A 144,179-nucleotide genomic window follows, 5' to 3' on the forward strand; every position below is an offset into this window, starting at 1 on the left:
GAACGCGCGCTGTGTGAACAAAAGCCATAATCAATGCCGTGTCGTAGGCTAATGATGGCGCTAAGCCGGGATCGTTCGCCAGCGTGAAACGGTTACAATGCGCTAGTTTATGATCGAATCAGAGAAAAAAAAATGCACAAGCGTGGTTTTTTGAGAGAAATCGCAGCTCATAAGCAAACTATAGACGCCGCTGGGACATGTCACGTGTCTTTGCGGGTTGTTGTGTGTCTGTGTGAACGCACTCTGTTGATTCCGGAAAATCACTGGCAGTGTGAATGAACCAAAGTCAAACGAACCCGGGTCAAATCCCTGGCCACTTATCCGTGTATTTGCCGGAATCTCTGTGTGAAAGGGAACTCAAACACTGAGTCAACTCAGCAACAGGAGCCGCTTGTACCAAAGAAACACGTGAAAAAAGAGAGAGACTGACAAACGCCCAGCAACAAGTGCCTCCACTCCACAATGCAGGTTTCGATAACACAAGCATTTACAAATGCTAAACAATATGAAAAGGATTAGTTTTTTTTGTTCATTTTAAAAGTTTATTTTATTAGTTTGTTTGTTTATTTAAAATGTTTATTTTAAAAGTTATATTTTACTTTTAAGATGGCAATATTTACAATAATTTAATTTGTTTATAAAAAGAACTATTTTCTACATTTTTAGGAAACTTTCTTTTTGCATTAAAACTTAATCACTTTTTTATAAGACGTTTTTATTTCAAGCATTGTATGCTTTTTTTGATTCAATTGTTTGAAATATTTAACAAGTAAGCATTAAAAGCTATCTGTGTGTTTCCTTATTTTAGAATCACAAAGATAGGGTTATGCATTCTTTCTTTCATTAAAAAAAATAACCGTGAATATATACAGTATAAGCCTTGCCAGTGACACATGAGAAATAATTTATTTTAAATAATCGTTCAATAATCGCAATCGAGGTAACTTGTTCGATTAATCGCGATTATGATTTTAGCCAAAATCGTCCAGCCCTAGCGCTTTTCACAATACATATTGTTTCAAAGCAGCTTTACAGAAGGTGCATTTCAGCAATGTACATAGAAAAAATACAGTTAGTTAATCATGTAGTAATTTAGGGCATAACATATCGCCGGCGTCGAGTCGTCTCTTCACAGGTGTCGAGTCGTCTCTTCACAGGCGTTTAGTCATCTCATCGCAGGTGTTTGGGCATCTGAAGTCTCCGTGAGAGGCTGGATACAAACTGGAGCTGACGAACGCCATTTACCTCGGGACTAGCGTCCTGAGATAACAGCAGAAGAGCAGATGGGAGATAATTAGCATAGCTGCTGTTCATAATATTAATGCATTCGATCTGATTATAAAAGGTTAAAGAGATGCGTCTTTAATCTAGTTTTAAACTGGGACAGCGAGTCTGAGCCTCGAACAATATCAGGAAGGCTATTCCAGAGTTTAGGAGCTAAATGTGCGAATGCCCTCCCTCCTTTAGTGGACTTAGATATCCTAGGAATGACCAGAAGCCTCAAATTTAGTGATCTTAAAGAAGGCAATGGATTGTAGGCCGATAGAAGGTCCATTAAATACACAGGAGCTAGACCGTTTAGGGCTTTATAGGTCAGTAGTAATACTTTGTAATTGATACGGAACTTAATAGGTAACCAGTGTAGAGATGATAAATAGGTCTTATATGATCATATTTTCTTGACCTAGTAAGAACTCTAGCAGCTGCATTTTGCACTAACTGTAGCTTGTTTATTGAGGATGCAGGATAGCCAGCTTTACAGTAATCTTGTCTCGAGGTCATGAATGCATGAACTAACTTTTCTGCATCAGAAACAGATAGCATGTTACGTAGCTTAGCAATGTTTCTAAGGTGGAAAAAGGCTGTTCTTGTAACATATGAAATATGATTTTCGAAAGACAAGTTGCGGTCTAGTATAAAACCCAGGTCTTTTACTGTAGTGGATAAAATAACAGGACATCCTTCTAAATTAAAGTTGTATTGTACAAGGTTTTGTGGGTAGTTTTTTGGACCAATAAGTAATACCTCCGTTTTATCTGAATTCAATAGCAGGAAATTACACGTCATCCAGCATTTTATATCTTTGAGACACTCTGTCAATTTAGATGAGTTAGTGTTTTCATCTGGTCGTGATGAAATATATAATTGAGTGTCATCAGCATAACAGTGGAAATTAATTCTGTGTTTTCTTATAATATTACCAAGTGGCAGCATAAATATTGAGAATAGCAGAGGGCCTAACACCGATCCTTGCGGCACTCCATAGTCTACTGACGCTATCTTTGATTTTTCCCATTTAAACAGACAAAATGATAACGGTCTGATAAGTACGATCTAAACCAGCTTAATGCCTGTCCCTGAACCCCAGTGTAGTTTTGTAGTCGATCCAAGAGTATTTTATGATCTATAGTGTCGAACGCAGCGCTAAGATCGAGTAGAACTAGTATTGGGATACAGCCTTGGTCAGAAGCTAAAAGTAAATCATTTGTAATTTTTACTAATGCAGTTTCTGTGCTATGATGCGGTCTGAATCCTGACTGAAATTTTTCATAGATATCATTTTCTTGCAAGAAAGAGCACAATTGAGCGGACACAACTTTTTCTAGTATTTTAGACATTAATGGAAGATTTGAAATGGGTCTGTAATTTGCTAGGTTATTTGGATCTAATTGCGGTTTCTTAATGAGAGGTTTTATTACTGCCAGTTTGAATATTCTTGGGACATGACCTAAAGATAAAGATAAAGGCTCTTCCACTACAGGTTACACTTCTTTCAGTAGTTTAGTGGGTATTGGATCTAATAAACATGCTGTTGGTTTAGATACAATGATACGTTTATTTAGCTCTTCCTGTCCTATAGTTGTAAAGCGGTGTAGTTGTTCTTGAGGGGCGATAATTGAAGCTGAATCATAAGACACCATAAAAGATTGTACATTTACAATTGTGTTTCTGATGCTTTCTATTTTCTCAGTGAAGAAATTCATAAAATCGTTACTACTATACTGTAACAGAATATTTTGCTCTGGTGATGTCTGTTTATTTGTTAGTCTAGCCACGGTGTTGAATAAAAACCTTGGATTATTTTGGTTATTTTCTATTAGTTTGCGGAGATGCTCAGCCCTGGCTGCTTTTAGAGCCTTTTTATAACGTGACATACTGTCTTTCCACGCGATTCTAAAGACCTCTAAATTAGTTTGTTTCCATTTACGCTCTAAGTTACGAGTTTCTCTCTTGATAACATGCGTAGCACTGTTGTACCATGGTGCTTTAGTTTTCTCTCTAACCTTTTTTAATCTAATTGGTGCAACAATTTCTAGTGTACTAGAGAAACTGGTGCTCAAACTGCTAGTCATTTCCTCCAGTTCATCTGTTTGTTTGGGTTCACTGAGCAGCTGAGATAGATCAGGTAAGCTATTTGAGAATCTATCTATAGTGGTTGGAAGGATTGTTCTGCCTGGTCGATAACGTGGCGCAACATGACAAATTTCAGCAGTACGTATTATACAAGTTACCATGTGATGATCAGTGACATCATCACTTTGCGGTACAATATCTATATCGGTTGGATGGGTTCCATATGATATAATTAAATCTAGTGTATGATTTAGACGATGAGTAGGACCACTGATGTTTTGCTTGACCCCAGGGGAGTTTAATAAATCTGTAAACGCAGCCCCTAACGCATCATTTGTGTTATCTCCGTGTATGTTAAAATCTCCAACAATTATTGCTTTATCGACATTGACCAAGAGATCTGAGAGAAAGTCTGCAAACTCTTTTAGGAAGTCAGCCCTGGGGCATAAAAAAAAAATACGTTTGGTTCCGGTTGGTTGTCAGTTGAGGTCATGGGTCGGTAGGGATTTTTAAAAATTTTTTTTATTTTTTTTGTCCAGTGGCAGCAAGGGATAGGAAGGAAATTATTCATATTATTTTTTTAGTTTTTATTTACAGTAGCGATGGAAAAGCTACTCTATTTTTTCATAACATAGCCTACCTATACATGTACTCTACCACCTTGTGTGTCCCAGCATGTTACACACACACACACTGATTTTAAATGTGTGCGCGGGGGCAAACGGGACGTCAGACGTCTCGTGAGTTCAGTGTTGGAAAGATCAGGGCCCGTATTCATAAAGATTCTAAGAATCCTCTCAGAAAACTCTTAATTTAGCTTAAAAACTTTTACGTAGGAGTCTTAGCTTAAGAGCGTTTCAGGACCAATCTGAGAGTAAGGAAAAGACAAAAACTTTTATCTTAGTGAGGAGGCGGTGTTGACCCCGTTGCTATGTATGACACAATCTTTTGAAGACTGTGATTGGTTGGTTGTCCAAGAAGGGAAAAAAGAGTGATTTTAAGTATAGGGTCTATTCTAAGCCTTCACTTTGAAATTACATGCGTAATTTTTCCTATTTGACCGTTCTCACACACACACACACACACATTATATGTTGTGTATATAAATCCTTTTTTTATTTACCATGCTGTTAATTTCCTATAAGGTATTTGATTGGCTTAGAATGATAAAAATTGTTCCACTCTTTCCAATTACACTTATTGCTGGCATGTATTTTTAAGTGGTGGTTTGAATGTTGGTTTTAATGTAACAAACATGGAATCAAAACCAAGAAGGATGAGAAAGCCCAACTGGACAGAGGAACAGTGTTTACTGTTAGCCCATTTAGTGGATGAACACAAGGCCATCCTTAAAGGAAAATTCGGGCCGGGTGTCAATCTATAGCGTCTTATTAACTCACTGTCATCCATTGTCTGCAACTAATTTCTTCTCCCTATTCATCTTTCTGCCATTTTCTCCTCTGCTAAAGAAACTCTTAAGCCTCTTAAAAGTCCTTGTACGTACTCCTTTACAATTTTGACCGTAAGACCTTTTTTAAGGGTTAAGATGCTTTCTGAATTACTTTTTTCTTTACTAGGATTTTTTCATTAATTTTAAGAGTAAACACCCACATTTCTAAGAATTTTCTTAGAATTTTGTCACTAGGAGCTACTCTTTGCATTAAGATTCTTTATGAATACGGGCCCAGTTGTTTTAACCATTCATTAAAACGAATCTGTTCAAATGAGTCATTAGTTCGCGAATTGGACGTGTCATTATCGGACGTGTGCGCGTTGTGTGATTATCCCGGCGGTTAGGACATCCCACAAGATTTGTGTCATCACAGACAACATTTCATCACTGGATAGTTTTTTCGTTCATTTAAAGTGTGGTTTATATGTCAGCTGAATGTGTGGAACGCTTTGCAGAGAAGATAAGGCAACGTATTTTAGCACAATTCCCACCCAGCGGTAATTCAGGAAAAAAGAAATCTCCGAATGCTCCACATGAAACTTTAGTCTTCCGACCTTGCCATCGTGTCGATTTATTTTGATTAATATGTGCGAGGGAGAGAGAGCAAGACAGTGCTTAGTTTTGAGACGGTGAAGCCTATACTTTCGCCTGGCTCCGCAGAGAGAGTGCGCGCGCGCGACCGGGGCTCTCTCTCTATCTCTATCTCTATCTCTGCTCGTTCAGTTCATGCGCCCTGTCACAAGCGCAGCAGTGCATCTACATGACAACAACGATGTGTGAACGCCCGTGGCTGCCTCGTTTGTTCGCATTGCTGGAGGACAACAGGCTATACAAATACGGTGCTGTACAAAAACATAAATTATAGTTCGCCTCAAAGTTTTTTATTTGTGTATTTATTATTCAATTTGTATTATTTCTTCCCCAAGCTCATAAAATAAATTTGGGTCGCACATAAATTGACGGTCGGTCGGAAACCGGAACCAAACACATTTTTTTTTTATGTCTGGAGGTCTATATATACAGTAGCTAAGGCTAGAGATAATAGGGATTTCTTTCTTACATCTAAGAGCGTAACATTTAGCACAAGTACTTCAAACGAATTAAACCTGTGACCTGAGTTCTGAGTAACATTTAGAATATCTCTATAGATTGTTGCAACACCGCCGCCACGACCGATCAGACTGGGCTCATGCTTATAACAGTATCCTGGTGGAGTAGACTCATTTAGACTGAAATAATCATTTGGTTTAAGCCAGGTTTCAGTAAGGCAAAATACATCGAAACTATTATCTGTGACCATTTCATTTACAATAACCGCCTTAGGTGTGAGTGATCTAATGTTTAGAAGACCTAGCTTTAGAAATGGTTTTTGTTCACTGATATTGAGATTTTCTAATTTAATTACAATAAGATTTTTCCTAGATCCTACAGTAGATTTATTGTTTGGCCTCACTAAACGAGGAATAGACACAGTTTCTATATAATGTTCTACACTACTTATAACAATTAAAGACTGTGATTTGGACTTTGACTTACTAGTAAGATGGTGTGTAACGTCTTGGAGATGTTGTCCGACAGAACAGCCGCTCCGATTCTGCTGGGGTGCAGGCCATCAGCACGGTAGAGCCTAGGTCGCTCCCAGAACAGATTCCAATTATTTACAAAGAGCAGTTTCTGTTCTTTACACAATGACATTTACCATTCATTTAGTGCAAATAATCTACTGAACCTTTCCTGTCCTTGTCGGTACGTGGGAAGCGGTCCAGACATGATGATCGTTGCTTCAGGCGATGTGCTGCGTACCGTCTCGATCAGGCTCCTGTAGTCCTTCTTCAGAACCTCCGTCTGCCGCAGCCTGATGTCGTTCACTCCCGCGTGCAGCACAACAGCTCTGACGCGCTCGTCACGTTCAGGATCTCGGGAACATGTGCAGTGACATCTAGAACACGAGCACCAGGAAAGCAGTGAGTGCGCACCGTACCCTTACCTGAGGTAGCACGGACATGACGGGCGATGGAACTGCCGATGATCACGGCGTCGTTGCGTTCCGACTCGCGAAGAGGGGAGAAGCGGTTCCGGGTGGAGATCTCGAAGACCGGGAGAGGCGGAGAGTTTCTTGGTCTGGTCCTGGCTCGTGTCTTCCGCTGAGGGATCACCCAGGGTCCATGGTGTTGTGTCGGTGCCGGAGTGAATGAAGCCAGGGATGATCGTGTCCTGGGTGCTTGCGTCCTGTGCAGAGAAGCACACGGAGTAGACGAGGTCGGAGTCAAAAAGTTACTAATCACTGACTTGTGAGCATCGGTGCGTGATGTTTCAAGCGCGAATCGCCGATCTCGCAGCTTCGGCTTGCCTCTCTAGCAGACCACGGATCTGCTTCTCCACAGACTCCAGCTCCAACAGCACCGAATGCAGCTCGAATGTGTCCTCACCTGCACTCAGAGGTAACGTTAGACACACATACGATATATTCGCCATTATAACAGATGAACAGTAAATTAGTTGTGATACTACGAATATCACTACTAATTTAGGGCTGAAATCCTGGATATAACCCATATCCTTTCAGTGAAACGGGTGTAAATGGGATACGGAACTTAATAGGTACTATGGTCATTAAAGCGGTAATGTTTGCACTTAGGTTTTATTAGCATTTAAAAGAGAATTGCAAGAAGCTGCTTACATACACCTTAATTTAAAAAAAAAAGTACAATCATGATTTTTCTTGAAAAATCAAGAAAACATCTTGGTATCAGCTTGTTTTCATCAATGGTATAATTAATGCAATTACAATTAATTTGGTTTGTCAGGATCCATTTGTGTTCAGTAAAATAAATAAATAAATGCAAATCTTCGAACAAGAACAAACACATATGAACAATTCAATTATTATTGTATTATTAATTATTTTTAACTATCTTGAAACTATCCAAGAAGCGTTTCACGCTCAGATGTGAAGGTGGAAATAATACATTACCAAAATGTGATTACAGAATATATTTAAATAATCCATCAAATTGTCATTTTCTCCTTACAGTGTTGCGAGTTAACAATAATGCCTGACCAGTAAATTACTTGGTGAACAAAGAAAACATGCCTAAAAATGTAAAAGCTTTACCTTATAAATAGAATTTAGTTTAATTAATTGAAAAATTCGTCGCCAGAAGGGAATGGGTACATGATTTATTGAAAATATTTGAAAATATATAATTGGTTCTTAAGTCAATACTTTTTAATGGCTTGTCAACTTTCCATTCCTCCGCGAAACACATTTTTGAGCACGTGAATGCTGATTCTTGTCAGCGCTGGATTCTAGTCAGTGCTTGAGCGCTGGTCTATGACTGGAAAAATAATACAGTCGTTGCAAAAGAAACAATAGCCTACATGTCGCATTAATCTGGCAGATTTTAGAATGTTGTTGGCAATTTTGCAAGTAATTACGTTTAATCTTGTCTTGCCTGAATTCTTGGCAGGGGCACGTGAAGATGTTTTAGGTTGGGGGTGCTGTTTTTTTTTTCACCACTTTTGAATAAGAAATAATATCAAGTCTGTAAAAATCGTCAAACCTCTGCGAATCACAACAAGCGTATCGATGAGAACACTCATTTAAACAGCATACACACACCCGAACTTGACTGCACATCATATTTTTGAAATTATTGATACTGCTTTTCTGAACGCCCCGTTGAGAACGCTTAGGCTACACTATAACACCGGATCCTAACCAGACGCGATGCGATAAGTTTTCAGCGACAAATAATTTGTCTCTCCACACTACTAGACGCGACGTGACTGCGAGATGCGTCAAAATCAATCAAAACCCACAGCCTATCAGAACAGCGCGTGGGCGTAGTCCTGCAGCAAGTACACAGCACCAGAGAGTAATCTTGACGGTACTTGCAATAAAATGGATGGCAATAAAGTAGGGTACATAATCAAATTCACAAATATTACACAATTTTAGAGCCTGACCGATATATATATATTATCGGCCGATATGCGCTTGTCTCAGATATATCGTTATCAGCGTATATGACGCAGATATGCCGCCAATATGAACTTTTTTTTTACAGAACATATAACGCGGAGAAAATGCTTGTAAATTGTGTAACTACATAGTTTGTCCAACAAAACGTGCTCCATTGTTTGCTACTGGCGACCCAGGTCACTGGTGACACCATCCAACCCTTTCACTTCAGTAATGAGGTCCACACATTAGCTTCCACTCCACTGACAAGGTATGAAACATGGCTAGCTAGCTAATGTAGCAAACGAGTATGATAAGCTCGTTGTGAGAGTAAAAGACAGGGACATTGTTTATTTACTTTATAGTATCTCACCTGGTGACAACGTAGCGTTAAATCACTTTTCAACAGACTCAAGCCACCACAGCTCTCCTGACTAGTTAGCAACTTTGAGACACCGCTTGACTGCTTGTCTGCTGCCGCCTGAACCAGACACCGGACGCGAGCGGCGCGATGCGACAAAGGCCTCGTTTACACTGCAGGTCTTGATGCCCAATTCTGATTTGTTGCCTATATCCGATTTTTTTGACCGTCCGTTTACACGTGCTTTCAATTGTGAACCATATCGGATTCATGTGTTTACACTTGACATAGTATCTGAAACGTTGCGCATGCTTAAAGGTCACGAAAGCGGCGCGCCAAGCAGCTCCCGCCGCCAGCCACAACAACAAGAACGGAGAAATACAAGTGGAGATGGAAGACGAGGTGCAGGAGAAATTGAGGTCGGGAATTAACATAATTAAAAGTAAAAAAAAGGTCAGGCCTTTAAATCTAAGGTTTGGGACCGGTTCTCAGAAATAGTTGCAGCAGGAGACAACAGCAGTATCGGCTACGTGAAGTGCAACTCGTGTGAAAAATATACAAACAGGAGAGCCACAAAACGGGCACTTCCAGCATGTCAAGACATATTTGTGGGGGGTCTAAGAAATAAAAAATGGTTTAGCCTATTAGATGAATACAAACGCTGCTTTTGTAAATGTTGAAAATGTATCTTATTAATATGACCTGATTTATGGTTCATATTCATAATAATTTATGGTTCAATGTTGTTGCCAGTTTACAGGGCGATGTTTTAACGCATTCTCATCCTTTGGCGTCATATGTGACGCCATATGACAAAACGGCGAAATACTACGCACATGGCACCCTTTATCGTCAATATAACACGCACTGTGATGGGTAGGTTTAGGTGTGGGGTAGGGTCTGCGTCTCCTATTCACGCTAAAGGATGCCAGTCAACTTTATGACGCCTTGGGTTCGTGTGTTATATTCACGCTAAAGGGTGCCATGTGCGTAGTATTTCGCCGTTTTGTCAAATGGCGTCACATATGCCGCCAAAGGATGAGAACGGGCTCGATGTTTCCAAGCACTTTCAGGCTGAAATAAAGGCTGTTTTCATTTACATTACAATGCCTATGTCTATTTAACGGTCGCGGGTGCGAGACGGGGCGGGTTGTAAAAATAGATACAGTGGTGCGGGCGGGCTGGGGCGGGCCAAATAATTTCATAAAAGCGGGACCCGCGGTTTGGAAAAAAAGCCGACCCGCGCATCACTAGTGTGGAGTGCGTGTGTATTACATGCCATAAAGTGCATATCATACGCACGCAAAAACTATTTTTGCCGTAAATGGCACGAGAAATAAAATTTGTGCTATAGATGCGCACTTTCTTGAGATCGTGGCAGGCTTTAACGAGGACCAGTGGGTCTATGGCATAATGAGCAGGCCAACCTTTGATATGTTGTGTCAACGTGTGTCCACATTCCTATCCTACGACGACACAACGTTTTGTCGGGCCATTCCGTCACTTTGCAGATGCGCATCGGGGTTTCTCTCATCATTAAACCGCGGATATGTAGCCTAATGTAGCCTAATTTATCAGCAGCCATATCACCCTGTAGCCCAAGACTGGTTGCCCACTGAAGCTAAGCAGGGCTGAGCCTGGTTAGTACCTGGATGGGAGATCTCCTGAGAAAATCAGGTTGCTGCTGGAAGAGGTGTTAGTGAGGCCAGCAGGGGGTGCTCACCCTGTGGTCTGTGTGGGTCCTAACGCCCCAGTATAGTGATGGGGACACTATACTGTCAAAAAGCACCGTCCTTCGGATGAGACGCTAAACCGAGGTCCTGACTATCTGTGGTCATAAAAAATCGCATAAAGAGTAGGGGTGTAACCCCGGCATCCTGGCCAAATTTGCCCCTTGGCCTCTGTCCATCATGGCCTCCTAATCATTCCCATATACTGATTGGCTTCATCACTGTCTCCTCTCCACCAGTTAGCTGGTGTGTGGTGGGCGTTCTGGCGCAATATGGCTGCCGTAGCATCATCCAGGTGGATGCTGCACATTGGTGGCGGTTGAGGAGATTCCCCCTTCTATGTAAAGCGCTTTGAGCTCCCAGAAAAAGCGCTATATAAATGTAACATATTATTATTATTATTAATGCCTCAGAAAATCCGATCTGCCTGTTTACATGACAGTCGCATTGGCACATATCTCATTTATATTTGATTTATTTCCACATGTGAACAAGGCCTGAAACCGATCTCGAAATATCCGAATGCATGCTTTTTTTTCCTGTTTACACTGTCATAGAACACATCCGAACTGTGTCACATATGAGCAAAAAATCGGAATTGGGTCACATTTTACTGACGGTGTTAACAAGGCCTAAATTGACAGCTGAACCCATTAAAATAAGTGATGTTGTTCACACTGGATGCGGCACGACGCCGGCGACAAATCTCCAACAGTAAACTGATGCCTCGTTCTGCTTTGCCGCGTCCAGGGTAAACAGCTGTTGCAACGCGAGCAACAATGCCCATGTCCGGTTTAGACACAGTGTTAAAGGCCATTCTGCCTATAACGCTACATTACAACATCAAGCAATATTCCAATAGTTTATAATTATAACACTTTATATAGGGCCATTTTGCATAATGAGTAGTTTCACGTTTAGTAACATCACGTTATTTAAAATATTATTTAAGTAAAACTACAGTACTTATGTAATTAAACATGTTTTCATTATGGTATTATTACTTCTTACTTTAGTAAAAGATCCGATTACTTCCTTCCTTCACTGGTAATAGAAGATAACAAGGTTTTGCCAGTGACACTTGATATATTTATTGATGCAAGTTATTTTTTATATAACGTGACTAAATAAAAAGACAAAGTCATTAGTGAAGATTATACAACAGTATTTTGAATATAATTTAGAATAGAACATGCAATGCAAACTAGTTTGGTTACAGTTCAAATGTTTCATTTACCCTTCCTCCACTACACATCTGTCACACAAGTGTTTGATCATTTGTGTGATCATTGCAAAAAAATTATTCATATATATATGTAATGGAGTTTAAAATAATGTTTATAAATTCATGCTTTAAATGGGCAAACTTGCAATTGGCTGTTGCGTCACTCGCATTTGTGTGCGTGATATTGCGGGCGGAGTTACGTCACCACCAGCAGAGTTTCACATCTCTCCTGCTCGTAAGTCGCAGTCTGCACACAAGTTTACTTCATGTATCTGTCAGTCCCTAGCTCCGTCAGTCGAGTCAAATGTATTATTTGCGATGGTGAAATGTGATGAGTGTGTATGTTAATCTGCTTGTGAACTCCGATTCTCTGTTGATTCCATTTAAGATCTATGAGCAATATTGATGCGTGAATGCACTGCCCACCAGAGGTGGGCACAAATACATCAAAAACTATTTTGTTACAAAATACAAATACTGGCTCATAAAATGTAACAAAATAAAATACAAAATACTGATGTGAAAAATGTATTTAAATAAAATACAAGTAATTAGTATTTTGAAAATACAAAAATACTCCCACAATAATCTTAAGTCTTTTTTTTTATTACTGAAAGGTCAATAACACAAATAGTAGCAATAACACAAATATGAGAAATGTGTAAATTCAAAATGACGAAGAAGCAAAATAAAAAAGTATGGGCATTTCACTAAACCTCTACAGGGCCTGAAATAGCTCCCTCTGACGTAAATGGCATGTATAGCTAAGTTCACATCAATGGTGTGGTAGGCTGCCCTTAATAGCAAAACGTGTTTGATGTAGGCTACGTAGCCATATTATCACCGTTACTCTACTCGTGCCTTAAAGGACAAGTTCGGTATTTTACACTTAATGCCCTGTTTTAAGATCGTTTCTGATGAAATAGAACGGTTAAGATTGAAATTTGGAAAAATGCTGCTGAATGAAATGCTGAATTTTCGATTTCTGTGTTAGCACCCCTGTGTTAGAGTTGGACAAAAACTATGATAAAACCTGTTGGAAAGCATCTTTTGCAGCGATTTTTGTGTAAAAATAACATGCCGAGAATTTTCGTCACAAAATCAAAATTCTATTTTAATCATAATATATATGATTTATGTGTGGGTTTGTTTTACACACGAGACTCTAACTGCCCTGACCCCGTGTGCCTGTTCCATAGTAGAATCGCGCTGCGTGCACAATTACTGAAAAACAATAGGATTGATGATTATTTTATACAAAATCAATATCAATATTTCACATGTAATACGTTTAAAAACGTGTAAAAACTGCAGATGGTGAACGTTATATTGTGAACGCTTTACTTGCTTAGCATGGAGATTTCATTGGAGTTACAACAGACGCGCTGTTTCATGGAAATGGAAATGGACTGCATTTATATAGCGCTTTCACAGACCCAATGGCCACCAAAGCGCTTTACATATTGCCTCACATTCACCCATTCACACACTCATTCATACACCGACGGCGGTGTCAGCCATGCAAGGCGCCTGACTGGTTCGAGTCGGCACTCAGCACGCTGCGGAGTAGCACAGAACCTCCACGGTAGGATAGTAGGACATTTGCAATTTTGTTATTTTACCGCTAGAGTACCGAAGTTACAGACTGCAGCTTTCATATATAATTAATACTGCACACAAGTTTACTTCATGTATCTGTCAGTCCCTAGCTCTGTCAGTCGAGTCAAATGTGTTATTTGCGATGGTGAAATGTGATGACTGTGTATGTTAATCTGCCTGTGAACTCCGATTCTCTGTTGATTCCATTTAAGATCTATGAGCAACATTGATGCGTGAATGCACTGCCCACTAACCAGCTTTTGGTCGTGTTTGTCCCAGGTATGTTTTGTTCAGATTTGTCATGTTCTGTGTAAAAATATGTTAGCTAAATTGAGTGTTAGCATTAACACACGTGCTATGTGCACACACGTGCTATGTGCTCGCACGTGCTGAACTGTGTAACTGCGCCATTTTAGCTCTGCGTTCTTCACTTTCAGTATTTCATTTATACAAAAATATGTAAAATGATGGTTACTTAAGTTTATAGTTTCTCTGTATTTATGTGAAGTGATAAGAGAAATGAGAACAGAGACAGTGATTTATATTTTCTTTAAGGTATGTTTTATTTTGAGTTTTATTCCACTATATGTTCACGATCACTTTGTAAAAATGTATATCGAGCAGAGTTTCACATCTCTCCTGCTGATCTATGAGCAACATTGATGCGTGAATGCACTGCCCACTAACCAGCTTTTGGTCGTGTTTGTCCCAGTTCTGTCTATCCCAGGCTCAGTAAAGAATATTCTTGAGTGACCATCCACCTGCTCTCAGTGTGATTCCATCCACACAAACACACACAGTCACATATATATATATATATATATATATATATATTCTGTTTATGTATACTGTATTCTATATACAGTGCCAGCCAAAAGTTTGTACACACGAATGGGAAAGTGTGTCCAAACTTTTGACTGGTTCTGGACTATAATATACAGCAAACATCTCCTCACTATCCGATAGCTGCCTGTCCCCTGAACACACTGTAAAAAAAAAAACGCGGTCTCTGCAGACACCCCAGGCTCCACAAACGGCAACAAAAACAAACTGGGCTAACCCGCACCACGAAACATAACAAACTGTTCCAGCCAATAACCGACAAGAAGGATTTGTGGGGTTTGGGGGGTTAGTGCGCGGATGAGGAGGTGGGAGGGTCTAGCTAGCCTCCGTTTTGCTTGACAATACTTTAAACGTCAACAAGAAGTGACGTCACCCGACATCGCTTAGAGCACCTTTAATTACAATATTTGTTGGCCTGTTTTGATACTTTTCAATGTTACATTTCACATTTTTGTGGTTTCATTAATAAATTTTTTGACAATTGCTACACATTATGCGGAAAAGCTTATGTTGGGTGACAACTTACCCATGAGCTGTGACATCATGCCCTGTAATTATTGTCCTGGGCAATAATTGTTTAAACGTTCTTCAATAACATTTTGTATCTTAGAGAATAAAATGTGTATGACTATACAGCGATGTAAAACTTATACCTAACCTGACAACTAGCCCTAGATTTACTTTTCACAGTTTAAAACAACATGATTAAATTAATGTTTCTCATTAGTCAGAACCTTAAAAACCTTTTGATCTACAGGTTTAAGATGGAATGCTTTGTAGATAAGTATATATTGTACCTAAATATGAATTTCTTTACAAAACATTTTTATTAAATTTTTATGGATGTTTTGGACTGTATAGTGAAAGAAGAGCTGCACCTCATGAAGTTTGTTCACTACCTAATTCTTATACATCCATGAGTGTCCTTTAATACTTTTGCTTGGACTTTTATTTTAAAATAATGTATTCATTTTAGACCATTATTCTAAAATCCGGTAAATTGCTATTATATGTATGTGTATATATGTATATATATATATATATGTATATGTACTCATGCATTTACTTTTATTATAAGCTTACCTGTTAATACAGCACTAGAATATTTAAATATAAACCTTGACATTCTTGTCATTATAATCAGCCATACAAAAGAGCTTGTTGAACCCCTATCCACGTTAGTCTTTGTGACTGCAAACACGAAGAACAATCTGCAGCTGACTGCAATCTCTAGCGCTGGCACAGGAAATCTATATTTAGCAGCAAGTAAGTAATAACAAAGCTCATCCAAATGGTCTACAGACGGTAATGATACAAGAGCGGGACAAGATGTTGGCTTTAATTACATTGGTAGCGGAGGCAAAGCCATGTCTGTTAGACGTGCTGTGTTTATGCTGTCTTAGTGAGTCACTGAAATGAAGATGTTCTGCCGATGAACGCTGTTAGTTTTATGGAGGTGGTTTATGCTGCTGCTTCATTTACTATCTTGCTCTCTCGTCTCTGCATATGAAGCTGCCAAAACTGTCAATAAGATGCAGCTCATATGAGACGTCGGACGCATGACTATGGAAATATGATAGCCCCTATTACTTATAATGATGTCAAGCAAAATATTGGCTTATTTGTTGAACTAGCAATGATATCGTAGTCAATGCAATCTGAAGTTTACTAAACCATATGAGCAGTGTCCAAAATTAACTGAGACGATTTACAATACATTAATATTTTTACCGACCATGAAAATTTATTTGAAATATATCATTAAAGCAGTCATGTCATTAGGAATCAAATTGCCCTTCATGTTTTGAGATGATTTGAGTTAATTGTACTATTCATGATTTGTATTTATAAATGTAATGTTTTTTTAAATACGAATAACATAAACTGAAATGGTCCATTCCCTTGTTCCATTAAGATTTATACAAAATGTTCTATTAATCTCTAGTTTCTTTTAATCATTGAAAACTCCTAATTCATAATTTGAATAATATATAAGGATGATTTAATTCAATTTGATGAAATTGTACTATACAATGGAAATGAGCAAATCCTAAAAACAGGCTTTTCTTTTTGAGTGTACCTACATATTTGTAAAAACGTACCTATACAATTGCGGTTTCCAGCTGAAATGAACACTTGTAGCAGTAAAACACCACAACATTTATGTGTGTTCACAAAAATTATGATTACAGGCCAGATAATCAGTCAATAAAGACTGATTTTTGATTATTTTCAAAATACTATGTTATGACCTTAAAACACTTTTGCATGGTAATTTTGTTAACAAATACATTTTAAAGTGTGCATCACTTAATCAGCTATATCTTTACTATGTTTTTTCTGATATACAGTAGTGAACTTGCTTGGTAGCTCACCTGGTACATCATTGCACTTACTCAAAATACGAGTCGAGCTAAAACAGATTAAAAACTTTTAGAAGCAAGCTAAACTGGCATGGTTGGTTGAGCAAGTGCGTTTTTAGCTCACATTTGCATTTGTTGGCACTATTGTTTAGGTTTAGTGTAGGGTTTATTGTAGGTGATAAGTTATTTCAAACACATGAACCCTTTTAGTGCCGTGCACTCCCTGGAGATTTAATTTAAGAACTACAGCGACAGAAACCGCTGTTCATCTGTTTGACGTGTTTTTAGCACAACTCACTGTACATTTCTCTTTGAAATGTTAAATGTACAGTAACACTTTGGATATCCAAACTTTGGATAAAAGCCCCTACTAAATGCATAAATGTAAATGTATAAATGTCTCCACAGGCAAGTTTTTCCAATGAGCCTGAGTTGGATTTAAACCATATATATGGTGGGCGCAGTGGATAAGACACAGGCCTTTGGTGTGAGAGACCCGGGTTCGAATCCACTGTGAGACACCAATGTGTCCCTGAGCAAGACACTTAACCCCTAGTTGCTCCAGAGGCGTGCGACCTCTGACATATATAGCAATTGTAAGTCGCTTTGGATAAAAGCGTCAGCTAAATGTAAATGTATATATATATATATATATATCACAGGCCAATAACTAATTGTTTGCTCTTTTTTAAACAACAAAAACTCAATTTATTTGTGCTTGATGAATAAATTTGTTTGTTTTTATTGTCAGTCACCGTCTAAAGACCTCAAACCCCAGTATAATGACATCCACTTATAAGTGCCACATGTTATAAATCCTCTTGCCTAAGCGGAACCCATCTCCCCTGCTAAGCATGACATTTAGAGCATGATTGTACCCCAGAATTAATGAATATTTGATGAGATATCTTTTCTGAAATTGTAGACTAAGGCAGTGGTATGCCATGCTCTCAAGACCCCATTGTTGTAAATGCGTTTATAATAAAACAGATCTGTGTCTCAGACTAAGTGATGACAGCCATACAGGCTGAATAAATGCTATAGTTTTTTTAGCGATTGTGGATATTTACACATCAAGCCATACATAAACCATTAAATCTCTTGTGCATCAAAGGATTTATGTCTAAATCTCTGTTATTGCTGGCACATCGCAGCAATGGTTTTGGCAGGTTTAGCGGTGGAAGTTAAGTGCTTTTTCCCCTTCTCTCTTAGACCTGAGTTCACTTGTACCTTTCACTCTTAAGGGTCTCCACACACTGGCATCTCTGCAGCTGGAAACATATCTGATGTGACATCTCCTCCTGTTGCTCATGCATTTTTTATGGGCCCTCCTCTCCCACCCAGTCCTCTTGGAGGAAACCCTACGCTCTGTAGCCTGCCAGAGTCTATAGCACATTTCACCGTCGCTGTCAGCTTCATGCTTTAGCTGCTTTACTCGTAAATACTGACACGCTGATATCTGGGAGGGCTGTGTTTGGAACCCCTGCTGAATCATCATAGGTTTGTCATTGCTCATGCTTTGCATATCGGCTCATGTTATGATGCACGGTATCGATAGGTGCATCGATTTCACCGCTGCATAAGATTCAATGAGCAGAAGTACATATTCTTCTGAGAAAGTGAGGATGGCTAGGGAACCCTGACCCTGAAATAATGCCTCGTCGCTTGGATGTCAGTAGAATTGGGTGCTAAGAAAAGTTTCGCCACTTTGAGTGCCGTCCTGTCATCCTGAAAGCATGTAGTGGTCCCTTTTTTGCAGTTGTTAATAGGACATTATTAAGTCTCTTGTCCCCACATTGGTCCTTCCTGATGTGAAGGGGATAGTGCTGGCCGATGTGCTTTTTACTCTAACAGTTCGCCATTGATCATTTCTCAAGCCTAGACCTGAGCCAGAGTATCGATCTAGAAACAGAAAAAGGTCTTTATGAAATGAGTAGCATTCCGACTCTTTGATTTTGATTATATTCAGAGAAAGTGTAAAGTCAGAAATTATATTTTCAATTAACAGGCTATATTTGCCACCACAGGATGGCTTTAAGATGGCGTATTGTTTTTATAGCCAATTAAAAAATTACTGTCATCTTTATTCATTACATATATTACCTTATTTTATAGATTTTTAGGGTCTGTAAGATCTGTAAGTCTCTTACGCTCACCAAGACTGCATTTATTTGATAAAAAATACAGTAAATATATAATGATATTTAAAAAAATTTAAATCAGTTTTTAAAATTAAATCAACAAGTTTACAGTATGTGACAATATGCATAACAAGAACTAAAACTTTTTTTAATTATTAATTAAAAACACAGGAATTCATTTCATGTGTATTACATATTTTGGTACATCTGAAAGCCTGGAAGTGTCACAGTGTGATAATAATACACTTTGATCACAGTAGTAAGGGTTTCTAATCCTTCTCCTATATATAAGCATTATTTCTGCCTACTTAACATCATTGCACCTTTCCAAAGCCCTTCCCATGTCGTGTAGCCTGCGCCTCTGCCAGTTCTGCAGTGGAGCATGCAACGTTATTCTGCTAGGTTAAGTGCGGCACAATCTAATTACTCTAATGTCGGATGCGGTCTTAAATCACACTTATTGGGTAAGTGCGCCCGTTTGTCTGTCCTTCAGAAGGGAAGCTGCTCTCTGACTAATTATTCCAACTGGATATGAGCAATTGCACTTATTGGCTAGGCCATGGCACCGGCTGCCTGCGCTCCTATTCGTTGCCGGTGAAGTCTGTGTGCGATTGGGTCCTGGAAGGGAGTGGGAGGGGCGTTCTCTCTTTCCTCTCTGTGCTGGAGCGTATGTGGATGTGAGCACTCTTTTCTCTCCTATTATTTGAGTGGCTGCAGGTACTGGTGTCTGCCTCTATGCCTCTGTGCCAGAGGGATAAAGAAAGAAAGACAGAGGACTAGTGCTTCATATCCCCCCTCTGGCCTCCCCGTCTCCCTGCTCCCTGTCACTCCATCCTTCCTTCCTCCCTCCCGGACCACCCGTCAGCGGCTGGATCAACCCGCCCGGACCCTCCTCCCACAACCCCTTTGACTATCCTCACTTCACCGTCCCATCTTGTGAACTGTGTGCAGGTAAGCCAGTACCTAAATATGACTTTGTTGTGCTTTTTTTTTCTGCTTCTGTACACTCTTTCCTCTTCGCATGTCATTTGGTCTCTGTTTCTCACACACGCTCTTTCTCACGCACCCTCCCTCACTCTCTTTAGCTTTCAAGTTTTCCCCTCTGGCAGTTCCTCTCAGAGGGAAGCGTGCAAAGAGAGATGAGGGATTAGAATCTGTGAGGTCACTGCTTTCGAGCCCAAACTCAGTTCACATAGAGTGCTTACCACTTCTTCTATCTAAGACTTTATCCGAAGCGATGTAATGCCCACCGGCTATGCTGGAAAACCGATGCTCCGTGCCACAAACCCAGTGTGTACTTTAGCTTCACACGTTTCCTCTGTGTTGTCCTTGACCCCTGCAGCAGTTTATTTTCTGTGTGTCAGAATCCAGAATCCTGAAGTGTTTCAAGCAAACTTACAGATGGTTTTGCAGCTCTAGGATTACCAATGTCATGATGTTACTACTGGACTGACTGATTCAAACAAGGTATTCAAACATCCGATATGGTCAGTAAGGCCAGAAACATACTCTATGCATTACACTTAATGCTTGGTCGACATGTTTTAATTTTTGTACTCTGCTGTAGATAGTTTATACATTTTTGAAAATACAAAACAAAATGTGTATGCTAAAATACCTATGGTAAGCTTTTTGTAGTTTGATTTCTCTGAAAAAGTGTAAACGTCAAACTTTTAACATTTCTCAGATCAAACTTTTTTCAACCAATGACATTAGTTTGAGGCGGGATGATCTGTTTAATAGGAGGGTTTTCAGAAGCTTTCAAAACAAAATGTATGTTGACATTAGTGTCGTGGAAATTACACATTCCACCTTTAACGTCTATAATTGAGCAAATTTGGCAGAAATAAATTTCAGTACCCAAAAGAGTAGAGGTGGTGTTACCTTCAAATAAAATTAATATTCTGTCGTCATTTACTCACCCTCATGTTGTTCCAAACTTGTATGCCTGTCTTTCCTCTGTGGAGCACAAAATATATTTTGTGAATTAACTTGTGTTTTTACAATAGAAAGACAGTGGGAATGAAAACTTTGGTGACCACCATTCTTCATATCTTCTTTTGTGCTCCAAATAAGAAAGTCATACAGGTTTAAGAAAACATAAGGGTAAGTAAATAATGACAGCATTTTAAACTGTATTTTTAATCGTCTTACTATCAGAATAGAGAGAAGACAAAGTTTTTTGTTAACACAATTCTATAAGAAACTATTGCTCTGTCATGACAGTGGTTGACCTGAACGAGAAAACTGACCATAGAAGTTTGGACTTGCAATCCAGGATGCACTCATGTGTGAAATCAAGTTGCTAGAAGTATTAGCGTTAATATACTTGCTTAGAGTATGAGTCAGGTCTAATTCTACAGAGCAAAGCAGACAAAAACTGCTTAGGTCTTCATCCAGTTCAGTGCTTCGATGTGAATGGGTGCTGTGTTAGATTGAAGTGGTGCAAACATCAATACCTGCCCATGGTTTGACAGATCTTGAACTTGTCTCCAGCACTTTAACAGTTGGCCAATAGTAAAGAGATTTCCAATCAATTTGATTAACAGCACTACCAGCTGTTTTCAAGCACATCATACCTTTATATATTCTGTTTATTAAGCAATCTTGAAATGTAGAGCATTTATTATTATCTGGGGTTATTGGAAGCAACGAGTAAATTCACAGAAGAACAGGTGTCTTAATTAACACCATTATTCCTTTGCCGCCTTGTTGGCCTGTTTCCAAATGAGGAATAAAGAAGGAATGATTGTCCAAACAAAAATGGATCTTCAATTAACACAGACGTGTTATAGGAACATAGAAGGTCTGAAAGATTTTGCCTTTATTTAACTGAGCATTGATATGGGAAGTTACATAACATCTCGTGTCCTGCAGTCCTTGTAAAGTGGATCACATCACAATCCTAAAATGCAAATAGCAGATCTTATGCTAATCGAGAAATTCATTGAACCTATTGCAACCTTTTGCATTTTAGAAAGGAAATTTCAATGACATTACCATTGACTTTTAGCTGCCTGTCATGTTTACTCTTAAACAACTCAGCGGTTTCATATTGCTGATTTTATATTGTTTCTAAATCATTGCACAAATAGCGGTACCTCCTGAGAAGTGAGACGTGCCTTAATGCTTGACTTATAAAGAACTGTGACTTTTAGATCTAGTATTTTCTTAGATTTGGAAGTTGTTTTACTGACAGTTTGAGTGTTTTGAAATGTTCCTGTCAGGCAATCCGGATTTACATTTTAGCATGGTGCCTTTTTTAGCTGTTGGCTTGGAAAGCTTATCACATATAGTATGATTATAAATATGGGCAGATTCTTAAGCTAGAGTAAATTGCAAATGTCATCGATGAGGACTTATATCTCTTAAACCACTTTAGATTAGTTTCAGTTGCATATTTACCTCACTGTATATTTTCATCAAAATGAAACGGATGCATGAAGTTTTAGGAAAAGCTATTACTTGCCAGACAAGTTCAATTATATAGAGTATATTCTCTCTAACAAGACTTTTTTTTTTTTTTTTCGCTGACGCCCATGATCTCGAAGCAGCTGGTCTTTTTGTGCTTTGGCTGTTTGTTTTTTTTTTTCTCCGGATCTCATGCTGTCCTGGCTTCCGAGTTGCTGGTTCGGCAGAGTTGCAGTATCAAAAGGCCTTTGCCATTCCCTGGGCTTCCTCTCCATTCCCTATGTGCCAGGAAACTATGGGAGCCTGGATGTCATTTTGGACTGAGATCCAAACATGAATGTACATGTAAATCATTTCAATTCCGACTTTACTTCAATGCTTTCGGCAAGTAGGATGTGGAAAGAAGCCAACTCGTCTTTAGCTTCAGCCAGAAGATGGGCCACTTTTATTTACTGTATTACATGTCGCTATTACTGATACTCGGTGCTGACACAGAATGTTTTTTCCCCCCATCCTCCCTTCGGCCTGATTGGAACGCAGGTCTCCCCAGCATGGCTGTATAGTAAGTTTAAAACGTCATGGCTGTGTCATAATTCATAAGCGAATGCAAAGTGTTGCCGTGGGCCGACATTGAATGCTGCACCTTTTCAAAGTTAAGGCCCGGAAAGAATTATGGCCTGTGAAATCCTGGGCCCTTTGTCTCTCCGCAAAGCCACTCTGCAGTGTAATTTAACCCGCCGATGGGCCGTGAGATCAATCAGGACCCAGGAAGCTGGAGGTGGGGGTGGGAGTGAGTCGAACCGGCCCTGGACCACCCGCTGCCATCGTTCTTAATGCTTGGCTGGATGGCGCAGCTATTTTTATTGTTTCCTGTGATGTAGTGGAGAAGATGTTCAAGAAAAGGTTAGAGCAACATTGCAGGCTTGTCTGAATTTGCAGATCCGTAGGTCATGTACGCTACTGATTCGACTGGCTGTTTGATTAAGTCAGGTCATCCTGTTGTTAATCTGTCAGTGAACCAATTTAATCAGTCATGGACTCCAAGCTATACACCGAATTCACATGGTTACCTTGTGCTGTTCTCTGTGTTTCTAGATGGCAGAGGAAGGAACTCTGCTCTGAGACTTGGACTTGGAGTTGTGAATGTTGCAAATTAATTATGAGACTCAACTTAGATTCAGACCCTTGACTTGAGACATAAATTGGAATCCCAATATAAAATCCAGGGTTTAACAATATGGATTTTCTTACTGATCCACCACAGAGGAATGATCCTTTTCCCCCCTTTTTTTAGCAATATATCTTAATTTCCTAGAATTTATATATATATATATTATTATTTATTTTTTTGATTGATTGACTGTTTCCAGCGATGTAGCGGAGATGTTCTTGAAAAGGTTAGGGAAATTTTTTTTTCCCTGTATTTGATAGATGTTGATAGGAGATGTTCTGGAAAAGGTTAATGAATAAGCATTGCTTTTTTCCCTTATTTGATAACATTTAAGTAAAATTTTGTAAAAAATCAAAGTATATTTTTATTATTATTATTATTAATACTGTTACTAGTACTAATATATTATTAATATTATTATTATTATTTGTATTAAAGGATTAGTTCACTTTTTAAAAAACTTTTGCTGAGAATTTACTCACCCCCATGTCATCTAAGATGTCCATGTCTTTCTTTCTTCAATCGAAAAGAAATTAAGGTTTTTGATGAAAACATTCTAGGATTTTTCATTCAACGAACGAAATGACTCGAAAAAAGATTTGTTCATTTTGATGAACGAGTTCGAGCAGGAGAGTCACAAACGTGAATCACAGAACAGAGCAAGGCGAGCATTTGTGCTTATAAAACTTAAACTTTTTTATTTATTTTTGAAATGACTGATCGTTTCGCAAGATAAGACCCTTATGCATCGTCTGGTGTCGTTTAAAGCCATTTGAAGCTGCACTGAAACTGTCTTTTGGACCTTGGACCGTTTGGTACCCATTGAAGTCCATTATATGGAGAAAAATCCTAGAATGTTTTCATCAAAAACCTTACTTTCTTTTCGACTGAAGAAAGAAAGACATGGACATCTTGGATGACATGGGGGTGAGTAAATTATCAGCAAAAGTTTTTTAGGATGCTTTCACACTTGGTTCGATTGCCTGTTCCGAACCAGAGTTCGATTGCTCCCCCCTGCCCCCGATGGACTGTGTTCACATTATATTATTTGTATCCGAACCGTGGTACGCTTGCGTCATCAAGCTGCAGCTGGTGCGTAATCGTGTTGCTTGGTAACCGGCCCCGCTATGAATGAAAAGACGTCAAAATGGATAGAATTGCTCGCTTCGCATTTGTTCTTCTTTTTTTTAACCTTTGGTTCTGTTTTCAAAGAAAACATACAGAAACACACTTGTGTCTGTCTGCCGCAAAAGTACTAAAATCGTTCCAAAGACAGCGGGCTGTCACACACACACACACTGACGACTGATATACGTCATCAATAGTGGTTCACTTCCGCGGTTCGATCGCGTTCATATCAGCAGCGAACCATACTGGAGTTCACATGAACCGTACCCCAGACCACCTTTTTAAGCGGACCCGAGTACGGTTCGCGGGTGCGCATCCGAGTTCGGAAGACAGCGTTCACATCATCCAAACTAACCGAACTCTGACGTCATTCGAACCCGGGTGCGCACCAAAAGTGCTGGTGTGAAAGCCCCCTTAAAAAGTGAACTACTCCTTTAATACATTTAATAATAAGATTTTTAATTTTTTGTGGTGTTGTTGTTGTTATTAAGATAATTTAATGAACAAATGAAAAAAAAATGTCTATGTGGTGGATTTCATGGACAAACCATGTGAAAAATCATAAGTCAACACCATTATTGAGTATTTTCTCCTTAAAACTGCAGTGAACCAAAGACAGTCTCAAAAACGCGGTTTGAAATCACTGGTGTTTCTTACATCTCAAACTACTTTGTAGCCAATCACTTCAACGTGCCGGCGGGCTTTAGCATATCATTATCTGCAAAGCAGTGGAGTCTCAAGAATAGCCAGGTTATCCCGCTATATTTTTCTTTTGATAGGAATAATTGTGAACATTTAGCAATATAGCGGGTGAATTATGTATAAGAGGTATTAATATTACGATGTTATGCTGAACTATATGCCTTTCTCCACTTACATTCTAAGTAGCGCTGTACGATTATGGCCAAAATGATAATCACGTTTATTTTTGTCAATATTGAGATCACGATTAACTATCACGATTATTTGTTGATTTTACCCAAAACAAATTTTATTGTCACATAGGCTAATTATAACTGCTTTCACATCCATATTGTGCTACACTCCTGCTAATGTACACATATGTGCATCAAAATAAAAATTCAGTGCATCTCCTTAAAGAATAAATACAAATAAAGAAAACAATAAAGAAAATATAGCAAAACTTCAACAGGGAACTATTTTACATTGTGTAAATATATTTTAGGAAGCAAAATGTAAACTTGCATTGTACCTGCATAATGGATGTGAATAAAACTCAAAATATACAATCAATAAAAAACAAATATTCCATAACAGAATGTAACCAATGAGAACATGAGAACATTTCAAGGCAGAACTAAGGAAGTTCAATTAATGGATAAAATTTAGAGTCATTGTTATTTGACATTTAGGAAACTTAAAACCTGGTTGTGGTACAGTTTCAGTGATTAGTTGTGAAATCTTACTGCATAAATTGAATCTTATTTAATCCTCCATATGAAAGTTTATGTGCTCGAATTATTTCTATTTATTAAACAATAGTTCAAAACAAGACGTTTGTCGTAGGCTACTGATTATTGGAGTCCATTAATCGAACTTCCATGCCTCTTATATAGTAATTATATATTACTATGTAGTATGTACCAATTTACTAATGCTCACACTCACTCTTGCGCGTAGACACACTCGCGCACTTGGACACGTCTCTCTCGTGCTCTGTCGCTTGCACGCAGACACACTCTCTCGCACACTGTGGCTCATGGAGGCACGTGATCACACAGTTTAGGAAGTGCTAAATTGACTTTGCAAAAAAAATAGAAACCTTAGATACGGAGAGTTCTGTGAAAGGAATGCCGCATTTTAAATATCGCTTGATCACGCGGATTTGATCGTGGGAAGCTAAAATCGTGATTAAAATTCGATTAATCGTGCAGCCCTAATTCTAAGTTGTTCAAAGCGTTTCTAAGGATGCTGATTTCTAGAAGGCAGACTGAAATGGCGAACGGGAAGATGGTTTGTCTAACATTAGCAACACTATTAGCTGTTTGATAATATAGTCAAGCAAAAAGCTAATCATATTCATTATCGTTATGTGTCCAACGTTGTAAAGAGCAAAACCATTGTGCAGCATTTGTGAGTCAGTGGAGACGGGGCTAATTTGCATATTCATGGCTCAGCGTATAATGAATCATGGTTGTAGTGTTCAGTCTATTTTAGAACATAAAGAATGTTTTTGTTTTTTTACAGGAAAACACTTAAATATGCCATTTTGGTGTTCAAGGATGATTTTTAAGGGATAAAATTATTGACTACAGGGGTACTTTAATATTAATGATGTTATAGTGGGCCATCCTTGCTGTTGTAAAAACTTCATAGAACACTCCGTAAGGGACTCTTATTCAAAGACTTAACACTCAAACTTGTACTTGACACTGTACTTGAAAACTTTGGACTTAAGGCCTAGACTCAACTGAACGACATATTGAATTAATTAAAGTTTAAATAAAGTTTATTAAACTAACCTGTATTGTATAGAAAACGTTTACCAAATGGATTTGAGACTTGGCTTGAACTCCCAATTAGAGATGAGCAAAATATGCTAAATTGCTTGCCCTTCAAAAAGGTTTATACAACTAACCTGTAATGGAAAAGTGTTTGCCTCACCTCAAAGACTTGAGGCTGGGTGTAGTCTTTACGTCAGAGACTTGAGAAAATATCTGCCATATGGTGCCTGTTCATTGCAGCGAATATAATATGTCAGGATAAGTCTTAAAGAGACTTTGAGGCCTGTCTTATAGCGCTGTCTTGGCAGCATGGCTGGATCTCATCGTTTTTGTTTGATTAAAAGCGCACAGGAGTTTGTAGCACACGGTAGGTGCAAGAGAAGGGCTGACAGCTTAACCACTGATTATTCAAGCCTCTTAGGCTAAGCCATGGCACTCCAGTGATGAACGCCTTCTCCACTTCACATTCCTGCTCCCTCGACTTTTTTTTTTTTTTTACATTGCTTTCTTACTCTCTCTCTCTCACTCCCTTTCTCATTGAGCAGTGGGATCAGTAGCAGAGTGATTCATGCAGTGCTGAGGCTTTATTTAGACATAATCCGCTGAGTGTCACAATGGCACGAGGCTTTGGTCAGGTTCTCCTACCATGCTCCTGCCTGCCTTTGCACCCAACCCCCAACAATATGGGAGTGTGTCAGCGGGTCACATGGCGTGACGCGAGGAGACACCCAACCATGAATGATGCAGCATTTTCCCAGTGGCCTCGCCCCTCTTATCGGATGCAGAGTGATCGGCAGCGTTGTGAGGAGGGAGAGAGAGGATGTCCGCTTCCTTGCAAATGCGTTCTAATAAAATCTAGAGCCTCTTGAGCTTTTAGTAAAAGCTCTGTCTCATGTTCGGTGTCTGTTGATGCCCTCCAACCTGCTCTCTGGCAAGGCCTCGGATCCAGAGTGTTGTGACCGCGGCGATGGCCAGATTGAACCCAGCGGGGCGGGGTGTGAGGGGAAAGGTGTGACCTGCCGCTTGAAAAGTCTTTTTTAGCCTCTGAAATGGACTCCCGAGTCACAGTTATCGTCTTAAACCTGTAAACATCGGCTGTGTTTTGACTGGGTTCACCTACGGTCTTTTTTTTGTTGTCGTTTGTTCAGGATAGCTCTTGGCTTGCCCTCTCTATAACAAATATGCTTGCCTGACACACTTTCCTGAGCCGATGCCGTTGGCTCTTCCAAAGCATCTGCGCAGCTAAGTCAGCAGTAACGGTTCTGTGTTCTGGGGATGCACAGATTAAGGAAAGAGGCATGAGTTTCCTCTTAGCTCTGTGCAGTGTACTGTATGTAAATCTGAAAATCTAAATTCTGTGTCCTTCTATTTGCCCTCAGGAGGATTTGGCTGATATATAAAATATTCACCATATATTCAAGATGATTTTGCTGGCAATATTGTGTGTACAATACATTTTTGTCCATCAAGTTTCCTCAAGACTGTTGTTAGACTTGCGTGATTTACAAGTATTTGGAGTCTTTAATTTGGACATCAGCATGAAGAACAAATATTAATATTGTGAACTTTTATTGCAATTTATAATAACTGTTTTCTATGTTAATATATTTTAAAATGTAATTTATTCCTGTGAATGCAAAGCTACATTTTTTGCAGGCTTCAGTGTCCTTCAGAAATCATTTTAATACGGCGATTTAATGCTCAGGAAACAATTCTTATTATTATCAATGTTCTGAACAGTTGGTCTGCTTGATATTTTGGTGAAAATAGTGATATATTTGTTCAGGATTCTTTGATTATTAGAAAGATCAAAAGAAACGCATTTACTTGAAATGGACATTATTGTAACATGTCTTTACCGTCATTTTTTTATCAGATTTATCTTTTTTACATTATTTTTTAATAGAACACTTAAAATGTATTAACACTTTATAATATTATACTTTTAATTGGCCATTGTTGACTATAAGTATAGAGAAATGATTTGTGTTTGTCCAAATATTGAGCTTATAGTTTCTCTGAACTGCCTGAAACCGTTAAACAATGTACCGTGGGCTAGCAAGTATTAACAGGATACTTATTAGGTAGGTTTTTCTCTGACTAGGCCTTTTCTTGTGAATAAAGACTTCTTGTGCAATGTACCCTTAAATACTGCTTCGTCATTGTTAATATCAGTGTAGAGATAATATTGATTCTTTATGCTATGCTCCACAGAACTATAGAATACAATGGTGATCTGAAATATTACAGCAAGAGGAAGACATACTCAACAAATAGAGTACTTGGAATGGGGCCAATTGACACATTAAACCCATGTATTATCTGCAATGCATGCATACATACAATCTGATAATAAATGGGTTTAATGTGCTAACTTTATGACTGCTGGAAACATTTACCCAAACCAGATGAGCTGGATTTCATCCATGGTTGAAGATATTAACTCAGTGTGGCCCTGCATAAGTAATTTAAGTGTAGTGTAATTAACGGGATCTATTTGATTTCTGACATTTTTTTTAACAGCACATCACAAGTTGAGACTCAATCTCCGTCTTGCAGGAAAATCTCAACTGCAGATTAGTTAGTGCGCTGTTATTTCTCCCACGAGGTTGAGGGATTTGATCTATCGGCTAATTCCACTCGATGAGAACTGTCTGTGACATCACAACACTATCCCTCACTTCAATAAAAGCCCAGCAGCGAAGGTAAAGCACATGATATCACTATCTGCTCTTCTCTCAAGGGGGGAGGGACAGAGCTGTGGAGATATTCAAATTTGCGACGTGCCTTTGAATTTCTGCAGGAGCCTTTTTGCAGGATTAAGACTTAAAAGCCTTTAAAGGAGAACCCCTCCAATCATAAATGTGTGAAGGTGTAAAGCGTTTTGCCAAACATATCTGCAATTCTTGGTTCCTGTCTATTTTAAAAGGCTAATTTGCAGTCTTTCACATTGCTCAGTGTTAACCAAACACATGTGAATAGTTATAAGAAGCTCATACAGGATGTGCATATTTCACAAATCTCAAAAGTTTGGGGTTGTGAGATTTTAAAAAATATTTTTGAAAGTGATAGTTCACCTAAAAATGAGTAAATGATCTGCAATCATTTATCCTCATGCCATTCCAAGTGTGTATGTATGCTTGTATGCATGTATGTATATATATACATTTACATTTATTCATTTAGCTGACGCTTTTATCCAAAGTGACTTACAATTGCTATATATGTCAAAGGTCGCACGCCTCTGGAGCAACTAGGGGTTAAAGCCCCGTTCACACCGCCAGCGACACGCAGCGACAAAGCGACATTATCCCATTAATTTCAATGGAGCACTGGCGACATCCGGCGAAACGACCGACATTGACCGTTGGCGACAGAATGTGGGCGTGTCAAGCGACAAGAGACAAGCGACAAAAGTTGAGAAATTTCAACTTTATGCAAATGAGAAGCGATTTTCTCGAGCGACAACCAATAGGAAAGAAGCCTTTTCAGTGGAGCTCACGTCACCGTCTCGAGTGCAGGCAAGACAGAAGAGTTCAAGGATGATTACACTGTTTAATATGATTTAACTGTAACCACATATATGTATATAATAAAATGATGCATGGAAAAGAAACTGTCGACATCTCAGTGAGTTTAATTCATACATTTATAGTTCGAGTTGTCTAATTTTATGATGCAAGTTTAGTACTGCTGCAGTTCATTTTACAGTTTCCCCTGCATTGTTTTGACTATTAGGGACAAGAAAATTTAAATTTGTCAAATTCGAATGATGTTTTAGTAATTTATGACAGTATGAGTGAGTTTAATTTGTTGATTGATCGATTGTTAATGTAGTAAATTATTTAATCCACTGAACATTGCTATGGTAATATAAAAACACTCTCCCAACAGCACATACTGTTTCTTTTTAGCCTAATTCCTAGTCAAATTAAAATTGTATAGTTGTATATATCACTTGTGATGGTATTTTGTATAGATATGGCCAGACGTGCAGTCTACCAATAACATTAGAGCGACAGCACTACGAACGCCCACAAGCGACATCACAGTACAGAGCCTAGCGACATACAGCGACAAAGTCGCTCGGGGTTTGAACGGGGCTTAAGTGTCTTGCTCAGGGACACATTGGTGTCTCAGTGGATTCGAACCCGGGTCTCTCACACCAAAGGCATGTGTTTGTGTAATTTGCCCAATCAAACAAGCATGTCCCATATACATACATATTTAAATCATACAAATAAGATTTAAGAGTTACATATGTGAATAGCGACTTCAACTTTGGTCTCTTCCACACATAAACTTATCATATGGCTTCAGGAGGCTTGCAATATTGCATGTGATTCATACAATAAAGAATTTTATTGTTCTTACATGGTGCTTTTTTGTATAATTTTTAAAGCTTGACAACACCCCATTCACTTTCATTGTATGGAAAACCACAGTGTGTAAACAACATCCCGCCTAACATCTGCTTTTATCTTTGAAAGAATAAAGAAAATATGTTTGAATGGCATGAGGTTGAGTAAATTAATTTAAAGTTTTGGAACGATTTGTTTAAGAATTGAAGGACTGAGTAATTGAAGTGTTTATAAAATCATGCCATATGGAGTTCAAGAAAACAAGCATGTCAGTTTGTGTTGCTGCAAAGTAGAGCTGCACGATTCTGGATTAATTGAGAATCACAATTTTTTTTTTTGTTTAAAATAGAGATCATGATTCTCACACTATTCTGAATAGACAACTAAACAAACTAACGTCATTTAATAGAGGTTCTGTCAGGTTGAGTGAAGGGAGCGAGGACTCAATTGCAGGAGAAATAATGGGCTTTATTAATCAAATAAAAACATGAAAATAAAACTACCCTGTGGGGGAAAACAAGACAGCAAGACTTAACTCAACATGACTTGACTAGAGCAAGGAAACACTCAAGGTAACATTTAACGATCAACCAGCACAGAACTGCAAACACAAGGAGAATAGTAGTAAACAAGAGAGGGTAACGAGGGGGGACGGTTGGAGCAAATGAATCAATAATCAGGTAACAAGATGGGCGGGGTTAAACAACCGACAGGAGAGCACATTGCACAAGGAAACATACATGACAAGCCATGTACTCACCAAACATGACTAGAACCCAAGCACATGGCCAGTAAAACAAATTACAAGCCACGTGCTCACACAAAACGAGACATGAACACGCAGCTAATGAGAACACTCACGTTTTCACAGAACATGACAACATGAAAGCACACAGCTAGTGTAAAACACAAGCTGTGTGCTACACAGCACAAGACAAAACATGACATGAAGGCACGCGGCCGATGTAAACACGAACTGCGCGCTTCACAAAAAACAACACACGTGGACAGAAGAGCGTACGGCCGGAGCAAACTCCAAACCGCACGCTCACACGACAAGAGTGTAAGCTCATCCTGTGTGCTCTCAACAGAGGACAAACAAGCGGAGCATCAATGTCCGAATCCCGACACAGAACCGAAACCAAACTAGACAGAGGTGCCGGGATCCAAACACCACGTTCCGCACATCTAACAAGGCATACAGACAAGAGAGCGCACGGCTCGAGAACGCTCAAAGCCGCGCGCCCACACAAAGACATGACAATGATTAAATGACTCGCTCAAAAAGACATCCCTTGTTTCGTAACTGGATCTGGATGAATCAGTTTTTATGAACAAATCTTTTGAATGAATGATTCAATGACAAATAAAAATGTTAACGCTCACTGGTGTAACGATGTCATTGATAGTGTTTATTTGAAGGGTCAAGTTACTTTAAAAAGGTGATTTGCTCTATTTTGATCGCTACTGTAGACATCAGTGTTTATATTCAAACGATAAACTTTTATCCCAGTACTTCTGTGATCATTTGAATTATTGGAATACAGAAATAATGATAATGTGGTTGAAAAGACTGTGAAGCTGTTTCGTATCTTCTTTACATGACAAAGTGCTCTCTCTGGGTCAGCGGCAGCATCAATGCATATCTGAATGTTCGCTGTTCGTACTTGTCAAAGGTTTAATAGACATAGCTGAATCATAGTCCTTTAGGAATAAGATCCCGTGGGTGTTTGAAATGAGATTGCGACCTTTAAACGATTAATCGTGCAGCTGTAGTCGAATGCAGTTAGATCGATTGAGATGCACATTTAAGTATTTGAATTTTTCAATTTAGCTGTCGATGATCAATAACTAATTATGACCACTTCAGTAAGTAATTTTTGTGGTGTGGGCGGCCACTTGCTTCATCCTCTATGTTTTACAGCACTATATTATAGTGTTCTTCTGCATGGCTCTGGGCCTGAGTACTTCGCTCTGCCCTTTCACAGATTGTGGGAGCGTCTTCAGAAGAATCCCACCCGTATGTTAAGAACACACACACTGTGAAGGGTATTATGGGACAACTGTCTCCCTCAGGCATAGATACCCAGGTGGAATAGGGGCTTCTGGGAGACTGGCTCCCGCTATATACAAAAGCCGCTCAGCACAAAAGGGGTCAAATAAAGGATATCTATGAAATGCCATTAGCTCTCAATTAATGCCAAGGGTATATAAAGTATAATGACTCGTCTGGGTAATACGCGAGTGTCCGGATAGGCTGATACAGCTATTGAAATTTGGCATACAAGCCTTTTATCTTACTTGCATGTAGAGCAGAGCACATTGACAGGGGCGAGGAAAGGCGCCGTTGTGTGGCAGTGAGGATGGTTTTGGCCATTTTTATATTAAAATAATCATTTTAACTGTAGCATTACATATATATTTTTTGTTTGACTTTGCACAGTGAAATGTCCATTGATTTATGTATTTTAGTAATTACACTACTGTTTAAAAGTTTGGATATTTTTTTATTAAGTTTCTTCTCACCAAGGTTATTTGTGTGATCAAAAATGCAGTAAAAACTGTAATATTGTAAAGGATTATTAAAATGATTTGAATATATTTAAAAATGTAATTTATTCCTGTGATGGTAAAACTGAATACTTCAGCAGCCATTACTTCCACCTTCAGTATCAGAAATCATTCTAATATGCTGATTTGTTGCTCAATTTTTTTTTCTTATTATCAATGTTGAAAATGGTTTTCTTTTTGTGTGTGTGTGGAAACTGTGATGCGTTTAATTCAGGATTCTATGAATAGAAAGTTCAAAAGAACAGATTTTATATGAAAAAGATTTAATTTGTAACGATGTAAATGTCACTTTTTCATTGATTTATTCCATCCTTTCTGAATCAAAGTATTAATTTCTTACAAAAAGTAAAACTGACCCCAAATTATATTAGCAATGAAATATCATTCAGTATAGTTTGATTTTAGAGTTAATGAAGCTTCTGCACTGTATTATTTGCTGAAGAGTTTCTTAGGTGCTCTTGAAGTATTTAAATCATTTCATTTTTCACAGACTTTGCTAAATTCTAGTTTAAGCTGTCACACTTATGTTTATTCGAGGCAGTCTCAAATACATTGACACCTTAGTTTTGATTCATGTAGCGATTTGGAAATTTGAGACAATTTCATAATGAATTTAATATTTCTACTTGCTGTGCTGGACAAACTGATGGCTAAATGATTAATATACTGTCATGTGCCACCATGTTTGTCAAATATTTCATAATTTATATTATCTATATTTTCTAACCCTAAGTAGTGAGGTTTCTCTATATTCCTGACATAGCCTACATGATATCATAAAACTCAGAATATTGCTTGTAATTCAGTAGCAAATGTCTGTTTAAGAGATTTTAAAGATATGTTGCTGACATGTACATTGATTTAAATGTGTCAAGTCTCAAAATGTAAATAATTATTGCCCCGCTTTAATCTACTAAAAGTGATTATAAGGCATAAAGATATTAATATATTGTCAACATTAACATCATGATTTTCTGTAAAGCTGCTTTGAAACCAAGTGTATTATGAAAAGCGCTATACAAATAAATTTGACTGGACTTGATATTGATATCAAAATAATTGTTTTGAGGCTTAAAGTAAAAATGTATGCATACTATAACCACAGTTTTTAATGTAAATATATATTGTAATAAAAATATAAAATATTATTATCATTAATTAAATCAACCATTATTGAAAATATTATCAGTTTCAGAAATGAATCCTGCATGAATACATTTCTGGCATCTTTATTTGTCATTTACCCATATAAGAGTCTCTTGTTTCCTAAATCGTACAGTTCTAATACCTAGAAAGACACTCGTGTTAACAGTAACGATATTGTATTCTAGATTTGTGAATCAAGGTATGATTATGCAATAATGTCTGCATTTTCAACAGGTTTTTATTGCAGAGAATGAAAAGAGGTGGGAAAGTCAAACAAGCTGGTGTAGATGAAATGCTTTTAAAGGTTCCTCTAAGCTCCTTTGCTGGGTGTTTGTGTGTAAGTGACAGCCTCTCACAGCCCTGTCAGACTGTTTCTGCACATAAGCAGTTCTCCTAACATTATGCTTACTGCTTCTTGACTTGTTTTGTTCCTGTGTAATCCCTCCGCACTTGGTCGGCTCCATTCGCTTTGCTCGGGCTGCTGAAACTGCAGCTCGCTTTTAAACCTTGCTCAACTTTTCAAACTGACTTTCAAAGCATCTTGTCATGAGAAAACCACCAAACTCTCTCACACAGTCACGGCTGCATTATTTTCATTGTCGGGCAAAAAAGCGCTTTCATCAGTTTTTTATTTATTGCAATGTGGCATACATTTAGCAACAATTTGAATATTTACACAATGTATAGTCCTGGTATCACAGAAATGTAATTGTTCAACTCGAAAGTTGCTTTGTGTTCACCAAATACTGTGATTGAAACTTAAAACAACATATTATTTACTGTTCATTATTCTTATTTTACAAGGTATTGTCCCAGACCCTGATGAGAGGGTTCCACTAAGGTCCCACTCTAAAAAATGCTGGGTTGTTTCTACCCATGTTTGGGCCAAATATGGACAAACCCAACCATTGGTTTAAATGTTTAAATTACACTTTTAAACCCAATGGTTGAGTTTGTCCAGATTTGACCAAATATTTTTTTTTTTTAGCAGTTCTCCGCTGATGGGTCGAGATCCAAAATGGGTTACTGATCTTTTTTGATTGGGTAGAAGGGAAATATGACTAATATACATTTAATAATCTTTTTTTTTTAATTACAATATTATAAATTATATGTATGTATGAGAATTACAGTTTGTGTGTGTGTGAATATATATATATATATATATGGGTCATTCCTTGTATTTTTTGGGCTTTTGGACATAACATTTTGAAAATCAAAGTCAAAAGAAATTTAAAAGAAACCAACTTAAAAGTAAATTTGTGTGTTATCATGATAGGTCGATGTTAAACATTTGAAAAATGCTATTGGTCAAGCTCAGGTAAATGTATTTAAGCATTTATTAAACAAAATAAATTAAATGGAAGATCAAAAATGTCCACCCTGTTAAAGACAAAACAGTTTAAAATACTTATGATTCTAATTTATGGGCATTGTGTACATTTTCTTATAGACAACTCATGTCAATCTGTCCTTTTAAAATCATATCAGTAAATAAATCATCATTATTTATATATATAATGTATGTATGTTATATATACTTTCTCACAAACACAGTATTTTACATTTTCAGATACAAATGTTAACTTTTTCAAAGTACTACATTATCCATACAATGTTCATAAATGTTCATTGTCACTGAAGTATTTGTATTTTTTGCTGTTTTTTATGAAATTATTGTAAAAAATACTACTTAACAGGGTGGACAAAGTATAACAGAGTGGACTATGTAGTAGGGTGGTATAGAGAATGTACGGATGTATGATTTCCTATCTCCCACATACAACTGGTTACAATATTACTCTTGTTTGCAGTGGATTTCGGAAACAATATGAACCAATGCACTTTAAATACACTACTTCTACAACTTTAAACAATCACTGTTTACATTCTCAGTGCCTGTTAGGTCTTCTGACCTAAAATCAGCTACTGCACCGTGTCTGAGCTAAAAGAAGCTGAAAAATATCTCTAATTATTTGATTGAATCAACTTCAATATGCTTACTGTTCAAATTCAGCTTTAAAATGTATATTGTTCAACATTTTAAGGCAGTAAGATCATGATCTTTACTGGGAGCACAAAAGGCACAGAATCCCATATGAGAATAATAAAATAATCACTTGAGAACCTCTTCTATACTGTATAGTATAGTGCTTCTCAACTGGAAAAACAATGCTAAATTTAAATAAAAATACCCAACTAACCATACAATCACACATAATTAGATTTGGTAGATGCTGTATCTACATCTCTTTCCATTGATGGCCATTCGCTGCACTCTTCCGGGGGCTCCTGGCCAGCCAAACATCTGTCATTGAGATGAATGGGAAAGCTGACGGATAGCTTTCTCCAGGTATTATAAACTTCCTTAGGCCCGCCCATAAAAATTTCATCCGAGGCCCTGTGAATTCAAGCGACAGCCCTGGCTGAAATTAATGGAGACGTTTGATTGATTAGACCTGCATTTCAGAGAGATTCCTTTGCAAATCAATGCCTGCCTGCATGTAAGCGTTAATGAAATTGCACACCGGCAAAAGTGAGCTGACTTTTTCCATGACTGAGTTAAGTCTGCACTTTCTCTAAAAGCCCTGTGGAGATCTTTCCCCTTTTAAACCTCTCCATCAAAATGTCATTTGAATCAAAAATTTTACAGCCAGTGAAGTGTCTCCAAGTAGATTCATTTATTTATTAGTAAATGAAAGTAATGAAGCGCTTAAACACATTTCTATAGCACTGTTTTGTGCTGCTCTGGCTTTATTGCACTCCGAGCGCCCACAAAGATTTACTTATTTGATTAATGCATTAGGTGCGTTTACAATATTTAGCAAAGCATGGACCCCCTTAATTTATAAGAGCCCCCCCCTCCCCCGGGCTAAATGAAAATGGAAAAATATCTGCTTTCCTCTCAGGCTTGATATTACGTTTTGAAGCACAATGTTGAATGGGCTGCAATTCATTATTAATGCTCACAATATAAATAGTTTAGATCTTATTAATATTTCATTTATGCAGAAAAAAAAGATTTGAGTGACTGCTACAGTATTGGAAAAATTGTAAATATGTTATAATGGCTGTTTGTCTGAAATATCGCCGGTGGGAAAAGCAAAATGTAAACATACGTATGCCATATGTGTTTGTCTTTTGATATAATTCTTGATTCACTCGTTGAGTGTAATATGTTACAAAGGAGTCTGACGGCTGTGTTAAATATGCTCTTGCATCATGTTGTGGTTCATGTGCCTAGTGTGAGTATTGTCTCTCTGGGCCGTGTGTCGAAAGGAGATAACTTATGTGTTTTATGGATCTTTTGAGCGCTGTAACCACCACCACAACGGAGATCTTTAATCTCACTGATGCGTGTTCGTTCGCCATCGCATTGGGACAGTCCTTGAGTAGGGGTCAGGTGATAATCTGTAAACGCCGAGACGCGGGACCCTGAGAAAGCGAAAAAGGAATAGGAGCTTTTAGAGATCATTAAACATTAATACAGTGTGATTTGTGTGTCGAGCCCTTGTGCTGAATTTCAGTCTACATCATTATAGAATTTCATCTCTGGGACTCTCTGAAGTGGCTCCATGTCAAACAGGAGATCAGATTGTAAGCGCCTTTATAGGAATTGATTAACTTCTGGTTTGCACAATATCATTCAGGCTGAGGACCGAAGTGTTTTATCTGCATCCGCTTGAAGCCTCTAAATAAATTGGCCAAATTGGTTTTTGGTCCAGCTGAGTCTAGACTGGGTAAATATTTAACAGGTTTTTCTTCTGCCAATATTTTACATGTGGAGAATTCTGCATGACCCTTTTTTACCCAGTGGTCATCAAACTGGAAAATGATTGACAGTAGGTGTCAGTAGTTTCTTTTGCCAGTAGATGGCAGTCTTTCCTAAGTACTGTAAATTGTTTTAGGACACTCAGACATGTCAAGCTTTAGAGGGTTTGATATAATGTTAAGGAGAAACCCTCTCTGCCATGGCTAGTCAGGCTAAATATATATTCACTGGTTATATTATTGCTTGATCTTGTGGTAATAAGACAGTATCAATGATAAAAGTAGTGACTTGCTGAATGAATATAAAACGTGCGGTCATAAGTGTGTTTTTTTTTTCTTTTCGGATTTGACGGTGGCTCATCCAATCAAAATGTAGTCTGAACTAATCATTTTATAATGCATGTCATATATTTGATAATCACTTCTATGTCACTCAGAGCCAGAAAGCTAATTCATCACCATCTTGTTAAACAATGCCAAACATGACCATTAGAGGGAGCACTTTTCACACACACAGATAGACGTTCATTTACTGATTAATGTCTCCTTGTTTTTTGAAGGAATTTCTCTTTGCTTGGAGTTGAAGGCTTGGATTTGGCAGTGCGGTCACAGATGTAAGAGATGGTTACAATTACAATAATATGCATAAAAAATCATAACTATTTCTTCAAGCTAATATGTTATGCAGTTGTGTTTGTTAGACATGTGATGAGAATCTGAAACAATATAGATCATTCCTGTTATGCATTACCTTTTGATCTTCTGTAACTTGTGTTGTTATATATGGTGTTCTTTCTATAAAATTAGATAACAAACTTATGCCCAAATAGAAATATTCTGTTAACTGTAAGACTTGAATACTTGAATATTTATAAATATAACAATAATAGTAATAATAATAATGCAATATTTAAATAATATAGATATTATAATAATAAACCCTTTGTTTATTTTAAACGTATCACATCAATTTCTGTATGTTTGGCTTGAAACATTTCTATTAGAAAATGAAAGCTGAAATACACCTGAAATATTTCTTAATAAATTGCCAGTTTTTTTCCCCCCCAAGGACATGACAGACATAACAACATCTGCTCAAATCAATTTAGTGTTCACTTAATTGTGAGGTTGTGATGAAACTAACTTATTTGATTTCTATCTTTAAAAGTTCTAATTAATTGTCCTACATAACAGGAAATACAAATATGTATTGTAAAAAGAGCACTGTGCAAATATATGGAATGGAATTGGATTCTAACTTTTATATATTACATCTTTCTTGCAGAATCTGGGTTTGGAAGAGCAGAAGAAAACCTTTAATTTCTAATATAAAATAAACCTCCTGTTCAGAGAAACAGTAAGGACTTGCTCAGGTAATGCATAGAAATCATAAAACTGTAGTTAAATCTGTGAATCAATTTCTGAATGTTTTCTCACACATCTTCATCTATTTAAAAGGTGAGGTACACTGGACAGACGGAACTCTCTCAAGTCGTCTGGAAGTGTGACGGCACGTGGTCACATGACCTGGAAGAGAAAACCCAAGAGACTTCTGGGATCCCTCTCTGGTCAGTGACACTATTTCATGTATTTATGAGTCTTATAACATGGCAAATCTTTTGGTTAAATTCCACAAAAGTGGTGCAAAATGTTAGACGCATAACTAGAAGCTGATGCTTTTGGCCTTTTTTACACACAATGTTCCCATTTATGGATTCAGTTAACCGTGAGATAAGTAAATCAGCGCACATATGGCTTGTGCGATTTCACCCGTGCTCTTGAGGCAAACCCGCTTTCGCTACACAGAGACCCTGATGTGGAGAAGGTGCAACGTATGGCAGCCTCGCATGACTGACAAACGTGGCTTAAACTGACAGTGTGTTGTTTTGATTTTCCCTTCTGCCTGCAGAATGGGCCGGTTATCAACCTGGAAAGAAGTCTAAAGGCTGATGAACTGATCCGCACAGCTACACAGCTGCGCTCTCTTCCCCTCTTCATCTGTCCAATCTCCCCATTTATGTCCTGAGATCCACAACTTTCTGCAACTCTGGTGAGTACGGTGCCCTTTCTTTGTCTGTGTGCCTATTAGAATCCCTTATAATCTTGCTGAACTGGTTCTTGCAGGTTCCTCTTAGGCCCATTTTTGAGTAGGAAATGTCATTTTGGGAAATGGGATGACCTTTTGCGTTGGCAATCTATTGATGAATCAGGATCCATTTGGCTGGGAGCTTTCACTCACTGTTGTAGGCCTTGAAGCGCGTGGGTTTATTTCTGTGCTGAATTCAAAGCGCAGAAGCTCTGAGCACGGCGTATGAATTGATTTTTTTCCCCCCATTGAATGTTATGAGCGTGTTTCTGGAGGAGAGAGTCATTTGCAGTAGTATGGGAAAAATTTTACTGTGATATATTTAGGTGGTGTGACGCGAGGCTTTCTTGCTGACTGTGCTTGCGGTTCAGGGCCTGGTTGATTCTGACTGAGCGAATGCTGTAAAAATTAGGCTAACTATCGTAATGAGTATTAATGGCGGATGTGTGTGTGTTTGCATCTGTCGCCATGGGTAGTTCCAGAGGTTTCCGCATTCGATGTTGCATTATGGTTTTTTCCTTCCCACCGACCTGTCTCAGAAACCTCAGAGGGAACTCTCAAGGGAGTTTTTGTCCTTTGTCATCGCAAGTAGTTTTGCCACATTGGCAGCTTTTGCTCAAGGGCGATCAGCAAAGGGACTGCGGAATAGAGCATTAAAAATAACTTGCGTGAACCATCGAGAGCTTGTGTCACACTTTGGCTCTTGTTGGTGGTGAAAGGGGATGTCGAAGCTTTGTCACGACGCGAGCGAGCTCATTCTGACAGGCTTCGCTTAGATGTTGAGAAATGCTTAGAGTTGGATGGTTGTCAAATTTAACCAGTTCTGACACATCATATGACCAAATCTCTTGTGTCCTGGCATAGTAACATGGCTATTGTCTGATGTTTTATGGTGATAGAATTTTTTCAGGACATTTAACAGATACAGCCCAACAGATTCACCCCAAAATCTAAGGAGAAAAATGTATTGTTTTGCAAAAGGGGAGTGTTCATAGTTAGTAAGAGAACCTCTGCCATAATGTGTCTGGATGTAATTCTTTCCACCAACGTATACCAATACCAAAGTATTTTTCCACCAACATCTCATTACTGTAATGTGACACTGATTACAATTATTTTCAATGGTGATTTTCAATAGATTCTTATTGCTGCATTTTATTTGTCCATATTATATAAAAAAACAAAAAAAAGTACAGAACATTTTACACACTACCGTTCAACGGTTTGAGGTTAGATACAGATATTCCTAATCGTTTTAAATATTTGCTTCATCTTTCAATTTCAATTGTTAAATTTCATCAATAAATTAAATTAGAATAATAAGACACTATAGGGCTGTTATCAATCAAATTAAATAATTTACACTGAAAAATTAATACTGCATTAAATAGTGTTATGAGATTGTATTAAATATTTTTTGAATATACAAATAAGAAATGTTGGAAATAATGATACTTTTAAACACGAAACTAAACCACCATTAGGTGGCGGCAGGTGAACTTCTTAATTAGTGAGTTATTGAGTCAATTATTCAAATGATTTGCTCAAATGGCTGATTCGTTCAGGAATGAGGCAGTTGTTTATGAATGGCTCATTGAATCTTTGACTCAACTGATTCATTCAAAACGCAGAATCATTCAGTAATGAAAACACGGTTAAGTGTTCCTGTGAGATGCGTTATGGTTCTGCTGTGATCTTTGTTTGGAACTATTTTCACTGCTTAAATAGAACAAAATCAGTTAATATTGCATCTAAAATATACTTAATACTTGCACTAAAAAATGCAAAATCATTGTCACGTTTTGGTGATTCCCAAGTTATTTTTTGTTATTGAAGTTTTTATCAGGCTAGCCTACTTGTCCGGTCGGGCAAGTAAAATTAACTTTCACTTACTCCTTAAAAAGTCCACTTGTCCCAAACCAGCAGACAAGCCTTAATGTCGAGCCCTTTGTATTGTATATGTATGTATGTATATATAATGTACACTCACCTAAAGGATTATTAGGAACACCTGTTCAATTTCTCATTAATGCAATTATCTAATCAACCAATCACATGGCAGTTGCTTCAATGTATTTAGGGGTGTGGTCCTGGTCAAGACAATCTCCTGAACTCCAAACTGAATGTCAGAATGGGAAAGAAAGGTGATTTTATAATTAATAGGCCTAAATGTAATTGTGAGCTAATTCAAAATAAGGAGGCGTTACATTGTTTCTGAGAAATAAACTCGTAATTGTGAGATTTAAAGTTGCAATTATGAAAAAACTCACAATAATGAAAAATAGTTGCAATTTCAAGATAAATTCATAATTGTGAGATGTATAGTTGCAATAAACAGTCACAATCTTCAGAAATCATGAGAAATAGCTGAAATTCTGAGAAATAAACTAAGTCAATTATTAGAAAGAAATAAAAAATTTTTTTTGAAGAAATAGAGACCAGAATTTAGTCACCTCACCTAGCTGCAGTAAAAATAAAGCTGTGCATATATGAATATTTTACACACGCAATAACTAAATGTGTAAACAACATTGTAAAACATGCTTATATAAATAAGCTTTCAGAATGAGTAGATCTATAAAATCAAAGCCAAAATGCCTGCCTTTGTTGTTTTCTGGAGCACTGAGAAGTGTGTGTGTGTGTGTGTGTGTGTGTGTGTGTGTGTGTGTGTGTGTGTGTGTGTGTGTGTGTGTGTGTGTGTGTGTGTGTGTGTGTGTGTGTGTGTGTGTGTGTGTGTTTGTGTGTGTGTGTTTAATGCTCTGCCTTAGAATCAGTCAGGTTGCATCAGCATCAAAGTGAATCATTAGTGGCAGAGGAAAGTATTGCAAAGCAAGCTTGAACAGAAACAAACAATCCATGTGCTGTTGAAAAGCATGACTGTTAAACAAGGCAAATTATGCAGAACACAAAAGTGCATTCTGCTCGAGACAGGATCAATGTGGCAATTGCTCTGGATTTCAAAAAAGCTCAGCTGACAGGCACGGGCGGTTTTGGGGGGAACTTTTGCAAGGTTGTTAAAACGATCAAATTAAGTGTTTTTCCTTCTACAGAGTACTAAAAACCTCCCACGTCCACAGTGTTCAGTGACATAAGTCGCAGACTATTCCATTAGATAACAAATCCATATTGGACATTAAAACTATTTGGGGAGAAAATCCTATTAGCTATTAATGCAATTATTTTATTTATCTACTTTTCTTGCAACTGAACACACATTTGCAGTTGCAGACAGCTAAATGTGTTCTAAATCATCCGCTTCATGTATTGAGCTTATCGTGGGCGCATTTCTGTTCTTAACAAATACGCCTCACCAAAACCACATTTATTTATATCACGACTAGGATTGTCAAGCGATTAAAATTTGTATCTAATTAATTACACGATGTGGCGATAAATTAATTGGACATTAAATATGGCTGAGAAATTACCCCCAAAAGGTAATTTAAAGTCATCATTGTGTTAAATAAGAAAAGCATCAAATAGACATTACAAAAAGCTCCGGTTCTACACGATTCACGTAAATGACCCATTTGACCAAGAAAACGGCGATTGCCGCCGAAAAGCGACAAGTTTGCAGGTGTGGGTTTCTGAACCAGCCATAGGCAGCAAGGTCATTGCAACTTTCAAGGCCCAGAAAGGTAGTAAAGACATAGTTAAAATAGTCGATGTGACAGTGATTCAACCTTAAAGGGATAGGTCACCCAAAAATGAAAATTCTGTCATTAATTACTCTCCCTCATGTCCTTTCAAACCCGTAAAACTTTCGTTCATCTTCGGAACACTAATGAAGATATTTTTTATGAAATCCGATGGTTCAGGGGGGACTCAATTGACAACTATTTAATTAACACTTTGAAGGCCCAGAAAGTTCGGAAAAACATTGTTAAAATAGTCCTTGTGACTACAGTGGTTTAATCTTAATTTTATGAAGTAACAAGAACACTTTTTGTGTGCCAAATAACAACTGCTTCAGTCTCCTACGCTGGTTACATTGCAAATACAGTGCAGCGCTTCCGGTTTCTACGTCAGAGGCTTGGCTGAATGGACCTTTGAATTATTGGTTCACCCGATTGATTCGTTCAAAACGCGGAATCGCAGATTCATTCAGAAATTAAAGTACATCATGAATCCATTTTCCAAACCGTGTTTTTGTCTTATCCTGAATCACTACGGTACACCTATAATAAGTGTTTATATTCAGACTATTTTAGACTGGCTCGGGTCGTACCACTGCGGAGAAGCCCAGTACCTGTGTTACTCGTCATAGACATGAACAGAAAGAAGTAGCTCGGGCTACAATGTTCGTCCGCAAGACACATGAAGTTCTGTTCATTAACCACTAGAGCGCCAAAAGTTACGGACTGCTCTAAGTGATGTCGGGTGACGCCCGAAGTATTGTCAAACAAAACAGAGGCTAGCTAGACCCTCCCTCCTCCTCATCCGCACACTAATCCCCCAAATCCTTCTTGTCGGTTATTGGCTGGAACAGTTTGTTATGTTTTGTGGTGCAGGTTAGCCCAGTTTGTTTTTGTTGCTGTTTTTGGAGCCTGGGGTGTCTGCAGAGACCGCGTTTTTTTACAGTGTGTTCAGGGGACAGGCAGCTAGTGGATAGTGAGATGTTTGCTGTATGTGACAAAAAATGTTTTGGCTTAAAAAAACGAGTGACATCGCTTAGAGCACCTTTAACAGGTTAAATCGACAGCCCTAATTACAACATTTAGACAACTTGAAATATTATATATATATATATATATATATATATATATATATATATATATATATATATACACTGGAGGGCTGGGGGTGGTTCTGCCTTTATGGATATATTCAGGGGTGCAAAACTCATTGCATACTTCTCTACTATTTAGTAGGCGAAAAACAGTATGTGACAACAGTAGTATGTTTGAATTCACAGTCCTCAAAAAAAAAGAGCAGGCAAAAATAACCCAGATGACCTTCTTCTTCCAGCAATATTCTTTTTATTTTATCTGCTCCAAGAAAGTACATTTCCTGAATGTAGCAAACACAACTTAAGTCTGAACACAGCAGACGACAGGACCATTTAGAACAAACACTAGTAAATACTAAAAGCGCATAAAACTGCCAAGTGTACTTAAGTTAGCCTATAATAACGCTCAAAGACTCTCGCACACACACACACACTCACTCGACTTGCACACACACACACACCCCCACACTCAACCTTGCACACACACTCAACCTCACACACACACACACACACACACACACACCCACACACACACACACACACACACACACACACACACACACACACACGCACACGCACCTTGCCACACACACACGTTGCCACACACGCGCATACACTCACACGCTGTCAATTTTAACATAGTGGGTGCATTTTTTATTACTCGCTTTTGTGTTTTGCCTCCCTCTGCCAATTTACACTAGAGTGAGAAGCACGTATTTGACGAATGACATCACAGAAACGTCAGTGGACTATAATCGATTATGGTCTATTACTGCATCGATACAGAATCGTTCACATCCGCATTGGGATGCATCAATGCAAAGATTAATTTCAACACCCCAAATATATATTATGCAAAGGCTTCCCCTTATTTTCAATTTCAGTTGGCTGGCTCATCTTTCAGTACAATGTATCTCAAGACCCTGTGTGCTGAAGTCCAAACAAGTTTTAAATTCCAATGAGCTCACAACTGGAAGCAATACCTTTGCATGGTGGTACATTCCACATAACAAATCCAAAAAGCAGAATTCATTAGAAAGCAATTTCAAGATTCGGTAAATATTGCAAAAGGTCATCTTACATGGCATAGGGCTTGACAATAAGAATGGCCTGAAGCCCTGGGGTCAGTGTGAGAGAGTTTCGGTACTGTCACTTGTCTAAGCAGCCCAGAGCTGTGTTGACAGTTGTTGATCTTGTACTTGTGTTTTTATGTAAATTATAAAGCAATTCATTAAAAAAATATCATTGTTTTCCAGCACAAATGTGTTTTAAAAATGTATAGCTGTCATGGAGTTACAATGCAGCTGTATAATTTCCATCTGTTATTGCGAAATTAAAATCCTACAATTAAAAAAAACATAAAAATTAATTATGAAATAATTTTTCTACAGTTTAAAAAAACATTTATATATATAAACATAAATTGGCATAATTAATTTAATGATACAGCTGCAATGCCACTTGATGATTTTTTTTGTATTTAATGAAAAAATATATATAAATAACTAAATAAATATATATATATAGACACACACACAGTATATATAGATTTTCTTTCTGGTACATATAAAAAATACATATATAAAATATAATGCATTTTTGGATGGGTGACAGAAAGTGTTGCAAATGTTAGAAAGTCATAACCATCAGAATTCCTTACAGTCGAGCTGAGCCGCATGAGAGTACAGAGATAAGCCTCGAACACCAAGTTGTAATAATGTGGGGGTTTTATGACTGGCCATTTTCTTGCACATCCTCTCATACCCCTTTTTCCACCAAGGCAGAGCTGGTGCTGGTCCGGACCCAGAGTCTAGTTTCAAATCGGTTCTTTGTTTTTCGACCACCAAAGCACCAGCTCCGAACCAGTAAAAGTGGTTCTTAAGTAGCACCAAATCATTGCTGGTCTAGAAGTAAAAAACGCTTCCGTCACTGGCTGGGAGCGGGGTTACCGTGCCCAACAAGACGACTCCTTCTGCTTTTGGATCGCTCTCGCAGTGCTTCGATGTCTTGCGCCGATCGGTCTGAGAGAAGTCGAACCATCTCGAACAAGCCTGGTGTGTTTGTTTTTGGCGCTGCCGCGCTAGCGTTGCTGGGCAACATGAGATGACGTAAGATCTGGCTCTGCGATGGCTCTCTAGCCTGTGGAAAGGCAAACCGGTTCTTTGAAAGCTCATCAGTCGAACCAACTCCGAACCGGCACTAGCTCTAGCTCTGAACCAGCACCTGGTTCTTGTTGGTGGAAAAGGGGTATCTGTGGTTGCTTCAAAACATGAATCACTTAAAAAACCTTGAGTGCTGTAGCTGGTAAAAAAAAGTCAATCCAGTGAGCTTGAATATAAATTGATTTGCGGTAATGTTTACATAAGTTGCATGGTCATTGCAGTCATGAGCCCCATATATTAAGAGAAGTTCAATTTGAGTTACAAAATCTGTAGATATGCATGCAACGGAGGAAAAAAAAAAAACATGCATCCAAACTCTCACAAACAAACACAAGTGTATGTGTTCAAGCTGTGCACTATGAATATATGAATACTTAAGAATGACAAATTAGAGTCACGACCACACAACACACCAGATGGAGTTGGTCTTAAACGGGGGTGAAATAGTCTATCATATGTCAGGCTTTGACTGCACTGGAAACATTAACTGTGACAAACAGGGGACTCCAGTCCCCGCTGAGCTGATAATGGCAGCACTGAGATGTTAATAAAAGTAATCTGTGTGCGCCCTGCATTCACTCATCCCGCAGTCACAGATGGGCTTGCCTTTAATGTGCACCCAGATGACAAGAGCATCATTTAAGCCAAAATACCTGAAAAGCCAAAGCATGCAGCCGAGACTTCAAGCGCTCCAGCATGCTAACTACCCACAATCCTCTTCATCCATCCTCCCTGGACTGTAGAATAGTTTTTTGCACCATGTTTCGCATATTATTTCCACAAGCAACCTTGACTTTCAAAGACAAACTTTATAAAAAAAAGGAGATGCTGGACAGGAGAACATTCTGTACTTGGACCTAGTCAGAAATGTCAGATCTGTGTTTAGACAGAAAAAAAAAAAAAAAATCAAACTTTGTTGTAAAACATTTTATAAGTGAATCTCACGAAACCTGTCAATAACATGTCTAGGCTTATATATAAATGTAAATCACACGAAATTAGTGATTCACAGGTCAAGGCTTATATATATATATATATATATATATATATATATATATATATATATATATACAGTTCTAGTACAGTCCAGTACACACACACACACACACATACATACACTCACCTAAAGTATTATTAGGAACACCATACTAATACTGTGTTTGACCCCCTTGCCCCTTCAGAACTGCCTTAATTCTACGTGGCATTGATTCAACAAGGTGCTGAAATCATTCTTTAGAAATGTTGGCCCATATTGATAGGATAGCATCTTGCAGTTGATGGAGATTTGTGGGATGCACATCCAGGGCACGAAGCTCCCGTTCCTCCACATCCCAAAGATGCTGTATTGGGTTGATATCTGGTGACTGTGGGGGCCATTTTAGTACATTGAAGTCATTGTCATGTTCAAGAAACCAATTTGAAATGATTCGAGCTTTGTGACATGGTGCATTATCCTGCTGAAAGTAGCCATCAGAGGATGGGTACATGGTGGCCATAATGGGATGGACATGGTCAGAAACAATGCTACGGTTGGCCGTGGCATTTAAACGGTGCTCAATTGGCACTATGGGGCCTAAAGTGTGCCAAGAAAACATCCCCCACACCATTACACCACCACCAGCAGCCTGCACAGTGGTAACAAGGCATGATGGATCCATGTTCTCATTCTGTTTACGCCAAATTCTGACTCTACCATCTGAATGTCTCAACAGAAATCGAGACTCATCAGACCAGGCAACATTTTTCCAGTCTTCAACTGTTTAATTTTGGTGAGCTCTTGCAAATTGTAGCCTCTTTTTCCTATTTGTAGTGGAGATGAGTGGTACCCTGTGGGGTCTTCTGCTGTTGTAGCCCCGCCGGAAGGTTGTGCGTGTTGTGGCTTCACAAATGCTTTGCTGCATACCTACCTGGTTATTTCAGTCAAAGTTGCTCTTTTATCAGCTTGAATCAGTCGGCCCATTCTCCTCTGACCTCTAGCATTAACAAGGGATTTTCGCCCAAAGGACTGCCGCATACTGGATGTTTTTCCCTTTTCACACCATTCTTTGTAAACCCTATAAATAAATAAATGTATTATATATTATTAATTATATGTTTTGAAAAAATATCTGCAACATTAATATTCCCATGAGCCCCCAGAAATACAAGAGAATTTGTGCAACATGCAACCTACCAGCTTTTCTAGATAGACTAGGAGAGACCCTACAGAACAATTAGTTTGTTCCTCAAAACTTAGAACAGATGTTTTTTTTTTTTTTTATCACTCGTGGCTTCTCGTCAGAATGCAAATATGACATCTTACAACTCCCCTGAGACAAACGTTCAGACACTGATAAATGCATTGTGATTTATTTAGACTTGTTCTACAGGCCTTTGCAATTACATCCTTGCTGACATTGCTATCTGAATAAAGTATAATAACATTGAAACTGCAATGTTTTCTGTGTAGTATGTTCAAGTTACCAGTGTAGACAGTTGGAGTCAAACATGCTATGAATAATAGCCTTAAGTGTGTACAGGGAGAGGGGGTTTGGCATGAGAACTCTGGGAGAACTTCATCAGTGAGTCGCTGTGACATCTTCCTCGGCCACTTCAGTCCTGTGTCACTGGGTCTCGGCATCCGGCCACATGAGCCACAGTGTTTGGGCTCTGTGTTCTAGATCAGAGAAGATATAGCATAGGACAGCAAGGAAGGAAAGACCCAGAAGACTCCAGAGGTCTCTCTGAATCACTGGCACTGTTTGAAGGATGATGAGGCTTTGCTTTAAGGAAAGATGAGCCATAGTGTGCTGCCATGCTGACCTGAACAGACATCTTAGAAGGATGGACCACATTATTATGCAGCGCCTGTTTCTTCCTGATACATAATAGAATGTCTCCATACCAAGGAGACAAATGTGATTGGCTTTTGCTTTTGCATTTTTTATTTTTCCTTTCATTCAAAATATATTCCCCAACTTCTTAAATGAAAGCTTTCATTTAAAAAATGAAAGTGTGTTTTTCCCAGAAAACATGTACTTATACTCATATATTGTATAGGGGTATTTTTAGAAGTGCAGCAACACACAGCAGAATCTTTTACTTTACTTTTTATTTATTTATTTATTTTCTTAATCTTGTTTCTAGCATGTTTGAATAGTGATTTGGTATAGTGTGTATAAAACGTACACTGCCGTTCAAGTTTGGGCTCAGTAAGATCGTTAAATGTTTTGGAAAAAAGTCCCTTATTCTCACCAAGGCAGCATTTTATTTGATCACAAATACCATAAAAATAGTCATATTACATTAAATTAAATTAAATGAATACATTTTAAATTCATAAATACATTTTTAATTGAATTTATTCCTGTTATTTCAAAGCTGAATTTTCAGCATCATTACTCCAGTTTTCAGTGTCACATGTTCCCTCAGAAATATTCTATAATATGCTGATTTGGTGCTCAAGAAACATTTCTTATTATTATAAATGTTAAAAACAGTTGTGCTGCTTAATGTATGTTTTTCATGATTTTATGACATGTAGATAGTTAAAAAAACTGCACTTATTTGAAATAGAAATATTTTGTATGATTATAAAATATTATTTTGATCAATTTAATGCATCTATGCTGAATAAAAGTATTCATTTCTTTCAAAACCAACAACAACCGTTCCCTCGGTAGCACTACATGCAATGCACATATGCCTGTTTTTGCATTCATTCTCATTGCTGCTTGTCTCTAAATAAATTGCCTTTAAAGAGCAGCTTGCATTCTTGCATCCGCAATAGACAGATTCAAGTTTTATTTTGTGTGTGTGAAGTTTTGATCCTAAATTCAAAACCTTACACACAGAATACATTTTGGTATCCTGGCAAAGCTGTTGTCATCTCTTCCTTGTAGGATTTTAGCAGTGTTAAAGGGATAGTTCACACAGATGTTAAACATTTCATAATTTATTCACCCTCGTTGTCATTCTAAACCTTTTTGACTTTCTTTCTTTTTTTAACTCGAATGAAGGTATTTTGAATATCTATGAAAGTCAGTGTGGTCAAAAAATAAAAACCTTGAGAAAATACCTTTTCAAATACATCTTTTGTGTTCCATAGAATAAAGTCATACAGGTTTGGAACAACAATAGGGAAGTATCCCTTTAAACACCTGTTGATTCTTAATAGATAAGGGACAGTGTCTAGCATAAGTGAACACCCATGCTAAAGTTGACTAAAAGAGGGGAAAAAAATCATCTTTTGGAAATTGATCTTAATGCCTTCATTAAAATCATCTGTGGGATATTTTGAGCTAAAACTTCACATACACACTCTGGGGACAACAGAGACTTATTTTACATATTGTAAAAATGGGCATTATACCACCCCTTTAAAATAACATTAAATTTTTTTGCATGTATTTTTAAAATGCTGTAAATACATGACATCCAATCAAATTACCTACCTCATCTTTTGACTAAGTGGAAGAGAGGGGGTACGCAGAAGGATGGTAAACGCCACAGGGGGTACAAAATCTAAAAAGTTTGGGAACCACTGCCTTAAAATAATAGTTTTCCCAGACTTAAAAATTATGTTGTCATTTACTCACCCTCATGTCACTGTAAACTACTTGCTTTGACATGCTTTCTTGTAATCCTTTTTTAGTGGTATGCAAAAGTTGAATTTTTGAAGAGTTACCTGACACTTTTTTTCCTCACATAATGAAAGTGAGTTGTATGGGTGCTGTCAAGCTCCACATTAAAAAAAAAACATCATAGAGGTATCATAAAAATGGTCTGTATGAAGTCATACAATAGTTTTGACGAACACATCAATTTAAAAAAATGTATTAATTAAAATCTGGCCCCCCACCCTAACTCTCAAAGTAAATATGACACTTTTTTGACATCAGAGGTTTTTAGTCTTTTTAGACACATCTAAAAGTGTTTAGGAATGAATATTCTTCAATATTTACAAAATATCCTTTACAATTTTTTTAATTTACAATTTATTTAAAAATTTAGATTTTTTTCTCCATAGAAGAAAGAAAGTCACTCATGTTTGGACCGACAAGAAGGTGAATAAATGATAACAGAATTTTCTACTTTTTTGGTTGAACGTTTTGTACATTAAATGACCTTGCATGTTTTAGCTCTGTGAATTATCAAGGTTGTTTATGCACCATAAAGGTGACAGTTCCACTCTGAAAGATCCATTTGAAATGGATGTCACAAGCTATTGGTTTTAGCTGCAGGGGTGTCCCATTTATTGAAAGCTCTCACTGCAACCAAATAGAGGGTCAGGCGAAATTTTCCATTACCAAGTCTAGCTAGGTCTAACGTAAAAGCTTTTAGAGCAGGGGCAAAAGCAAGTTCGCAACAGTATGACTGAGACCTGAGGCAACAGAATTTTCCACTTATCCTCAGCCTGTGTGTGTGAAGTGGCCAAGGGATACACTTAAACTACAGAATTCTTCCAAACCTCCAGGGCAACGTGTCTTAAGCATCCACTTCCTCTTAGAAAGGAAGAACCATTCTCACACTGACCTCAAGCATTTCGAAGGTAGTGGGGTAAGAACCTTTCTTTCTACGGTAAAAAATAACCTGTATTGTCACTAATAACATCCTGAAGAACTCTTTGAGGATCTGAGTGGAAAGAGATTTTGCTCGAGTGCATAAAATAAGAGGCCGCTGTCATGCGGTACTCACGTAGGCATTTGCACCTTCCCACTACGCTCTGCGATTCATGGATTTTTCAGGCCTCCCGAAGCAAAGGCACTGAGCCAGTACAGTGGTCCTTGTGTCATGCAGTCAGTAATGAGCTTCTTAATTAAACCCTGCAGGCTTGTGGCTCAATTAGGGCTTACAGACAAAGTTAAACTGATCAATCCGGGGAGTGCTTCTGCACTGTCGGACATGCGTTAGAAGAGAAATTTGAAGAACAAGAGAAAAAAAGAATTAGTTTTCTATGAGATCACGTTTCCTTCACCTTTTCAAACTCTGTACGATTGTTGTATTTTTGTCTCCTTCATGGTCGTCATGGCCTATTAGCTTGTTCAATTGATGAGTGTATGATGAACTCAATGCTGTTCCCAAACAACTCCACTGTGCTTCCCACCCTGCCTTTTGACCTTGCTGGAGGCAATGGTCGAGTTTACTTATAGGACTAGGCGCATTCACGTTCCTCTCATTTTGCTTACTGCCTTCCATCTCTGGTCCTTACTAAACCTTTGGAAATTCCTACTTTAACTGGTAAGGATGCAAAAACGTATATATCTTGGGTTTCCGATTTTGGTTTGCGCTTCTCCACAGGAATCACTTGAAGTTTCTTTCCCTTTGTGAATGTTTGAACGTTTGTCTCTTTGAATGAGTGTTTCTGTTGTCTTCAGTGACTGGATTGAATTTACCTCACGGAAGAAGCACCCATTAAATGGGGTCTCATAGTTAAATGCTTTCAAGTTGATGTCTTAGGTTCGTCTTAACCTCAGGAGTACCTAGATTCTCAATTCTTCACATACTGTGCTTTAAGTGGCTTTTTAAAACCTTTCAAAAGCTTTCAAATATTTGTCTCAGTAACAATTTGTAGTTCATGTGAATGAGTCATGATTCTACAGGGTTTTAACCTCAATGATTCATGATTAAGTCTCCTGGTGAACTGAAGCGAATTAGCCAAGGATTTTTAATCCAGATTGTGCCAGTGCAGCTCCCCATAATTCCTCACTCTGCTAGATTAAAATGGCTGGTAGACAAAAATGTCAGATATTGTGATGTTGATCGAAAGCCACCCCTCACCCTGCTTAAACCTCTTGGTTTTCAGGCCATGTCTGTTCGCCTGTTTTTATTGTTCATGCCATGCGTATTTTAGCTCTGAAAAAACAAGGACAGAGTGGGGTGAGGGATAGGAAGAAAGGGCATGGAAGCATATGAAGGTTGAAGCTTAAATGTCACAACAGACAAGTATTCAGTGTAATGACAAAACTGATGTAAGAGTGTACAGATGGTGAACAGACACCCTGGGCTGGACCAGACTTCAGGAATGGGAATGTACAGTGGTGGGTACAGTTTCGTTGACGTGTCGCCCGCTGGAGAGACGGCTGGAGTCTTGGGTGCCGATTCCACCCCCAATACCCCTGGGGCTGCTCGCTGAGCGTAGTGGGACTTCTCTAGCCTCAAAAACCTTTACCTCAGCCCAAGCAATGATAATGCTGTCGACAAACAAGGAACTACTGCAGTGAAATTTGGATTGAGGCGTTTTTATGTTTTGTTTTGCGCATTGTATCCGGTGAGGGATCACGTGTCCAGCGCCTTACCCACATGACCACATACCAGGACCAATCAAATGGTGTCGTTCCATTGGGGCTGAGCGAGAGATTGCTGGAGACATCATTTTCCCTCTGTGGTTTTTAATTTCAGTCCTTTCCGAACATCAATTTTGGTAGCCATCAGTTAGGAGCTCTTTGAAGGTAAATCTTTTTATGTTTTCAAACGTTATTTTTTGGCATATGTTTCTATATGAAATTGTGGCCTGATCGGTTATGATTGGTCATAAGAAACAGCATTTTGTATGTCCGTTCACTGAAAAATTAACCTTACGATGTCTTTATGGATGATGCTCCTTTAGAATCATCCATTGGAATCATTCTTCTAACCCCAAGTTTCCTAATGCTAGCATTTTGGGTTTATATATAGATTTTCGACCATTTAACATTAAATGAAATAGTCTTTACATCTGAAGAAATTTCTTGAAACTGTAGGAAGTATGGGTTGTTGTAGTCTAGCCAAGTAGCTTGAGATATTCTGAAGTGATTTGCTTTATTTGCTGTAGGTTGTGGCTTTGTGTTATATCCGTATATTGTTCGACAATGCTTTGTATGCCGCAGACAGTATGGCGTGAAGGATTGTGACTTGTGTGTCAGTCTCAGTTGCGATTCCGACCTTGATGGCAGTTCGTAACATTAAACGCTGCTCGGCCCTTTGATTAATGCTTCTAGAGAGGTACACAATTGTGTTCGTCGTCGTTACTTCAATTATCATCATGGGTTCTTTATCTGTCACAATGAAGCAGAAGAGATTTCATCCTAAAAAAAAACTATTGGTACGGAGTCCAATCTTCAGGTTTTTAACAGATTTATGTATGAATAGAACAAACGTTTTTTTTTTGTTTTTTGTTTTTACAATCTTTTAGGTTATTCTGAACCTCAGAACCTTTAGAGTTTTAATTTGTGTGTTTATATTGTCATGATACCATATTCTCAACATGTCTAATGGATTGTTGGTGCCATAGAAGTTTCTAATTCAAGGGTTGAACATTGCATTATAGACTCTTCAGACAGTCTAAAGATACAGGTTTAAATCGGTATTGTGCTTTCTACCAGCATGTCGATGACTTCAAAAAATGGTTTTCATTGTGATGCCTGGAGACGACCAGAGGTGTCTCCATTTAGCATTTCGGCACTTTCGATTAGTAGGCCGTTAGCGTAGCATGGGTGGTTGGTACCGATATCCCGGATCTCAGATCGCTGGATTGGTTTTGCTTGATCTTGCATTGGCATTGCTGGGCGACTGAGTTCTTGATTATAATTTGGGGTGAGATCCAGGCAAGGGCGAGTGATCAGGGCTGACAGTTTTCAAGCCGCCTGTCAGGCTGAGTAGGGGAGGGTGCCCCTGCAGACACGCATACTGCAACAAAAGGCTCCACTAGAGTTGTTCACATATGAGTGTTCATGCGCCCCCTCCTCCCTCATAACACAACGCCCAGCCAAAGGGACCCCAGCCCTGGTGATGCTGCATGCCCACGGGCAACGTGTGTGCCAGAAAACCTACATTTTGTTTTTACAGTGAAAAGATGTATTATCACTTGGTTTTAACATAGTGTGCTTGTACTGCATGATTAGGAAATCAATATTTGGATGAGTGGCCATTTTAATCGATACATTTCTCAGGAAAGATTTTGATTGGGGAAAATTACTTTATCTGTAGCAAGAACGGTGTAATTACTAATTTTGTGCATGAAGGAAAATGAAGACTATGTTTATGCACAATTGGCTTTATCTTAATCAGTAGTGTTTTTGGTTATTCATAATGTAAACTGGAGGATATGATTTAGAATATTTTATATATAACAAACATTTTAATAAGCAACTAAATCACTTTGATTAAAAAGAGAGCAATGCGGAATATTAATTTAATGAAACGATTTGCAAAGTTATGTGTGCAGTATACAACATCTATGTAATGTATTTAAAATTTATATTTGATCAAATATAAAGGTTATAAAATATGTTTTAATAATTTTTTATTTTTTATTTGTAATAACTTTTTAAAAGTTAAAACTTTTTGGTTTATATATATATTTTATATGTATAGTAAAATAAAAGGTGATTTAAAAACTACAGTTTTCTTGTAATGAAGTATGGTAAGGGGCTTGATTTATTCTCCAGTTATATTATGAAGTTATTGTTCACATAAAAATTTGAATATTGAATTTCAGGTTTTAGTTATGGGTAATTTTGAACCCTTTTTAAATTATACATGTTTGAACATGTTTCTCTTTCTGTTGAACTATAGACAAAGCAACACAACAGATTTAATTCTATTTGTGTAACATCCATCCTATTTTCACAGAAGCTGAAAAAGTTATATTAAAACGTATTGTGCAATAAGAAAAAGTAAAAAATACACAATATAGTATTTGACATTCATTTAATGAAAGGGTTCATAAGTTGATTTGGAGCATTTGATGACAGTTTAGGATGAAAGCAACACTTTCTGCAGTCAAATTCTCCTTATGGCGTGGAATTATTGAGCAGGCTTATGGCTGGTTTATGTTCGAATGTAATGACTCCCTTGGAGGATTAGGGCAGTCCAGATGATGGTGGATTGACTCAGATTATATTTAGCATTTTCCTCTTGCTCCTGTTATATTGCTTTGTGTTTTCTGTGTTTATAAAATTGCAACAGTCGTAGGAATCATGCATTATCGTCCAACATTATTCCCTCTATGTATCTCTAATGGCTGCAGATCAGATTCTCCCACCCTGCTCTGTATTCAGAGGTTTAAATTTAATTCCTCCCTACAGTCAGAGCAATGACCCATCAGAAGGACCTCATCACCAGAGAGAATACCCTCTTTTAGCTGAAGCAATCACAATACAGATCTTCAAATCGGTATTAAGGGGACCATTTGCACATATTTTACATTTGTGATCTCTTGTGAACGTGAAAATGAAGACATTACAAGTGGGTGGTCTGTTACTCATTTGCATACATCAGTGTTTATTTTTGATTATTCAGACTTTTCAGTTGCCATATGTTTACTATAGTAGAAAATACAGAATGCTATTTATTGCACGTGGCTCATATAGACATTTTTTTTTCTCTTTGTTTTTTTTTTATCCTGCTGTAAATCTCAGTGGAATATTCTGCTGTGGGTTCATAATTTTCAAATAAATCATTTTATTATTTTTTATCTACACATGCAAAATCCTCAACAGCAAATTCTCTTTTTGATTATTGTTTTTTTCATGTTGTGCATAAGTACTGTTGATTCATCTAAAATCTCTGCATGGCCCTTCCGGCTGGGCATAGACAAAAAAAGCCCCCAGACTTTTTAGGTGTTTTTGGGGAACACCCTTGATTGACAGGTGAAAATATTTGTAATATTTTTTATCAGTTTTAGAAATGTTTTTTTTGGACCCACTTTATATTAAGCGGCTTTAAGTACTATGCACTTACATTGAAACTAATAATTTGATACAATAGACTTATTGTACATGCATGTTTTTGCATTGTACTTATTTTTTAAAAATACCTGCATGTAATTACAGCTGTTATTAATGTATGTAATTACATTTGTAATTACACTGTTGACCCTTTCCTTACACCTTAACCCACCCTTAAACCGACCCATACCACCACACCTGACCCTAACCTTACCCGTATCACACCTAAATAGCAGCAAATGTGTTTTACAATACAACATCAACACAATAAGTACATTGTACATATTTTTCAATGTAACTACATAATACTTAAAGCCACTTAATATGAAGTGGGACCGTTTTTTTTAATGACCAGATTTGTTGTATTAAGAAAGGGCTAATCCAGGACAAAATCAAAAAAAAAAAAAAAAGGAAAAGTAGTTACAATTTAATTTGGCTCTTGTTTTGGCCACTCTGAAAATAGTATTTGACAGTCAGGTCGATGAAGAATGACTGTGCTGCTTCCGCCCCGTACTATACTGCCGATTATCCCTCCGTTACCTCCCTTCTTCCTGGTTGCTTTTTGTCTCTCATCCTCGTGTTCGCCCTGGTTGTGATTTCGAGAGCAAGAGAAAAGACAAACTGCCTCAGGCTATAATTTGCCCTGAAATCTCGCATGAGCCAGTGTCTCCAATAAACACTGTCGCCTCTCGTTAAGCTCTCGCCCTTGATACACTGACAGGACTAGTGATGTGTTTAACACGATAAATCATGGCGCTTGATCTGTCCAGGCCTCTCTGCCAGCCCACTTGTCCGGGGACTTACCCCATCTTTCTGCCAGAGAGGACCACACTCCCTGTTCTACTTCATTATGGTTTAGCTTTACAAGTCAACATGGAAAAACTCCATTTACAGGTTTCTGGTCTTGTTGAACATTATTCCAATTAAAGTGTCAAATTTAATATGATAATCAATTCAGGTCCTATCCTACTTTTTGTTTGTTTTCCACCTGGAAAAATAAGTTGCACCTGGAAAACAATGTTTTGTAGAAAAGAAAATGAGCTGCGAATGCCATTTCATGTTGGCTTTAACTGGTGATCTGGTATTTGTTGGATATGAACTTTGTTCATAGAATACAGACTTTGGTCTTTCCCGTAAAAGTGTTCATTCTGGAATCACTGAGTTAAAAAGGAAGTAGGGTGCAGTAAATGTACGATCTCACTCAGTACCCTTCAACTCCACTACAGAAGCACATTTAGCGTGCTAGCCATGGACAGTGCGTCAGCAGTTTGGATGGACGTACTTGCATTGACTCATCTTTTTGTCACCCAGTTTTGAATCCAAAAATGTTCATTCACAAATTAGAATTGATGGATGAAACCTATAATTGATAGATGAAAAGTTAAACATTTCGGACAACTAAATCATAACTAAATTGCCATGAAATCAAACTTGAATTAATGCATGCTATTAGTGCATTTTTAGTTTTTAGATGAAAGTTTCCTTCATCTTTGAAACAACTTTCCTTTTCAGCTGACATCACACGTCTCTTTATTTTCAACCCCTCTTCTCCAATCTGACTTTGTGTTTCACTCGGAAATGCATCAGTTTGTGAACATCATTTCAGGTTAACTTAAATGTCAGGTGACTGCTTTTGTAAAATTCTCAGTATTATGATTTTGTCAAACAAAGGAGAAATTAAAGGTACACTATGTAACTTTTGGTCATCTGGCACTTAAAAAAAAGAAAACTGCATGCATTTTGCAGAAGAACATTGTTTTGGTTGTGCTTTGGTTCGGCGTGACTGTGATCAATATGGTTCTCTCTTATAACTAATAAACAGGGAGAGAGATTAGCCTACTGCTCATAAAACATTCACTTCTAGGCTTAAGAGTTATAACTAGTTTGGTTGCAGGATCTCAAGCTGACTAGCTAAAGACGTTACTGTAGCTAGACCCATTAATAGACACGGTACTTCCTTGAAAATAAATTCCAGCACAGCGCTACAACAACCATAATGAAATGGCCCTTGACAATAGATAATGCTTACAATGAACTCTGTTGGAGAGCTACATACTGCAATTTATCTCTTCAATAAAATATCTTACTCACCTGTTGAGTAATAAAAATGTCATTTCCACGTCACCTTTACAACATTTCAAACCCCTCAGGTCTCGCCATCTCCGAAAAGCCAAGCCTATGTTGATTCTTGTTTTATTACCAGCTCTGTCACATTCTCTTTTTGCCAGCAGACTCTCCTCTGTCTGGCTATTTAAAAACAAACAAAAAAACGAGGTGATTCTCCGGAGGTTCGAGATTTAACATGCTCCATGTCAACCTTTCTCACTCATTGTGACAACTAACTTGCCACTTTTCTCTGTTTGTTGGATATGACGCGACACTCACAGGCGAGTGACATAAACACTCATAATAGGCTTACCATAGTAAATTAGACAAAAACACATGTTGGAAGAAGGATTGATGATGCATTGACTTATTATTAGTATTAATTTTGAGCAATTTTTTTTTACATAGTGTACCTTTTAAATATCCCAGTGTACCCACATTTCTATTGTTTTGGGATTCTGCCAGTAGGGGTCAATAGCTTTGAGCAGTTGACAAATGGCTTGTTAATGCAGTCTTTTTGCTTATTACATTTCAAATTAATTAGAAAAAGAGCCTATGGTCTGAAAAAAGCATTTTGATTTATTTTCTCATTGCAGTGGTCATTTTAGGAAGTGTGGTGTTTGGTTGCTTTTGGTTGAGTGGGAGTGAACTGCAGCCTCAGGTTCTGTCTCCTATTATTTTCCCTATTACAAGGTCACACAGTTGTAAGCAATAGGGTTATTGGTTTTCTCCTCCTGTTATAGCAGTTTTCAAAACACCAGTTTTAAATGTTCTAAAATATTTCTTTTTCATTTGTATCCTCCATATATCCACTTATTTTAACATCCCCTCACTAGGGAAATAAACCGTGGTCGGGAGTGGTGAAGACATAGCAGTTATTTTTCACCTTAAATCTAACATAGTCTATACAACAATATATTTCTCATATCACCCATGTTATTTGTCTTCATGCATCCATTGTTTTTAGAAAGTCCACAGAAGTTGAGATATTTTCGGCTGGTCGTTGAGATTTTAGCTATTAGAGAAACTGAGCACAGAGACAATGGAAGTTAAAAAAATATGGGACACCTGCAGCTCAAGGTTCATCTGCAAAATCAAATTTTAATCAAATTAATTTAAACGTTGCCAGTTTAAGGCTATGTATTACACAGATTTTTTACATTTTTTTACAGAGAACAGCAATGTAGTAACTTAAAGGGATAGTTCACCCAAAATTAAAGTTCTGAAAATTACTCCCAATCATGTCATTCAAAACATGCATGACTGTCCTTCACTGTTATTTTGGCATTATTTATATACTTTTATGCTATTTATTAGTATTTTGAATTTGCTTTAGTTTTATTGAGCTTTTGTCATTTAAAAAAATATATATATTTCTTAGCTTTATTTTAATTTTAATAATTGGAGAAACTTTAACTTATTTTAAGTTACAGTTTTCAGTTCTTAAACTTATTTTCAGTTTCTAATTTTTATTTAAGTATTACGTTTTTTATCTACTATTATCTTTCATTCACTCTTCAGTTTCAGCTCAAATGCAATGTTCGACATTATTGACTTGATTGAATTATTTGAGACGGTCATATTCCTTTTAGATTGGCTTGATAGGCAAAAATCATTGATGATATTAATAATGCAGCAGCGTTATTTTGTTCTCATTTTTAACAGTAAACCTTTTTTTCTGCCTCTCGTTATCACTTCGAAAATGCGCAGTGATGACTGTAATCACTTTCATGAAAAATAAAATGAAGTGCAAGATGTGCAGTGCCAATATACATGCCATATTCAGCATTATACCGGGAACAGGATTGTGATAGAATGTTGTAAATTCTCTGTTCTTTAGTTGCCCGTGTATCAGCGCACAGTTAAGGGAAGAGCGCATCCAGAGTTTCCCTTTCAAACTATTGACTGGTTTAAAAACTAGTTCACATGCGCATTCGTGTCCTTTTGTGCAGATGCATGTTGTAATATTACATTTATTTTATGTATCTTGGATATCTGATTATTAATCACATAGGATGTGTCATAGAACGGGCTTCAGTTTACTGGAGATCATTTACTCTTCAGCTTTACCTGAAGCAGCTATTCCTTTTTAGATGTTTCTTTTTAAAAAACATTGATGCATCATAATCTAGGGGTTATTTTTTTTTTTTATTCATTCGTTCGTGTTTTCATAGACATGTTTTCATGTCATATTTTTATACGTCAACATTAATTTTCGTAACCGTTTTAAAACCCGAGAGCTTGAGTACTTGATTAATGATTAAAATGAGAAATTGACAAAAATGGCTATCCCTAGTATTCTTCAAATAAACAACTTTTTTAACTCGGCAAACAAAAGAATTGCATGGTTTGGTTTAGAATGACATGAGGGTGAGTAAATTATGACTGTTTTAAAGGGGTCATATGGTGCCATTTTAAAAGCCATTATTATTGAGTATCGGGTGTAATAGAATAGATTAACAAAGCTAACTTTTGGATTGTACTGCACAGCACCAGCTTTATAAATAAATCTTAACCTCTGATTAACCTCTGAAACCAAAAGCGGTTTTGCTTTTGCATCTCCGCAACATGTCGACAACACTTCAATTCACCAAAACTTTGCTGCCTTTCCTTGCGTATGCCTTTGGACAGCATTATGCTAATATTTCACATTGTGACGTGTACATTTGAGGAAGTAATATCTGGACTTAGATCGAGGTTAGGCGGGTCTGGATCAGTATTCTGTTAGATAGAATAAATCGCTTTGTGACATGCACAAACAGATACATTACACACTAAAGGAAAAGGAAAACATTATAAAGCATCATATGACCCTTTAACTTTTTGGATGAACTATCCCTCTAAGAATGTTGAATTAATTTGAATGTGCGAATATTGAATATTGAAATTTAGTCTGAACAGTTTTTTGTTTTTTACTAAACATAATTTCTCAAATACTGTATAACATGTTTGGCTGTTAGTCATTTGTATGAATTAAAATGAGACAATATTGTGCTGTTTTTGAAGTAAAGTGGAGAGAGATAGAAAAAGGAGTATTTTGGGAGCAGTGCTTGACCAAGCGTAAAGCGTGATTAATTCAATAGGTACCACAGAGCAAGGGGCCAGAAGCTCTTTAGAGGAAGGGCTGACCCACTTTCTGTATCCTGTGCTTCAGCAAAAGACTGAGCTTATCTACCACCGGGAAGATATCAGACTTATGATTAACATAAAATAGAATTAAAACGTAAAGTATTTCAATGGCTAATTTTTAATCTGCTCCTACTTTTTGAAAAGCATTGGAAATGTGCTTGCTAAACACACACTTCGACATCAAAAGAAAGTGGTTGAAAGGACGCGTGCCATTTAAGGTAACATTAGTGTGTTTATGCAGTCATTGCTTTTGCTCTGATGACTGCTGTAATCAGCCCACAGATGTAGCGTTCAGATGTCGACTGAATTCTGCGGGCTGTTGTTCACCCGACCATGTGTTTGTTCTGTGTTTGGGTGTTTTTGTGGCCACTTTTAGAAACTAAACACACTTTTCACACTCTCACTGGTTTATTTGCATATATATGTAAAAAAAAATTGTGCGTATATATATATATATATTATATATTATATTATATTAAATATTATATTATATTACATATATATTTATATGTATACATACATACATGATATATAAAGTTTTCTGACCTACCTGAGCCCCAGTCTTTGGTATGCTTTCATTTCAATATGGATGGTATACGACGAAAAAATAAAATTATAAATGTAATAAATGGCGATGACGTCCCACTTTATATCAGTGTCAGGTAGAAGACAGAGAATTTCTCTGCTCACTTATGTGAGTTTATTATAAAACAGACACTTCTATAAACTTGTGAAGTTTACTCAGATAGGGTTTTTATGATATATGAAAATCATTTCAATAAATAATAAATTAAAAAGACATATATGTCGTACATGATGCACGCAAGCACAGCAGATGCCCTTCTGTAACACCCACATCTGGAAAACACACACTCCCACTGCTGTAATAAACACGAGAGGTTAGTCCCGTCCAAATCAGTTCATGAAATCACAGATGTGGAGAGATAAGAATTGTTGACAGCTCAAATCTCCTTTAGAAAAGTAGCCCTGTCTGAATAGGGCTATAAAAAATATTTTAAATGAAAATAAATGAAGGCATGAGAACGTTTCCTGGATCCATTTTATATGTGACTTTCATATGACAAAATTATTTGTGTATTTAAATCACCCTGGGACATAAAAGTGTGTGAAGAAACACTCTGTTATGTCTCCTCAAAATATACAAAGAAAGAAGCACTTTGAAAATGTAATCCTTCAGGCATCTGTAACGGTTCACTAAACATGATCATCTAAGTATATTCATGTTATTCAAGCAGCTTTTCATTGAAGCACCAGATATGGAGCATTAGCATCACATAACAGATAAGATTGCCTTTCCTCAATCCAAATTGAGTGCATGCGTAAAGTTGCCACAAGGTGTTAGCGCCTCGCCCACAGCATCCATGTTGTTTGTTGTCTTACAAGGCTGATTTAATTAGATAAGATTTCACGTGGGGTTGAACTTGAAGGCATTTGAGATTTAAGCCATCCGAGGCGGATGAAGAACTACAACATTAAGTGAGTCATGAGGAAAAGTGTGGAACATTGTATGCTCTCTGTGACCAAGCACACACTGCAGCTAAATACACTTCTCTTAATCCTTTTCTGTACACGCACGGGGATATCTGCATCCTACAACTAACTCACGCCTGGAACTTCCAACCACATTTACCCCAAACAATGGTCCTGGTTTGTAAGGATTTAAATGGTGTTGTCACTTTGTGGTGTGTGAAAGTTTCTACACACTATGATAGAGAATATTTCAATACAATGACAAGGTAGAAGACGAATAAAACATCAAGCATTATATTCAACCCAATTTCCTTTGTAATTTCCTTTATGACATTATTTATTCTTGGAGTGAATTGCTTCAGCGTTTCTCTGTACCCATCAGGCCATTTTCACACAAGTTTTCTTTTTGATTTCTCTTGTGAAAAATTTACCATACTTTTTAAAATGACTTCATACTTTAAAAACTTGAATGTAATGTTCTTGGATACTTAATTGCAGTGCAAATGAAAATAAATCAAAATATGGTAGTTTATATCAAATGTAATTACTTGAACTTAAGAGTGCTTTTTGACCCTTATAAGTAAAACTTAAGTACATCTTTATATGTAATTTCATAATTCTCTTGTCTTTGAAATATGTTTCAAGTGTACTGCTGAGTGTAATACAAGTATTTATGGTGAACTGAAATGTACTTTAATGTCATTTCTATTGAAACTTGTTTGTCATCTATTTAAATATTTGTATATATATTTGTATTTACACATTTGTAATGATATTTACACATTTGCCATTTTATTACATTTAATATGAATGAACTTGTAATATAAATGTAACATCAAATACACTATATTATAATCGAGTACTTTACAAGTATGTGCCTTCAGTTAAGCTTGACACAAGATTATTAAAACATGATCATAATGATACTTTGAAAAACTTTAAAAGTGTACTTAGTCTTAAATGTGTGCTCTCTTTAAATGCACTTAAGTCCTTTTTTACATATTATCTGCAAGTGCAGTTTTAAAAAAGATATACTTAATAGATTAAAAGTGCACTACAACATTCAGTACAGTTAAGCGCACTTCTTTTTCACAAGGTTTTCTCAGGTCAGGGCCAGGGCTTCTTAAAATGGAGGACACCCTTTTGTAAGAGTAAAGGCTGGTTCACTCTGTTGCTTCTGTGTGCTCTTAGCACAGATTGCATAAAAATTCTAATCTGAGCTAAGCAGGAGATTTGCGGACAGCTGGCAGCTCATCTCATATACCCATGTGAATCTGTACTTATCTTCCCTTTGCTTTCTCGACGCGTCTCTCCCACACATAGCCTAACCCGGACATATGTGCTCAAAACTTTCCTCCGCACATCTCATCCTGGAGCACGTATGCTATTCCTCTTTCATCATGCTTTTTACAGTCACCATCATTCACTTTTTGCTCTCTCTTTATCCTGCACTCCATTGGAAAGTCTGACAGCTGCACTGGGACGGCTTAATGTTTCAATCTCTCAATCGTTGTTGATCCCCAGACCTACATGACGGCATAAATCAGAGGAAAAGGGACAGGTCTGAAGCTGTGCTGAAGAGTTAGGATTCCCCCCCTCCCTCACGAGAGTACAGACATATACTCATTATAACGGCTGAGGATGAGAAATCATCAGAGGGATCAGAGAGACCCAAAATACAGATTCCGATAAGCTAAATTTTATGAATTATTACACAAAATGGAAAATAAGTTGTTTTATATGACCTTGTCTATGGTAAACCCACAGAAATCTGCGGGTTTACTCTTGATGCTTCTTTCTGCTGCTTTTTTTTTAATTGACTTTATTTCTTAAATCATTTTAAAATGTGTTTTTTTTCTCTTCATCATAACCATGTAAAGCAGTTTTAATTGAATTGAATTGGGCTTTGCAATGTATAGCATTTTATTAATTTTGAGGACATTCTGCACGGATTCAATCTTTGCCTACCCATAATATTGTCATCTTGTGTTTGTGTTGAGTGTTGGTCATTCTCTCCAGCATTTTTGGGCATTGGTTTTAGATGTCATTTTACTCAGCTGTGCTACATTCTGTATGCAGAAAGCCGAATGACCTCAGCGGCTGTTGGTTTTTGAAATTAATTTGAGATTACTGCCTGGCAACAAACATATTTAGTTTGATTACTTGTGAAGTGCTCCCTCTTGTGTTCAGACTATGAATATAAAAGCCTATTAATGATGTTGCATTGTGTTGTTCCGTATTTACTACATGCAATATAAGGTTGATTTATCCCAGCAAATAGTTTGACTTAAAAGTCATTCAAAAAATGCAAGTAAGGTCATTTCAATGGAATAAAAGGCAATAAAACATAACCGTATTTGAAATGTACATAGCCATTTAACATACGTAAAATACATGAGGTTAGTGAGAAAATTATATATATATATATATATTTTTAGAGGAATTAACAAACATCTATCTTGAGGAGTAGTTCTACATCAAACAGATAATTGGGAAAACAAATAAATAAATAAAAAACAGGTTTTTACAGAATAATTCATCCAAAACTACAAGATTCAGATTTCTGCTTTTAATCTCTCTGGAATGGACTATTTGCTTTCTTTTAAAGTGTTTAAGTATAAGTGCAATTTGTATTTATTTACACTACTGTTTGAGGTCAGCAAGTGTTTTTTTGTTTGTTTTGTTTTTAAATTAATAGTATTATTCATGCACGGATGCATTGAATTGATCAGAGTGACAGTAAAGACTTTTTTGTAATGTTACAAAAGATTTTTTATTCTACAAGAAAATGGTATACTAAGTAAAATAAGTAAAAATACTAAGCAGCAAACACTTTTTTCAATGTTGATATAATAACAGTTTCTTGAGCAACAAATCAGCATATTAGATTCATTTCTTAAGGATCATGTGACATTGTGACGTGAGCTTTGCATCACAGGAATTAATTACATTTTAAAAATATTAAAATAGAAAACATTTTTTTTAAACTAAGAATATTTCACAATAGTATTATTTTTTCTGTATTTTTTTTATCAAATAAATTCAGCCTTGGTGAGCGTAAGAGACTTTTCAAAAACAAAACAAAAAAACAGTAGTGTATTTATTTTAAACAAGTCAAAATGATTTCCTCTGACAATCACAAATGTCTCAAATGCTGAGCCTTTCAACATACTAACATTCCTTTAATCCCAAGCTTTCATTCCTGAGCAGATCCAAACATTCTGCCACCGTCTTTATTTCAGATTTGTAAGTCTTGGGCTCATGATGACTCTTTGTGTGGTTATCCCGTCCCCCATTGCAGGTGACTGGTTGGCTGCTGAACCATCATTCTCGTCCTTCTCCTGGGGATTTCCTGTCACGTGACCATATTCCTGCTTCACCTCCACTCCTAGAATGGAACCCAACAAAGTCCAGTCAGAGGGCGGGCTGAATGTGACCCTGACCATCCGGCTTCTCATGCACGGCAAGGTAAGCTGAGCCCGCAGAGCAGTGTCACTGCAGAGTGTGCCGGAGGGATGTGTCCTCTCCTGACCCTCTGTTTCAGGCCAAGGTGAATCAGGGGTCGTCAGTACCAGTGACCTTTTAGACTCATTAAATCCCCGTAAGCAAGGACTGAATATAAAATAGAGCCATTTACGTGCAGAAATTTGTTCATATACAATTGTGAATGGCCAAAATGTTCTGCTTATGCTTGCAAAGATTTTATTGGTTCTTTTTTTTATACCTGCAGGAAGTGGGAAGCATCATCGGAAAGGTATGTTAGATATATACATTTATCTATACATACATACATACATACATACAGTGTGTGTGTGTGTATATATATATATTTATATATATATATATATATATATATATGTATGTATGTGTGTGTGTGTGTGTGTTTATTCGTTTTAAGCTCTGAATATAAATATTCAGTCCTTCTTTTTGCTACAGAAAGGGGAAACTGTGAAGAAGATGCGTGAAGAGGTATGTTTCTTGTCTAATTCATTTTACCAAATCATTTGATCAAACTTTATTTATAAAGCACTTTAAAACAACCGAAGTGGACCAAAGTGCTGTACAGAAAATTAAATAAAAGACATAAAATACATACTTTATTTAAAGCATATAATACATATAATTCTTGTTCTGTTGAGATTTGTTTTTCATGTTCATGAATCACAGCGACCTCACTGTTGTATGTCCAAATATAATAATAGTAATTTGAAATGTACTTGCACCTATAAGTGTATTTTTGAGCTATTAAAAGGGTCTTGGAGTCTCTCAGACGGACAACAAGCAGAACCGGAACACGAGGGTTAACTTGACATTTGGTACCTTACAGAGCGGTGCTCGCATAAACATCTCAGAAGGAAACTGTCCTGAGAGGATCGTCACCATCACTGGACCCACAGATGCCATCTTTAAGGCCTTCGCTATGATCGCATACAAGTTTGAAGAGGTGCTGTTCTGAATACAGTATTTGAAAATCTCACTTAAAGGGATAGTTCACCCAAAAATGAATTCTGTCAGTATTGACTCACCCTCATGCTGTTCCAACCCCGTAAGACCTTCGTTCATCTTCGGAACACGAATTAAGATATTTTTGATGAAATCTGAGAGCTGGATCACTCCTCCATAGGCTTCTTGAGGGAATGAACTTGCAGGCCCCGAAAAGTTATTACAGACATCGTTAAAATAGTCCAAGTGACTACAGTGGCTCAATCTTAAGTTTATCAAACGACGAGAATACTTTTTGTGCGCAAAAACAAACAAAAATAACGACTTTATTTCAACTATTCATTTCCTTCTCTGTGGGCCTCTCTCTAGTCAGTTAACTTAAGAGTAATAGCGTAGAGCTACGTCACACGTAGGCTCACTATTGGCCGACGCTGGTCATGTGTGTGATGCGTGTGACGTACAACAACAGAAGCTCTACGCTATTACACTAATGAACTGACTCGAGGCCCAGAGAGAAGGAAATGAATAGCTGAAATAAAGTCGTCATTTTTGTTTTTTTGCGCACAAAAAGTATTCTTGTTGTTTGAAAAACTTAAGATTGAGCCACTGTAGTCACTTGGACTATTTTAGTTCAAAGTTTGTTTTTATTGATTTTTACAATATACATCATATTCACAATCCCCCACCCCTCACCATCCAATTTAAGAATGATGCCCATACTATCCATTAATTTAAAATGGAATTGTAAGAACCGAGCATGCATACAATATTTACAAACATGCTAACAAACATAAACCTCCAACAAAATACATAATAAATAAATAAATAATAATAAATAAAATAAAATAAAATAAAATAAAATAAATAAATAAATAAATAAAAACCAATAGTAGTGGCATTATTCAAACAGACTTATCAACATAGTCAAGAAAAGAACGCCACATCTTAAAAAATTGTTTTTCCGATCCTCTTAGTGAATACCTAATTTTTTCGAGGCAGAGAAAGGACATCATATCTCTAATCCATTGAGTATGAGTGGGTGGCAAGGGATCTTTCCACTTTAATAATATTGCTCTACGTGCAAGTAGGGAAGAGAAAACAAGGACTTTACACATTGATCCTGACAACCATACGTCCTCTGGGGCAACTCCAAATAATGCCACCAGAGGTTCTGGCTCTAATCTATGCTGAAGAACCACAGAAAGGGTGTGAAATATCGATCGCCAGTAACGCTCTAATTTGGGGCATGTCCAGAACATGTGAGTTAACGTTCCCTCGGTACATTGACATCTTAGAGCTAGTAGCAGGAAACATTTGAGCTAGTTTAACTTTGGATATATGAGCTCTGTGTACAACTTTAAACTGTAAGTGAATGCCGAGCACACATTGACGATGAGTGGACCTGTTTAAGGACATAGTTCCAGGTGTCTTCGGAGTGTGGTCTGTCAAGGTCTTCCTCCCAAGCTCTCTTAATGTTATCCAGGGATGAAGATGCCAGATTGATCATTAAATTGTAAATAGTAGCAATTGAGCCCTTGGCCAATGTATTGTATGAAAGGAACCTATCCAAAGGATTTTCAGAGGGCATCACTGGGAAGTCTGGTATAAGTGACTTAACGTAATGTCTTACTTGCAAGACTCTAAAGAAATCTGACTTGGTAAGACCAAAACGTGATACCAATTGCTCAAAGGAAGCAAATACATTATCCAAAAATAAGTCTTTGAAACATTTTATCCCCTTTTGAGACAAACTCTTGAATGAACCATCCTGCATTGAGGGCGAAAAAAATAATTACGGAACACAGGGCTAAGAAGAGAGGGGTCCCTGAAACCAAATGACTTCCTGAATTGGATCCAAATCCTCAACGAGTGTTTCACCACTGGGAAATCGACCGGAATATAAGAGGTTGACTGTAGTTTAGATGCAAGAAGTGCTGGAAGGGAAATTTGCTTGTAGACTTGGACTATTTTAACAATGTCTGTAATAACTTTTCGGGGCCTGCAAGTTCAATCCCTCAAGAAGCCTATGGAGGAGTGATCCAGCTCTCAGATTTCATCAAAAATATCTTAATTCATGTTCCGAAGATGAATGAAGGTCTTACGGGGTTGAAACAACATGAGGGTGAGTAATTTCTGACAGAATTTTCATTTTTGGGTGAACTAACCCTTTAACACAAACAAAATGTTATTTGTCAATGTTGATGGCACTGTATACAGTATACTCTACCATTAAAAAGGTTGGTAAGATTTTTAAATGTTTTTGAAAGACATGCTCCCTATGCTCTCTATATTTAATCAAAAAAATGCAGTTAAAACTGTAATATTGTGAAATAATATCTGATTTCTATGTCAATATATTGTATAATGTAATTTATTCCTGAATTGCAGTATTGTGAAATAATATTGACATTTAAAATAACTGTTGTGAAGTGATTTGGTTGTAAATCACTGTTTTATTAAACTGTGATAAATTCAGGATTCTTTGATTAATAGAAAATTAAAAAGAAGATAATTTATAAAAATTAAAAAAAACATTATTTGTTTTTTACTGTAACTTTTGATCAATTTAATGGATCTTTACTGAATAAAAGTATTAATTTCTTTCAAAAAATGTATTTCAAAATTAGTAATACACATTTTTGAATAATTTGATTATTTATAAAATAACTTTTTATATTTGGAACTTGATGGACACAAACCAAAAGGATAAGATTAGTCTAGTTTCAATGCGCAAACATCTTCACAAAAAAAATCATAAAACAAATTATATAAAATGGATCATTTCAACTCTGAATTCTGATTAGATTAGCTATATTGTTGTTGCAGCGATTTTAAAGTTTCATTGCTTATGTAATTGCTTTCTGATATTTCTTCAGGATATAATCAACTCCATGAGCAACAGCCCAGCCACCAGTAAGCCCCCAGTCACTTTGCGTCTCGTGGTTCCCGCCAGTCAGTGCGGCTCCCTCATTGGCAAGGGTGGCTCAAAAATCAAAGAGATGAGAGAGGTACAAAACTGCCATTATTCTCACTGTCAGATCGTGGATTGCCATTGAATTTACTAGCCTATGCAGCTTTACCAAGCTCACCTTGACAGGAGTCATAAACCACAAAGCCACAAAACTCACAAAGTATTTTTTAATATGCAAACAAACACATGCTATTGTATTTCAGACTAAAAACGCAATTCTTTGGTCCTTGGTCTAAAAATAATTGAAGAGCCCTGCTGTATAGTAATCATGGCAATTCTGATTATGTTCTTGTCTTTTAAATGACTTCAACATATGCTTGCATGCAGATGGCAACATTTGTCCCAGCGTTCCCCTGAGAGCTGCTGTGGTCTCAGAGCAGATCACACCATCATCAGCACTGAATGCTCTGAATCATAAACTGTTGTTTTCTCTCTCCAGTCCACAGGAGCTCAGGTTCAGGTAGCAGGGGACATGCTGCCTAACTCCACAGAGCGCGCAGTGACAATCTCCGGCACCCCGGAAGCCATCATCCAGTGTGTCAAACAGATATGTGTGGTCATGCTGGAGGTACAGTATTGTACAGTGTTGTTCAAGGGATAGTTAACCCAAAATGAAAATTGTCATTCTATACTCCCCCTAATGTCATTTAAAAGCCTTGTGACTTTCTTTACACTGTTGAACACAAAAGCTCAAAAAGGAAAGCACTTTAAAATGGTCATTGAAGTCAAATTTTTTCTAAATGCATGTTATTGATCTTATTGGGAACTATTCATTCATGCATACGTTTTTTTCAAGTTGGTATTAAATGGAAGTTGTGATTTGCTATTGCTGTGATCTCATTAGAGTGACAGGTTGTCCGCCCTCGCTCCAGTAAACACATCATCAGAGAAGAGAAGAGATGTCATTGAAAGGGGAAGCTATTTTGATTAAAGATTCACATTTAAAATAAATACTCCAATATTCCAGAAAATAAAGAATTCATGTCATACCTCGATCGTCTGGTGAAATGTAATACTTCTTTCTCAAGTGACGTATGGCGCTTAGACCACTTGATCCCCGCAGTTGTATTGACTAAGTTAAAATTAAGGTCTGTCTCCATCAACAACCAATGGATTGAACCAAGTCATTTTTTCCATCACAATATGGAAGAAAAGTTCTGTCACTACTTCCATTTTATCATGACTTTAAGTGGCTATTTGCTGAAATAGCCATCTTTTTGTCATCTGCCCAAGTTGTTGTGGGCCTCCACATCCAATTCATGAACAAATAGTTACTTTTGATTTTTAATTAGTTGATCAAGTCTTGGATATGGTGCGTGAGTCAAATGGACTACTTTAAGTTTATTTTTTAATACAAAAAGATGGTTTTGCATCCTTTTTAAAGCTTGAAAGCTTTAGTCCCCATTCATCGTAATTGCATGGAGCAGAGCAACCAGTGCATACAGTAGTGCATTTTCCTTTTGTGTTCCACAGAAGAAAGTAAGTCCGTTTTGGAACAGCTTGAGGCTGAGTAACGAATGAATTTTCTTTTTCGGAGGGTGAAATCCATTTGTCATGACAATTACAATGGGGTGGATTCACTACCATACACATAGCCACACTCCATTACAGCCACCCTGCCAAAGAGAGACTCCATTGTTTTACTTGTGATTAATGAGAAACACAAAGCATCCGCTGGCTTGCTTCCGTCATCTCGGTTTATTGATTTAAATGTTATTCTTATCTCCCAATGACGTGCAGGGCTGATTTCCTGCTGAGGTGAATTGTGCTCTGATTGGGTGTTATGGAACGATTTTCATTCTTCTCTTGTACAGACACAGACATATTTCTAACATAATCAGATCACCTGGGAACTTAAAACAAGTATTGTCTCATCCTTTGCTTGTAGATGAAATTTCAGGGCTATTTTTTATGCGCAGTATACTGAACTATATAACTGCAGTTATTATTCTACCCAAAATTCACTGCGCTTGATTTGACCTTCCATTTTCAGATGAATTGGAAATAATATCAGCCATATTTTCAACTTAACTAGACACGATGAAGTAAGCATGCAACATGATGAGGTCATATGACAACTATGCAGCGTACCACTTAGTTTATCATTGAATAATGCTATAGATGAACTTAATTCACTGCCTTCTCTTAAGTAGGGAGTCTTAAGTAGTTTTTGTTGACAGTTCAGGCTCAACAGCACAGTCTAGCGCAGGGGTGTCCTAACTCGGTCCTGGAGGGCCACTGTCAACATGCCTCAACCTGCCTGGAAGTTTCATGCCTGGTAAGACCTCGATTAGCTGGTTCAGATGTGTTTAATTGGGGTTGGAGCTAAACTCTGCGGGACAGTGACCCTCCAGGAGCAGGATTGGACACACCTGGCCTGGCGAATACGAATCTTCAAGGGCTGGGGTCTCACAACATGCCTGACTTTGTTTTCGTACAACTTTACCACACAAACACTCCACCACGCACACCTGTCTGCACCTGTCTCCTGGTCTAATGCTGTTTCTGCCTCTACCTCTTCCCCTCTCCTAGTCCCCACCGAAAGGTGCCACCATTCCCTACCGCCCAAAGCCCGCCTCCACCCCCGTCATTTTTTCAGGTGGCCAGGTAAGAGCCGACCCGCTGGCGGCGTCCGCAGCCAACCTCAGCCTTTTACTGCAGCACCAGCCACTGCCTGTTAGTTCACTCAGGTTTTCTCACCTTCTCACTTGCATGTTGTCACACCATCCTAACCAGGGAAATGCTTGCAGAGAGGAAGGAGCTTTAGATTGTGAATGAGAGTTCTAATCTGGCCTCGGAGGACTTAATAAGGAGAGTTTGCTCTTCTGCCATCACATATTTCAGTGCCTTCTACTGCCATCCAAAAAGTGAATTTTAAGCAAATAAGGAAATTAAGTGAGATGCACAATTTTATGTTCTTTCTGGCGCAGTAGTGTTCACTTTAAAATCACTTTTGTAATTACGTGCATTTCAGTGTAAATATGTACATTTTGAACTTGAGTACTTTCATATTCCAAACGTTTTGGCCCTTATCATTATCAAGTTAAGACATGAAAGCATTTGAAATGAGGCATGTAGCCTGCTGAAAAAGGTTGAAAAACTGTACTTTGCAAAACAAAGGCTTTAGGGTTTAAACTGCCTTAAAATTCTGTGTGAAAATCAAAAAATTAGGACAGAAATCTATTTTTATTGCATAATTATATTAGTAATTTTCTTTTACTAAAAGCCTTTGTTTAAATCATAAATCAACATGTTGGGCCGCTTTAACAAACAGAGTAATGTTTCAAAAAGTGGTCACACACTTCAGGAAATCAACCTACAAATGCCTTATAGTGGTCTCTGTATATTAAACTTGGCAAGAAAAACATTTGATACAAAATCGCACACTTCACCTTTACATGGCAACGAATGCATTTTGGCTGCTATGAGTGCATTTTAATTCTAGATCGACATTCACTCTTACTGCAAAATAAACTCCTCCCGCTCAGAGCAAATATCATATCCTTTTAATATTTTCAAAACTTGAAGTGTAACATCACTAGAAACTCTAAATGACCTGGATTTCCATTATTTTGAGATTCCGAAAAAACTTGAAACGTCAAGTTATAAATATTAAATGGATATGGTATCAAACAAAGTCTTCCTCACTCATTCGCTAACCAACACAAAAATTCCACTAATCTAACATTCCATTGATGAATAATAATAATATCCTTTAACAGGGCTCTCAACATCTTTTTAGCATAACTCATTCATGAGCACTTCATGCAACATGACCATAGATGCCACATCACGGCTTTTACATTAAATGCAACATGATTATCAGTGTGACACTTTAAATTCAAGTACTCTGAAACATGTACAGGAAAAGAAAATATCATACTTGCTTAATTTTGTGTACTGTCTTAAATAGAAAACTTGAAGGATGTTATATATTCATCTATTCAGAAATAGATTAGATTTTATTGTTGGGTATATTTACCAAAACAAGGAATGTGTTTATCTGTTATTTGCAGTATTTAAGCCTACTGTGTGCACTTGCACACAAACAGATAAGAAAAGCCAGGAGTGTTGTACATTAGTGTTAGAGAAGCCTGTATTATTTAAGGCACTGAATAGTATTACTGTACAACGTCTCATGAAATTATTCACATAAATTATGAAAGAAAATTTCCTCTTTTGAAGCCAAATGTTTCTGTAAAATATTAATAGATCCTTTAGCGGTTATGAATCAGTTAGTTCTTGTGTTTAATGGGCCCTGCAGCCTTGTGAAAATGTTGATTTCGATTTTTCTTCTCTCTTTTTTTTCTCTCCGTCTTCACAGGCTTACACAATTCAGGGACAATATGCCATTCCACACCCAGATGTGAGTCCCCAGCCATCCACCCCTTCCCCCCAGCACCGTCAGCAGTCTGCATGGCTATATAGTTTTCAGTCTGGACCTCTCTATTAATATTAAGCTGTAATATTAATATGACGTTTCTGATGTGTAATTTATTTGTCGCATTACAATCTGAAAATGTTTTCAACTTCAGCCCTCCGAAATGTAAACCGAACTTCTAAGGACTTGGCCTGTTGGAGGAAAAGACACGGTTTTGTCATTTTCTAAATGGTCCACATCCACATAGAATTACACATGAGACTCGTAACACTCTGTGGTAATTCAAAAGTTACGTGCATACATAATCCAGTGGTTCTCAAACTTTTAAGACCATCAAGAACCACCTTTGATCTATTTTTTTCCCCCACATAAAACCATTTTTGCACTTCTGGCCTTTTAGGAGTTCTGTTAAATTCTGTTAAATCCTCTGCCAGACTTGTTACATTATTGATTGAAGTATCAAAACAAGGCAAACGGAATTATATCTCTCTTTTTTCTTGATTGTCATTCTATTTTTAGCATACGCAGCTTGAGAATGATCATCACTTTATCTGTTTGTACCTTACCTGTTGCGTTAGTTTTACATGCACAAAGCTTTTTGCTTCAGAGGAATAAATTGCATTTTAAATGGTAGTGTATATAGGTGGGACATGTGAAGGAAAACATGGGAAAAATAAAGATAACAATAAAAAATATGTATTTTCCACCTGCAACCAAATCTACAGATCCCAGTTTGAGAACCACTGATCTTTTCAAAATGTAAGCATGCTTACAATCTAGATAATTCTTTAATCCTGATAGCTGTGTTTTCCTTACTGATAATCTGAATGAATATCTTTCAGAGAGAAGGAGAGATCCCGTGTGTTAGTCCTTTTCATTTAAGATTGGCAGTGATTGATGCTTTCTGACGCTTCAGCTGACACTGCAATAACTCAAGTAGAGGTTGGCCATCCCTTTCAACCTTCTTTAAAGTCAGATTTAGGGGGAGTACACAACAACATCCAGTGCAAGTCTGCTCTGCTCCATAGACTTGTGTGTCCTCTGAAGGTTGCCCAAGCACTCACATGTTCATATCTCTGATAAATAACGGTTCACTCGTGGTTCATTTATACCCTTCAGAGGCATTCGGGGTACATAAAATCACAAACTAAACTCACCTTTGATATTGAAACAAGGAAATTTAGTGCCTAGATTCCGATTGACCTTTCGTTTAGCTCCGCCTGCTCGGTTACTGTTGCTCGCTCAGGCACGCTTTACAGAATGTCCTATAAGAATTAATTTGGACATTTCTGTGAACAGCATTATTTTCAATACAATAAAATAATATTAAAATATTAAATATTTGATTGGAAAGTCTAGTATGGTCTGGAAGTCTTTTAAAAAAAATTGGGAAAACCCAGTAACATCATTAATTGGCAAATGCTAAATTGATCAGTAATTTAGCGAAGGTCAGTTAGCGATCAGATGAGGTTAAACCACCAAGTCAGGCCAAGTCCTACTAAAGTTTCAATCTCTTCAGCTTTCTCTTTTGCTCTTCTTCCACCACAGTGTGTCATGGCTTCTTATCCTCTTTGTCTCTTTGTTCTAGTTTAGTTTCTTGATTTCTTGGTGTGACCTGTCGTATAACAATAACCTCTTAGCTCTACTGTCCCTCCAAACCCTCAGCAGTTGACCAAGCTCCACCAGTTGGCTATGCAGCAAACCCCCTTTACCCCCCTCGGACAGACCACCCCTGCTTTCCCTGGTACGTACCCACGAGCCCTTTTGAAGTTTCCTTCTCTTTGTACCTGTAGAGACGGTCTCTTTGTCTTTCTCTCTCTCTCTCTCCTTCTCGTTCCATGTCAAGCATCATGACATGCCCGTGGTGGTTGATCTTCACTTTGTCGAATTTTTGTTTTGTTTTGTTTTTTTTGTGTGTTTTTTTTTTGGGGGGTGCTGTTTGTTTAAAAATGTATGTTACTGCTTTTGTTTTGCCTTGTTTTATTTTGTCTTGGTTTCTTCTTTTTCTTTTCTTTTTTCTTGTATTATTTTGTTTCCTTTTGTCTTGTTTTCTTACTTTCTTTAATTTTTTTATTGTACTTTTTTGTCTTGTGTTGTTTTTTTGTTTTTTGTTTTTCTGGTTTGGTTTGGTCAGTTTTTTGTTTTATTTGGTTAGTTTTGAGGAAAAAAGCCTAGTCATAAATTTCAGAAAATGACATCTCACTGTTATACTAACTTACCTTGCGTTGTTTTTTGTTTTGTATTTTTTGGGTTGCATTTTTCTGAAGCATCTACTACTGTTCTGCTAAGACCCAGGATAAAAAGATAGTGAAGTTTTGCTGCTTATGCAACATTATCACGTACAGGGGAATAATGGTGTAGAATTTTATGCTCGAAAGAAATTACCAGTGGCACAAGAAGTGTTTTTTCCTGCCCTTGATAAACTAGTGTAAGAGAAGCATATCAGTGTTTTGATTTTACAGACTACAACACATCTTCCATCAAGCCATTCATTACGTATTCATCTTGATAAACACTTGTCTTATACAAGCTCACTTTAAAGCTGTTTCTAAGGGCAAACCCAATGCCATGTGCTGAGTAGAACATGCTTAGCTATTCACACACAGTATATCACACACACATATCAAATATATGTTTGTGTCAGACCAAGGACATACTATAGGAAACTTGACAGATGACAAAATGTGAGAAACGCTAGTTCGAGGTGAAAAAAGGGCTTCATAAAAAGCCATTGGAGGACTAATAGTTCCTCACACTCTGCACCTGGTCCATTGAAGGGATAGTTCACCCAAAAATGAAAATTCTCACAGTAATTACTCACCCTCCTGTTGTCCCAACCCCGTAAGACTTTCGTTCATCTTAGGAACACAAATTAAGATATTTTTGGTGAAATGTGAGAGCTGGATCACTCCTTCATAGGCTTCTGGGTAATTTCATCTGCCAGCTCAGAAAAGTTAGTAAAGACATAGTTTTTTGTGTGAAGAAAAAAAAAAGACTTTATAAAAACAAACTCTCCTCTCTTCCCTGCCACTCTCGTTTGCTATTCACTTTGTTGGGCCATTCACAAAGTACAGCTCTTCCATGTTTTTCGGCAGAACGCTGGTTCACTCTTACCTGAGCATGATCACATGCATGCGTTATGGTGCTTACGTGAATCACGTAGCAGAGTGGCATGTAGGAGAATAGATTGTTTAATTAAGTCATTAATTTTGTTTGTTTTTGTGGACAAAAAGTATTCTCATTGCTTCATAACATTAAGGTTGAACGACTGGAGTCACATGGACTATTTTAACGATGTCTTTACTGCATTTCTCGGGCTTGACCGTGGTAATTACGTTGCAGTCTGTGGATGGTTCAGACAGCTCTCTGGTTTCATCAAAAATATCTTAATTCGTGTTCCGAAGATGAACGAAGCTCTTACGGGTTTGGAACGACATGAGGGTGAGTCAATACTGACAGAATTTTCCTTTTAGGGTGAACTAACCCTTTAAGGTCACCAGTCTTCTAAAGCTCACATGCCATCATGAGTGTGTATGAAGTGCTGTTTATCCTAGGCTGTCTCTCGAGCTTCCCTCTGCTCTCTGATCCAGGTCTGGATGCCAGTCCCCCGGCCAGTACTCATGAACTCACCATTCCCAATGATGTGAGTATAAAGATTGATGCTCAGTTTTGACTCCCAGTCCTTTGTCAGAAAATCCCCAAAAAAATTCTGTCATCATATCTGAACACAGAAATTAATTTCAGTTTATTTGAGTGTATGTGTCGGATGTAGAGTCCATGTCAGGGTTTTTCAAAAACAAATCTATGTCAAGTCTCAAGGCTTTTAAGTCTGAAAATCCCATTTAAAAAATAGTTTTGCACTCCTGCAGGTTAGTTTTAACTGCAATTTAATTTATTGGTGACGTACACTAAAGTAAGATTTTTTAAATGTTTTTCGAAGTCTCTTATGCTTACTATGGCTGCATTTATTTGATCAAAAATAAAGTAAAACCGTGTTATTTTGAAATATTATTACAATTTAAAATGTTCTACTTATATTTTAACTTTTATATTCTAAAATATTTTACAATGACAATGATATAAAAGTTATATTTTAACTTTTATATTCTAAAATATTTTACAATGACAATGAATTTTTAGTTGCCACTACTCCAGTTTTTAGTGTCACATAATCCTTCATAAATCATTCTAATATGCTAATTTGGTGCTCAAGAAATATTTCTTATAATCATCAAAGTTGGAAACAGTTGTGCTACTTAATATTTTTGTGAAAACAGTGATGAATTTTTTTTCAGAATTTTCTGATGAATAGAAAGATCAAAAGAACAGCATTTATTTGAAATTGATATCTTTTGTAACATTACAAAAGTATTTACTCTCATATTTTGTATCGATTTAATGCATCTTTACTGAATAAAAGGATTCATTTCTTTCAAAAAAAGATCCCAAACTTTTGAATGCGAGTGTAAGTGTGACTCGATTCTATGTTTCAGACTTCAGTTTCCATCTCTAGTTTATCCGGTTGGATCCTATTTGATTCTTCATTCCCATTAGGTCTGCTTCCACATTATTAGAAAAATTCAATTTGCATTCCTAGGATTTTTGACATGGGTTAGCTGATGCTCACAAAACTCAAGCATACCTACCTACTCCACTCAAATATTCTATTGTGAATACTACAAAACAGATCATACTTCCTTTAACATGAATACAGACAGTCTTTAAGAACCTTTGCGCTTTCTTCCCAGCTAATAGGCTGCATAATCGGGCGCCAGGGAACCAAAATCAACGAGATCCGTCAGATGTCTGGAGCGCAGATCAAAATAGCTAATGCCATGGAAGGGTCATCAGAGCGCCAGATCACCATTACAGGAACCCCCGCCAACATCAGCCTTGCCCAGTACCTCATCAACGCAAGGTGAGCCCATCCACGTTTCACAAAAGTGTTGGCATGTTCTTCCAAACTGCAGTAACCTAACTTTTTTTTTAAAGGCTGCATGCTGTTCTAGCCCAACACAGTTTCTTAATAGAAGCTCAGATAGGGTCATCGCAAATGCATCAGTGTTTTGTTTTCCTAGCGATGTGTGTTTGGGGAATCAGAGATGCTTAGCAACATACCCTCTAAATCTGTTCTTGTGTGTGATATTGAGGCTTGCAGGGTAGCGGCCGGGGCGATACTAATGCATATTGCTTTCCCACGGTTCTGATGGCAGGTTCAGAGACGTGGCAGCCATGTGGAATGACCCTTCATCAATGACTACATCCTGAAGCCCCAAACTGCTTTCATTATCTGAAGCTATCAACAGCTGATTCCTAATAATCCTTACATACAATCTTCCCTTAAAACTCACCAACCCCTTCCCTTAAACCCCATGGTCAACTTCATCAGTAGCTTCACTCATGTAGGCAGACTACTGAAATTTTAAAAGAAAAAAAAATGAAAAGCAGGACAACTGTAGTATGCTTTGTTCATGTCATGGAGTGTTTCAGTGTAGTATTTTAGCATGCCGAATGCTTATTTATTTATTATTTTAAATGAGATAGTTTAGTTCAGCATGGTTGCTGAATACGTTTTGTAGTTTGACAGCAAAGCCTAACATGATTTCAAAATTGTAAAAAGAAAAAAAAGGATTGCATCCAATAGCATTTTTAGCAATGCTGTTGGCAAGGAGCTAGTGATGTGATGCAGATGTTGTAATGAAGTATAAATGCATGTCAGAAGCGAGGAGATGTTGGAAACTATGTTTCTTTGGAGGCGGAAAAGATTTTATTTTTACATTTGACTGGCTTGATTGTTTTCAGTTTGAACCGAATCGAAAGAAATGCATGATTATTACTCAACGTGGAGAGCAACGAGACGGAAAAAGCGATCATTCTTGTACAGAAGTGTTGAATGCTTTCAGAATTATTTTATGTTATCTATTTTTTTCTATCTTTTCCTCACCCCTCCCCTTTTTCCTCTTCCCTTAACTATTCTAGGCTGACGTCTGAGGTCACTGGAATGGGCACTCTCTAATTTCTACCCATGATCCTTCACTGCATCACATGACCCTTGAGCCAATGGCATTGTACCTAGTTTGTTTTCTCTCTGTACTTTTGCTGTCCTGTAATTTCAGTACTTCTGACTAATTTATATTCTATAATGTGCACATAATGTTCCTCCTACTCAACCTTTGTTGTGCTCCTGATGGTCCTTTACATATTACCTGTTTAGTTTAAAAGACACTTAAATTTTTTTGACTCTCTAGTACCTCATGTCACCGTCGTCCTGGTTTGCCATAGCTTTCACTGTGAATTCACATTTTTCGCTCCGTTTTGTATGGTGTGGTACAGCTAAGCCAATGAAATCCTACACTTTCCAATCTTTCATTTAGTCAGACTAAAATTGTAATTTTTGCTCATGTACTTTGCTCATCAGGTACCTGATAGAGTTGGAATGTTTGCACCACGCCTGTACGTTTTGTTTGCATCTATCATTGTGGCATGCGGAGTAACACAGAGAATCCATTATTAGCCTTTTGTATTCATTTTCAGAACAGAAAAATAATCAGTGTGAAAACAAAGGATATGAGGATGTGTAAGCCATGCTCACGGCTTTACTGCATGCTGAGACATTTCAATTCAGCCCACAATCTTAGTGTAAGTAATTGAATATATTACAGCAGAATTATTTATAGAATATTTTTATATGCAACGTTTTTGCAGTAGCATGAGAAATACGGAAGCTTTATTCCTTTGGAAGTGAATACAGACCTACTGATAATGAAATCCCCCCCATACTCCTCTACCATACGGCCTCTGTGAGTATGGCAAACTCTCATGTAGGGTTCAAAATGAACTTTTTTGCCATATCTTCCAATGTTTACCTGCTATAAAAAACTGTATTTTGCATTTTTGGTATCTGCACCAAGGGCCTCATTTATAAAACGCATGCACGATCGGATTTTATTCTAAACTCCCTTTCACTCTACATCAATTCTTAGGAATATATTGGGATTTATAAAGGCAAAAATTGATGTGAAAATGTTCTTGTGTGTATGCCAACCGAAGAGCATGCATACAAACTTTTTGAACTCGTACCAGTAATGAAAATAATCCAATGTCATTTATAAAAATGTAAAGATAAATATACAATTATATGGATTTCTATTATTATATGAGCAAACTGCTTTGTGATAATTACGTCACTGAAATTAATTTATTTATTATATAAGATTTCCTGGGAAAAAAAATAGTGTGTGTATGGACGTTTTATAAATCATATGCATTGGAACATTTCGGAAATTGTGGTACGTGCGAAGAATTTTCACATTTCAGAGCATGCCAAAGTTCAACTTTGGTGAAGTCTGACCTGTCAATTCGTCACATTTACAGTAAAGTGGAGAAGATTGGATATTTTTTACTTTTTGGACTTATTATTATTTGTTATATGTTGAATTTATGCTTGTTATAAAGTGTGACGTCATATCACGACTGTTGCTCAAAGTCTTGAGTGACCACGGCTTTATACGCACATCTTTATAAATGAGGCCCCTGATAAATTTGATAAATCGTTACTCACATTTGGTATTTGATTAGTGTTCATTTTGGACCCTGTCCCTCATGCGTTCGGCAAACACCCTTCATTGTGACAGTGTTTTCCATATTGCTCTCCAAAAACCATATTTATCAGTCGAACCGAAAAGACATGCACAAGCTCTGCATGCGTCAAACGAGACTAAAAATTGGTTCTCCACTGACAGATAAACATGCGTGCACACAGTCAACACAGCTGCCGAGAGCGTATTTCTGCTACATGGCAATACAACATGCTTTGTTATTTTCCCGAGGCCAATTCATCAATGATAAGTCAGGATCATTTCTACGTATCTCGGGCTCTGGAATGTTCACGGGTTTAGGCCAGAATTTCAAATGTGATTTCGGATTTTCCACCCTGGTCTGCGCTTAAACATGATTGTTTCTTTAATACAGTTGTTTTGTTTCATTTAAAGTCACTGCGTTATTTTATTATCATTACTGAAACCTCCTGCTGATGTAGCCTTACTGATCAGCTCTAATAGTATTTTTCTGACTTACAAAATTGGATTGACTTCAGGCTATTTATGTTGCATGTTTTGATGTGGATAATTATTATTAAGACAGCCTGTGTACACTATAAATGATGCATACATATTCTTTACTATTATATTATTCCCCTATTGGCACCTTCAATTATAATTTCATCCCAGCTAGAAGAAATGTGTACTATCTGCAGCACAAAACAATCGCAATCTGTTTCTTTGAGCAACCCGACTGGCGTAAGTTTGGGGGGCAGCAATGTTCTAATAAATGTGATGCATCTCAATAGGGAAGTATAAAAAGACCCTGATTGCATTGAAATGCTTTAAGTACGGAGACCTCAAAAATGAATGTGTAGTGCCGTAAATCCCACCTGTTGTACTGTAAATACCTCTTGAGAAAATTCTCCTTCCTCCAAAACTAATATGTCGTGCCGTGCATGTTGAAGATTAGCGGTAAGGCACTCAATTTATTATGCGTTTCCACACCAAATTTGTTTAGTCACTGTACCCTGAGGCATTTCGTCCTTTTACTTCCTTTCAAACAGACAGGGGAATGATTGAAGTCATTATTTTTGCAATTTAGTTTGATACCGCTAGTGGCGAACAAATTACACACTTCAATTCTCACCCAACCAAAACTGTCAGTGTGGCGTAGCTATAGTTAAGCAATTTATTCCCAGTATTGAAGCCCTCTGATTACGTTTTAAGCAGAGGTCATGTTGAGTTACCCTTTTATTCAAATCTGAACTTTTTCAATCAGCAATCAATATTTATTTCATCCTCCACATTTAAATGTCTAAAATGTGGTATTGAGGCTGAAAGTTGAATGTAACTGCTTCAACATTTAATTCATTATTCAACCTCTATTTCACCTTTCTTGCCATTTTCCAATTGCACTAGAGGTTTTCTTTGCCAGTCTTATAACGGAAATGCTTTCTCATTGAGGTAATCAGGTACAAAAGCATGCATTTAGGCTATAAAGATATATATTTCTACATTTTTATTTGATATCTCTTGAGCAGGATCATGCACTGCAGCCAAATCTTAGAAATGCACCCAAGAGTTAATTTACACCAAAATCAGACATTTTATTATTTACTGTCCGCTATGAGCGCAGAACTTTTATAATATTGGGATTGAACTCTAAAAGGTAAAGGTATGTACATGCTGAGCCATCCGTGCACATGGCCGGAAATTATGTCATACTGTTGCTTTAAAATAACTCATTTATCTGGAATTATTCAACACATTTTGTTGTTTTTTTAGATTCATCGTTCAGTTTCTTGTTGTCACATTTACCATATGTTTGCACTGCTTTGAAATGTAATTTGTGTCAGTGTCTTAGGCTCTGTTATACATTAAGTTAGATTGTATGTTTACACAAGACTGTCTTGTGATATATGTATTGAATGTTTTATTTGATATGTTTAGTCCATAATGTGCTGTACTCTAGATCACTGTACAGATGCATATTAATATTCGGACAGCAGCATGCGTAATTTTGACATTTTTCAGTAGCAGAATGCTTTACCAAGGGAGGCTGTTATTATTTATGTTTTATTGTAATGCCTATTATTTCACAAATGCAATAAAAATCAATGTTCGTATAGGACTGCAGTGGCGCGTCGAAAATGATTAACTGTTTGGTGGGAAACTCAGTATGGCATTACAAACGGCTTATATATATATATATATATATATTTTTTTTTTTTTCGTGTCATCTCTGCCCGATATCACATGATGTTTTTCTCATGCAAATCATGTGGTTACTTTGCACTCATAATATTAATACACATGAATTCACACCGTGCACATCTGAAATCATTACATTCATTTCGTTGGTCATGCAGTTTTTCAATGTACTAGAGCAGCAAAAAAAAAAAAAAGCCCTCTCTACCTGTCTGTCTGTGCTTCTGTAAATGATTCTATTCGGGGGGGGGGGGGGGGGGGGGGGGGGGGGGGTGTAACAGAGTAATTATTTTATGTTGGACAATTTTCTGCTTGCAGGTCTATATTAGATTACAATTTCTGCTGAGTTTAGTTTAACTTTGAAATGTTTTGTAAAAAGGAGAGAATAAAGTTTGTTTTTCCCTTGAATTTTTGTGATGCCTTGTTTTTTTATCATTCTTTATTATTTGCAGTTCGTTGGTCTAGGGAGAGGAATGAACCAGGGCTTAGGGCAAAAAAATAAATAAATGGCCGTGATCTAAAAATGTTGATTTAATGAATGGGAGGAAAACAATAGCAAAGTCTCCATACTTATAAAATGAAATAGAGACTAACTGATTAATCAAAATTATTTTGAGCAGAGCATGTTTATGTGATTTGCTTACTGCTACTGTTTTATTTGGTATTGGTTTTATTTTATAGACTTTATAATTGCTTATAATTGCAGAGAATTTATTGCTTTGAAGCATTTGACGTAAATATGCTTTGGCACTGTTTATCCAATCCTTACCACTAGAGGTCGCTAAATGTTGTAATTAGATTCATGTAAATTGACCTGTATATGATAGTGTTTGCTCAAAAACGTACTATTTAGTATAATATTTTCATTTCTGAGATGCTTTAGCATAACCACAAACAAGCATTCTAGAATTGCATTTGAAGTGATTAATTGTAAAGCTGGAGATGTTGTTCTTCTTGGGTGACATAATCAATAGTAGCCTGTGGCTATAGGTCCCTATGATGCTTTCTCCAATGCAGAAACCATTAAAGACCATATATCAAGATCCAAGTTTGCACATGCAAGATTCTGAACCGTTATTTAAAATCCATTAAGTTTTGAACAAAAGTTTATTGGCTGTCCTCTGTAATTCTATTGCTTGAGATTCTCTACTGCATAAGTCATTTTCTTTAAATTAAATATGGCAGCGTGGCTAATCGCCGGTTGATCCTGCCGGCCTTTCCTGAACGCTAAGGGAAGGCATCGGGAATGGCCCTCGACCAGCGCTGTGCTTCAGAATTAGTCGTTCACTCCAGAGGGAGAGGAGGTCACCTTCACAACACGCTCCGTCATTGGCCTCAGTTTGTTCCCTGCTGCCAGAAATAAACTCAAATTAAAACACCTCTTGATTGCCCTCCCAAAGTCCCTGAACACATTTGGCCGTACATGTTCCCTGTGGAAAAGAGGAGACAAGGTACAGTCCAGACAGAGGATAAACACTCCATAACTTCAATGTTTGTTGTGTTATCGCTGGTAGTCTTTATAGTAATCCGAAACTCCGTGCTTTTCAATTTGCTGAATAAAACTGACCATTGTAGGAGGGATTTCTGTTTTTGAATTTTTTGGACAATTGACTGCTTGTTTAATCTACTGCTGTGAAACTCCATATCCAAAGAGAGGTTTTGAAAAGGTCAGTATTCTTGATATCAATAATATTTGTATGCAATTTAGAATGCAGGCATATTCATCAGGGTTTCATTTATAAAGATATATATTTTTAGATATTCTATTTTTCTGTTGTTTGGACCCCAACATTCTTCATAATATCTTTTTCTGTGTTCCTCAAAAGAAAGTAAGGTTTGGAATGACATGAGGGTGAGTAAATGGTGAAAGATTTTATTTTTTTGGGTGAAAATCCCTTTAAGATTTGATAAATAGTGTCTAGCTCCAATTCTTCTTCTCGACGTGTTTTTTCCATAACTCTGCAGCTGCTTGCAGACACTGCATTGTATTGTGATTTTAAATGTCATGCTAAAGGGGAATTTTTTTAATCAAGTGTTCTATTTTCCTTCTGTATAATATTTATCTTTAATGTGCACTAACTTATTATATCTACATCTTTTGACATGACATTGGATTTCCACTGACAATAGTCTGAATTAAAACTGCACCCTGGGGAACTGACTTCATCCTAAATATACTTAAACCCAATCATGTGTAATTCCCATGTGTCCTGACAGCCCTATTTGAAGTTGCATAAAGCTGCCAATAAAAGAGACTCAATTCATTTGGAACACAGCTGACAAAATACATTAGATAATCACTTAAATGCTTTTTTGATCTTACTTTGAGTTAAAAACAGCAATGAATCTTCAGCCAGGCCTTAGCATAACTATGAGTTTGTTAGACAGCCAATGCAAAGATTAAATTATTGCCACATAATGTATAAGCCTCTATAACTTTGTTCATGAATGTGTGGAGCAGGATACATTTCACTGTCAATCAGAGCAAAACATCTAATTCCCTTAGGTGGCACCCTCTAAATTACTGAAAGGTTGGCTTTTATGTTGAGTAAGACAGGGCATGGAAACTAATTAGGTGTTTTTTCATCAATTATACATCAAGATAGGACATTTAATGTGTATTTAAAAGATAAGAGACAGGTATACTGCAGGCATGTAATTTCTGAAATGATTAGTGTCAATCCACTTCATATTATAAAATGTTCTGAATTTGTAAAGTCCTAATTCATCATGAACTAACCCATCAACATAAGCTTATTAGCCTTTAGTACAGAGAAATTGTGGTGTTTGCTAAAGCAATAATTACTATTTTAATTTCTCATATTTAAAGTTTGTTTATTCTAAATAAATTATCTGTGCGCATCACCTTTGTAATATGAATCAAAAACATTAACGTCCCTTCTCCCTTAATCCAATGATCCAATAAATTCCCACTAGACAAAATTCCCACCCTACATTTTTCCTTTTCATGCCAACTTTAAGGTTAGGGATTTTAACAAAATTCTATGTTTTTTTTCTCATTCCGAGAAGCAGTTTCACTCTATATGTCACAATAGAACAGAAATGACGATCGCTAGGCCCTATACTGTTTCATAACAACTTCAAGGTTAGGGATTTGAACAAACCTGATTAAAAACTTAATTCTGAAGGAGGGAACTGAGCCATATCTGCAGACCACACTTTCCTAATTATTAGGTATCACTTTTGGATGTATCACAAGGTCTAAAATGTTATTTATAAATCTATATTAAATTTGCGTCGTACATGCTGCCTAAACCTGAGGTCTTTGAAATGTTGATTGAATTTGCCAGGCTCCAGTTTGTTCAGAATCCAATCTCAAATTTCCGGGCATTGAATTGTTATCAGCTCTGCACATGGCTGACCGTTTAACACACAATGCACGACAAAATCATTTCCCTTTTCCACAGCTCACTACCTCTCCTTAGCCACCACAGAGGCCGTAGTGCTTCTCATAGGATTGTTTCACATTGGATTATCACCGCGTTTATGCATTGTAAGAGCAGGTTTTTTAATTAACCTCTGAAACACTCGGTTCATCTTGGCTCTGACTAATGTAGGTCTGCTGTGGGACTAGGTTTGCAGATTGGTAAAGTGACCAGCAAACCCTGGTTGGACCGCAAAGGATAATTGTGATAAATCTAAGTGGATTAAAAGTATTTTAATCAGGAACCAACCCATCAGAGGAGATGGATTTGCTTTGTCACAGCACTGATACGCTTGAATTAGTCCAATGGTTACAGAGGCAGAAATCTCTATTGGCACTTGACACACGTCATTTATCCAATAAAGAACTGGGAATTCATTCAGGTGAAGGTGCATTGAAAGAGAAAATTAGCTTCCTTGATAAAAAATTAGGTAAAGTTTTTTCATGGCTAAGGACTATGCAATGGCACTTGCATGTCTCCTGAGACCCTCAACAGCAATGCATGTTGATCAGGTAAGATTTTAGTCCAGTACAGGACAAAAATTGCAAATATGAGGTAAACTATATGAATAATGTCAAATAGGTTGAGAACCACTGCTCTATAGAGTTTCGGTAGAGATCTGAAAAATTTCTGAACTATGCTCAAATTTAATTCCACAATAAAAGGTCAGAACATTTTGATATAAACTGAAAAATATTAAATTCTTCAAATTATCTGAGCTATGCTATCCACAATTTTTACACTCGCACTGTGCTGTAGCCTATGTCAACTGTAGTCTTATTTGTGTCTAGTGATTTCTAAGGATATTTTGCTAAGGATTGGGTGTTGAGAGCTAAAAAGCAGCCTATGTGCAATAACATTTTCCAATGGGCAGCAGAACACTGAAACTAATGAAAAATTGATATAGCCTTTCAAAAAGAGATAGAAACAGGACGCTTTTCACATAAAAATGGATGAATCCAATAACTGAGTTTTTATGGGATTATAGCTTAATATACGCTATAGAAGCCTCACTTTCTCATAAGTGAATGCCACCATCTTTGATCTTTTCATAACTGTCCACTTCAGCGGAGATGAACATTAATAATGCATCTAATCTACTGTAGCTAAACAGAAAGGTCAAAGATACCTTCTCTTTAAAGTCCTCCACACACACCTTTAAGAGTCTAAATCTGCTCAACATGGAGTGTAACATTCATGTTCTCTCATATATTCTATCTAACCAACCAAATCAGTACAGACTATTCTTCAACAGCAGAGTGCTTTTTGTGATCTTATTGGCTTTAAATCACAGCTCACTTGCCTGACTCTTTCACTTTTAACGTTTAATCAATCAAACATTGAGCACACTGAGGCAGGTGATGTGTTGAAATATTCATTCATTTAAATTCAGTCTTCCTCGAGGGGATCACCAAATTGGGAATATTATCTTCGTAATTTAAAGTCTACGTTTATCTCAGTTGGGTGTGATGTGTCATATAGCAAGCTGTAAAAAATCTCAAAGCAGAATGACAAACGTCTAACTGCAAGTGCTGACAGACTGCTGTCCATACCTGTCACTTAATTCCTGTTCATTTAGACTGAGCGATGACAGGTCATCTGTAATTTATGAAATAGCAATCTGCTCCTGCGACGATTGGACTCAAAAAAATCAACCAGGATGCAATAGTATTTCTACAATCCCATTTGGGACATTTTGTAAAATGCAACAAAATCAGGAAAGTTTGCACTGTTTGCACCGTTTACACTGATGCACCCCCATACCATGATAGACGTCTGCTTTTGTACCGGTCGCTGATGAAAGTCTGGATGGTCTCTTTTGTCTTTGGAAAGTCAATGTTCATTTTTTCCAAAAACAAGCTGCAACATGGACTCATCTGACCACAGCACACATTTACTCTGTCTTTTAGATCCATATATAGCTTTCTCTTTGCATTACAGGGAATGAAGTTGCATTTCTTGATGCAGCAGCTGACTTTGTTAAATGACAACGCTTTTCCAAAGTACTCCAGAGCCCAAGTGGCAATATTTAGCTGTAGCATAATGGTTTCTCATTCAATGCCATCTGAGGGCTCGAAGGTCACGCACATTCAACAGAGGTGTCCTGCCGTGCCTTACACGGACTGAGATTTCTCTGGATTGCCTCAATCTATTCACAGTATTATGTTTGGTAGATGTTGAAAGACCAAAACACTTTGCAATCTTGCATTGAGAAATGTGATTTTTGAATAGTGTGACAATTCTCTCATGAAATTTGGCACAAAGTGGTGAGCCATGGCCCATCTATGTTTACTGAGTCTTTGGTGCAGGATACCCTCACCTATTATTAATTCACCTGCGAATTGTGGACTTTCAAAACAGTTTAACTTGTATATTCTGTAATCTTTTCATTTTTATTTTGCCTCCGTCCCAACTTTGGAGTGTGTTGCAGCCATCAAAAAAAAAAAAAAAATTATATATATATATATATATATATATATATATATACAAAATGCCATTAAGTTGGTTAGTGAAAACAATTTTTATTCTTTGTACTTTTGTCACTTAAATATAGGTTCAAGAGAATTATTAAATCACAGATTCTTGATTTTATTGCGTTTTACAAAATGTCCCAACAGTTCTGGAATTGGGATTGTAAAAGGCTTTTTTATGTGCACTTATTAGCATTTTTAAATTTGTTTTACAACTCATACTCTTGCATGGTGAGAACAAGTTTATGAGAGCACTGGACATTCATCAACGTTTTGCAGCAGACTGAAATAAGAGAGTGATTTCTGGTCACACAGTTTGAAGGATTGAATGGTAAAATGGTAAATGGACTGCATTTATATAGCGCTTTCACAGACCGAATGGCCACCAAAGCGCTTTACATAGTTGCCTCACATTCACCCATTCATACACACATTCATACACCGACGGCGGTGTCAGCCATGCAAGGCGCCACCCAGCTCGTCGGGAGCAGTTGGGATTAGGTGTCTTGCTCATGGACACCTCGACACTTGGTCAGGTGGAACCGGGGATTGGACCACCAACCTTTCGGTTTGTAGATAACCTACATGAACCACTGAGCCACTGCCGCTGAATGAAGGATTGAAGTGTCAGCAGCTGTAAATTTTAAGTCTGTATTCAAGTTCCAAGTCTTTTATTATTCGTGCCATTTCCATGTTAAGTCGCTAAATTATTTGAAGGGTTTTCTTTTTCTTTTTTATTAGGAAAACATATGAGAATACAGTATATCTATATTAAAAATACATTGGTGAATCTGCCCACCAGTGCCCAATAGTTTATTTTAGAAGAAATGTCCATTAATGCAATTCTAGTAAATGGCTGGGAGATAAAAAACAGTGCCCAGGTAATGAGCAGCTGAGGAAATACGAGTTCAGAGAACTGCTTACAAAACACAATCCCATTAAAAGAGGTTAGTGAGTGTCTGCCATCAGCAATGAAAACCATAATGCAAAAAAAAAAAAGAAAAAGAAAAAAAAAAACACTTCTCTTATCTGTGGCCAGTGATAAAGGACATATTGTCACGGTGATAAAGAACAGACGTAGATTCAATTGCAAGTGAACAGGTGTTTATTTAAACACAGAGAGAGAGAGCAGTAGTCTCGGACGAATATGCCGGCAGGATGATGAAAACCAGACTCGATAGCGCAGGTCTCCGTGGGCAGACAGATCAGGACCAGAAGAAAACCACTGTGCTGGAACGAATCCGAGGAACAGGTACAGACGGTAGTCAGGCCGCAAAAACTCAGAACAGGACGGTATCCACCGTTGGTCAGGGACAGTCAAAAGGCAGAAGAACTCCAAACCGAATAATATCCAAAGCACAGGAACAAACACTAGATCAAGGAGAAACACAGGTGAACTCCGAGAACCTCAACAACCATCTGACAAAGACAGGACGATATGACACACAATATATAGGACATTCTCATTCAACACAGCTGGTGCTAAATCAGCTCATCAGCGAGGATAACGAGCAATGCTGACGAGCCGCGCCCATTCGTACTACACACACATAGCGAGGGCGAGTCACTGAATCCATGAACCGTGACAGTACCCCCCCTCCTAAGAACGCCGCCTGGTGTTCTCAGACCCCCTTACCTGCCGATTGTAATCATCGATAAGGAAGTGATCCAAGATGTCCCTAGCCGGAACCCAACTTCTCTCCTCCGGACCGTAACCTTCCCAGTCCACCAAATACTGGAATCCGCGTCCCCTCCGTCTAGAATCCAGTATACGATTAACCGAATAAGTTGGTTCCCCATTTACGAGTCGCGGCGGGGGAGGAACCGGGGCAGGCGGATTAATGGTAGAACGAAACATGGGTTTAATTTTAGATACATGGAAGGCGGGGTGAATCCTCCTGTATGCTGGAGGCAGGTTGAGGCGGACTGTCACCGGACTAATCATTTTGGCGACAGTGAACGGGCCAATAAATTTAGGAGCAAGTTTGTTAGAGACGGAGCGGAGCGGAATGTTCTTGGTAGAAAGCCACACTTTTTGACCCACGATGTATACGGGAGGCTTAGACCGGTGGCGATCGGCTTTAGCCTTGGTGCGAGCACGCACCTGGAGCAGAGTCTCACGGGCTCTGGTCCATGTGCGCTGACACCTCTGGATAAAGGCGTAAGCGGAGGGAACCGCGACCTCGGATTCCAGACTGGGAAAAATTGGTGGCTGGTATCCTACACTACATTCAAACGGAGAAAGACCCTTGGACGACACTGGCAACGTGTTGTGTGCGTACTCCACCATAGAAAGTTGTTGACTCCAGGACGAAGGATTCTTAGAGACTAAACATCGTAACGTCCTTTCCAGATCTTGGTTGGCTCTCTCGGTTTGACCATTGCTCTGGGGGTGAAACCCTGAGGACAGACTAACAGTCGCTCCCAGTAATTTACAAAACTCTCTCCAAAATTTGGACACAAACTGGGGACCTCTGTCGGAAACCACGTCTGTCGGGAGGCCATGTAAACGAAAGACGTGATCTACGACGGCCAACGCTGTCTCCTTGGCTGAGGGTAATTTGGGCAAGGAAATGAAATGGGCCGCCTTCGAGAACCGGTCCACCACAGTCAAAACGACCGTGTTACCCTGGGAGGGTGGGAGGCCGGTGATAAAATCTAGCGCTATGTGTGACCAGGGTCTCGAAGGGACAGGCAGCGGTTGGAGTAACCCATCTGGGGGTTGGTTGGAAGTCTTACCAATGGCACAAACCGAGCAAGCCAAAACAAAACTGTGGACGTCACGAGCCATGCGAGGCCACCAGAATCGTTGCTTGACTAAGAAACTAGTGCGATTGACTCCTGGATGACAAGCCACGTTGGAACAATGACCCCACTGAATGACGTCAGACCGTAATCCCTCCGGCACAAATAATCGGTTCGGTGGACACCCGGGCGGAGGCGTTACCCCTTCTAAGGCCGACTTGACCTTCGATTCGACCTCCCATGTGAGTGTGGAGACAATTAGGGTCTCGGGAAAAATGCACTCGGGAGTAGACGGGCGTTCGGAGCGGTCAAAAATACGAGATAAAGAGTCGGGTTTGATGTTTTTGGAACCCGGGCGGTACGAGAGAACAAAATCAAAACGTCCGAAAAAAAGTGCCCACCGAGCCTGCCTGGAGTTCAATCTTTTGGCAGTTCTAATGTATTCTAAGTTCTTGTGATCGGTCCAGACGATAAAAGGTACCCCCGACCCCTCTAACCAATGACGCCATTCCTCCAACGCTAACTTGACCGCCAACAACTCTCGGTTACCAATGTCATAGTTACACTCGGCGGGAGATAAACGATGGGAAAAAAACGCGCAGGGATGCATCTTGTCGTCTGTGGGAGAACGTTGCGACAGCACTGCTCCTACCCCCACCTCTGACGCGTCGACCTCCACCACAAACTGGCGTGATGAATCAGGGGCTATAAGGATAGGGGCTGAAACGAAGCGGCCCTTCAGTTTGGCAAACACAGCCTCAGCTGTGTTTGACCACCTGAACGCCGTTCTGGGGGAGGTCAAGGCAGTCAGAGGCGCGGCTAGTTGGCTGAAGATAGATAGGTGCTGTTTTGTTACAAGATCATATTGTGAGTTGAAAATGTTTGGTTGTGGGTTGTTAGAGTAACAAACCCTAACTGCCCACAAACTAACTCCTGTCACACATGGTATCATTAAAGCTGTGGAGAATAATATAAAAGAAGAGGAGAGGCTCTCAAGAGGGAAACATTTTGGACTTGTGCTCTCAAACCAAGGTCTCCTAGTTCTCAGTGAAGATTTGAACATTACTCTTTTTTATGAACTCCACCTAATGAAACCAAATATCTCCACATTTTCAGCTGTGAGATGCTCTCTGGGGAGATGGTTCTGTTCACAATATCCTCAACTACTTTTAAACTTTTTTTGGTTTTAAACTACATTACCCATAATTCAACTGAAGCAATTAAGGTAATAAGTTGCACTATTGGCAAATTGCTTCGCTTGATGTAAATCACACCCTGTTAGTGTGATTTAATTGGTGGATGGTGTTGGAATGAACACTGTGGTGATTTCACACAATTAACACAAGACTACAGCCCTGTTTGAAACTGGATTCATTGAATAAGTTTGAGAAAAATCAAAAACTAAAAAAGGAGCCGTTTCTTATCTTTACCTTAGGGAAGAAACACTGAACTACCACATAGGATTCTGCAAATGATGTGCCCATAATGCTGCCAAAATACAACAAAATGTTGTGATGTGCTCTGCTGCTAACATAAAACATTATTTCAACCAAAAATAAAATGAATTGGTTGTGGACATAAATGCATAGTTTTCCCTTTAAGTTCTAATTGCCCTCCAGATACATTTTTAATATAAAAATGTAATATAATTTTTATCTTCATTTTACATAGAGCAGTGCACCCAGTATTACAGTATTATAAGACTTGTTCGTATGTCACATAAACAAGGTTTTGACAAGTATAGGTTTCCCATCCTGTGCAGTGATGGTCTGACCTGTCAAATGTCACTGACAGACTTCTCATTATATATTCTGCAGTTCTGCCAAAATAAGGAGATTTTGGCTATAGGTTTATGAAGAGGGATATGAATTATTTCCTGAGTCATTTCACAACAATCAGGTAGTTACTGTTGAGTTTTATACAGGCCTGGATAAATATTCTCAAGTATTCCAAAACATGCGATAAATGCTATTAGTTTAAATCATAATGAAACTGTATTCTTGGCTTTAAGAAGTATTTGCACTGGTATAGTCTTTAGGTCCGGTAAAGGAAGTAATCTACAATAGCCTATGTTAGACAGTTAGTAACATAGACAGTCAGTATGTAAAAAACATAGAAACTATGTTTTCAGTTCAGCAGATAGAAACTGGCTATTTTCAGTTCAGCAGATCAGCTTGCTGAATTCGGAAACGCATAGCTTACTCGTAGGCTACTACATTTACTACATCTTTCTATGGCAGAAATAGCGGTTCCGAATTCAGCCTGTGACTCCAGCTAGTTCGAAAAGCCCTACGAAGCAGTTTTGTTATTATAAAGGGTTAGGAAGCAATTCGGTAGAAAAGCGGTGCAGGAATTAAAATAGCCTATTGTTTGGGGCATTTTAATGCTTTAGCTGTCAAGATGCTTGTAGCCTAATATTTCTGTAGGAAAAGCGTAATGTTCTATGAGAGAATAGTTCTTCTAAAACAAAACGACACTTGTCTCCACTATTGTAGCAAATATGTGACCTGCTGAAAAGAACCACTGAACGAACCAGTAACTGAATCGTTTTTGTAAACGGATTCAAAGGATTCCGAAATCGTCACTGTACGAACCAACGAACAAATCTTTTTGGTGAACTGATTAAAAAGATTCGAGTCACTGGGATGAATCAAAATCCCCACCACGAGGGTAGTCTAGCCCTAGTCAGTCAGTCAGGACTGAAACGGGTGGAGCGAGCGCGCGCCATCAGCCTCCAGCACAGCAAACAGAGCTCGCCATCCAATCAGCGCAAGGCGGCTGTCTTATACTGCGGTGTGCTCTTCACTTTTTACACTCACTGCAAAGGCGTCTGATCCACTGAAGTATCAACAAGTATGGTAAGTCATGATAATGCATACAATTTATGTTAAAACGCTAACTTTTTGAAACCACATGTAAAGCTTAAATGCAATATCTTTATTTCGTTCTGGAAATACTGAGATTTCTCTCGTCTTTAAATGTATGTAATTTTGTCATAATCTTGCATTAATATTTTCCTTTATTTTATTTTTACGTACTTGTATTTCCCCATTTGAAGAACAATGAATTAAGGTTGACACGCTATTCAATATTCTATTCCCTAGTCAAGCTGTTTATTGTAATGACAGTTCCTATAGGTGCAGGATATGTTTATAATATGCTATAATAACTGGATGTTTTCAAGCGTGAGCATTAAATATAGACTTTGCGTAGACAAGATTTAAAAGCTCTCAGTTTTTGCAAATGACTTAGTTCCCCACGTTATTATGGTCTAAATACGATTACTCTTTCTATTAGCGTTTCTTTCACGTATTCAGTCTGTTGTTAGCAGTAGTACGTTTACCAAGTCCAGCCTCGTACTATAGCCTAACCTATGTCGTCGTCATTTTGGCAGGTACATTTTTCAATGTAAAGTGTTTACCAGATGCATAGCCTACGCCTTTAGTCTACCAATGAGAGAAGAGAGACTGAGATAAATTATGATACTCCAGCAGTGTTGCAGATTGGAAATGTCCAAGTATCGTACCAGAAGCTCAAAATGATGGTATTTGGAATACAATTACCGTACATGAGTCAAACGTAGGCTACAGAATACAGCTATTTATTGACCAACAACTTTTTGACACGACATGAAAATGACTTGAAAATGGCCTATACGAACTCCTCTGTGAGTATTGAAGCTTCTGTTGATGAAACTGCGAACTATCTTCAGTAAATCTTTTCTTTAATGTAGGCTATTATAATTCTGACTCCGGGTCTTCATTCATCATACCTGGTTCTGGATCTTTGACTGCTAAAATATCACCCCCAGTTTGGAAAAAACTAAGTGCCGCGGAAGGAACGTTTATTTTTGTTTTTATTTTTTACTTTTTTTCTTCTTCTTGCAAAACATACAGATATGCCATGTTAATACTATACAACTTTGTATAGGCCTACAATATACAAAAAGAACATTAACTTGTGCTCATGAGAGAGTCATTCACCTCGATGGTTGGCTGGGAAGACTTAATGTAAAATGAGATGGAAGACATGCGTAACCACATTCGACGTACTGTAGAATCCACAGCTAGATCAATGATTATAGAAGCCCTATGATTACAAAGACCATCATTTGAAGTGTCACACAATTATTATAGTACATTATGGGATTTTTTTCATTATTGATCGTACAGAGGTCAAAATTATCGTACGTCTGGCAACACTGTACTCCAGCGTCTCTTAACTCTCAAACTATATCAAAGCTATTCAAGTCTTAAACGTAAACAGTCGGCACACACCCATTTGTATTATATTCCATTTTACATGTAGCCTACCTACGTTGTAGCCTACCTACATGTAGCCTACCTAGCCATATGCTTTGCTAAAACAGATTCTAGAGTTGGGGGCTGGACGACACCTAGTTGAACCGCTGCCTCACGTGGGCTCCCTTCTCATGAAGCCAGTTTCACCGTGAGCCCGGTTCAAGTGTCGGCTTGCTGCGCCATTCCCCTCCTATGGACTGGATACGTGCGCCTTTCTACTCCAGTTGAGTTCCCTTAAAATTGAACCCTGTTGAGTTCCTCCACACCCCTCCGACGTCGGACGTGCGGAACGTCTGGTGTTAGGCCTACCACTCGTAAGCAGTGTGGAACCTGTGTTAGGCTGGGTCCATATGTTGCGGTCCCTTCGGTGACCCCATATGTGTATTCTTCCACGATACGGCTCCCTGCGGTGAGCCCGTGTCTTCCCTGTCCGGTGTCACTGTCCGGTGTGTCTCCCCCCGTCTTAGGCTGGAGCCACCCCAGTGACATTTCATATGTTAGACTGCCCGGTTTCCGCCCAGTTCATATGTGTCTATTCTCCACATTACCTCCCTCTGGGTTGGATGTGGCTTCCGCAGCGTCCCTTCCTTCCAACGTACGGGGAACGCTTTCCCGTGGGCATGTAGGAACAGCAGTGACTTCCCTAGCCTAAGCCCTGTCCTTCCCCGCCTTAAGTTTGCGGGGGCATCAGGAGGCTTTGGTTTAGGCACTGGAAGGTGGCAGCGTTAGTGGCGTGTTCAATGGTTGATCCCATTTCAGTCGGCGTCGACTACGTCCGACGTTATCGACTGAAAGGGAACGTCCTGGTTGCGTATGCAACCCACCGTTCCCTGAAGGAGGGAACGGAGGACGTAGTCCCCTTGCCACTACCGCTGGACCACCGCTGACCCCGGGTTACTCTCGGCTCCTCAGCGAAAAGCAACTAGTGCGTGCATCCACTTCCGTATTTATACCCGCGCCGCGGGGGCGGAGTGTGTGATGCGAATCACGCACGCCAATTACATTGGCTCGTTCAATAGTACTCGAAGAAGACAGGCTCTCTAGCGAGATCCCATTTCAGTCGGCGTCGACTACGTCCTCCGTTCCCTCCTTCAGGGAACGGTGGGTTGCATACGCAACCAGGACGTTCTAATTGCCCTCCAGATACATTTTTAATATAAAAATGTAATATAATTTTTATCTTCATTTTACATAGAGCAGTGCACCCAGTATTACAGTATTATAAGACTTGTTCGTATGTCACATAAACAAGGTTTTGACAAGTATAGGTTTCCCATCCTGTGCAGTGATGGTCTGACCTGTCAAATGTCACTGACAGACTTCTCATTATATATTCTGCAGTTCTGCCAAAATAAGGAGATTTTGGCTATAGGTTTATGAAGAGGGATATGAATTAGTTCCTGAGTCATTTCACAACAATCAGGTAGTTACTGTTGAGTTTTATACAGGCCTGGATAAATATTCTCAAGTATTCCAAAACATGCGATAAATGCTATTATTTTAAATCATAATGAAACTGTATTCTTGGCTTTAAGAAGTATTTGCACTGGTATAGTCTTTAGGTCCGGTAAAGGAAGTAATCTACAATAGCCTATGTTAGACAGTTAGTAACATAGACAGTCAGTATGTAAAAAACATAGAAACTATGTTTTCAGTTCAGCAGATAGAAACTGGCTATTTTCAGTTCAGCAGATCAGCTTGCTGAATTCGGAAACGCATAGCTTACTCGTAGGCTACTACATTTACTACATCTTTCTATGGCAGAAATATGCGGTTCCGAATTCAGCCTGTGACTCCAGCTAGTTCGAAAAGCCCTACGAAGCAGTTTTGTTATTATAAAGGGTTAGGAAGCAATTCTGTAGAAAAGCGGTGCAGGAATTAAAATAGCCTATTGTTTGGGGCATTTTAATACTTTAGCTGTCAAGATGCTTGTAGCCTAAAATTTCTGTAGGAAAAGCGTAATGTTCTATGAGAGAATAGTTCTTCTAAAAAAAAACGACACTTGTCTCCACTATTGTAGCAAATATGTGACCTGCTGAAAAGAACCACGTACTGAACGAACCAGTAACTGGATCGTTTTTGTAAACGGATTCAAAGGATTCCGAAATCGTCACTGTACGAACCAACGAACAAATCTTTTTGGTGAACTGATTAAAAAGATTCGAGTCACTGGGATGAATCAAAATCCCCACCACGAGGGTAGTCTAGCCCTAGTCAGTCAGTCAGGACTGAAACGGGTGGAGCGAGCGCGCGCCATTGCCTCCAGCACAGCAAACAGAGCTCGCCATCCAATCAGCGCAAGGCGGCTGTCTTATACTGCTGTGTGCTCTTCACTTTTTACACTCACTGCAAAGGCGTCTGATCCACTGAAGTATCAACAAGTATGGTAAGTCATGATAATGCATACAATTTATGTTAAAACGCTAACTTTTTGAAACCACATGTAAAGCTTAAATGCAATATCTTTATTTCGTTCTGGAAATACTGAGATTTCTCTCGTCTTTAAATGTATGTAATTTTGTCATAATCTTGCATTAATATTTTCCTTTATTTTATTTTTACGTACTTGTATTTCCCCATTTGAAGAACAATGAATTAAGGTTGACACGCTATTCAATATTCTATTCCCTAGTCAAGCTGTTTATTGTAATGACAGTTCCTATAGGTGCAGGATATGTTTATAATATGCTATAATAACTGGATGTTTTCAAGCGTGAGCATTAAATATAGACTTTGAGTAGACAAGATTTAAAAGCTCTCAGTTTTTGCAAATGACTTAGTTCCCCACGTTATTATGGTCTAAATACGATTACTCTTTCTATTAGCGTTTCTTTCACGTATTCAGTCTGTTGTTAGCAGTAGTACGTTTACCAAGTCCAGCCTCGTACTATAGCCTAACCTATGTCGTCGTCATTTTGGCAGGTACATTTTTCAATGTAAAGTGTTTACCAGATGCATAGCCTACGCCTTTAGTCTACCAATGAGAGAAGAGAGACTGAGATAAATTATGATACTCCAGCAGTGTTGCAGATTGGAAATGTCCAAGTATCGTACCAGAAGCTCAAAATGATGGTATTTGGAATACAATTACCGTACATGAGTCAAACGTAGGCTACAGAATACAGCTATTTATTGACCAACAACTTTTTGACACGACATGAAAATGACTTGAAAATGGCCTATACGAACTCCTCTGTGAGTATTGAAGCTTCTGTTGATGAAACTGCGAACTATCTTCAGTAAATCTTTTCTTTAATGTAGGCTATTATAATTCTGACTCCGGGTCTTCATTCATCATACCTGGTTCTGGATCTTTGACTGCTAAAATATCACCCCCAGTTTGGAAAAAACTAAGTGCCGCGGAAGGAACGTTTATTTTTGTTTTTATTTTTTACTTTTTTTCTTCTTCTTGCAAAACATACAGATATGCCATGTTAATACTATACAACTTTGTATAGGCCTACAATATACAAAAAGAACATTAACTTGTGCTCATGAGAGAGTCATTCACCTCGATGGTTGGCTGGGAAGACTTAATGTAAAATGAGATGGAAGACATGCGTAACCACATTCGACGTACTGTAGAATCCACAGCTAGATCAATGATTATAGAAGCCCTATGATTACAAAGACCATCATTTGAAGTGTCACACAATTATTATAGTACATTATGGGATTTTTTTCATTATTGATCGTACAGAGGTCAAAATTATCGTACGTCTGGCAACACTGTACTCCAGCGTCTCTTAACTCTCAAACTATATCAAAGCTATTCAAGTCTTAAACGTAAACAGTCGGCACACACCCATTTGTATTATATTCCATTTTACATGTAGCCTACCTACGTTGTTACATTGCTCTTCATGTGTTATTTACATATCTTCTTTTTTAATTTTTTTAAAAAAATATTTTGATATAATTTGTTTTGAATTAAAGTGTCTTACTTTAGAAAAAACACCTCCATGCTCTGCTAGTCACTTTAATTCTCCTTCATTGACAACATAGTTGAAACGTTTGTTGCCTGTTATTGACACATCTATTTGAATTTAATTTAATTTAATGTAAGCTTAAAAAAGCAGACAAATTACGTATTTGCATTCAGGTAGCCTAAAACGTTTTTAAAACGTTTTAGTTTGGTTACATTATTTTTCAGTTAAATGTGTGGTTTCTTTAGGATGTTTTAAAAACGGTTTACGGTGTATCACTCACAATCCCTCTTTCGCCGAACACCGTTATAGATGAGCAATGTGTCTTACTTGCATACTATTGGATTATAAACATGGCTTGAGGTTTTAGCATCCATCCCAATAATCAACTACTGCTACTGAGCTGCTGCTGATTCAACAATCAATCCTGAGCTGTGTTGCTTATTGATTACTGTACATTGTCAGTGAATTAATCTTTTATTTCGACACTTCGTGAGCTTAGAATTATATGGTTCTATCTCCACTTTTGGTCGAAATTGAGTTTTGACATAATCGTATCAATTAGGTGTTTATTAATGCCTGTGTGGTGTTATTTTTATAAAAAAAAAATTGTTTGTAGTTATTAATAAAATAAAAAGGTTCCATCTCACAAAACAGCAGGGATTTAAAAACTTTGATGCTCAATATCTCAGAACTACCCTAAACGGAGATAGAACTGTATAATTCTAAGCTCAGGACTTTCAAATGATGCATCCCACATGTCTCATGTACTGCCTTTGACAAAGTTTTAGTGGAAAGAATGTAAGTCACTTCACTGCATCATGTGTTAGGCGTAGGCCTATCTACCTGCCTTACGGTTACGGACTGTTGTAAAATCAGTTGCTGTCTCAGCAGAGGGGGTTTTGACAAAATAAATTTACACACTTGAAATAGTTAACCCTGTCCTTCTATACACCGAGTAAATGGAATCACATCTCATAATTTACCCAGTGTTAACAATAAATCCTGCGTATTCATAAGCTGACGTTTCACACATTCCTAAACCCTGGGTTAACATCCTTATTTGCATATTTGCAGCGTAAGTGTCACTGATTGGCGAACACTGAACACAATATGTTTACAAAAAGGCTCTAAAATTGCCCATTCTTATATTATATACTGTATGGGCATACTGTACTATCAAGTTTATCCTGAATTAACTTTTCAAACTATAAAGGTAAGAATAAAACGGTCTCTTCTTCACTACAATTGTCACTGTTTCTGTCACCGTTTGACATTTTCCCGGCTCAAATAGGCTACTGAAGTCGTAACATTCTAACACTGGATCGATTCACACTGTTCACGTTTGGCTATTTCAAGTGTGAAACGTTCCTTTACCGTGGTTAAAGGGATACTCCAATTTTTTTGGATATAGGCTAATTTTACAACTCCCCCAGAGTTAAACTGTGAGTTTTACTGTTTTTGAATCCATTCAGCCGATCTCCGGTTCTGGTGGTACCACTTTTAGCATAGCTTAGCATACATCATTGAAGTGGACAAGACCATTAGCATTTCTAAAAAAAAAATGACCTGGCGGTACCACTTTTAGCATAGCTTAGCATACATCATTGAAGTGGACAAGACCATTAGCATTTCTCAAAAAAAAAAATGACCAAAGTGTTTCGATATTTTTCCTATTTAAAACTTGACTCTTCTGTAGTTACATCGTGCACCAAGACCGACGGAAAAGTGCCTGCTGCACTCATGGTACGGCAGTAAAGTTTCTTGATTATTACGCAGGAATGAGAGTATAGTTCCTAGCCATATCAGCCTAGAAAATCGCAACTTTACATTTTCCGTCGGTCTTAGTGCACGATGTAACTATGGTCATAACGTTGGTCATTTTTTTTTAGAAATGCTAATGGTCTTGTCCACTTCAATGATGTATGCTAAGCTATGCTAAAAGTGGTACCGCCAGGTCATTTTTTTTTTAGAAATGTTAATGGTCTTGTCCACTTCAATGATGTATGCTAAGCTATGCTAAAAGTGGTACAGCCAGAACCGGAGATCGGCTGCAGTGATGGGAAGTTCGGATCATTTTACTGACTCTCCTGTTCGAACTCGTTCATCAATATGAACAAATCTTTTTTCGAGTCATTTCGTTCATTCAAGTGGCTTTAAACGTTATACTTCTAACCGCCAAATTCCCCGAACACATCTACCTATGCAATCTTGATCATATTCTGAATAAAGAAATCATTATAATGCAGTCAAAAATAATTTACAGGGAACATAAATAATTAATTTACCATCCGAGTCTTTCGTTCATTTGTCACGTGACAGACGCAATGAACAGATCGTTCATGAACGACCCATCACTAAGGCTGAATGGATTCAAAATGGTAAAACTCAACAGTTTAACTCTGGGGGAGTTGTAAAATGAGCCTATTTCCCAAAAAAGTGGAGTATCCCTTTAAAAGCGGGGTTCAGAACGACAATAACGCGGGGTTAAGGGAAAAGCTTATGGAATGTGAAAAGCCCTAAAGTGTAAGCTATCCGTTTAGACTGGTTCTTCAAAGGGCAGTCATGATCTGATTGATCGGCACAATGTACGGCGTTCATATGATCTGTCCTAGAATTAATTATTCTAGTAAATTTAAAGGTATATTGTGAATTAAATCATGTGGTGTTTTCCTCACCCTCATGTTGTTCTGACACACATTATTTTGGTTCTTCCATGACACACAATGAGGAATGTCAAATATGCTCCAAGCTTTGTTTGACTCTAATTAAACCATATAGTTTCAAAAGACTTGAAATATAGTTGTCATATGGTCCACTTTTATGATACTTCCGAGAAGTCATTTTATCCTACTTGGAATTTGTCAGTATTTAGCTGTTCACTTTCCTTGTGTTGAAAAGAACAACTGGGATATTCTGCTAATTACAGAATGTACATCTTTTGGATTTCACTGATGGGAAATAAAAAGGTTTGGAATGACATGGTGGTGAGTAAATGACAATATTTAAAATTTTGAGTGAACTATTGGGATATTAAAAAACTTTATCCATGTGTTTTTTTTTGTTTTTTTTGTGTTCCATCATTACATTTTCTAATAGCCAGTAATGAGCATTGTGTTGCTATGGCACAAATGAGACATTGATTTGTTTTGTTTTAACAAATCGGCCCTTTCTAATATTATTAGATTAAATGTAGCATAACAAATGTATTCGTCTGCAAGATATGAGACTTATCTAAAATTGTTTTGTCATGGTTGGATCCATTTCAGGTCAGAGCACTCTAATGTTGCTTTGTATATTACAAAGCATATCTTAAAGGGATAGTTCACCCAAAAAATAAAAATTCTGTCATCATTTCACCTTCATATTGTTCCAAACCTTTATGCCTTCATTTTTTTCTATTGAACATGGAAGAAAGTGTTTCATTTAAAAAAAGAAAGTCATACAGGTTTGTAATGACATGAGGGTGAGAAAATAACAGAATTTTCCTCTTTCAATCTTTAATTTATATAAATATGAATTGCTTTGTTAATCCAAAATGTCTGTTTGTGCGGGTCATTCTTGTTCTCCTTTTTGTTCTTGCAGTTTCCAGACTTGGCAGGAGGGACTTCAAGTGAATGGAGCCATCTTCAAATCTTTCTGTTGCTTTTGGTCTCTAATTGAAACTTAGCTGTAGAACCTTTTCCTCTCAAATGTTTAATTGCCTCTCAGATGTTGGACTCGTTTGGATTCTCTCCAGGACACTCACAATGGCTTCAAACACCTGAACATTTAAATCACTACTCTACATATGCTCAAACGGCATTAATAAGGAAAAACTCCCTGCTGTTGGAATGACACAGCGACATGTTATGTTTACTCATTAATTTTCCAATATGACTTGGATTAACAATGACTGTCCTTGAACTGTAGAGCATTCAGAAAGTAAGTAGCTGGACATGACTTACCCTGGAGGGGCTCATGTGTCAAAGAAAGTCTTCATCCCTCATGGCTACCCCCTTATCTTGAGATTACTTTTAGCCATGATTTGTTTGAGCGTGATGGGTTTTGCTTGTCCCAAGAGCTGCCACTGCTCTGAGAGGAATGGCTTAACCGTAGTGCTGTGTTCCTCTCGCAACCTTGTGGAGATCCCCCCTGACCTTCCGCACGATACTGTGTCACTTCAACTGTCCTCCAATCGCATAACCAAAATCCCAAACCAGGCTTTTAAAAACCTTCCCTGGCTCCAAGAGTTGGACTTGTCAAGGAACGCTATTGAAACCGTGGACGCTGGGGCTTTTCAAGGTGTCACAGAGAGCTTGCGGGTGCTCGACCTGTCCCATAATCACATACAAAGCGTCCCCAAGGAGGCCTTCGCTCGGCTGCATGCCAAGATCAGCCTGTCCAACAACCCGTGGCATTGCGAGTGTACCCTGCAGGAGGTGTTGCGCGAACTCAGGCTGGACCCCGAGACGGTGAACGAGGTGAGCTGCCACACCTCTGTTCAGGAAGAGTACGCGGGCAAACCTGTCATCCAAGTCTTGGATTCAGGCATAAACTTTTGCAACTTCCACCATAAGACTACTGATGTAGCCATGTTTGTCACCATGTTTGGTTGGTTCACGATGGTTATCGCTTATGTCATCTATTACGTACGGCATAACCAGGAAGATGCCAGGAGGCATCTGGAGTACCTCAAGTCTCTGCCAAGTAGCTCCCAAATTAGTAAGGATTTTGACACAATCAGCACTGTTCTCTAGCATCAATCAAAGCAGTGTAGGAGTGAATGTGTTTGGCACAGTGATGATGGCACAACAGCAAGCCTTATAAGGAATAGTGGGGCAAGATGTGTTATTTAATTAAGTTGTCCTCTAGGAAAGGAGAAATGACAAATCACTGATGAAAACGATTTAAATTCCAAACACATTTTGATTATGCACAAACCATTTCCAAAGTATTATTTTTCTGCACATTAAATACATTTTCATAAAAAAGAAAAACATATAATTTTCTGAATATTTTAATTTAAATGTTTTATTATGATAGTGTTTTTGTGCAGTTGGAACCAAATCTTACCAAATGTCAAACATACATTAAATATATATATATATATATATATATATATATTATTTTTTTTGCTTTGACGCCAAATACATTCTTTCTGCTTCAGAAAATATATTTTTACATGCAAAAAATAAATTAAAAATAAAATAAATATTGTAAAGAGAGAGATGCACATGATAAAAAAAGAGTCCCTTTTTAACTCTTTCCCCACAATTGATGGAAATTTCCAGCAATCCATGTTTTCACTGTTATACAGAGGGTGCTATTACACATCTTCTGAAGGGGTACAAAATCTCCAGATCAAAAAGTCGAAACAAGCGATTATAAAAATTGCTTAATCTTTTGTAAAATAATGCAACCATCAAACATTAATAAGTCTTTGACAAAAATTCTATTTTCTCAACTGTTATTTTATTAAACTTACCCACATTCAAGTGTTGATTAAGAAAAAGGAATGCATGAAGCTAGTTTTATTATTATTATTATTAATATTACTACTATTTTTATCAGAGCCTCAGTTCTTTCTTTTGATATTTTGCATGTTCAGATATTCATACAACAAAATATTCTGGGGGCTGAAATTTATCAAAAATTCTGGCGGTGGCTGGCAACTTTGAAAAAGAAAATGCTGGTGGGGAAAGAGTTAAATATATGGCCCGGTTTCTTGAATTAAGGAGGTGACGGATTAGCCACTGACACATCTTACCCCACCGTTCCCAAGTTAAAGTATAATTTAATTGTGAATGTTTTTATTGGTTTTTCAAACAATGAATGTGTTGACAATTGTTCTGTGATGCAATTCAGTGTTCCCATTCATGTACCCTCAGTCGACCTACATAAGTCCTGCAGTCTTGGTGGTGGCCGCTTTGTGCCTCACGACAAGCTCTGCAGAAGCTCCAGTTTTTCTGCAGGTGCAAATCAAATTTTTTTCTTGAAATTATTTATTAATTTGTATGCTAATGTACTGGTTTCAGAAGCGAATATTAAATGCTGGAGTTAGGGATATTTTATTTTCCTTCTTTTATAGCATTGACCAAGTAGAGCAAGAACATAATCACTGCCAAAAAAAAAAAAAAAACATCAGTTAAGCTCTGCCTTGATCATTGGAAACTTGCCCTATTTTTGGCAGAGTTCTGTTCTATACTCAAGTGCCTGATCCTGGTCCCTCAGCACCAATACACTGTGCACTGGGCATTATTTGGTTTGGTACAGTATCTCTCTGTTGTTCTACAATAATAAAAAAAAATCCTTTAATAATGAGTGTTAAGTAGATCAGTGTCATAGTCAAGTGAAAATGTTGGTTTATTTTAAAGATTTCTCTGATTGATCTTGGATCAAATATGTATGATTAGAAGATATTATGAGATGACATTAAAAATGGATTTTGTCACCTGTGCGTTAGAGTTAAGAGGGCTTACAGTTTATATTTCATGTAGGCCAATGTGTATTTCTGTCCACATGTATGTTTTTCATTGTAATAAGCCTTTCAGCAGTAGTGTGCATATAGAAACATAAAACAATAAAAATGCTATTAGAAGGACTCTGCCTAGACTTTTTAATATCTTTGTTGTTTCTTTTAAGTTGCATTCAATTTACTATATGAATGAGCTTATGTGGACATATTCAGCAAACAAGAAATCAATAGCTTAGGGTCCTTGATTTTATTTACCTTTGTTTTGTGTGAGTACTAGGCACAAAACAATGCCTTGCAGAAATGTTTTTTTGAACCTTCAGGGATTTGATGAGGAGTCATGCCACTGAGAGTGGATATTATGATTGCTTTCCAGTCCAGGGGTCTAGCCATATGTGAGCCTGTAGCTCTAGATCAATAGCAGATTCATTACAGGGGAAGGTTTGGAAGGCTGCGGTGAGCTTTAAGGTTCTGGGACTAGATGGCATCCTCAATTCAGTGAGGATGCCAAAGTATAAGTGAAAGTGGCTGTGTTTTTGCTTCTGTCTTTAAAGAAAACATCGAATGGGTGGTCCATCTTAACATAAGTGCTCCATAATGATTTACTATTTCTGATTGTGTGTAAACAAATGTCCCTAAAGTTAGTATTTATTTACTTATGCAGTAAATCCCCATAGCACGGTTCATTAAACCCTCGTATCCTTGCCAAAGTCTTGATTTGTCCTTTAAAACACATGGGATTTTGAATAATTTGCAATCAGATTCACTGTCAGTTTTCCTCAGCACTGTAAAACTATTAAAACAAAATATTGCATCCTGATTGTCTTCCAGAATGTCATGTACCGCGGTACCCATTGTTCGGTTACATGTTATATAAAAAGCCCATTAGCAAGTATTAATTAGCAAGTAAATCTCAAAGGTGCTTATGGCATTAGCCGGATATTAACTTGAATAAATCTAGGAGATTCTTATCACATTTGGGACATGAATGATTTACTATGTACACAATTTCAGTTATCATTTTTGCTGGGTTGTTGAAAAATGTAATGTATTAATTATCTCTTAAAAACCCTTTCGCACGTACGATCACACCGGTGTGATCAGTTTTGGCTGGTCCCTGGAGCATACGATCACACCGGTGTGATTAGGTCAGTGCATCACGTGATCAACTGCTAGTGCTTTTGCGTGTTTGCTGGCGCTGAGCCAGAGAAGGACCCACTCAGTGCTGTCATATATCACTATTGAGTGTTTTCAACCACATAATGTTTATTTTAGGTTTAGACATTTAAATACGCACAAGTACTAGCAAAACAATGATTTTGAGTTTGTAACATACACACTGATGTCTATGGAAGCGGCAATAATCCTTTACATTATAATAAGACGACACGTTTTATTCATATCAGATACACATTGTAGCTTTACATTTGACCCTATTCTTCTCCCAGTTCAGCGGGCACTTACTTTCACGTATTTCGTGAGAAGTGGAGGAATTGACGTGTAAATCCAACAGATTCGATTCTCTAAGCTGTGAAACAAACTTACATGGCGCCGCCCATCGCGCATAACTTACTGCTCAACCAACGCGATCGTTATAAAGGTGTTTAAACAACAAAACACATCCACTTGCACATATTTGACAAACGGAATATTAGTGTTTCATGCTATAGCTAATACATTTGTGAATAGTTTTAATAAAAAAGGGAAAATGACATAAAAGCAGATCATCATTCATTCAGCGCTGTGTTGTGGTTGCGCTGTGTCACGTGACAAGCAATGACATGTCACCATGGAAACATTAAAGTGACCAGTTCTAAATGACGGTCGCCTTGAAAAACTCACGCTGGGGGATCAGTTAGAATATTTTAAACTTACGTGTGAAAGGGTTTAAAATGTGTAAATCATTCAGGTTGTTTCAAAAACATGGACCCAATTTCATCACCATCTGGCGAACAACTGAGGCTAGAGGCTGTTGGTGCGCTGGGTGAGGTAAAGATCTAAGAAAAGGTTATTTCCCAGCAAATATTTGTATGTCGGGCCAACATGGGTTTGAAATGGTCTGAAAATGGGCCCTGCATGGGATTGTTTGTGGATTTTCCATAATGGCCCCATGCCATTGGCCAAATGGATTTCATATAGGATTGGACTTGTCAACTGGTGGGACCCAACTGGGCAACATGCGCAAGACCCATCTCGGTACCAGCTGTTATAGTCGGAAAAGGTTCTCCAGATTATAAAAAAAAGAAAAGAACAAGGGTTCTTATAAGAACTTTTCACTGGAATATTTTTTGGGGTAACAAATATGGTTCTTCTATGGCGTTCTAAGACCTTTTTCTACAAGGTTTTGGAACAGAGCCATTAGGATCACCTCAAAGAGTTATAGCCCTTTTAAATAAAATGCAATAACTCATCATCTTGCCGAATAAGTTGTGGGTGTTGTTGGCAGCTGCTGATTCAGTTTTTTTTAATACATTTGATGTGATGGTGTTTTAGCTCTAGAAATCTTATGCCTGTGAGGTTAAAGCCTGTACAGAAGGAAAAAGGGTCAAATGACAGAATGGAGTATCTAAAAGGCTCCAACCACAACAGTTTAGGGTCAGACTACAACACTCTGTGAAGTGCATTTGGCTGTCACAATACCATTACCACAGAGACAAGAGGGTTACATTTTCTTAAGGAAACATCAGCAACTTTCCAAACGTCATCACTGATGTAGTTCACCTCTGAGAGATGGACGTTGTTTGAGCATCTCAGCATGGCTTATCCATCAGTTTCTGACAGCATTGATGACGGATGCTCTTTGTGCCCTGAAATGACATACAGTCGTCTGGTCCAAAGACATAATTGCCTTACTCATTCTTTTTGCTGGTTTTTAAATGCACTGTTCTGCATGTTGAAACTGCTCGCTCTTTGTAAACCAGCCATGTGTTTACTGCCCTTTGTAATGTATTTACATCGACAGTCCCTCGCAGGTCATGCACTAGACAATGTTTATTTTTTTTTAAAATGTATGTGTTTAGCTGACAAAATATTTTGCAGTCTGCTGCATGGTCTAAACATTTTCAGACAAAAAATAAAGGATCAATTTGTTTTTACTTTCTTTTCTGGCCACCTATTACAATAAGCTAAGACTTCATGAAAGACCCGGCCACAAAAACATATTTGAAATGAACAAATAAGAATACAATATTGACTGGAGACCCACATGTGTTCCCGCATAATATTTATATCTTCCTTTTAACAAAATGGCTGTCATAATACCACCCGAATATGAATTGTTTTTATTGATCTCAGTTTAGCCACTTGCATATAATGAAGGGCACCTTTTAAGAAGGTATTTTTAAATAGTGTTTTATTTTTATGAAAGACCTTTCGTGAGCTATTCATACTAGCTGGCAGGAGTGCTTTTCTAATTGGAGCTCTCAGTACTTAGAGCACAATAGAGAATTATTAACATTTTTTTCTCCATCTGCTTTAGATTGTCATTTTCTGAAGTGTTATCGTTTCTTAGCCATGTGTCCTCCCACTGGGATTTGTATTTGCTGGTGCTCTTTCACCACAGGGGTAATCTGTGCCATCCAAACAGCATTTTCCTCCTAGATTGGGTGTAGTGAGCCTCCGGCATTTCTCTGACATTTGTTAGTAATAATTTTAAAAAGCTCCTGTGGGTATTTGTTTCTATTTACAGATTCTGTTACAGTACCAGCTAAAAGTCTGGACACATCTGCTCATTCTTTTTTATAAATATTTTCACTATTTATATAATGACAAATTAAAAAATAAATAAATAAAAAACTCTGACTCTTCCATGTGTGTCCACACTTTTGACTGGTAATGTTTTTATTTATTTCACTTTTTATTGCGCAGAATTTTTTTGTTTTTCATTTTATTTTTTATATACTTTTTATTTTCTAACATAATTTGTTTACATCATTGACTTTTTTCACAGTGTGTTGAAGGATCTAAGGATTCTCAATAGCAACCTGTGTGTGTGTGTAACACTGTTGTGGTCGTTGAAAGTACAAGATGAAGATGAGGGTAAATACAGTCTTTTATGTTTATTTATTTATTTTTATTATTATTATTTAAACTAACTCAGGCAGGATAGACACAACCACGTTAAACATAAATGGGAATCGACAAGGGACTGAAAAGAACAGGGAGTATAAATACACAGGAGGAAATGAGGAAACTAACTAGACACAGGTGGAGAAAGATAAACTAATCAAGGACTAACGAGAACAGGTGCAGACTGGACAGAACATAATTGTGACAGTGTGTCACTTTAGGCTATGTTTACAGGGAAATGATCTGAAGAGAAAACGCAAAAGTGGCATTGCGTTATCACTTTTTATTCTGCGTTTAGACAAGCGTTATGAGGGGGGGAGGGGATCTGCGTGCATTTGGTGATGCAAAAGTGTGAGAAATTCGATGTAGTATTCACTCCAGGCGGCTAGGTGGCAATGTGAAGCACTGCCACACAACAAGACCAAGTCCGCGCGCCTGCGTCCAACCTTCCTTCTACTTCTCTCCTAGTAACACAAAATCAAAACATGGCGAAGCGAACAGCAAAAAGACTCTTGAAAGTTTATCAGAGCTGCTAGGGCAACTTGAAGGTCCGACGTATGGAAATAATCCGACATGTTGGTTGTTATTTTCCTGTAATGGCGCATGCCTGTGACGTAAACGCGTACGCGACAAATGCCACCGTGAGCAGATTTGCGTTTTTACCCATTAGACGGGAACGCACCGGTAGAGCGTTTTTAAGATTTCCACTATGGAGTGTGGTTTCACTTTTTTGCGTTTTTAAGCCCCAAAAATGCTGTCGCCGCGTAAACGAAAGACACATCTGATAAAATATTTTTACGTTTTCACCCGCGAGCGTTCTCGTGTAAACAGGGCCTAAGAAAACAACCAAGAATAACCACGCATCTGTATTGTGTTTTAGTTGATTGTTATCATTATTATTTTATTTGCACCAATTATCATTTTATTATTACCATCCGTTTGTTATTTTATGTTTTTATATATTATATTACTTATTATTTATTTTCAATTGTTGAAAAGAAATGATTGTGTGGTTTTAAGGGATGTTTGTCTTCACAACTAGGAGATAAGCGAATGTTTAAATTTCAAGGGTTTTAACGTAATTTACAATTACATTTAATCAATTAGCAGACACTTTTATCCAAAGCGGCTTACAAATGAGGAGAGCAATAGAAGCAATTAAACCAACAATTCACTTGCAGAATGCAAGCTTTTGGAGGGCACGTAGGTCTGAAGAAGTGAGTTTAGGTGCAGCACCAGTGGTTGTTCTGTTGGCAAACAACAGGTCCTTGAATTTGATGCAAACGGCAATTGGCAACCAGAGTAATTTTATGAGAAGTGTGTGACGTGCGCTCTCTTCAGCTCTTTAAACCATTCTGCAGCATTCTGGATCAGTTGCAGAGGTTTAATAGTACATGCTGGAATGCCTCCCAAGAGAGCATTACAATAGGACAGTCTGAATAGAACAAAAGCTTGGACAAGGTGTCCCAAGTTGTTTAGCATACTCTGATAGGGAGGGCCTGATATCCTAATGTTGGGTAAGGCAAATCTGCAGGACCGGGCAGTTCTAGCAATATGGTCTGTGAAGTTTAACTGATCATCAATCACAACTCCAAGGTTCCTGGCTGTCCTGGAAGGAGTTATGCTGATTGGAGAAGTTGTGATGAAGTGTTGGGTTGGCTGAGACCACAAGCAGTTCGGTCTTCACAAGGTTGAGTTGAAGGTGGTGGTCCTTTATCCAGCAAGAAATGTCTGTCAGGCAGGCTGAGATGCGAGCAGCTACTATTGGATCATCTGGCTGGAATGAGAGGTAGTTGTGTGTCATCAGCGTAGCATTGATAGGAAAAAAACATGTTTCTGAATGAAAGATCGTAGGGATGACATGTAGATGGATAAGAGAAGTGGTACAAGAACTGAGCCCTGAGGCACCCCAGTAGCTAGATGTTGCAACTTAGACACATCACCCCTCCACAACACCCTGAAGGACCTACCTGAGAGGTAAGACTTGAACCATCGTCACAGGACGATGTTGTGAAGTAGTAATTTTCCATTGTTTTTCCCTTGGTATAATAACAATTGTTGGATTTGCACTGGTCAGACAAATTCTACATTTAATGTTACTTTATTAAAAATCAATTGATTTGAGAAACAAAAAACACAAATTTCTGAATTTTTAGTATTTTTTGTTTGCTTTAATAGCAGCATGGTCATCAGGTGTTGCACACACTTGTAGTTGATGTTGATGTTCGCCATCATGATTTAAAAGGGATCCAAAGAGGATCTTGTGCTTCAGTGGAAGCAAGAATATCTGACCTTTTGTTCAAAGAAATTCTAACACTCTTAATTCTTCAACTTCAAAATTCTTCAACTTTGTCTTAAAATTGATCTTGAATTAGAGATTTTAGCCTCAGACATCTGGACGCCACTGCTTTTTCTTTGACTGGTCTGCTGTTGCTTTGCCACGTGATAAACTAATGGTTCAAATTCAATTTTTGTTTGCCCAAAATAATGGCAGCATTTGCTACCATTCTAATGATCGCAGCACTAACATCACAGTCTCTTTACTCATTATATTATTACCATAAAACTGCCAAGCCTACCTGTCATTACATGTAATTTATGTGAAGGAATGTGAACCTCTACCTCAGTCTGTGTTTGGTTGTTCTTTCTGGCCATTAGCCAGATATGTGCCATCTGTTCATAACCATATAATCACTTCTAGATTAAACCCCCTGCTTCTTCTTCCTGCAACAAACATTTGTCATACAAAAAACATTTGTCATACATTTGTCCTTGTTCTGTTGCACTTTCAGGTGTAATGTGTGTGTCGGTTGAATACACAGTCAGGCATCACCCATGCTGTGTCCTCCCCCTCCCTCTACTAGACTTCTGTTCCATTCACCTTCATTCATATATATATATATATATATATATATATATATATATATATATATACTTTTTTAAGAAGTCATAGGGCATCGTACCTTCTTCTTCATGTTGATTAGTGGGTCTAATTTCTAAAGTAATTTCTAATATGAAAGATTTTTTTTAATTCATGTGAATGTTTACTTCATTATGAATTAAATCTCAAATGCTTTGTAACCATGCCTTTATTTTTTTATTCAAATGTCTTTATCTGAAATTCATGAACTGAGGTCAGGGTTTCTTCATTGTATTTTTTGTATGACCCATTTAAAAGGCATGCCAGTAGATGACTTCCATTCAAGTCCCACTCCTGTGTTAATTGGATCTGGAAGTCTGGATGTACAATAACTAGAGGTTCGGTTTTTGTATAAAACATTTTCCTGAGAACTAAATAGGATTTTCTGAATGTGATGTGTGACTTACATGAACAGCTGTAAGAACATACATTGTTTATTATTCCTTAAAAAAAAAAAGGAAATGAGTTTGACAAATTTTGTTTTCAGCTGGCATCTGATGCAAAACGAATGCATCCACTTGCTCAGAGCCTTATTTTGATGGGAAAAAAATGTATAATTTTTTGACTGTGACAATTGCAAGAGATTGTTGTCTTTCATATCTTGTTTGAATCTGTCTTTCTTGGAAAAACAAAGCAACATCATTTGTGATGCAGTGACCTTTTTACAACATTGATTCTGGAATTGCTGATTTAAATGACAAGCCTTTTTTTGTTTTTATTTTTTACTTTTTAAGGTATTCAGATCCTAGTTATTTTTGCATATGTGTGTCAGTGTGCTCCCATTTACCTTGGTTCCTGCCTTAATTCCCTATCATGTGTTGATTAGGCATCTGCCAGGCCTCATTTGTGGTTTTGTGCTGATGCTAAAATGAAACGCGGCATAAAACAAACCCTCACTGGTCTAGAGAACATGCGTAAGATCAAAAAGACCCTAATGGAGGATACATGTGCACTCTTTTGTTTTCTCAAGCTTCTATTTCATTAATGGAGCTTCTTTCATGTGCTTTCCCATTCACTCGTCGAGAGCTTTCTGTGTTGATTTCCTGTAGAGGCTGAGGAGCTTTCGTATTCTAGAATTTGAGCCAAAGTTTGAGTGCCCATTAGATTTATTTGAAGGTATAATGCAGCCAAAGGGGGAAAAAATAATTTACTCACCCTCATGCCCAAACCTGTATGATGTCCTACAGCAGAACACAAAGAGAAATTACAAAGAATTGTTAGGCTGGTCATTTTCCCCTATGCATTTTCAATGAACTGAAGCTTTTAAGCTTCAAAAATTATGCAAAAGCACCATAAAAGTATCATAAAAGTCGTCACATTTATTTATATAGCGCTTTTTACAATAAAGATTGTTTCAAAGAAGCTTTATAGAGATAACAGGAAAATAATGTAACAAAGTTTGTTTCAGCTGTACAGCAGTTCTAGAAGAAAATAGCGTCATAGTTCAGCTTAAGTTCAGTGATGGTTCATTTTTGTTGTAAAAAAGTTATTAAAGGGTTAGTTCACCCAAAAATGAAAATGATGTCATTAATGACTCATATGTGTTTGAATATATGTGCGCAGGTTTGTAATTCCTTACAAACCATGCCTAAAAAAACTACTTGTCTTGTCTATAAATTTTGATGCAGAATTTTATTTGATCTTATCACTTCGGGTAGGTACGCGAACCAAAAAAATCCACAACGCTGGTCATACTAGTCTTACAAGTAGTCATAATTTTTTCTTTTAGACTTTTTTTCTCAGTTACAGATTGGTCTAAGTTCATACCAAAAAGTAATACTGATTACCCCTAACTAACTGCTATGGTCATACTAGTTATTAAGACACAGTCTTAAAGGTAGGGTATGTGATTTGGAAAACGACCGGCAGATTTTGAAAATACACAATTCAAATGGTCCTACCTTCTTTCCTCCAACAATGGCCCTGACTCCACCCATTCGAAGAACATGAACGCGCAATCATGCACGAGCGAAAAATCAGATGCGCGAGAGATTGTAATGACGATTTACTACTAATCATGGAACCGGCTTTACTGACGAGATTCGCATGCGTCACGAGCTTTGAGTATGCGCACGAAGGGGGTTACGTGTCCTGGGGGGGGGGTATGGTACAACCGTTTGATTGACGAACTTACTGTCCAATGATTCCAGGTGGTCTTGGAAATGATTGGCTGCAGTTTTTCGAGTCCTGCCCGTTCCACAGATGAATAAATTGCTTAATTTTCATTTCAGTGCTTCTAACCCAGTGGCTGTAAGTGGGTTAGGAATACAATTTCAAGTTATTTTGAAAAATGGACAAACAAGAGAATCACATACCCCACCTTTAACATAATGTTTATGCAACTGGCCTCTGAAGTCATACAATAACTTTGTATGAGGAATGAATCGTAATTAATAATTTTACTCAGTTAAAAAAAATCATCTAAATGATTCATAAATTAATATGACTGATTCGATTCTAATGTTTTGATGCAATTATGAGCAATAAAAACCTCGCGATAGGAAGATTATCATCAAGTAATGTCTTACTTTTTTTTCTGTTCCACACAAACCTTGTATTACTTCAGCAAATAGAAAATGCAGATCAGGTCTTCTATCCTGCTCCTGGAGGGCCACTGCCCTGCAGAGTTTAGTTCCAACCCTAATCAAACACACCTGAATCAGCTCATCAAGCTCTTCAGGATCTCTTGAATATACAAAGGCAGGTTTGCTGAAGCAGGTTGGAACTAAACTCTGCAGGACAGTGGCCCTCCAGGAGCAGGATTGAAGACCTCTGCTCTAGATCCTATTCCTTGTGGTTGCATGAAAAAAAAAAAAAAACACACAACCAGTCAATTTAGACTCCATGGAGACTTATCTGTGGGATTCAGGATGTCACACCAACTCTCACCCTCTCCCACCACCTCCTCCTCCTCAAACAGGCGGTCGGTCTGTCTTCACATTCACAGTGTGCGTGAGGGGGAGAGTGGGACTGCTTTTCAAGGTGTCCACAGAGTATTATATTCTTTCATCTACCTCTGTACCTCAGGGTTGTTTTCTTCGAGGAGGCAGTGCCACCTCAAAGAGATTCAGAAGAGAAGATAATCGACTGTACAAAAATAACAAAACAAATATTTCGTAATGTGAAATGAAATAGTGCATCTGTTACAAACTGCTTCATGATGAGATTATGGGCACTTTAGCTGGCGGATGAGACAGCGTCAACCATGTACAGTGGATACAGCGTCTCTTTTGCTTCCCTCAAGTCCATTGTGTTCTCATTGAAGTCCTAAAGTTTATTGTAAAGTTACTATACATATGATATGTGTATATGTTTTGCTTGTTTTTAGATGTTCTACTCAATAATATGTATAAGTCTTATTATAAACCTTTTATATTGAGGTCGTACTGTGATCGCTGCATACAGTTAAGACATAGCTTTTATCTAATACTGTTAAGCCTCAAAATTGGATTTCATTCTTTAGATGCATAAATCCTACAACTTCAGTTCGATATTTACAACATTTAATTATCTTAACATCAAGCCTCACAAACGTAAAAAACAAAACAAAAATAGATATGTTTCATTAATATTAGCTGATTAGTATTTTATAAGTTTTTCTGGTTGTATCCCTGCATGGCCTTGTTCAATTGACACAGCATAGTGTCTAAACATACCAACATTTGGTGATAGCACCACAGGTCAGAAAATCAAAATAATAATAATGAAAAGATTCCAATTATTAGGAATGTTTAAAAGAACAAACTTATGGGCTTTTGATTTGCCTTTGTTTTAATGAATAGTATTAATAGATATACAATAGATAATTATACAAATATTATTATTTTTATATAATGAATAATTATTTCACGTCTTTCAAAATAAAAGTCTTGCATCAGAAAAACTTCGAATATGTTTGTTGTTGTTTCTTTGATTGCACACTCCGTCGACCCATTCAAAATGACCCACCAGTTGAGAAACACTGGTGGAAGGTAAATGTTGCTCTGTGTAAACATTAATTGGAAATCGAAATATAAATTCACATTGCACTAAAAAAAAAATATATAGAGAGGAAACTTTGCCACCTAATTTCAGAAGTCCACCACATTCCACAGCGGTACCTTAGCCTATACATTCATCTTGTTGCCTCTGGAACGTAAACTGAAACATTCGAAATTCAATCTGTAAAGGTTTTATCGATTTGTTTTGTGTAATAAAGGAACATTGTTGTTATTCAAGGGTTGTGTACGTTGTTTGATGCTTGCATTGAAGCCCTAAACTCTCCTGCATATAAAGAGGATTTCAACCATTTTTATTTTGGGATTTGATGGGAGGCTCTGTTTGCACAGATTCAAAGAACAGAGAAAGTGAATCATTATTAAAGATGTTATTAGTAAATCCAGCAGTAAATCCATTCTGTGCCTATACTTGGCAGGGGGAGCTTCATCTAGGGAGATTAATGGCATGCTGTAGGCATTGTGAACGTGTTACACCTCCTTGGCTGTAGATTTCAGAAGCACAAGAATAAATCAATACGGTCCACCCAAAACACTCAGTTTGAAAATGCCCTCTGTCAGACTGGGCTCATCTAATGTTCTGCCTAGGGCATAAAGTAGTCTTCCATCCAATAACAAGACTAATGCACTTTGGAGAAAAGAGTGACTTGCTTTGGTGAAGTGCCAACGTATTAGCGATAAAATCAGCTTTACAATGCCTTGTCACTCTGCTCTTAGCCGATTGTGGTTAAAAAACTTAGATGCATGATCTTATTTGCATTTTTTAGTAATGAAAGTGAAATCTCCTGTTGTTCTGTCCCATTTAATTATATCAGACTCCTATCCCTTATTTCCCTACGGCTTAATGCTAGCACTCCGGTTACAGTGTAAGACTTATTAATTAAGGGAAGGCTCAGGGTTTGACTGGTTCTTTTCTGCAGGTATCCTGTTGATAGATGCATGGCATAACTATACCATTATAGAGGAAAAACATGAATTTTTTCATAGGAAGGAGACATATAATGTATATATATAACGTGGTTTTTTTTAAGTCATACAAAATGTAATTATATCATAGTCGATGTTTCACCAGTGACCAATTTGATTTGGAGTGCACTTGGTAACATGAAACAGACATAGGCCTATATTTTTCCCTTGTTGCAAAAGTAGCTATTGAAGTTGGGATTGAATGATTGCACTTGATAATGTCCTGTGGTTTCAGACACCACTACAAATGGCTGTCCCCTCAAATAGTGCCCTATTTAAGGGTATAGGGGGGCGATTTCAGACACAGCCAGAGTGCAAAGTCTGTGCAGACTATCTCAGCCATGTTCCTTTGATCCTAATATATATTTGCCCACATTATCAAATGTCTTTCTTGAAAACATTTTTTTTATGACCTTATGTGATTAATCTTACCAAAATTTATCATGTAATATATTCACACCTGGAAACAGGAGCATTATAGATCAAATTAGCACCAATCAACACGACAAAGCTCAAAACTCACTTTAAAACACCTGAGAGTATTTGTAATAACTTCCGATTACGATCTAAAGTGGATTAATAATGAAACAAGCAAAAAAATATATTATTTACAGCTTTCTATATTAGCTAATAAACCAAAGACCAAATCACTGCTCCTTCAGCATTTCTCATATAAGAATTATTTATTCTTATAAAAAATACCCAAAATCACATGAAAAACACATGCACACTATATAGTTGTAACTGTCTATTTATTAGCTTCATGTTTCATCTGTACAAATGTTCCTATCTGTTATCTATGTACTGAGACAGAATGCTGAGGTTTACAGGATTTTCGTCATAGAAGGGTGCGAGTTATGACCACTTAGTATTGTGACAGATCAGCAAATCATCTGTCTGGGACTGGGTGTCATTTATTCCCAAACTCATCAGATCCAAAATGACAGTTTTGCATGATTGATGTGTACTCCTGACAGAGAATAAAATTACTGTCATTGGAACTGTTAACATCGTAAACAGAGGTAAATATATAGAGTCTGCTAATGACTCTATTCTCAAAAACCATCTCAATACAGCTCCTTTCTCAGGAGCTCTGGCAAGAACAGGTCGATTTTGGCCTGTCTACTTAATATTCATGAGCCTCTCTTCTGATTGGCCTGATTGTTTTCTGAGTGACCCACCATTGGAGGGGAAGGTGACTGAAGGCGGGACTGAGTAGTTCTGACATCACATTTATACGGAAGTCACAACAGCTCGTGAAAAGGCACAGCTACTTTATGCAGGCTGTGTGCATTTGTCTGTGGATCGTCTGTTTTGAAACTTATATGGTAGTTTCATAGCCCCTAGACCACTGTTATCATGAAAAAAGACAGTACATTTCAGTTTTGACAATATGAGACCTTTAAGATTAAATAAGACTGTCTTAGTAATAGCCTGCAGTGAATGTAAAACAACAACAACAACAACTCGGGCAGCTATCGGTAACTGGTTAGCTACATGCACTCCGGTGTTCTTACATGGTTAATGGCATTAGACAATGATGTGTTGCTCTCCATGTCTTTGTCAGACTCACATCGGGACCGGGTGCAGTGGGTGTGGCCAAAATATATTGCGTCAAGTGAGAGTGACCAATAGAAAGTGCTTAGATACCGCTCATTGGAATGCAGATTTACTTGATTTCAACACTTTTTAACATGCAAACAAAGCCTTCAGTCTCGCAAACAATAACAACAGAACAGAGAGCAAATTTGTCCGTCCATGATGAAAACTGAAAGGAAAAACAAATATTTACTTGCACTGCAAATAAGCCTTTTTATTTGCAATCTTTTATTGCAATATTGTAATTTTTGCTCTCAAAACCATTTTGTTTGATTGCATAAAACATACTAAATTAATTTGAATGAGGCCCATTGATTGGTGGATAGTGAGGAAGTAAAATAATGACAAATGTTTTTTAAACAAAAAAGCTTGTTGAATTGCATTACTTGAAAAAATATGCATTGCATTAAAGCAGCACAAAGTAACTTTTCCTCTGCGGTCGCCCTGCAGGTTGGAAGCGGAATTGTCCATTACCGCTGTCGTAAATAATTTAGCCTACCACAGCCTACTGTCGCACGCACACGCACGCACATGCTCTCTGTTTATCCAGCACCGGCTTTGGAATCAACAATGGCCACAGACAAGGTAGAGTATGAAGCATGATTTTATGAAAGTATGATGTATTGCGACATCACAAATGAGCAATTGTTGCAATTGTAACGCTTGCCGTAAAGCGAGTAAAATTAGTAGTTTTCTTATGTCTCATTAGAACTACAGAAACGCGACCCGATCTTGCAATCTTACATAGCGTGGATATATCAGATAAAGGACCACAAAGCTGTGGCATAAGTGCATTTCACCATGTCACGACTTATGAACCACTGAAACGATTTAGGAAAAATTCTTACTTAGTGCTGCTTTAACCCTTCTTGCATTTTAATGCATTGTATTTTTAGGGCTTGTATTTTTATGGGCTGAAATTCAACATGGTTGTATTTTTAATCTGTGAATATTTCAATTCAAAATATTTCACAGACGTTTTCATTATTAAAAATTCAATAATCCATATATTCACCTATCCGATTTCACTTCCAAAATATTAATTCTGTTTAAAAATACAACCTATAATATACAACAGACAAATTTCGGTTCATTTTATTTTGTTTTACAAATTCGTTTTGACAAATTCAGTGGTTCAAAGTCGACAGAAAATTCAACATTTGAAGCTGGTGAAGTTGACAGAGAGAGTGGCACATAAACCGTCTGGAATTAGATGCGGTGTCCTTAGCCCTGGAAGCTTTTTGATAGAAGTTGGAGCAACAGCATGTACGTATTCGGCCGACAACATGTCAGTTGTTTCGTACATAAATCGCCAAAGCGGCGTGTGCTCCGGAGCTCTTTTCAAACAGACAGCGAGTCTCCTGTTGTGGGCAGATCGACGTTTTCTCTCCATCAGAGCTGCGCATATCCCCAGTCTCCTTAGCCAGGAGCAGACATGCTTTCGAGGAACAGGATTCCTCAAGGAGAGTGCATGGAGGCTTCACCCCGGATCGGTTTGAATGATTTGGGATCAATTCGGGAGGGCAGATGTGGATCTGTTTGCCACAAGCGAGAACACGCACAGTCAGACGTTCTTCTCGCTATCTCACTCCCCGCTGACGGGAGATGCTCTGACGTCGCAGTGGCCGAAAGCCAGGCTTTACGCGTTCCCTCCGGTGAAGATTCTGCCTATAGTTTTATGTAAAATCAGGGAGGAGAGAGCATCAGGGATCCTCGTGGCCCCGAACTGGCCAAACCAGCCATGGTTTGCAGAACTGAGAGAGATAATGGTGGCTCCCCCATGGCAAATCCCCTTCAGGAAGGACCTGCTGTCTCAGGCGAACGGCACGATATGGCACCCCAGCCCCGAGCTGTGGAATCTTCATGTGTGGCTGCTGCAGGGACCTTAAATGAGCGAGACACTCTGCCTTCACGAGTGCTGGGCACACTCTTGGAGACGTGCACGCCTTCTACTAGGTGCCTTTATGCTCTAAAATGGGGAGTTTTTGCAAAATGGAGCAAGGACATCGATATCGACCCGGTGATCTGTTCCGTGTCGGATTTTTTGGGCTTCCTACAGCACAGACTGGATACCGGGAGTTTGCCATCCACACTGTAGGTGTATGTACCCGCTATTGCTTCGTTTTGTTTCCCGGCTGATGGGCAATCGATCGGTAAGCACACTCTGGTGACCAGATTTCTCAGGGGAGTGAGGAGATTGTGTCCTTCTCTCTCTACCGCCGTTCGAGCCCCTAGCTTCGATTGCGTTTAAGGAGCTCTCCCTGAGAATGGCTTTACTCCTTGCTCTTGCCTCCGAGAAGTGCATTGGAGACTTACACGCGTTCTCGGGTTAACGATGATTGTATCTGTTTCGGATTCGGCGACTGCATCGTCACTCTCCGGCCGAGACGGGGTGTGTCGAAGTCCCTCTCTACACCGTTCAAAGCACAAGTTGTTTCCCTGCCCACTTTATCTGCTGAGCCGTCATCCTCGCATGAGGCTGACGCTCTATAGGGATGTCTATCCAGGATTTATGTCTTGCTGCTGGCTGGTCTTCTCAGAACACCTTCGCCAGATTTTACAAGCTGGATGTACAGTCTGTGGCGTCGCAAGTGCTTTCAGTAAGTTAAGTTTCTTACTCATGTATTGTGAACTATTGTATCCAACTATGCAGTGGTTACCGCTACGCTGTTAACTCTGTGTATATGGCTACTAGTGTTAATACAGCTGTCACCACTACTGCCGTTGACACTGCAAATTTGGATAGGGTCGGAGCTGATGTCTCATTGGTCGAGTTCCCCCTATCAGACGCGAGCACTCCTAGCGGCACAGCTATTGGATGACTGTCTGTCTCTTCCGTGGCTGGTGTAGCTTGACCCCGTTTCTCAGGGCTTATCTTCACTACTCTCACGGCGGGATTTAATACAGTCCCTGCAGCGTTGCTACGCAATGTAGAGTTACCGCTCTCGAAAGGGAACGTCTCCAGTTATTATCATAACCTTGGTTCCCTGAGAGGCGGGAACGAAACATTAAGTTAGCTGCCGTGTTCGCTGTTAGATTTTATACTGCCCGCGAGCCTGTCAGTATTTGCATACTTCGCGACATTTGACCAGCTGTTCCAAGCTGGCGTTAGCCCATAAGATTTCAACAAAAGTGGAGAAGGGAGGAGTTCCCACAGCGTTGCTGTGCAATGTCTCGTTCCCGCCTATTGTTGTAAAAAAACAATACGCACGACAGTCCGTTTTTGCATCGCCAATGCTCGTTAGATCCAAAAATAATGTCATCATATGTCATAATGATTTTATGTGAACCTGCCTTGTTACTGCAATAGCCTCATTTTTAAACAAATTAGTTTCAATCAATGTAAACTATTCGTGTGATTATGCCACTGCGCAATACACGCAAGTACTCCTCGCTGCAGACTGTAGCGCGGTGTCGTCACGTATTCACGTCACGTTTGTACGTCACATATGTGTTACCACGCATGCGCGTTACGCGGTGACGTCACGAGTCTTTAAAACGCATGCGCAAATTTGACATCATATTTTTAAAGAACATAATGTATTAAAAAAAATCTAAAGTTATAATGAAAGCAGCAAAAAGGAGTACAGAGCACATCCACAGTTTTAACTATGCCTGATCCAAGGTAAACTTATATGGAATTTCAAAGTATATATTGTGTATTATCTGTGTAGTATTTTATTTAAAGTTTATTTTCACATTCTGTTGCACTTCACTGTGTAAATTACTGTAAACATTAATGGCACCTTATATTTCTTATTTTAATCATTCCTCTGTAATAGTTAATAATTGTTTATTTTTGTGCATTATAAAACATTTATTCAAATAAAGTAGTTTGAAGTTAAACCAAATACACACAGTACATTGTCAATCTCTGTATCACATATTATGCATGCCAACTCAAAAAACGAAACTCATAACAGTGATAACCTTTATTTCAAAACAAAGATGATAATTGTGTAAAAGAAATATGCACACACACAGACAGACACACACACACACACACACACACACACTACTCTGCTTGAAATTCCCCTCCTTCATTGAAAAAACAACTGAGCAATAGCCCTCAACCTCCTTATCGGAATAAAATCCACGCAGGATTCTGCTTCTGCCATCACCTACCCAGGTGGGCAGTCCTTGTATATTGCAGTGCAAGCCCTGAGTCATTGAGTACGGCACCGGGAAACCTTGCTTATATTGTCTGGAAAATGCACTCCAGTTCACAACACCTAATTTAGATAAAATGCAGAAAAAACAATATTGAATCATTTTGAAGAAAGGCATTAACATAGTACATACTCAAAGAAATTTATTTTTCAAAATATTTTAAACATATTACAGGAAGATGTTAGACAAAGATATGTTTGAGTGTTATTGGCTTTGTCTGTAAAGTACCTAAGAGACTTACTTTGTTTATGAACAACATAAACTAGTTAAAAAAAAGTTTGTCAAGACAAACTGAAAGTTTGAAATAGTTTTAAAAGCTTGAAGTAGTTTTCAAGCAGAACATTTTGATATAAATGGATAGACAGACAGATAGATAGGAAGAACAGACAGATAGATGGATAGATTGTACAGACAGCACAGTGACAACACTGTAAAACTCCCTTGATTTTTAGACCCAGGTCTCAAACACCTTTATAAGAGTAAGGTAAATTTCTTGAATAAATTGCAGGGAACTCAATACATTAATATGCTTTCTAAATGATAAAAACAAAACAAAAAAACAAAGGAGAATCACAATTAGTTTTATTTTAGCAAAATACAAATGTTCAACTCCATTACCCTACTTTTTAATTTATTTTACCACAAATTTATTTAACATAACTTACAGTACATGCACTGCATTCCGGAATGTAACTTTTATAGTATGAACTGATAATGGGGACAACACTTATTTTGCAATGCATGCAAAAATCAACTACATGACCTCATTAATGTAAGTCTTTCTGCTCTATTTGAAGACATCTTTCAAGCCTTAATCTGTTTAAAGGCGAATTAATACTTTTACATATCATTTTAAGACTCGCTGAAACCCTGTCATTTTTAATGCAAATTTATATCATAAAACATGTCATAACTTTTTTTTAAAATCTAAAACATTGATGCTCTATGACATCTCTTAGAATTAAAAGCCGTTAACACAAAAGCACAATTGTTAAAACAGCATAAATAAAGCTTATTGACTTACTGCCATCGAATCTCTCGCCGGAAGTGATTGAAACAAACTGCGCGCGCGCGTGCGCACATGCGTATTATATGATGATAGTCATAGGCCGTTTCTCAATATGCGTTCTTGTCTGTACTTGTGTTCTTGTGGACTTGTGAAACGTCATCAGTCGCTGCCCAAGTACTGTCCCAATTCAAAGTTCACATCTAGCCAAGTCCAGTTCAAATCCCCGGATGTGTTCTTGATCCGCCCCGTTTACCGAGGATGCATCGAGAGGTGACTTGTGCGGACTTGAGACAGCCAGGTATCCCAGAATGCATCTCGCACCAACCAGCAAGCGTCAATAGCAGAGGAGAAAACCCGCGTAATATCAAAATACTACTGTTATTGTGGCATGAAATGTAATTTTAAGAGTGTTTCAGGCGAGAATGTAGTTGTTTAAAGCTCAAATCTGTGGTTTATTTATAAAGATAGCGCCTATTTGAAAAATGTATCTGACGCTTTCGGAGTTGTGAGATCCAGGTGATCACCGGGTGTTCAACGCCCATCAACCCCGACTGGAACAGCTTTGCCTCGGCTAGTGCGTCTGACGTGTGCCGCTGGCTCTGGTGTCTCTAAACATGACGGATATTCGTCGTGTCGATCTTTGGTCTCACACTCATTAATCTATATTTGTTCCATGGCAAATCGTTTTGGCTGAGGGCAAAGTGAAGTTTCATAACTTTATATATTTAGGCTATTTAACTTTGTAGCCTAATTGTTTGCTTAATTTCTCATTGTAAGTTAGCTTCTTATACCTTTATACTGGATATTATTGATCAGTAAAAATTACATTTAACAAAAAGAGACAGGGTTGTTTTTTTATTTTATATACTTTAAAATAGATATATATTTTTATATTTATTTTAACATTCTCTTCACTATATGTAAAATCAAAATGACACAACCCTGTCTCTCTTTGACAAATGGCAATACAAATCAAGAATGTTTCATATTTTTAAAATAAAATAAAAAAGAAGCAGGGTTGTGTTTTAATATTTCATGTTGTTATAAATATGCAGTGAAGATAATTAATGTACACGTTGCCTGAACCACAATTGTGTGGCCATTTAGGCTAATATGTTTAAGTTTTTTTTTTTTTTTTATGAAAAGAGGCAGTGGTGTTTTCTAAAATATTTCGTTTTATTGTTGACGAAAAGAGGCAGAGTTGTAGCATATTTCGTTTGATTCCTAAAATATACAATTTCGTATGCTATTTCATCACTCAATTCACTTCTGAGAACATTGGATGCGAGAAATCAACTGTGAAGATTTCAGATATTGGCATTTTTACGAAAATGTATGGCGAGTCGTAAATGTTTGAGTTCTGTATGAGGGTATTGCGCAATACCCGCAAGAACACATCGTCTCAAACTGTCAGCAGCGTTCTGTGTGCTCGTCACCTTGCAAGTTCATTCTTCCAAGAACAACTAGCAAGAGCGTTCTCCCCAAGAACACAAGTCCGTTCTTTGCATTCTTGGTTTTGAGAAACACCCATACTTTGCGCATGCGTGGTAACACATACGTCACGTACATACGTAGAGACGTGACGTCACCGCGCTACAGTCTACAGCGAGGGGTATCTCAATACACGCGCAATACACATTACCGCGGGATGGCGGGTGTTCACTTCATAAACTGTGGACAATGGTAGCTTATTTAACCTGTTAACCAGTGCGCCGACGCTCTGAAGCGTTTTTTTTTGTAGCCTATAAATTAATGTATGTCCAAAAACCGGATAATGTCATACTTTTTATTAGTGCTATCGTGGCGTAATAATCTGTTTGGTTGTAAAATGTATTACCTGAATGAAATGAAATCGAATGTATCGTCCTGTGGAATCATTCATTCACAGACAGCATACGAAGATGTTCAACTAATAAAGATCTTGATCGCTGGCAAAAATATGATGCATTTGCAGATTTGCTTTCAATAGACTAGACTGTAGATCGGCCACTTCATCCAACGCTCTTGATGCTCTTAAATCTTCCTGTTTCGACTCCGAGTGTGATTGAAAGCGCTTCAGACGATTCAGTGCGCGAGGAACTGAACAGATCAACTGATTCGCGAACCGATTTAGACAGATCATCTGACAACTTATTTGATGAAGTCTTTGAACAGAATCGACTCAAAAGATTGATTCATTTGTAAATGAGCATCGCTCATGCCCATACAAAGGACACAGCGCCCTTGGAATAAACTCATTTAACAACGTATTGCATTAAAATAAAGTAACGAGAGGAACGTCGCCCAACGTAACATGTAGTAAAAGTATACACCTTGTGTCCCTGACAGGAAAATACCCTGCTGCGCGATCTGTGACAGTAGGCGCGGCGTCAATTATGTCAAATATAGGCTATACACATGGAATTGCGCGAAAATATAACGATATTCGAAAAATTCATTTTATGATCCCAACCCAACTTTGAGAATAGATTAACGGCGATATTTTTTTTATCGCCCGATAAGAGTCTCACGTTAACGCAGCACGTTAACACCGATAACGGCCCACCACTAATTTTTAAATAGAATTAATATTTTGGAAGTGAAATCTGAAAGGTGAATATGGATTATTGATTTTTTAATAATAAAAACGTTTGTGAAATGTTTTGAATTGAAATATTCACAGCTTAAATATACAACCATGTTGAATTTCAGCCCATAAAAATACAAGCCCTAAAAATACAATGCATTAAAATGCAAACAGGGTTAATGCATATTTTTTCAAGTAGGCTAGTGCAATTAAACAAGCTTTTTTGTTTAAAAAACATTTGTCATTATTTTACTTCCATAGTTAAATACCTTTTATGCGTTTTTTTTGTCTAAAATAATCCCTTCCGAAGTCGTCTCAACCCCTTGTTATTTTCTCTAAATCCCCGGTCATACCAAGCATCGAAATGCATTCAAACCTTTGTAATGCTCGTCTTTCCATTTAAAACTATTTTCACAGTGGCAAAATGTAATTTTGTTCAGTAAGGTGACAGTTTAGAAAAAAACATGCTGTTATCATTCTTGTATGTTTGATTTCTTCACCTCAAAGTGCATACTGAATTAATTTTTAGACGAGATCCTGATCAGATGTTTTGTTGCGGTTTGTAGTGTTGTTTTCAAGAGTCTTTGGAACTGTATATTAATTTCGGTCAATCTGTCATGTTCAATTTTTCATTGTCTTGATGGAGTCCCAGAGGCGTTGTTCGTTTTGACAAGTGTAGATTACAAATCTAATTGCATCTGCTCTTGGGATTGGCTTGAAAGGGAAGTGCTTTTTAGAGTCATTGTAGGGTGCATTAGTTCAGTATTCTTTGAATTGGCTTGTGATTGCTATACTCAAACAGATTTTAAGGTAGAAAGAAAACTTTGTAGTGCAAAGCTGTGGTTGATATAAGGAGTTCTCATAGGAATTTATTTTAACATTTACTATTGCACTTGTGTAAATATAGCTGATAAAATATTAAGGGATAGTTCACCCAAAAATTTTAATTTTAATTTCTCACCCTCAAGCTGTTCTAAACCTGTATGAGTTTCTTTGTTCTGTTGATCACAAAAGAAGATATTTTGATGTTGCTGGTTCCCAATGACTTCCATAGTATGAAAAAAAAAAAAAAACAGTACTATGGAAGTCAATGGGGACCAGAAATTGTCTGGTTAACCACATTCTTTAAATATCTTATTTTGTGTTCAACAGAAGACAGAAACTCACAGAGGTTGAGAACACTTGATGGTAAGTAAATTATTACACAATTTTTATTTTTGGGTGATTTATCCCTTTAATGTTAGTTATTAGGTATTTAATTCTGAACATTATATCTGAATATATAGGAATACATATATGGTATATACATAGGTGCTCTCCAACATGATTTGGAGTGACCTGAGCCTTTAATTATCTTCCTTGAACTATATGGCAGATGTACAAAGAGGTCATAATCCAGGTTCTTAATTATATGCTTTTTAAACTCTTTGTTGACTTTGTGTATACGTAGATTTAAAAGGGAGGGGGGTTAGGGTTATGTGACCTTTAGTAGGTAGTACTTAAAACCCTGTTCACGTTTCAGAGTACTATACAACCGATTCAGGATTTCTATTTCTGCCTGCTGCTTAGAAAATGTTTCAATTATGATGAATAGAAGGAGTTTTATTTAGTCTAAAAAAGCTATTTAAATGTATTAAATCAAATCATATCGAATCGAATGCAAGTTGTTGTTTTTTTTTGTCCTTTTTGAGTTTGACAGACACAATGAACTGTTGTTCCACTGAGAAAAAAACTGCATGCAAATGAATGACAGTGAATAAATAATGACATTTTATTTTATTATTATATTTTTGGTTAAACTAATCATCTATTGAGCTATAAAGTCCAACCTTTTTAGACATAGCATTACTTTTAGGGATGGTTTCTGAGCAGAGCCTTCTTTCTTTTCTGTGGTGGAGTATGAGTGAACAACATCGCTTTGCATCATCTTGATTGTTCTACCGTTCATGACGACCCCCGGTTGAGACAGGCAGTAATAGGTTTAAGTGAGCCAATTCTCAGAGAACAGATGTAATTGGAGCAGCGAAGAACAGCGGTTAGCGTCTGGCCCTGAGAAGCTGGAAATAGATACAATCAGAGACACTTCGGTAATTTAACTCTAGAAATATCCCCATGATTTTCTGCTCCTTGAGCTAAAGGAAAATGTGCTAAATGTCTGAATCATGCAAAAGATGTGTGTCATTATTGTAATGAGTCATTTTTATGCACTGTAATAGTCGTTTACTCTTAAAAAAACTAATGTTTCCTTAAAATTTTCTGACTCAAGTTATCTGGAGTAGTTATCTGAAAGAGCCTGCTTTTTATTACTTTCTTATCCTTGTATTTGACAAACAACTTCCTTTCGTTTTTTTGAGATACAAAATGTCTATAAACAGCAAAATCAATGTGCGCATTTACCACTTCAAGTTCAACTTTTGACACTGTCATTGCCAAAGCTCTCATAGCTCATTTTCATTGTTAACCAATCAATCAATCAATCAATCAATCAATTTTATTTTCTTGTTTTTAGATTCCTTAGCACAGCTGTTTGTGCCTCATTAAAACACTCTTCATCATTCTTCATGATCCTCTGAGCTAAACATCAGCATAATATGCACATTGTGCTTTTTTCTGCATCCACTAGTCACACACACTATACTTACTCGCTGATTTGTAATCAGGCATATTAGAACACTTGTAATAGAGGTTTGGAAAGGTGACTTGTAATTTCATGGGCCGTGAGGCATATATCCATTCCCACTCCATTTGCTTTATAAATTTGCTGATAACTGATAAGTTGCTGTTGCACTGAAACTCATCTGGTAGAGCATGGCACTGGCTATGCCAAGGTCACTGTTTCAATTCCCATGGAATACATATTCTAATAATAACATGTATAGCTTGAATGCACTGCTAGTTACTTTGAATACAATTATCCATCTACATGGATAGATGTAAATTTGATAAGGTTAATCAAAAGGGAATGGATGTCATGTATTTTTGGAAAATTTATATATGTGCTACACAATACATTTGAATGTGTCTTTGAGGTTTACATGGTGGAACAATTACATTATCTGCTTGCACTTGCGTACACGCGTACACACATTATATGTTGCAGGTGGTTGCCTGGGTGTTATGTGCTTGCTAAGGTTTTTAATGCGCTATGTGTTGCTATGAAATTTAAATAGGTTTTTAGTGTGTTGATATTGGGGTTCCATAGGGTTTTGTGGTATATATATATATATATATATATATATATATATATATATATAGGCCTCATAAGCAGCTGTAAAAATACATCATATTCTGATTATTTACATTTGTGTTATTTATGAATAGATGCTGTATTTAAAATGAAAAGACTTCTTTTAAGGCTATGAATGAAAGACTGTCACTTATAAAGATGGTTCACAGCTTAATATCACTATAATTAATCACATTGCCAAATTGGTGGACAAAGATGTGTGTCATTCTGTTATATTGATCTAAAACATTGATCACAAAAGATTAAACTCCTTGTGCAACTGCGTGTCACACGACCCTAAAGACCCAGCTGAGAGGGGGAGGAAAGAGAAAGGTAGAATGGGTGAGTAATTGAGGGAGAGGGATAAAAAGGCAAGAAGGTTGAGAAAAGTTGGAGTTACACAGAAGGTTATGTCAGTCATGTGCTTTCCTGCTTTTCTCTGATTGTAGTGATTATTAAGTGTTGTTTTGAGTCTTGAGTATTGATTGCCTCCATATGAAACATCTGATCGCCTCTGTGAACAAACCCTGTTAAACATGTTGATCCCCTTGAGTAGCATCACTAGCACTGATGCTATTTTTAGTGCTCTCTGCTTCCATCTCTGCCAATAAATGAGCTGAACTGCACAAGTGCTCTTGTGGAAAGCTCTACGCATTGTGTGTGTGTCCTCATCATCATCTATCCGGTCATAACTTCACAAGCATTGTATCACTTCTTTCCATGTACTCTGCAGTCTAAACTCAAAGGAAATTTTAGATTGCTTTTAAGGATCTATCAGTACAAACATCATTTTCATTTCAGCTTTGTAGTTAAAACTCAAGAAAGCTTAAAAAAAAAAAAAATGAAAGCCCAGGAGGTGGATTTGATCCATAAACTCATTCCAGGTTTCCCTCGATACACCTCTGAATTATTGCTTTCTTGAGCACTCCATTACTTCCTACAGATGGATCAAGGAGATAAGCAGGTTTTAACCCAGCTTTATCACTGTGCCCATCTCATCCTTGCTCAATTCAGATGTTTGTCAAAGCTTCCTTCTTCCGGTCCTCTGTCAGTCATGTCCATTAGAGGTTTCCTCTCTTTGTCACTGGCAGTGCAGTTATAGAGTCTACACCAAATTTTTTTCACCTTGCTTTTGCCTGCATTTTCTTATATTTTTATAGCATATAGCATTTTGTGCAATTATTTATTAAAAATACGCCAGAAATGAAAGTTACTGTTATGATTTCCTCACCCTCACATGGAAGTCGGTTTCCGCCTCAGAGAAAAAAAAGTCACATAAGTCACATTGTGACCTAGAAACCTCTAATGCTTACATAGGGTGCATTTATTTGATAAAAAATAAAGTACAATTATAATATTGTGAAATACAATAAAAAAAAAAATCTTTTAAAAATCTTTCTAATATGCTTGCATACTCAAAAAACACTTATCAATCTTGAAAACTAAAAAACTGTGCTGCTTAATATTTGTTTGGAAAATACTTTTTCAGGATTCTTTGATTGATAGGTGTCACTATACAAGGTCTTTACTATCACTTTTGATCAATGTAATGTGTCTTTGCCTTTTTAATAAAAAAACTGTCACGGTTCATCAGTCCGGATGTTCGTTCTGAGTTTCTGTTGGTGTGTTTGTAGGCGTGGGTTTGTGGGTGTGTACTACCTGTTTGTTGTTTAGCACCAGCTGATTACTTACCAGCCTTCAGCTGCAGCTTATCATTATGCTTGTTAGCTGTCTTTATATCGCTGGAGTTGTTTGTGCTTGGTCAGGTGTCGGTTCGTCACTCTGGTTTGTGTCTCTCTCACAGTTCCTGTGTCCTAGTCTCCGTGCGGAGTTTATGTCTTTGTTTCCTGTGCATCCAGCCCTTTGGAAGATCGCCTGAGTCCATTCACCTGCCCTCGAGCTAGCCTTCACTGGGGATTCCCCTTCTCATGTCTCCAGTCGGAGTGTTGTCTTCCAGGCCGCCAACCTGCTAAACGTGGTGTTTTGAGAACTCTCCTTTTCTGTCTGTCAACATTAAACTGCTTAACTTGCATTTGGATCTACGACTCATCCGTGTGACAGAACAAACCGACCATATAATGGATCCAGCAAGTGCGGCAGAATTGCATGACGTATTGGTCAAGAGTGACGCTCGTCTTCAGCAACAGGAGGAACAAACTATGGCTACGGGTCGTGCTGTTAAGGCGCTAGTTACCCAGGTCTCTGAACTGACGAAACAGGTACAACAATTACGAAGCGAGGCTGCTGCTTCTCAACAACAGGCCACGGCTAATCCACCGGCTCAATTGATCCAGACTATCCGTTCCACTGAACCCCGCCTTCCGTTTCCCGCATGCTACTCCGGTGAGTCCAAGTTGTGTCGTTCTTTTTTGGCAAAATGTTCACTATACATGTCGCTTCAACCGTCCGTGTTTCCTATGGAGGAATCCAAGGTGGCCTTTGTGATCACTTTACTGGCGGGTAGAGCGGGCAGCTGGGGAACGACTGTTTGGGAGCAGAGACTTCCGTGTTGTGCATCCTTTCAAGCCTTTTCTAGCGAACTCAGAAAGGTTTTCGAAAGCGCTGCCTCTGGCCGAGACGCGGCGCATCTTCTCGCTGAACTGAGACAAGGGGAACGAACGGTAACCGACTATTCAATTGATTTTCGTACGTTGGCTGCTGAGTGTGGCTGGAAAGCCGAGGCCCAATGGGACATGTTTTTACACTGACTTTCTGAATACATTAAGGACGAGATCTACGCTTTGGAATTACCCACCGGAGTGGATAAATTGATTGATCTAGCAGTTCAGGTTAATACTCGACTACGTCGACCAGGCCATCGGTCACAACAAGGCCACGTGACTTATTCACCTGATTCCAATGTTTCTCCTGACGAGACCACAGCATTTCTTCTTGAACCTGAGCCCATGCAGCTTGGCAGATCTCGCTTATCCTCGCGGGAGAAACAGAGGAGAAAGGAGAGAGGATTGTGTTTTTATTGTGGTACCGCTGGTCCTATCGCGCTGCAGTGTCCGGTAAAAGCCAGCACCCGTTAGTAGGTAAGAGGTTACTGACGGGTGGGGTTGCACGAACTGAATCCTCTTTTTCTGCCACTCATCTCCCAGTGAGTTTACACTTTCAGACTCTGAGTTTTGACTGTGAGGCCCTCGTTGACTCAGGGGCTGAGGGAAATGTTCTTGATATTGATCTAGCTCACAGACTACAGGGCTCCAGACTAACTTTTCCACTGGTTGCAGTGGTGCTACCAACTTTCTCTGTTGGTCGCACCAGCATATGATATGGTCGTACCTTTTTTTTTTTTTTTTTTGCTACATGCCATGGGATTAATCAATGCATGCTGATGAATAGTGGTTTTAATGGACCAAGGCTAGCAAAGTCTTTCTGGGTTGCAGCAGAAATACCTGTAATATATTAATTATCATTGCCAAATTTCAGGATTTTCATGGATTTTGGACAGTAATTTTAATCTGTAATTTTAAACCTTTTACATTTGAATTATATACAATCTATCTATTTACATTTGAATCATATTCTATCTGTCTATTATCATCTTTCTATCTTTTAAAAATCCTTAAACATTCAAATGTATGCATTACATTTTAAAAGATTAGAGTATTATAATAAACTGATACAGATTTTTCGCTATCAAAGTTTATAGTTGTAACAAAAAGCAGAAATCTCACACTCCTTACCTTCTGCATTTTATAATAATTTCCTTTTCCTCTGTCGAGCGATCATGAGAGTAAAGCGCTCGACAGAAGAAAATATAACCGCTGACAAGATGTAGGAGGAAGGGGCTCTGTTTCGTGAGACCATTTTTATCATTTTTATATGCCTTAATTCGTGAGTTTGTAATTGGCGCGTTTCACCATCAGTGTGGAATGCGCGTGACGTCTACGTTCGTCAATAAATAAACTGCACGTGTCTTGCGGAATAACATTGTAGACGGAACTTCTCTCCGTTAATGTCTATGGCGAGTCAAGCAGGCACTGGGCTACTCCGCAGCCGAGACAACCCCGGGATAAAATAGTCAGAATATAAACACTTATTATAGGCGTACCGTAGTGATTCAGAATAAGTCAAAAACACGGTTTGGAAAATGGATTCATGATGTAGCCTACTCGTTCATTTTGAACATAAGTTATGGACTGCAGCAGCTGATACAACGGCGTTCTGTTGCTCAAGTGTCCACTCACACAAATGCGACCACATAACATTTTAACTCGCACATTCTCAAAAAGTGGTCGCATATGCGACCAATTTGGTCACAGTCCGGAACCCTGGACTAAACATACCTATTGAAATACTCCCTCTGCCCATCTCTGTGGTTGCCTTAAATGGGCAATGTTTGCCTTCTGTAACTCACTCTACCATCACTATAAGACTAATTACCTCCGGTAATCATATTGAAAATATTGACTTTCTGTTGATTGAAACTCCTTCCTCCCCTGTGGTGTTTGGTCATCCCTGGCTGGTACTCCATAACCCACACATCAACTGGGGCAGGAACTCCATATTAGCCTGGAATGAATCCTGTCATGCTTCTTGTTTATTGTCTGCGTGTTCTTCGGTGTCTTGTTCTGTGTTTCAGGATGAACATGCGGATTTATCTAACGTGCCACGGGAGTATCTTGACCTGAAGGAAGTGTTCAGTAAGTCTCGGGCTGCTTCTCTTCCTCTACATCGTCCCTATGACTGTGCCATAGATTTACTGCCAGGTATGTCTCCGCCTAAAGGCAAGTTATACTCACTTTCTGTCCCAGAGAGGGAGGCCATGGAGAAATATATTTCTGATTCTCTAGCCTCCGGGTCGATTCGTCCTTCCTCTTCTCCAGCGGGGGCAGGGTTCTTTTTTGTGGGGAAGGATGGTTCTCTGTGACCTTGTATTGACTACCGAGGGTTGAACAACATCACGGTAAAGAATACTTGTCCTTTGCCGTTGATGTCTTCAGCCTTTGAGAGGTTGCAGGGAGCATCCATTTTCACGAAATTGGACTTGCATAATGCATATCATTTGGTTCGCATAAGGAAGGGGGATGAATGGAAAACTGCTTTTAACACCCCCAGGGGGCACTTTGAATATCTGGTCATGCCGTTTTGGCTTTCCAACTCCCCAGCGGTTTTCCAGGCACTCCTGAATGACGTGCTGAGAGATATGGTAGACCAGTTCATATATGTCTACCTGGATGACATATTGATATTTTCTTCTTCTCTCCAGAAACCGGTTCAGCATGTCAGACGAGTGCTCCAGAGGCTTTTAGAGAATGGGCTTTTTGCCAAGGCGGAGAAATGTTCGTTTCATGCACAGTCGGCCCCGTTTCTGGGATATATCGCCTCCTCCGAGGGGGTGCGCATGGATCCCGACAAGGTTAAGGCTGTGGTGGATTGGCCAACTCCAGATTACCGTAAGACCCTACAGAGATTTCTTGGGTTCGCCAATTTTACAGGCGTTTTATTCGCAATTTCAGCCAACTAGCCACGCCTCTGACTGCCTTGACCTCCACCAAGACGACGTTCAGGTGGTCGGGAGTAGCTGAAGCTGCATTTACCAACCTCAAGAGCTGCTTTGTTTCAGCCCCCATTCTTGTTGCCCCTGATACATCACGTCAGTTTGTGGTGGAGGTCGACGCGTCAGAGGTGGGGGTAGGAGCGGTTCTTTCCCAGCGCTCTTCCACGGATGAAAAGATGCATCCTTGCACGTTTTTCTCCCATCGTTTATCTCCGGCAGAGTGCAATTATGACATTGGTAATAGAGAGTTGCTGGCAGTCAAGTTAGCATTGGAGGAATGGCGCCATTGGTTAGAGGGTTCGGGGGTACCCTTTATTGTCTGGACCGATCATAAGAACCTTGAATATATTAGGTCTGCTAAAAGGCTCAACTCCAGACAGGCTCGGTGGGCCCTTTTTTTCGGTCGTTTTGAGTTTACCTTATCGTATCGGCCGGGGTCCAAGAACATCAAACCCGATGCTTTGTCTCGCATTTTTGACTGTTCCGTTCGCCCGTCCACTCCCGAGTGCATTTTTTCCGAGAGACTCATTGTCTCCACACTCGTTTGGGAGATCGAGTCGAAGGTCCGCTCGGCCTTGGAAGGGGTAATGCCTCGGCCCGGGTGTCCACCGAGTCGCTTGTTTGTACCGGAGGTGGTTCTCGAAGGCGGCTCATTTCATTCCCTTGCCAACAGCGGTCGCTGTTGTAGACCACGTCTTTCGGTTACATGGCCTCCCGGTGGACGTGGTCTCTGACAGGGGTTCCCAATTTATTTCCAAATTTTGGAAGGAGTTTTGTCGTTTGTTGGGGGCGAGTGTCAGTCTTTCTTCTGGGTTTCATCCTCAGAGCAACGGGCAGACCGAGCGTGCCAACCAAGACTTGGAGAGAGTTTTGCGATGTTTGGTTTCTCAGAATCCTTCCTCCTGGAGCCAGAAGCTCTCATGGGCGGAGTACGCACATAACTCGTTACCAGTGTCATCCACGGGCCTATCTCCGTTTGAGTGTAGCGTAGGGTACCAGCCACCTATTTTTCCCAGTCTGGAATCCGAAGTCGCGGTCACCTCTGCTCACGCCTTCGTCCAGAGGTGCCACCGCACTTGGACCAGAGCCCGTGAGACTCTGCTTCAGGTGGGGGCGCACACCAAGGCGAAGGCCGATCGCCACCGGTCAAGGCCTCCCGTGTACGTTGTGTGTCAAAAGGTGTGGCTTTCTACTAGGAATATTCCGCTCCGTTCCGTGTCTAAGCTAGCTCCTAAATTTATCGGCCCGTTCACTGTCACCAAGATCATTAGTCCGGTGACGGTCCGCCTCAAACTTCCTCCAGCGTACAGGAGAATTCACCCCACCTTTCATGTCTCCAAATTGAAACCTGTTTTTCGTTCTGACCTTAATCCGCCCACCCAGGTTCCCCCACCGCCGCGACTCGTTGACGGGGAGCCTACATATTCGGTTAATCGTATTCCGGACTCGAGACGGAGGGGACGCGGATTCCAGTACTTGGTGGACTGGGAGGGTTAAGGTCCGGAGGAGAGGAGTTGGGTTCCTGCTAGGGACATACTGGATCACTCCCTTATCAATGATTACAATCGTCAGGTAAGCTCTCCTGGGAGTGCCAGGAGGCACTCCTAGGGGAGGGGGTACTGTCACGGTTCATCAGTCCGGGTGTTCGTTCTGAGTTTCTGTTGGTGTGTTTGTAGGCGTGGGTTTTTGGGTGTGTACTAGGGCTGCAACTAACGATTATTTTGATAATCGATTAATCGGACGATTATTTTTTTCGATTAATCGGATAGAAATTAAATTAGATTTTTTTTTTTATTATAACTAAGTAAAACCGTAAATCAGGGTATTTATGTGTAAAAGTGTACTTTAAAAAGTGCAAAAGCCACACATTGAGTTTTACTAATATCAATATTTGCATTGTTTTTAATGATAATTGCTGATGGCAAGTTGACAAACATGATTATTGTTAAAAAAATGATATCCAACATATTATGTTTTTACACAATTTTTGTTAAAACAAATTTACACAGACATGTTGTTCAGTTGTGAATATCTGAACTAAAAACAAACTAAAAACATCTAAAATATATAATTCATTTAATTTTTATTTAAAATTAATTGTATATAAGGAATATAAGGATAAAGAATATAATATATAATATATATAAAATAATATAATATAAGGATAAATTGATTAAATAAATATAGAAAGACTGAAAACAATTGTGTGAATGTAGAGCCGCAGTAGATCGCGTTTGAAAAACAATTAAAACTTAGTAGACAAATGCTATAAAAAGAGAACGGAATGGAGGTAACGTTACCCAGCAAGCTAACAGGCTTGAGTAAAGGACAGGAGAAATTATGCATTAGTGCACAAGCATTCGCTGAAAACCACTGAGTACAGTGACTAAAAAACAATATTTTACTGCTGCTGTTATTAACTGCCTTTGTATTTAATGCTTCACTTTGTAAACACCGTTTTAATTTAACCTATTTCTGCGGTAGCGCTATTTTAATCCATCACTTACGTTGCGAGCGAACTGATTGCACAACCTGATGCTCGAGACAAAATACAGACATCCCGGAAGTCCCGGGAGTCTCCCGCATATTGATTGCGGCTCCCTGATGCCCGCGAATTAGTTCAAACTCCCGAAATCTAGAGCGCGCAAGCAAGAGCGCGCATGCGAGACAGAAGAGACTGCTCCAAACCGTGTAGCGCGCGCGCTCGGCAGAGCGCCTGAGGGAGAGAGACCTTGCGTGTGTGTGCGTACCAGTAAACGCTCCCCGTGACGTAAGCAGACCAACTAATCGATAATGACATTCGTTGACAACGATTTTCATAATCGATTATAATCGATTTTATCGATTAGTTGTTGCAGCCCTAGTGTGTACTACCTGTTTGTTTAGCACCAGCTGATCACTTATCAGCCTTCAGCTGCAGCTTATCATTATGCTTGTTAGCTGTCTTTATATCGCTGGAGTTGTTTGTGCTTGGTGTCGGTTCATCACTCTGGTTTGTGTCTCTCTCACAGTTCCTGTGCCCTAGTCTCCGTGCGGAGTTTATGTCTTTGTTTCCTGTGCATCCAGCCCTTTGGAAGATCCATTCACCTGCCTTCGAGCTAGCCTTCACTGGGGATTCCCCTTCTCATGTCTCCAGTCGGAGTGTTGTCTTCCTGGTCGCCCGCCTGCTAAACGTGGTGTTTTGAGAACTCTCCTTTTCTGTCTGTCAACATTAAACTGCTTAACTTGCATTTGGATCTACGACTCATCTGTGTGGCAAATACAAAAAACATTTGAATGGTAGTGACGATATGACATAATTAAAAATAAAATCATGTATTTTGATAAAGATACAATTTCCTAATTTATTTGCATTGAAAAACATTTTATGTTGGTCTGTTCCTCCACTGATTTATAATTTTGATGATTTGAAAATAAATATAATTGAGCTACTTTGACAAGGCAACAGGTACTACCGTCAGCTAAAAAAGCAGTTGGCTTTCAGGGATTCAGTTTGCCACTTCAGTTAGACTAGACCTTATTAGGTCGTGCAGATGAAAATTTGTTTGTCTACTCTTGAAACACGTTTGGCTCCATGAGTCATTGCTTTGAATCCATTCCGATTAATAATTTAGGAAAAATCAATTCCAAGGGCACCTCAGGCTCATAAGCATTTTCAGGCTTCCTGACCATGACCCCTTTAGATAACGTAATTACACACCAATCGAGAAGATAATTTATGAATTGAATGTCTCTCTGTGTGCCCATTAATTAGCCTCAATTTCTAGGTAATTGTTTGGATTCACTGAAGCAGAAAAACAAAACAAAACTAAAAAA

At 38.1% G+C, this 144,179-nt stretch overlaps 2 protein-coding genes and 1 long non-coding RNA gene across 21 annotated transcripts; 2 read left to right on the forward strand and 1 right to left on the reverse strand.

Moving 5' to 3' along the window:
* The first annotated feature begins 19,679 nt into the window (after positions 1 to 19,679).
* Positions 19,680 to 86,920, forward strand: pcbp3 (poly(rC) binding protein 3). 19 transcript variants are annotated; one of them, XM_077215977.1, is made up of 17 exons: positions 19,680 to 19,984; positions 39,618 to 39,671; positions 40,343 to 40,430; positions 40,516 to 40,625; positions 40,967 to 41,107; positions 68,750 to 68,916; positions 69,179 to 69,202; positions 69,385 to 69,417; positions 69,776 to 69,892; positions 72,768 to 72,899; positions 73,302 to 73,430; positions 75,395 to 75,538; positions 77,187 to 77,228; positions 78,909 to 78,987; positions 80,834 to 80,886; positions 81,992 to 82,161; positions 82,457 to 86,920. In XM_077215977.1, exons 6-17 carry the CDS (start codon positions 68,842 to 68,844, stop codon positions 82,509 to 82,511), a joined length of 1,053 nt encoding a protein of 350 aa, XP_077072092.1. In that variant the 5' UTR covers positions 19,680 to 19,984; positions 39,618 to 39,671; positions 40,343 to 40,430; positions 40,516 to 40,625; positions 40,967 to 41,107; positions 68,750 to 68,841; the 3' UTR covers positions 82,512 to 86,920. The 19 variants fall into 19 exon arrangements, 17 of the variants coding, with proteins under 17 accessions (XP_077072092.1, XP_077072099.1, XP_077072097.1 ...); XM_077215984.1 differs by having other exon boundaries at positions 19,691 to 19,984; positions 75,395 to 75,469; XM_077215982.1 differs by having other exon boundaries at positions 19,711 to 19,984; positions 83,223 to 86,920.
* A 20,788-nt stretch (positions 86,921 to 107,708) lies between these two features.
* On the forward strand, positions 107,709 to 108,620 carry lrrc3 (leucine rich repeat containing 3). Its single transcript, XM_077216005.1, has one exon. The coding sequence runs from the start codon at positions 107,820 to 107,822 to the stop codon at positions 108,618 to 108,620; it is 801 nt and encodes a 266-aa protein (XP_077072120.1). The 5' UTR covers positions 107,709 to 107,819.
* Positions 108,621 to 118,326: 9,706 nt separating this feature from the next.
* Positions 118,327 to 119,492, reverse strand: LOC143723505 (uncharacterized). Its single transcript, XR_013197137.1, has 3 exons — positions 119,458 to 119,492; positions 118,479 to 118,504; positions 118,327 to 118,393 (listed from the first exon to the last, which is right to left on the reverse strand). It is a non-coding gene; the product is annotated as an uncharacterized LOC143723505 (long non-coding RNA).
* Between the last annotated feature and the right edge of the window lie 24,687 nt (positions 119,493 to 144,179).

This window comes from Siphateles boraxobius, unplaced genomic scaffold (genome assembly GCF_051911475.1).
Source record: "Siphateles boraxobius isolate OS27281-9 unplaced genomic scaffold, OSU_SipBor_1 7, whole genome shotgun sequence".
In the NCBI taxonomy this organism is placed as follows: domain Eukaryota; kingdom Metazoa; phylum Chordata; class Actinopteri; order Cypriniformes; family Leuciscidae; genus Siphateles; species Siphateles boraxobius.

What these genes read in the sequence shown, in the direction of transcription:
- pcbp3 (XM_077215977.1), top strand. Translation starts at nt 68,842, where the DNA reads ATGGAACCCAACAAAGTCCAGTCAGAGGGCGGGCTGAATGTGACCCTG. An exon ending in AAATCAAAGAGATGAGAGAG is followed by an intron (nt 72,900 to 73,301) that starts GTACAAAACTGC and finishes TTCTCTCTCCAG; the next exon opens with TCCACAGGAGCTCAGGTTCA. An exon ending in GACCACCCCTGCTTTCCCTG is followed by an intron (nt 78,988 to 80,833) that starts GTACGTACCCAC and finishes TCTCTGATCCAG; the next exon opens with GTCTGGATGCCAGTCCCCCG.
- lrrc3 (XM_077216005.1), top strand. Translation starts at nt 107,820, where the DNA reads ATGACTTACCCTGGAGGGGCTCATGTGTCAAAGAAAGTCTTCATCCCT.